The 140374-nt window shown below is 40.0% G+C and overlaps 12 protein-coding genes and 1 long non-coding RNA gene across 55 annotated transcripts; 6 read left to right on the top strand and 7 right to left on the bottom strand.

Annotated features, from left to right (window-relative positions):
• Window positions 1-529: 529 nt before the first annotated feature.
• Window positions 530-1160, bottom strand: LOC120104325 (nuclear transcription factor Y subunit C-2-like). The gene has a single exon (XM_039115247.3). It carries the CDS (start codon window positions 990-992, stop codon window positions 627-629), a length of 366 nt encoding a protein of 121 aa, XP_038971175.1. The 5' UTR covers window positions 993-1160; the 3' UTR covers window positions 530-626.
• A 3960-nt stretch (window positions 1161-5120) lies between these two features.
• On the top strand, window positions 5121-12092 carry LOC120109271 (uncharacterized). Of its 17 annotated transcripts, none has more exons than XM_088712078.2 (11): window positions 5121-5510; window positions 5606-5645; window positions 5735-5872; window positions 6078-6281; window positions 6375-6497; window positions 6820-6857; window positions 6956-7088; window positions 7801-7978; window positions 8062-10037; window positions 11127-11229; window positions 11827-12092. In XM_088712078.2, exons 3-11 carry the CDS (start codon window positions 5795-5797, stop codon window positions 11832-11834), a joined length of 2841 nt encoding a protein of 946 aa, XP_088568204.2. In that variant the 5' UTR covers window positions 5121-5510; window positions 5606-5645; window positions 5735-5794; the 3' UTR covers window positions 11835-12092. The 17 variants fall into 17 exon arrangements, with proteins under 17 accessions (XP_088568204.2, XP_088568207.2, XP_088568202.2 ...); XM_088712081.2 differs by having other exon boundaries at window positions 5773-5872; XM_088712076.2 differs by having other exon boundaries at window positions 5121-5506.
• Window positions 12093-13360: 1268 nt separating this feature from the next.
• LOC103719412 (denosine deaminases acting on tRNA) lies at window positions 13361-27909 on the top strand. Of its 16 annotated transcripts, none has more exons than XR_015973845.1 (11): window positions 13361-13583; window positions 13678-13798; window positions 13870-14030; window positions 14174-14272; window positions 15416-15598; window positions 18458-18600; window positions 18686-18762; window positions 18891-19010; window positions 19267-19354; window positions 21053-21341; window positions 21431-21879. XR_015973845.1 is itself a non-coding variant. In XM_088712090.2 (10 exons), exons 1-10 carry the CDS (start codon window positions 13415-13417, stop codon window positions 27783-27785), a joined length of 1176 nt encoding a protein of 391 aa, XP_088568216.1. In that variant the 5' UTR covers window positions 13361-13414; the 3' UTR covers window positions 27786-27909. The 16 variants fall into 16 exon arrangements, 7 of the variants coding, with proteins under 7 accessions (XP_088568216.1, XP_008806859.1, XP_008806861.1 ...); XR_015973847.2 differs by lacking the exons at window positions 21053-21341; window positions 21431-21879 and adding exons at window positions 22165-22309; window positions 27771-27908 and having other exon boundaries at window positions 13363-13583; window positions 18428-18600; XR_005506727.3 differs by lacking the exons at window positions 21053-21341; window positions 21431-21879 and adding exons at window positions 22165-22309; window positions 23156-27792 and having other exon boundaries at window positions 13363-13583; window positions 18428-18600.
• LOC103719411 (uncharacterized) lies at window positions 27815-33999 on the top strand. The gene is made up of 6 exons (XM_008808635.6): window positions 27815-28525; window positions 30405-31003; window positions 31091-31283; window positions 31403-31467; window positions 31575-31785; window positions 33403-33999. Exons 1-6 carry the CDS (start codon window positions 28349-28351, stop codon window positions 33772-33774), a joined length of 1617 nt encoding a protein of 538 aa, XP_008806857.4. The 5' UTR covers window positions 27815-28348; the 3' UTR covers window positions 33775-33999.
• Window positions 34000-39894: 5895 nt separating this feature from the next.
• LOC103719414 (putative LRR receptor-like serine/threonine-protein kinase At1g63430) lies at window positions 39895-49161 on the top strand. Of its 10 annotated transcripts, none has more exons than XM_088712096.2 (13): window positions 39895-40576; window positions 41254-41479; window positions 41828-41899; window positions 41977-42120; window positions 42242-42382; window positions 43725-43841; window positions 43921-44024; window positions 45337-45582; window positions 45700-45905; window positions 45986-46118; window positions 46211-46368; window positions 47520-47735; window positions 48692-49161. In XM_088712096.2, the coding sequence occupies exons 4-13, from the start codon at window positions 42026-42028 to the stop codon at window positions 48935-48937; spliced, it is 1662 nt and encodes a 553-aa protein (XP_088568222.2). In that variant the 5' UTR covers window positions 39895-40576; window positions 41254-41479; window positions 41828-41899; window positions 41977-42025; the 3' UTR covers window positions 48938-49161. The 10 variants fall into 10 exon arrangements, with proteins under 10 accessions (XP_088568222.2, XP_008806866.2, XP_038971112.2 ...); XM_008808644.6 differs by having other exon boundaries at window positions 39924-40576; window positions 41341-41479; XM_039115184.3 differs by having other exon boundaries at window positions 39924-40576; window positions 41341-41479; window positions 48701-49161.
• Window positions 49162-51124: 1963 nt separating this feature from the next.
• Window positions 51125-57527, bottom strand: LOC103719415 (RNA-binding NOB1-like protein). Its single transcript, XM_008808650.6, has 5 exons — window positions 57104-57527; window positions 55303-56467; window positions 54314-54482; window positions 51730-51849; window positions 51125-51574 (listed from the first exon to the last, which is right to left on the bottom strand). Exons 1-5 carry the CDS (start codon window positions 57444-57446, stop codon window positions 51428-51430), a joined length of 1944 nt encoding a protein of 647 aa, XP_008806872.2. The 5' UTR covers window positions 57447-57527; the 3' UTR covers window positions 51125-51427.
• Window positions 57528-61056: 3529 nt separating this feature from the next.
• Window positions 61057-64741, top strand: LOC103719416 (tubulin beta-2 chain). The gene is made up of 3 exons (XM_008808652.6): window positions 61057-61674; window positions 63323-63592; window positions 63686-64741. Exons 1-3 carry the CDS (start codon window positions 61281-61283, stop codon window positions 64363-64365), a joined length of 1344 nt encoding a protein of 447 aa, XP_008806874.1. The 5' UTR covers window positions 61057-61280; the 3' UTR covers window positions 64366-64741.
• Window positions 64742-73632: 8891 nt separating this feature from the next.
• Window positions 73633-75814, bottom strand: AAE3 (AMP-dependent synthetase and ligase family protein). Its single transcript, XM_008808653.6, has 4 exons — window positions 75515-75814; window positions 74380-75430; window positions 74190-74293; window positions 73633-74097 (listed from the first exon to the last, which is right to left on the bottom strand). The coding sequence occupies exons 1-4, from the start codon at window positions 75713-75715 to the stop codon at window positions 73888-73890; spliced, it is 1566 nt and encodes a 521-aa protein (XP_008806875.2). The 5' UTR covers window positions 75716-75814; the 3' UTR covers window positions 73633-73887.
• An 11854-nt stretch (window positions 75815-87668) lies between these two features.
• LOC103719418 (FT-interacting protein 3-like) lies at window positions 87669-96901 on the top strand. Of its 2 annotated transcripts, XM_008808654.6 has the most exons (4): window positions 87669-87857; window positions 87985-88065; window positions 89544-89581; window positions 93686-96901. In XM_008808654.6, exon 4 carries the CDS (start codon window positions 93726-93728, stop codon window positions 96732-96734), a length of 3009 nt encoding a protein of 1002 aa, XP_008806876.2. In that variant the 5' UTR covers window positions 87669-87857; window positions 87985-88065; window positions 89544-89581; window positions 93686-93725; the 3' UTR covers window positions 96735-96901. The 2 variants fall into 2 exon arrangements, with proteins under 2 accessions (XP_008806876.2, XP_038971113.2); XM_039115185.3 differs by lacking the exon at window positions 89544-89581 and having other exon boundaries at window positions 87725-87857.
• A 3961-nt stretch (window positions 96902-100862) lies between these two features.
• LOC103719419 (AT-hook motif nuclear-localized protein 5-like) lies at window positions 100863-115577 on the bottom strand. 2 transcript variants are annotated; one of them, XM_008808656.6, is made up of 6 exons: window positions 115143-115577; window positions 113951-114495; window positions 112371-112438; window positions 109942-110073; window positions 102239-102400; window positions 100863-101295 (listed from the first exon to the last, which is right to left on the bottom strand). In XM_008808656.6, the coding sequence occupies exons 2-6, from the start codon at window positions 114432-114434 to the stop codon at window positions 101062-101064; spliced, it is 1080 nt and encodes a 359-aa protein (XP_008806878.2). In that variant the 5' UTR covers window positions 114435-114495; window positions 115143-115577; the 3' UTR covers window positions 100863-101061. The 2 variants fall into 2 exon arrangements, with proteins under 2 accessions (XP_008806878.2, XP_008806879.2); XM_008808657.6 differs by lacking the exon at window positions 115143-115577 and adding an exon at window positions 114573-115105.
• Window positions 115578-120117: 4540 nt separating this feature from the next.
• Window positions 120118-123256, bottom strand: LOC103719420 (uncharacterized). The gene is made up of 3 exons (XM_008808658.5): window positions 123059-123256; window positions 122907-122968; window positions 120118-120436 (listed from the first exon to the last, which is right to left on the bottom strand). The coding sequence occupies exons 1-3, from the start codon at window positions 123114-123116 to the stop codon at window positions 120299-120301; spliced, it is 258 nt and encodes an 85-aa protein (XP_008806880.1). The 5' UTR covers window positions 123117-123256; the 3' UTR covers window positions 120118-120298.
• Window positions 123257-127482: 4226 nt separating this feature from the next.
• On the bottom strand, window positions 127483-128934 carry LOC103719421 (uncharacterized). Its single transcript, XM_008808659.5, has 3 exons — window positions 128783-128934; window positions 128186-128515; window positions 127483-127957 (listed from the first exon to the last, which is right to left on the bottom strand). Exons 1-3 carry the CDS (start codon window positions 128844-128846, stop codon window positions 127776-127778), a joined length of 576 nt encoding a protein of 191 aa, XP_008806881.3. The 5' UTR covers window positions 128847-128934; the 3' UTR covers window positions 127483-127775.
• A 1769-nt stretch (window positions 128935-130703) lies between these two features.
• Window positions 130704-134846, bottom strand: LOC148699800 (uncharacterized). The gene is made up of 2 exons (XR_015974097.2): window positions 131144-134846; window positions 130704-131024 (listed from the first exon to the last, which is right to left on the bottom strand). It is a non-coding gene; the product is annotated as an uncharacterized LOC148699800 (long non-coding RNA).
• Between the last annotated feature and the right edge of the window lie 5528 nt (window positions 134847-140374).

Genomic DNA, 140374 nt, shown 5'->3' on the forward strand with positions numbered 1-140374 from the left:
TTTAGAAAGTTTAAAATGATCTATATTAACTTTTCTAATTTGCATCATTATGATAGCCTAGGGACTACATTGACTCCACAAGTTCTTGATGGGGACAAATATAATACTCGGAGGTGTGTAGTAATTGTTGTTCTTGGAGGCTTGGGGCGAGAAATAAATTTTATTTTGTGGATGAGTCTTTACTCAAACCAAAAACTTTAGGTGTATTATGGGCTAGGCACCATTCAAGCTGACTTGATTACACCTGAATGAGAATATTACAAGGCTAACATGGCTAACTGCGCAATTACACATGGAATCAAAGGAGTTTCTATCGTATGAGGGAGAAATTTTGTCAGAAAATTCTTCATTTCCATTTTCTCTCCAACAAAGTTTCTCTTAGATGAACGCCACATTCATAAAACGTATATCTTATCCAAGGTTTCAATAAATACAAAGAGCATGCTTGGGAACTTCTCGTAGGATTTGGAGGGATAGCCTGGGAAGCAAGATGACCGAAAGATTTAAAAGTATATATTTAGCCCATTTATTGTCTTCTCTCGTGCACTTACTGTCAAAATATAATGTCCAGGAGTTGCAAATAAACCTGATAACTGATCCAAAGAGCATCTTCTCATTTCTTTCATCTATCTTTCCACCACCATGTTGTCAGACTTCGCCGCTGGACCCATCCGACTACCATTGGAATCAGACACCATCTCGATGAGGAAGTCGAAGATATCGGTGGTCATAACAGCGGCTGCAACATCCTCCTTGTGGAGAGTCCTCCTCTTGCCTTGAAGGTTCACCATCCATGCCCTCTGCGTCAGCTCCTCGATGAAGAGCTCGCATGCCTTTGAGAACACAATGGGCGCCTCCCCGGATATCATCTTCACTTCATCACCTGACCTCTTCATGATCTTCTTTATCCTTGCCAGTGGGAGCGAGTGGGGTCCAGTCCTCCCTGAGACTCCACCCAAGAGGATAGCTGAGTAGCTTCCGGCCTGTCTCATGTCTATAAATGTGTTGTGTGTGCGCGTGAGAGAGAGAGAGAGATCTCTTTCTGGTACTGTGTGAAGGGGAAGAGGAGATTCGGTTTGAAGAGATGGTGAGAAGTCTTTATATACAATTAATAGAGAGGGGGATGGGAAGAAGGGTGGGGTTTAGTGGTTGCCGGCCGGCGGTAGACGGGCCGGCATACACCTAAAAGAATACAAAGAGAAATATGAGAACGTTTAGCCGTTTCCATGTTGGACTTCAGAGAAAGACTTATATGACTGGGCCCAGGGCCCCACCCGAGCCGATTTGGAGAAACGTTGCGTGCTATTCTTGCTGCCCGGTCGAGCAAGGAAGCAGTTTAGGCTTCTAGCAAACTACTTGCAGACATGCACCAAGAGGTTGGAGAGATGGCATTTGTTGCGTCGCACAAATCTCTTGCAAGGTGGCAAGGGGGATTGTCAATAGATTTGTTGCCGAGCACTGCAGATCAGTTGATAGAGGAGTTACCAAGTTAGCAGTTTTGAGCCCAATGATGTGCAATTTACAGGCATGCAGAAATATTTTTCTATGATACCGAATGCATCCTTGGAAAACTTTCGAATTCAGAATAAGCCACGTTGCAGTAATCACATTTTTTGTAAACAAAGCACTAAAAGAAACCCAAGCCGAAATTAAACTATGTTCTGTACTTTTCTGTTGAACTTGATTTCAACATGGTATCAGAGTAAAGGTTCTGAGTTCGAATTCTGTCTCTATACTCTTTAATTTCATTATTAAAAAATTTTCACATGTTGGGCTCATCCATTAAAGCAAAGTCCGGCCCACATGTGTGGAAGAATGTAAGAAAATATAAAATATATAAATAAATTTTTCTCATCTTATTAGCTTAAGCTTTTGGGACAAGTGTGATGATTTTAACATTCTCACATTGTTATTTCATATCATATACTCAAATAGCATGAATTGTTTTATTTTATTAGGATTTACCACCAAAGCAAACTACAATTTTTTGTGCTTATGTGATTAATAATTGGATCATGCATGATTACCATATTGAGATCTTAACACGTGGCAAAAGCATGAGCATTCCTTCTACACTCATCTCATAAACTTTATATAGAACTGGAGTTGGTAGGGATTTGGTCTAGACTCCTTTGCATAAAGTATTATGGCCAACAAATTTGATTGGAAGGAATTCAGAAAAAATACTGAAGTTTATCGTATACTAGTATACTACAGATATACAGGTCATAACAGTTGACAATCCCTTGCTTAACCTTCTGGGATGGATGGTGCTGTGCTGAAATTAATGTTAAAATAGTGATGATGACTGTTCGAAACTACCTTATCTTTTTCTCCATCTAAAACATACGCTGTAAATAGATTCAAAGAGAGTATATTTATAAAAGCAGCACATTGATGAACCCCATAATAATATTAGGAAGACAACTACTGTTAAAAACTATTTTTAAAGTTCATAAATATTGCTTGCCGGATATCATGTACAGAAACACTGAATAGACAACTAAAGCGTTGGATGGAGACAATCATGAAAGATTGACAACGAAAAAACAGCGAACGCATGCACATGCCTAAGATTTGCTTTAATTTGTAACCAGACAGAGTTCCTTTTCATGAGATTGTTCATGCCCAGGTTTCATGCTACTAATTTTGTTAGCATAGAGGTGAAATTCCACCCTGGTCTTTTCTCAAAAAGAGTAAAACTTGCATAATTGATAAGAACAGAGCCTTTTATTCCTTTAATCCTCTAACTTTTTGTGTTTTTCAAATACTAACATCTCATCTTCACGCAAGAACTTTAAAAAGATCTAAGTAGGTTGTATGTTAGTATCATTCTTGAAAGAGAAAAATGTAAATGGATGCTGCCCTTAAGAGTTATTCCATTATACTACCCAATGTTAGTCGCATTGTGAAATTGTTTGACATGACATCCCATCATCTTCTACCATGGAGATAGAAGCTCCCTCCCAGGAAATTTAATTTTCTGGAAAAATCTAGTTTATGTTCGTTTGTTTCAAAAAAAAAGTTTTTCATTTTCTATGAAAATATCTCCCCCCCCTCCTCCCCCACCCGATTAAGTATTGTGAGAACCCGTACGGACGTGTGTTTATTCCCATATTAGTTATTCACTGAGTAAATCTTGGGTACTTATATAGGATCAGGTAACCTAAATAATACCTTTCGGCTAGCTATTTTGGGTGAGGTCCTGAGTTATTACAAATGGTATCAAAACGAACTTGACCCATAATATATGTGGACTAAGGGACACTGCAGTACGGATTTAGTGGAGCTAACCATGGGCCGATCATAGTACTTGTGATTAGATTTGAATGGATTTGAACTCTTAGCCTAATGATGATATCAGTGCTTAAACGGAGGAAGTATATGAGGACCTATGCGGGCGTGCATTTAGTTCCACATCGATTATTCTCTAGGTATATAGAATTAAGGATTTCAAATAATACTTTCTGACTAGCCTTTTTAAGTAAGATTCTAAAGTCGCTGCATATACAAACTAGGTCAGAATCCTACACCACTCGATTATGCTCTACGCTAAATCGGTTACCTGCATTGGTTGGTCCAAATATGGTTAACTCTAACATCTTGCAGCAAATCCTGTACAGGAGCGCATAGGTTGGCTGCATCACACCTAATAGCCATCTTCCCTGCCTGAACAAGAACGACAAACGCCAACCATGATCAATGGATCTCTTGATTTGAAATGCATAAAAGTGTCATGGTGTCACCTTGTATTGGATTGGGCTGTGGTGGGCCAACGAAGTTTAGTACCCAACTCGTGGGCGATGGTCCCCATGTCTCGACATCATGATGCACCCGCGTGCATGCCTTTACTCAATTCTCAGAGTGGATTCACCGCTCTCCGAGTCCCCCACGCGGCACTCCCACCTCCCAACCTTTTCAAGCACCCAGCCGTTCTTTTTCTCGCCTTTAAAAGATAGAGAAGAGCCAAGCTCTACAAGCACTGCTCGAGGAATAACTTTTGAAGGTCAAGATGAGATCTTCAACACTAGGTTGGGTTTTCGTAGAGGGGATAACTTTTGAAGCATTGCCCCCGCAGGATAGTTTATTCAGCAGAAAAAGTTGCTTTTTTATGTTTGGTTAGAGGGATACAAGAGAAATAAACGAGTACATCATTTTTTGCAATTATTTAGATTTTATCTGAAGGTTAAGATTACCTTCCAAATTTTAGTGTGTTCAAAGAGTGGACGAACGAAATTCTTATATTTCGTGGAACAACTCTATTCCACCAATTCCTACTTGGATAAGGCTATTCCGTGGCTTTGTACGATACTCGGCAGGTTAATCCCCGATATATCCCTCTGCCAAACATAGCCTAAAAGCCGACACAAATCCCTAAAATTTAGCCATTTTTGTCAGGGGGAAAGACTAATCAATCAAGGACAGGTCAGACATGTATCATTCAGGGGGTCCACGATACATAGTGGCACCGGGGGGTACGTACATACAAGGATCCTGCCTTGATTGAGGATTTTTTTTTCTGCTGTAGCAGAGGGAACTGGTGCTTGTGGAAGCATCAAATTAGGGGGACCAAGAACAACTTGGTTTGAGATCTAGATTCTGGTGAAATTTTGTCAGTTTACATGCAAGGAAGGCACATATCAGAAATGAGGAAAATGAGAGCGACAAAGTTGACATCAACGAAGTCATGACACGGCACTGCTAAAGCCAAAAGAAACCAAGCCGTCCAAAGAAATCATCTTAGCAGAAAAAAAAAAGTAGATTGAAGCATCAGAGGATTAGTGCATAAATATTGCGAAGGCACAAAGGAATCTCTAATGTGGGTAACTAGGGAGTAATAAGCTCGGACATCACCCTTTTTCATGCCACCTAACAGTAAAATGCAAAGAGATTCATAGCCAACGGACACTTCCAGCTTAAAGAACTTAAAACAAGTGCTAGTATATAACAGCAATACTAATAGCAAAGGAGGAAGTACATAGTATGTCTTGGGAACCGAAATTTGGTGCAAAGGCACACCAACTCCAAAAGTTGGATGGCAGGGCCGCTCGGAGGTCCCACACCGGAATGATGATGTCAGTCTCTAGAATTGAGGATTGGAGTAAAATAAACTCACAAGCAAACTCGGATTCGATCTGAACCTTTTGCTTGAGAAAACTTGAAGAATGTCCATGGCCTTAGTTCTATTCAGCCTTTACTCAGGTTCTTAGTGGAAAGGACACATTAGTCCAAGCCAAGAAACACTAACTATTATCATCACTCTAAATCTGGATGCATGTTTTTCCATTGGATACCCCTCAAAACTACAAGCGCTACAGTCAAGCAACCTGCGGCCTTTACTTTTGTTCTTCTGTTCATCTTCTATCTTATTGACACAGAAGCTTTTAAATGCTCCAAGTTAAATGGTCTATATTCCCACAATCCCAAAGGAGAAAAAAGAGCAGTAGTTCTAGGATCAAAATGCTTGTTCTCTTCCTGGTGCTCTCAGCAACAATGTTCCCATCGGGTAGGTACTTGTTGTGCCAACATCTGAACTGCATCTACCAAATTACGATTTCTTCTGCCTCTTTTAATCTCTATCACATTTCTTTTCATCGGTCTGCAGTCAGAACACTCGTTTTAGTCTAGAACAGGGAGACAGAAAGGTCAGTCCTGGAAATCCTGTGCTTTCTGAGCATTAATGCTGGGTTTTCTGTAGAGAAGTTATGGTGATTTCTCTGCATTGCTGCACCAGAGATTGCAGGAAAACACTGAAATGAGAAACTAATACAGATATTGGAAGGAACTATTGAAGATGTTCAAGGCAGCGAGATGGAGGACTGAGAAGAACAAGATAAAAGTTGTGTTTAAACTGCAGTTCCAAGCAACTCAGGTATTTCAATTATCATATCTGACTTCCACCCTGGTTGTCTTCAACATAATTTGGACTACTGTAGATTTTCATACTGCTAGAGACTCGAGGAGAGATATGGGGAGGAGAAGGCAGCAGTTCATCTTGGCAAAGAAGTTGAGAATTAAGGAATATATGGTCATGATTTCATCTTTGTTTAACTCTGCTTCTATTGAAATCCTTTCAGGTGCCGGAATTAGGATGGGAGACTATGATGGTCGATCTAGTTCCTAAGGATGCTAGAAAACCAACTGCAAGATCAGAAAAGGCAGCAGTAATCAAGGGAACTTGTCACTGGGTAAACCCCATCTACGAAACAGTGAAACTTACAAAGGATCCAAGAACTGAAAAGATTAATGAGAAAGCCTATAGATTTCTTGTCATAGCAGATGTATGAAAGATGCATCATTCCTTAATCTGTTATCTTATTATGCTTTTCCACGTTTTATCATTCTTAATAATAAATAGTTGAGCTTCCTTGCAGGGATCGGCAAAAGCCGACTTTGTGGGAGAAATTTTCATCGATTTGGCAATTTATGCTGAAGTGCTTAAGCCCTCTGTGGTTTCTCTCCCATTCAAGGCTTCAGATTCTGAAGCCATCCTGCATGTGAGTTTCCCCACTTTTTAAATGATAGTTTGTGTTTTCATGATGTTGCTAATAATGCAATTTTTAAGAGCAAATCCACTTAGAAATTAGAAGAAAACCCCACACAAATCTACATTTGTCGGTGCGATAAATCAAAAATATAGCACCATCTGGGCAATATATATATATATTATATCCTAATAAGGTGTCTCGAGTTTTGTCACGATTCACAGCCATGTGTTCCTCCATATTGCTGATCCAAAAAATAGATACTGTATGACTCGTAATTTTATATATGTCAACATTGAATTCCTATATCATTGGGCTGTTTTCTGAATTACAGGTTACTATACAGAGAATGCAGGCTGATGCTGAGGGAACGTAACTATTAGACTGCTCAGAATGTTATCTTTATAAAGTTTTTATTTTTCATCTATGTGCTCGTCATTAATTTTAATGAAAATATGTCTAACTTTCAGATTCTTCGGAGCTTTTGATCAAAATGGGGAAACGAACGTTGCAGAGCAACAGAGCAAGATGACAAGCCAGTTGGACATTTCTAATGCAGAGCAAGGTAGCGACTTTCGGAGAACAAATGTTAACTCAATAGAAGTAAGGACAAGTCTTCTTTAAGAATAGATTTCTTGGATTCTTCACTTTGTGATGTATCTAACAGACAATCATGAAAAAAATTCCATGTGATCAGTATGCTTTATATTGCATCACAGAAACCACCCATCACAAGGAAGAAATATAGGGAAATTTATCAGTCAATGAATTCAATGCACTAATTACATTCTTAAGCCTATTACATTAATGCACGGGAGGAAATCAATCTTCATTCATAAATTAGTTCCACATAAATTATGGTACTTATTCATCGGATTGGGAGTTTTAGTTTCATAATTCAAAGATGTGTTTTCTGAAAGATGAGCTAACTGTCAGGTAGGTCAAGATAGATGGTTCTGATTTCACTAATTCACAGATATCTGATGGCCAACTGAAATAGAGGTTAGAGTTTTCTACCTGAAGATTTTTTTTAGGCTCTATTTTATGTAATATTTTTTTTTAATCCTTTAATTTCCTTGTACCATTGACTTCAAGGAGTTCCTAGAAGTTGAAAAGTCCAATTAGACATGCTAATGACAATGCCTATTTCCCAAGCACAAGCAAATCCTTTATAAATAGTTTCTGTAAACTCTCCTTTTCTAATAAAGGCCGGGTGGCTTTGCCTCCCTCTTCAACAAAAAAATGGCGATGCCTATTTTCCTGTTATTTGTAAAGCCTACAGCGCTACCACTAAACTTTACATCTGAATGTTTAGCAGGACCGTTCATTATTTAACAACCAGGCGGAGCTGAGATCCCCCTCCAGAAAAACAATGCCTCAGCAGGCTGAACCTAATGAGAACCTCACAAAGTCTATCACCTGTAATTCCATATCACAATCAGGTTCAGACAGAAGCTCAAGGCAGCATAATATAAAAGCAATTGCAGTCAATAGTAACAACTCTAGTTTCAATCATCTCTAAGCAATAGCCATACTCCTCAAAAGCCAACAACTGATTCTGATTGTTTGGTTACAGGTCATGGAGACCATCAGAGTTCAAACACCCACTGGTCTGTCAGTTCGCAACTTGATGGAAGTATGGATTGCCCGGCGACCAGCTTCGGAGAGACTGGATTGAGAGATGGATCGCGTACTTCAGATATCTCCATCAAGAAACTCAGGAGTGATATTGTTGCTTTGGCAAGACAGGTTGATATGTCGGAGATAGAACTGAAAACTCTTCGAAAGCAAGTGAAGGAGAACAGGCATGAAAAAGATCTTCTCAGCGAATTAGATAGCCTAAAAGAGGAGAGAGATGCAGTTCGAAGAGAATGTGAAGAATTTAAGGCTTCTTTGTTGAAAAGAATTGGCACTGAAGCTATTTCAGTTAAGTCGTGGTTTGACGGTGAAGATCTATGGTCTGTACTGGAAGAAACCAAGAAAGAGCTAAATCATGAAAAGAATCTAAATGCAAATCTTCGCTTACAACTACAAAAGACACAGGATTCAAACTCAAGGCTGATTCTTGCAGTGCAATATCTAGAAGAACTGTTGGAGCAGAAAAATGGGGGCATGATGACTGGTATTAACAGCGGCATAGTGCCTACAAAAGAAGAAATAAATGATGGTTTGTCAGGAACAAAAAATGGAACTGAGTCCTCCCAGGAACAAATTTATGAAGACAAAAATAACTGGTTTCCAATGGTTACAGAAAAAGACAATGAACAATACAAATTGGAGGTACTAATTAGAGAGCATGATGATGTCAAAGCAGCAAATACACTAGAGCAGAAAATCATAGATCTGAAGAGCGAACTAGAGTTCTACAAAAAGGATCATGAAGACCTTGAAATGCATATGGAACAGCTTGCTCTAGACTATGAGATTCTGAAACAAGAACACCACCATGTCTCTTCAAAGCTAAAGCAAAGCCAACTGAAAGAACAGCTAGGGGCACAATATGAGTGCTCAGCACAGCAATCCATTATCAAGGACCTTGAAGACCAAGTTAAAAAATTGGAAAAAGAATTTGAAGAACAGGCTGAAGCATTTGAAGCTGATTTGGCAACTGTTATGCATGCCAAAGTTGAACAAGAACAGAGGGCCATACAAGCAGAGGAGGCACTAAGAAGGACAAGATGGAGGAATGCTAATACTGCCGAACGACTTTATGAGGAATTCAAAAGGCTCTCTGCACAAATGTCATTTTCATTTTCCATGAACGAGAAGTTATTCATGCAAGCACTAACAAAAACTAGTGAATTGCATTTGCAGAAATGTTATCCAGAAGAACCACAGAAAAGAACTAGAGAAGAAGAAGCAACAGAGCATGATCAATGCAATGTTCAAAAGTCAACCGTAATAGATCCTAAAACAAAAGAAAAAGAGCTAAACTTGGAGCTCAAAAAGGAGGTCGAGGAGCTCAAAGGTCAAGCAAGGCAAGAGGCCTTCTCAGAAGAAATGCTAGAACTCAAAGCAGAGATGCAAAGGCTCTTACAGGAGAATGCTTATCTTTCTGAAAAGATGGAAGAAAAAGAAACTTTGGCAGCTGAGTCAAAGATATTGGCTAAAGAAGTTGACATGTTGTCACAAGGCAGCTACTTGGAAAAAGATATGCTTGATGGAAAACTTGTTTCTGTGGGGGAAGAAGCAAAGAAATCTATAGAAGAACTAAATGAACTGAGGGATTTAAAAGATGAAAATGATTCAATGGTCAGAATTCTGACTTCTGAGGTCGTGACTTTTCAGTATGATGATTTGAAGCATTCCTTACTTGAGGATGAACCAGAAAAAGAAAAGCTGAGAAATCAGGTTTTCCAATTAAGTGGCGACCTTCTGAGGGCAGAAGAACAGATCACCTGTATTCAGAAAAAGCTAAAGGAAAATACGAGATTTACAGCCATAGATGGAACTACAGAGACAATCACAATAAACAAGCATAACATATCTGACCTGGCAACTCATGGCTCCCAGGAAGTTAATAATTTGCATGAGAAAGTCAAACATCTTGAGGTAAACCTGCTGCTTTTACAATATAATACAGTTGCATTCTTAGAGAGAGATGCTCGCATAAAGATAAACATATAAAAACTAGCAAACAAAAGCACACACCCACGCCAACATCCATAAACTTACAGCACACAAATCTAGCTGATTTGGTATACAATATCTAGCTTCCAATAATTAAGTTAACCTATATTGGGGCCGGGAAATCAAAGGATAGAATAATGGATATCACAAAACATTCACGGTTAAATGAAAAATTCTAAGCAATAAAATTGAAGAAATGGAGGAGATACAAGAAAATTCAGCAGAATAAGCATGGTCCTTTATGGTTCATTTGATTGTCTATGAACTTTCTCAAAACAAATGATTATAAAACTTGATTTTCAGTAAAGCATATTTTATAGAAACAAGGGGAGACCTGTTTCCATAATTGATAAAACTAATTTTTCAGGTATTACAACCTGTCAAGTTTTACTTCTTATAAAACAAGTTCTCTGGAAAGTAACCAAACAAGCATTTTTTTCCATCAAATTCATTTTTGGTTCTATACAAATCTGTTACTAGTTAAACCTAATAAGCAGACAGCCCCTAAGATAGTAGTCAATAAGCTAAGACACTTTCTTATGCATAACTAGCAGTACAGAATGTTCTATCCAAGTGTGTTCCCAAAATCTACTGATGGATCTCTTTTCTATCAATGCTAATCTGATGATTGTGAAGGTCAAAACGATATAGCAAAGGTGAAGCGAAAAATATCCCTTCTGGAATGAAAACCAGGGGGAAAAAATATCAAAATTTAAAAAATTTGGAAAGGATGAAGTATAAGCTATTTGCAAGTATGCAAGTAATGTATAATATTCTCAGCTGTTAACCGGATGAATTCTGATGTACAATATGTATCATTTTGTATATTTTTTTCTTCAGAGTTGCTACTTAATGCATGCTTTCAGACATAGTCGATATATTGCCAAATTTGAATAGAACTCAGAATGAATCACTGTTTGCTTTTAACATCCAACTACATGGGAAAATAAATAGAAATTAACTGATCATTGGTTTGCATTTCCTCACTGACGCATTTTTTGTTGGCGTCAGCTTCTTCCAATGCCCTCGTTTACTTCCGGGAGAGTGGATGGAATCCTCTCGTCGTCAAAAGACAAGGGTCTTTTATCACTTCTCTACTCACGTTACCGAACTGGTAAATTGAAAGGAATATCCCCATTCCGCATATTCTGTCTGCATGGTTTTAATTTAAAAGGAAAGATGAGCCACCTATCCATCATATAGTTGCTGTTTTCTTGATCAAAAGAGTGACTAAGCTGAGTAACAATTACTAGTTTTCAGCTCCTCATGCATGATTAGTGGATGCAGTTAATTCTCTTCAATATATATAATAAAGATTCAGTACAACCACATTGCCAAATTAATTATGGAATATGAAGATGTATGGCTTACACGAGTGAATTTGATATTATCATATAAATGCCAATTGAAGATTCAGTTTTTTGGGTGTAATTACTAGCTATATTAGCATTCATATGATACAGGAAGACACAGAACTTGTTACAACTAGAGATAGGTGATAAAGCATGACTACTATGGCATTGATAGAGAACCAGACATAAGCTAAAAATCTTTGAAATACTGGTTTTTTTAATTTATCCATGTTCCTTTCTGGTTGTCTAAGAAAATTTTCAATCAATACTTATCAGTATTATGTATGACTTTTTTATGGACATTGTATAATGAGATGACATTGCTTTGTTTGATCCTTATGAATATTCAACATCTACAGCACCATAGGGATGGTCTGGAGAATGAAAAGGAACACCTGACTTCTAATTAATCCAGTCAAGGCAATGTTGCCAAGTCGCGAGTAAAATAGCAATTCTGAAGTTCGGCTGAAAGAGATGAAAGAAAGATATTTGGAGATAAGCCTTAAGTTTGCAGAAATTGAAGAAGAAAAGCAACAGCTTATGCTGGCAAATGGCACTCTTGCATAACGGTGTAAATATTTAGTTATGCTCATATTAATGAAATAGAGACTGGATTTTTTGTATAGATGGATGCTATGTTCTTGACAAGTATGTAGAACTTCCAGACAAACATACTAGAGTAAGATATTAGGTGTTATACCGTAATTTGGATTGAGATAAAATGTATAATATAAAGTGAGATATTAAGTGCTATAATTTAATTTGGATTTTGTCAAAAAAATGTATAATGTTCTATTCCTCTCAAGCAGATATCAGTTGTTTCTAATTAAGTATAATGCCAAAAAATTAAAATTTACAGCAGATGTTTTAGTAAACAAGAATCATTATCTAATGAAGAATGAACATATTAAAGCTATGATACTCCGGTTCTAGGAGTGTGAATCTATATCAGCTGCAGAGTAAGTGTTCTTATCTATCGGTTATTTGTATAATGGAGAACTTCAAATTCCAAAAATTACAAGCGAGTAAACATCACTGATGTACAACTTTATACTCATTCAAGGGGTAAATTGATGTCAAGTAGCAGATTGTTCCAAATTATAATAGCAATTGCATGGTAAACAGCATGCACTTGATCCATTCCTTGGAGGATGACCAGTTTCAGAGTTTCCACTATATATATAAAAAAAAGATTAAAAGAAGAAAAACAATGGCAAAACTTCTTAATGTGGTACAACGAACTAAATCAACTAATCTTTCGTTGAGTCCTATCTCTCACTGTTGGTGTGTGAGGATTCGTGCGGGCGTGTGTTTAGTTCCACATTGGTTATTGAGTGGGTAGATCTTGGATACTTATATAGGATCAAGAAACTTAAATAATATCTTCCGGGTAGCTATTTTGGATAAGGTCATGGGGTTGTTACAAATGATATTAGAGCGGATTCAGCCCATAACCTATGTGAACTAGGGGACACTGCATCCAGGATCTAATGGGTACCGATATAGAACCATGGAGTATGTGAGAATCTATGCGGGCATGTGTTTAGTTTTACATTAGAGTTCATAGATAGATCTTGGATACTTATATAGAATCAAGGAACCTAAATAATACTGATTTACAAAATTCATGGTTTGCTCCGAAGACCAAGTAACTAGCAGCTTGGGTCTAGAAAGTAGGCTCGAAGGCCAGGCCAAGCTGGGTCCGACTAGTTTCAGTTATATTTGGTTAAACTTGGCCCGAACCGAATCTGGCCCATCTATTAAATAGGTCTAGTACTTGGAATCACGGCCCATAGAACAAACCCGACTCTTAAAGTGATCACAATTTTTTTCTACACGTGCCGGGCACGTGCAGAATTCTATCGGACGTCAAGACTGATGCGCTTTTGCCCGCCCTGCTTCGTAAAATAGACCAAGCCCAAGATCTCTCGCACCCAAGAAGAGGCCATGGCCTCGCTCTCCTCCCCTTCGCCATGGGAGGAGGAGGGGCGCAAATGGGGGGAGAGGGTATCCGATGCCGTCCTCTCCCTCTACCGCTCGCTTCCGAAGAAAGGGAAGCCGCAGGGCCGGGAAACCACCGTCGTGGCCGCCTTCCTCCTCTCTTCCCCAGCCAATGGTACTCTCATCCATCCTTTGTTCGTCACATTTTTCGATCTTCGTGATATCTAAAACCCTAATTCCAGTCCTAAAAACCCTAATTTTGATTTCAGATTTGGAGGTCGTTGCCCTAGGGACCGGGACCAAATGCATTGGGGGTTCTCTCCTTAGCCCTAGAGGTGATGTCGTCAATGATTCCCATGCTGAGATAATTGCACGGAGGTCGCTCTTGAGGTTTGTTGAAACCAGATTTTGTTGGCAAGAAACTAGGATCGGGCTCAGACTTAACTTTGAAGGGAATACAGGTTTTTTTATTCAGAAATTGGACGTCTCTCTTCTGAAGGTGATTTAGGTTTAGATAATGCACCAAGAACGGTTTTTGGGTTGGATACTAACCGTCCTGGCGAAGAAAGATACAGGATAAATGCGGGCTGGCGATTACATCTATATATCAGCCAGCTTCCTTGTATGGCTTCAATTCTTTTTGCTATATTGTACTGCAGTGCTGTTTGTATTTAAACATTTGAATGATTTTTTTTTCCTGTGTTGGTTTTGCTATGAATGCTTATATTTCCTTGTTGTCTGTTATACCTAATTTCTTTATTGCAGGTGGAGTCCACTCAAACTCTACACCCCTGCCACTATTCATACAAAATCTTCCAGTGGAAGGAGATTCATCACCGTCAACCAATGTCACCAGTTCCATGGGTTAGTTTTCTAGCACGATCTTTATAATCTATCATATGCTATTTGCTATGGTTTGGGCCGTTTGGCTTTCCTTTGTGAAATTTGGTTTTGTCTAATGAAAATAGCAATCGGGCACACTAGTGAGTAGCAACATTTGATTGGTATATTAACATGAATAAGTTGAAATTTAAAGAAAATGAATAAGTTTTATAACTTAAAAGTATATTTATCATAGTGCACATCAGTAGAATCAGGAATAATGGTAAATAAATAGATACTGAAAAAAGTTGAAAAAGAGAGAGGGGAAGAGGGAGGGAGATCTATCCAACTCTCGTTCTTGGAGGCAGTGAGCTTGATGCTGCAGCATGAGCAGCGGTCCTTGCTCTTAGTGAGGCTGTGGTTCTCTGAATTGACGGCAATGGAGTATATGGCGGGTGAGGGGACGATGTAGGACGAGAAGGGGGCGGAGATTCGGGCGAGGGGGCAATGGAGGTGGACAAGGGAGGGAGATCTAAGGGGATTTTTGGGTTGATGGAGATGAAGTTCATGGCAGTGGTGAGAGTGCGGTGGTAGAGGAGAATGGGAGGTAGATTTAGGGGATCCATGGGTCAGTTGCAAAGATTCATGGTGGTGGTGAGGGGTGACACTAGAGGAGAAGAAGGGGAGGGGTTCTTTGGCATTCCTGGAGGGGGTGATGAGGTGGGAAAGGATTGGAGGTGGCGGTGGAGGTAGTGGTTGGAGAAAGAAGAGGGGCTGGGACAGTGAGGCAGGACAGTGAGGCATTGTGATTGGGAGCCTTTAGGGTTCTCAACATATATATTGTATTATACTTCCAAAGGTCAACTGCTGGATGCTAGTCCAACAGCTGAACAATAACTAAGTCATTCATCTGTTTGATTAAGATTTAATGGCTAGTTACATGAATATAAATGTATATTATATTTATAATATTGTTCAAGGGTGTTAAAATTATTGGTTTTTGCAGTAAAGATGATAATCATTCTAATCATTCTCACAATTGCTATGTTCCTCATATTCCTTCATATATTTTGCACATTCAATATCTTGATTTTCAAGTTGATCATTAAATGATCTTTTCAAGTTTAGCAGCTCATCAAGTTGTTTCATCATCTTGTAAATAATTTACCTTATTAACCAATGTAGGAAGTGAAGTATTAGTTGAACACAAGAATGGATATTCTCATATGGAGGAATCAAGAGATCATTCTTCAAATGGTTGTCCTAGAGTTGCTGGGATGGTTCAAAAGAAGCCTGGGCGTGGCGATATAACTTTATCAATGAGCTGTTTTGATAAGTTAACCCGTTGGAATGTTGTTGGAGTTCAAGGTTTGTTTCTTGAGACTTGGATAAAATCATATTTGAATTATGATTTCCAATCCAGATAATGCTTTGTACATTGTAGTTATGCAATCATTTAAATCCATTTCTAGGCTACAACATGCTTGAGTTTTTGAATTGCAAACAGTCTTTCATTGTAGTGAGTGGGCATATATGAACTAATTTATTAATTTTCTTGTCAATGGGTCTTCAGGTTATGAAGCAAAATACTTTGTTGATACAAAATTGAACACCCAAAACCCTAGCTTATTAAGTTTCATATATGCATGATAATGATTTCTCAACTTTGGTTATATTGGTATGCAGTAGTGTAGGGGTGAAATTACCTTATCACATCACTTTTCACATACGATCACAAAATTGAACTTGGGTTGCCCACTATGTAAAAATCAGTTATAATTTGGTGCAAATATGAAAGCTGTTTGAGATATTTGTGATGCTTGTCTTGTTTGGGTATCTATTTAGTGGGACAAGATTTACTTTGGAAGAAGAGAGGGTGGCAACAATCTTCTTGTACCAAAAGATGTATGTCAAATTCAGATCATAACAAGGAGTTCACATGCTTTATCAAAGGATCACAATTCATTGTTATGAGGATTGATTTTCTTTTATTCATTGCCGAAATGGTAGATTTGCTTCCTTTCAATGTGCTGAAACTTCAAAAGTGGGTATGTGGTACGAGCGGAGGATTGGGTCTTATCATTTTTAGATCTCTAAAAGTATGGCTGGAAGAATAAGACTAAAAGAAGTATCAAGTTATGGTGGCAAAGATTGAATAATTGAGCCATCTGCAAAGAGGTTAAGATGTTTAGCAAATGGTGGTGGAGAGATTAAGAAGTTCAGTTTGTAGAAAATAGGGAGACATTGATTTTGCAGAAATCTAGAAATTGCATATGAGGGAGGCTAGTATGCATGAGCTGATGAGGGTTAGAAGAAAAGAAGAAAGAAGGTACCATATAGAAAGACAATGAAAACGGGATTATGTGTGTGGAATTTTTATGGCGGTTTAAGTTGAGGGATTTTGTTAAATAAAGGTGATGGAAACACATTTTCGTTCTTCTAGCTTGGTAGTAATCAGTGAATCAACTGGAATGCTCCAAGTTTTTAAAATTTACTTTTTCTCCTTGTAGCTTGGCCTGGCTGGACCTAGCCCACCCTACTTGACCTGATCAGCTGCAATCTTACTCAACGTAGCACCGAATTATCATGAAGAGGAAACCAAGAACACTTTAACAAACTCAAGTGACGACATACTCAACAGAGAACAATTTAGGTGACAAACAAAAAAGGTAGACTTACCTCTTTCAGCTAATCTGATCCAAACTACTGAACAATATGACCCATAAGTACTCTACCATCATGATTTGAGCTGTCTTAAACTCATAAGATATCCGTATAAACGTCTAAGTGAAATAGCCTGATATACCTGGCCTGAATTGAAAATTCCTTGGCCCAACCCCGACTCAAACAGTTTTAATTCATGTTGGGTCAAGCTGGGTCTGTTTTCTTCCCCCCTAGTCCTAGTATGTTTAGATGATGTGAACATGGAGTAAATTTAAGGAAGATATTTTAAGGGCAAAGTGCTTGTCAGGGAGGTTTTGAATGGGGAGAGAGAATACTCTTGGTGGAAAAGGTTTTGCCATTCATATTTTAAGAGCGAAGCTCATTTTACTCAAAAAGATGTAGATATGGGAACCTTGGTAATATGGGAAGAAGCATATTTTTGATAGCACAAGTTTTATGAGTATAAAGTCTCAGTTTTATTATATTTTCCATCTCCTTTGGCATACTGGTGAAGGTTTCAGATAACACTTGCAACCAAAGGTAGCATGATGTTTTATTAAGGTGGTTCTGAAGTTTGGCTAGCCTAATGGACCCTATATATGCATGCATTTCTTTTCCTTTTCTGTTTCCATCACAAAATTTTTGTTAATGCTTGCTTGTTTGGTACTTGATTTCTCTATGGGCGTATCTCAAGGTCAAAGATTCAATATCACTTACGTCATACAAGATCCGGGGAATCACTTATTACGAATTCAAATTGGTCTGAAACTTCTAATATTTGCTTGTATTATTAGCGTAGCATTGGCCTGGAGATCTTTTTATATCACCACTTTTCCGAATTATTTTGTATTCCAAAGTTGAGATGAAACAATTATATTTATATGTAGAGTTGGTTTAGATTGTGCATAAATACTATTTTGTTTGAAAATAAACTAGAGTAAATTGGATAAATTAACTTTATTGGATAGACACATTTTTGTAAGAATGTTTCTCTTCCTATTCGTGTTGTGAATGCAGTTTCTTTGTTGATTGGGAATTTTGACCACTGTTCAGTTATCCAATACTGATTCTATATTCGTTGCGTCCTAGAAATGCTCAATTTAATTCTCATGGTCGATACTGATTCTCTATGTTTTCTTGATATACCATGGTCGATATTATTCTTGTACTGTAGTATGTCACATTTGCTAACTTTATATGCATAAATCTCTCTTGTTGTAGTTGTGCTTGTTAGCTCTCCATGTGTTCCTTTTTACTGTATTGCGGAGAGAGTTCTATAGTTCTGTTGATCTAATTCATTGATCTACTCCTGCTATCTTGAGATATTGGGTTTATATTCTTTTCTCCAAATATGTTTTTTTCATTGCTGAGGAAGTTCCTAATGATGATATGATGCACTGTAATATGCTGTAAGTATTGTTGTTTGTCCTCTCTTAAAATATCTTGGTGATAGTTCTTAGCACTATAAGAGGATTATGATTACTCTTTCAAATGTTTTCTATCGTACATGTCTTCTGCTCTTGTATGTCGCAGGAGCTTTACTTTCTCATATTCTGCAACCAGTATACCTTGCTACCATTACTTTGGGAAAATCACCTGCTGATGCTCCTAAAGAATTTCCTGTTGAAAATCATCTTCAGAGAGCTCTTTGTGATCGGATAGCTTCTTTGCATGATAAGCTGTCAAGTCCTTTTCAAGTGAACAAGGTTGATAACATTTGCTATGTGCAATGTAATGTAATAATGTCAAAATTGTTAGCTAATGTAGAAAAAAATACTGTTCTTCTGACAGCTGCAAATTTATGAGGCTCCTATTCCACTGAAAGAGTTCCAGCAGTCCGCTAGTGAGATACCCACTTTAACATGCGGGTAGTTTATGGTTTGTTAACACTTTGCATACCAAACAATCTTTTTTCCAATTGGTTATATGTGTTTCTTTTGAATAGTATAAAATATGAAGGAAAAACAGTATCTTTATATGATTGTTCTTTTTCTAGGTATTCAATCTGCTGGAATAAATCTGGATTACATGAAGTGATCTTGGGAACAACTGGGAGGAAACAAGGCACTTCTGCAAAAGGGGCTCGCTTTCCATCTACAGAGTCTTCTCTCTGCAAGTAGGAATAAACATGTGCCCCATCTGCGCTTCATATTCTTAAACATGGTTTCTGTTAGATGTTTTATTGGAAATTTTTATGATTTTTTTATGAAATATTATTCAGACACCTTTGTAGACATATCGTGCATTTCAATGCTTTTGCACATTAATTATTTAGTTCTTGAGGGTCAATAACATGATGCATTGTCTACCTAAAGATGGCTTTTGTCATTTATCACAAAATCCTGATTTGCAAGTATGGTTACTTATGCTAGGAGGAGGCTACTGGAAGGTTTTATGTCACTGCAACATAGGTTCTCTGTTCAAGTTCAAGCTGAGGTAGTTTCTTATCATGAGCTGAAGGTAATATTTAGTTTCATTTTCCTCTCAGCTGCAGAAACTCAAGCATTTTCTCTTTTGTATTTACTATAGAATTCACATTCACGTAGAGTTTGAAGTCTTTAACATGCTTCCTTCAGTTCTGTATTAGTATCATTGTTTCAGCTGTTTTTTTGGCTATCGTTCATTTACCTGTTCATAATGATTATCTGCTGAAAGATCTAAATCAAATGAAATGTACTCGTTTAAATAAATGCTCGTGATATGTAATGTTAGTTTATCGCATATATATTGGAGTTGTTAGGTCCAATGCATCATGCATTTCTCTTGTTGCTGTTGACAGCCTGCAGAGAATTGCAATTTCTTTGTGGATTGGATGTAAATGTATTTGAAAGTTGTTAATGTAGCTCGTGTCTTTCATCACCCTAAGAATGAGCTCCGCATGTATTCCTTTTGATTCCGTCCTACAACTCTATTTTATTTATTTATGTGTGTGTGTATAATGGAGATGATATATCATCTATACAACCTAGTCATGATCATGACAGTTCTTACATATGTATTGTTATCATCTCTATCAAGATGAGACTGTGGATTTGCAATTTTCGTAATATCTTACCCTTTAATGCATATCGGGAACGATTGATTGATAAGCTTGACTATGATGAGTTAACTCTGCAAGACATGATGTTCACAATTTAAGTATCGTGTAGAATGAATGAGTTACAAATTGACTCTTTTGACATTCGTGGATGTAGTTATTGCCAATTTTATATGCTTTATTTGGCCATAATTTATGAAATAAAAGAGGTTATATGTTGGATATTTTACCCAACTCTCATGCAGGTTAAGATTCTAGGGGTCATTATTTATATGCTGTTTGCTTGTTTTGATGTATATTGCAACCAGTGAAGTTTAATGGTATCTTGATTCAACAATATGGCTATGTTTTGATAGAATGAAAAAATTATATTTCCTCAGATTGGCTTGAGGACACTTCACAGGACATCTTGGTTTTGGTTTGCGTAAAACAATGTGCTGGTATTGCCATGTTAAGCAGCAAGAATGATCATAGATCTATGGATCCCATCTCTCATATGTGCTGCTATAGGATAACAGTGTTAATTAGGTATGGTGCAAGGGCCATTAAGTTTGTACTTTAGGGAAATGATGACAGAAACTTGGCAATAGTTCTGGATTTCGGAGTGAAGAGTGTATTTTGAAATAAATCAAGGATAAATCCAAGACTCTTCATTGATAAGCTTTATAGTAATGCAATAATTTCAATCTAGTGTGCCAGCATTTTAATATAACTCTGACCATTCTAATAAAATAAAGTGGGGACAAACTTTCTTACTGCTAAGCCTTTGCTGTTGTAAATGTTCTAACAATGGTTCATCAGGCTTAACCCTTTTGGACCCACATTCGGCCCAGTACACTCCAAAATCCAGCCCTGGACTGAATTCAACATGCTGTTGTTACGTTTAATCTTCATTAACCAAGTCAGCTATTTATGGGTGTACTCCATGGAGAAAAATCATAGACTTAGCATAATATTTTTTTGACAGTATTAATCGAACATGATATCTAGTTTGGGTCTGAAGTATCCTGGCAAGGATCAATACACTGAATGACATTGCTATTAATTGCCTTGTATTAAAATGCTTTATGTTAATGGCTTTTTTAGATACTGATTTTGAAGGGATCGAACATTATTTGCAGACCATAGCTCATGATTACCAGTCTGCTCTCAAGGTTTTTAAAGTCAGTCCACTCTTCAGCTGTTGGTATCCAAAACATTCAGACCTTGAAAGGTTTTCTTTTTCAAGATAGTTAACCTCTGCCTGCTAAAATGAGGACTTCTACTTGGTCATGCGAAGTGGTGTTTTTCTTCCCCACATTGAAGTGTGTCACTGTAACTGATTTTTCTGGACATTGGAGATCTACTTACTCAACATGTGAAGGGCAAGGTGGACTATTCTTTAGAATTTTGGAACATCCACGCTTAGCAGTAAGATTTAGAGTGAGTAAATACCAAATATTGAAATCAACATGAATTCTTGGAGACAAAAAATATGATGTTCCCAACACTAACTGCAGGGAGGATCTTTCTCTTGGATAACTGGCTACTCTGATCTTGCTATGTAGGATTGGCTTCAATTAACATCGCCAGGGTAGGTAGACACTCCAAAGTTCCGAAACTTTCTTAATGAAATGGTTATTCTTACACACCTTGTGTTTGAGCAACACAGAGCGGAGGTGAAATGTGTGGGTGGAGTTTAATGTGGAGCTGTACTGATGACCCTCCTGTAGGATGTCTGTAGTGCTGAGATTTGTTTTACTGTCTCTGTGTTAAGGAAAAGTTGAAAGCAATTTTCCTGCAAGCTAAAGAGATACTGCTTGTGATAAATTTACTGAGCAGTATTTAATGCTGGTCACTTTGTTAATTTGTAGTGTGGTTTAAGAGAAATCTTGAAAAAATGTACACTGTAACCGTATCTGTCTTGATACTTTGCTTATCTGCATGGTCAAAATACTATGTTGTATTCTCTGATCCTGCACTTTAGAAGGGTTTTTCCATGTTAGGCTGCAACAATAATTTATCATGCATGTTGACATGCTATGCTTGTGCACATTGAGATGTTCCATCAATGTCACTTTAAAATGCTGTTCGATTTGAAACTTTGTTTAGTATGGAAATGTATGTCCCACATGATCATTTTTTATTAATAAAGAAATCCAAGATAGTGCAATGTCCACTAGCAGTTCTATCTCCAACTGATTAAGTCCAATTCTTTCTAATGCTTCTCATATTGTGTTTGACATTATTGCAGCCCCTGTTTTTGTCCGCCAACACACCTAATCTATTGAAAAATAAAGTAATGCAAGCTTTCGTACTATAATGATACTTGGGAGAACAGATGCTTCAAAGTACGTCATGTCTATATGCGATATGCATCGAATAACAATATTTGTTAGGTATGGCTAGAAAAATGTCGGTTACTTATTTTAAGTTTCCTATTCTTTATAATTGAGAAAAGGGTCTAAACACTTATTATACATTTAGAATCATAGTCTGCTGTGCCAGTATCAGGCCCCATACCGGTTGTCCGGCGGCACAAGTCGGTACGACCCCGCGTCGTGTTGTGCCGACCCTATATCAACACAATAGAGGCTTGGAAGAGGGAGAACAGGAGAGAGAAAAAAAGAGAGCGAGAGAGGGTGGGAGTGGGAGAGGGAGAGGAAGGAAGAGAGAGGCCGGCCAGGGTCTGCCAGCGGAGGCTAGGGAGCCTTCTAACGGAGGAGGCGGAGGCCGAAGAGCCGCATAAGCGGGATCCGCCTCCAGGCTCCTGTTTCTTTAGAAACGGGCCTGGAGTGGGCCCCTTTTATTTTAAAGAATTTTAAGTAAAAGTTGGCAAACTCATTGCCGACTTTACTTTAAAAAAAAAAGTGAAGTCGGCGATGGGTTTGTCGACTTTTACTTAAAATTTTGAAAAATAAAAGAGGCCCCCTCCGAGCCCCGCCTCTGAGGCTCTCCGGCCGGCTTCGGCCGGCCTCTCTTCCTTCCTCTCACTCTCCCTCCCTCTCTCTCTCTCTTTTTTTCTTTTTTCTTCTCCTCTTCCTCCGTCGCCGGTTCTGGTTTCGTTGGCAGAACTGTTCCGGTCCACCGCCAGTATAGCTTGGGACGTTTTGAACCGGGCGGTTCGGGACGGTTCCGCCAACCATGCTTCAAATACTTTCTGGAAAGTAGGGGTATTCCTTCTTCTTCTGTTTATGGCATATGGTTGATTTTGGAGTTTGTGATATTTTTATCATTTTATGTAGCATGGATATTTTCTTTGGATTTAAATGATGATTGATTGATGGAGCCAGTGAACATTGATATTATTGTATGCAGTTTGACTTTATTATTGGGAAGTTGACATTGTTGTATGTAGTGAGTCCATTTTATCTTACGAATATATTTACTTAATATTGTATGTCTTATATCTAGTTTTTCAAGAGTTGTCATGTCAACATTATCTGTATCGTGTTTATCCATGCCCATGCTGCATAATGATCAATATCTGTTTTTTATTGCGGCATGCAGCTTTCTTAGTCTATTAAACGTAATTTATGAACACAGGATATGCTTGATTGCAGCATGTTAATTTTCACAGTCCATTGAAATAATAGATGTATGGGTGGACTTGAACTCTATATGACAATATATATAGCATCTATTGGTTTACCCTTTTTTTCGGTAAGAATTGCTTTAGCTTTTGAAAATTAGATTGTGGAATATGAGGTGTGGAGCACTAGCTCGTTGCTTTTGCTAGAAAACTTGGGTATCTGCTGTGCTGTTATTGTGATCGCTACAAATTCAAATAAGCTGATATTATGATGAGCACAGGAGTTTCAATCGAAATAATTGTTCTTGTTGACTAGCCTTTAAGAGCGCATTTGTCTGTGCCCGTCTTCTGGCCAAAAAATGTGCGGTTTACACTTAAAAAGTTTATGGGCATGCTCTGAAAAGAAGGCTGGTGAGATGATGATGAGAACTCCTGTTCTACACAGTAGGGGAATGTTATCACTATGCATGCCAGGTTTATAGCTCTATCTTGGGTTTCCTATGACTGCCTGTTTAAGAATACTATGGCAATTGCAATAACCTGCTTTGTTTGACAAACAACTCTCTTCTCTCCTTCACTTTCGCCTAGAATATGGCCCCACATTGAAATGCATAATATAGCTGCTCTTATGTCCCAAAGTTCATAAGCAGCACTACAAAAGGAGGTCTCGGAGTTTCCGAGGAATCTACAAGTATATCTAAGTGTTGCATGCTGTCCTTTATCTTGATTTCTTTTGTTTTTTTTTTTTTTATTTCTTCTTTAGATTGTCCAACTCCATGAATTTCTCCAATTTTCTTTTTCTTCACCACGGCAAAGGTGCTTCCAATAGAATGGGAGAAATTGAAAAAAAAGAGAGAGAGAAATATGATATTGTGAATAAATTTGTGATAATTCCCTTTTTCGATCTTGTTTAAGAGCCATGCTGGTGCTGAAGCCTCCTGAAATACATAGTATGTCTGTATGCGTATGTTTGTATGCATCTGTATGCATATGTATGTATATATATACATAGATATGTATGTATGTATATGTATTTATGTATGCATATGTATGTATGTATGAATTGATTTGGGTACTGTAGGTACCTGCTGATGTCCTGTTCCAACTAGTTTATGTGTTGGCTGTCAACAAATTTTCAGGACTTGGTTTCATATTATCTTGTTATCTAAAGTTCATAGATATAATATGCGTTCACTATAGGAAAAGAGAGATTTTTCGACGTTAGTGGGAAGCGTCGGGAAATTTTGATTTACCGACGCTTCTAAAAAGTATCGGTAGATTTTCAAAATCGCTGACGCTTAAAAAGCGTCGTCGTAAGCTGGACCTAAGACGATGCTTATAAGCGACGTTGGAGGTCAAATTGCTTCCCAACCTCTCTCCCCCCTCTTGATTGATGCTGTAGCTGTTTTAAAAATCTCTCCTCTCCTCTCCTTCATCAATCTCTCATTCAAAAGCGTCCAACGCCGATATCAATCCATCGGCTCCCCATCTTGCTTTCTAAGCCCCGATCGGCGTACACTGTTCTGCTTCCCCGCCGCCGTTGACCTTGCCCTCTTCCGGTGCCCTTTTTCTCTCGTTTCTTGAGTTTTCTGCGAGGGTTAGTATTTTCTATTGATTTTTTGGGGGTTTTTGCCGATTCCTTTCTGTGGTGATTGCAAGCGCTTTCGGGCCTTAAAAATTATAGGCACTTCCTTTCTCGTTGCTGAAGCGGCTTAGAGATTTAAAGAGGAGAGAGAAGATCTCTTCTTCTATAATTCCTCCTCCATTATTGATCGTTCGCGATCGTTGCTATTTCTCCTCCGAATCGAATTTATGGCGCGAAAGCGGAAATTGGACACGACGCCCCTTGACGAGGTGGATCGGACTCTCTACTCCACCTTCTGCAACACGGCCAATTCGCTCTCTCAGTTCTACACTCAGGCCATGAACCATCAGAAGCTCTCCTTCTAGGCTTGCAAGCGCCATGCCCTGGTTCCTCTCTCTCTCATCCTCATCAATCGACCGTTCCTAGGTTATCTTTGATGGATATATATATTTCTCCTAAGCAGTCATTCTGATTGATGATTGAAAGGTTGTTGCTTTATGGTTCCTTTAGATCGTTACTGGTTCCTACTTGATGGATTCAATTTGTATTGGCTCTTCTTTTATGAAATCCTTGTAAATTTCTTCTTTCTTTTTCGAATTTTTTTTTTTGTTTTCTTCTGTCGCTGTTCACATTTCTGGTCCTTGATGGAGTGCAGTTTCTTTTCTTTTCCTCTTGATATGCATGTTTGGAGTTTGTTTTGTGCTTTTGTGATTCCATGATCTTGCCAAGTTAAGATTTTTCCTGTTCTTTTCTTCTGATCGAGCGATCTTCTTCTATTACGTTCTGTTCTTAAGCGATCGAGCGAGTAGCTTTTGGTGTATTTTGTCTCTTTCTTCCTCTTGTTGTAAGGCATCATTTTCCATGTAGTGCTTGTGATTGGCTAAATTATAGGTTATTGTTGTGCGCTTGCTGCATTTTTTGTGGTCATAATTGCATCCATATGCGTTGGCTTTTTTACTTTTAACTTTTTTAAAAAAAATTGAAAGCTAAAGCTGATGCTTATAAGCGTCAGCTTTGAGGCTTTTAGCGACGCTTTTAAGCATCGCTAAAAATCGACCTTTTACGCTGCTTTTCAAAAACATCGGAAATTTTTTTTTTCACTCAGGTATTGCCGATGCTTCGGCGATGCTTTGGGTAGCGTCGGTAGAGGATGTAAAAAATGCTGGGAAAGTTTATTTTTTTCTGTAGTGGTTGTATTTACTGTGCAAGGAGAATAGATCTAGAGATAACAAGTAGGCAGAGAGAAGAGTACAGAAATTTACGAGGTTTGATCTACGTCCGCAAGCAGAGATAATTAAAAAGCAAAAAAAAAAAAAAGGCTTTCATTAATGGCTAGGAAAGTCCAAATGGGAGAAAAAGCTGAGCGGGGATGTGCTTTTAAGTGGTCTATCTTGTAAATGCAGTACACTATGACAGCATTTATCTGGTAACGATATATTATTATATATCTATAATTACTTACGAGCCTTTCTATTATAATGTAGTCACATTTTAAACTTCACATTTATGAATAATACAAGTATTTTATTAAAGATGAAAATTGCTTCCCATAATCATCGAACATGGCAACTTTGCATCACCTGTTCGGCTGTGAATTGCACCAATCCTTCCATACTACCTGGCAAGAGGATTGTTTGTTTGTTCATATGCACCTTAATAGAGCGCTCCGTTCTGAAATTTCAAGGAGAAAGGAATGCTTTGAAGTGTGGAAGAGGAAAATGGTAGACCTCCGGGGTGTGACATCTTCTCACCTTGCAAGGGAAAACAGGCTTCTAGTTGGTTTGAGCAACCGAAAGGATCGAGTAAAATAGCATAATCTCGTTGGTGATTGACATAGAAAGTCAGGTGCTCCGTATCCAAGTGGACGGTTGTCATCTCTCTTACTGGAAAAAAAAGGGATTATCACTTTTAAGCCAAAATTAAGATGGCATATTCTTTTAACTTTTAGTTCCTACGCGATCATAGTTTTTAAGGCTCATAGTCTCGGACCGTTGCTATCTTATAATGTTTTAATGGCTCAATAATTTTAGGCCTGATATGGGACTTTAAACAAAGAAAAATTCCGAAGATAAGAATGATCACATACTTCAAAAGCAATTCGCAAAGGTAGCAAACTAGTTATAACAGTTTATAATATTTTATTCCTTTATCATCAATGAAGAATCATTATTACTACTAGAAAATGTGAAGGGCTTGGGATGAATAGATTCTTTTTTTTCTCCATAAAGTCAAATTGCCAGGATTTCCTAATGAACTTACTGGACATGATTTAAAGAGGGAAGAGGAAAGTATCACCCAATTAATATATACCACCAAATCTACTTTACTAAATGCTGATCTCACTGAAATTACTCCTATTCTAATGGAAGCAAATCATGTCATATATTTCATTATAATAAAGAAAATAAATTATGGCATATATCTTCTTATAACGAGAGAAAAATAAATAATGGCATATAAGAAAACAAATTATGCATATATCTTGTTATGATAAAAAAAAACTAAATAATGACATATAAGAAAGCAGATCATAGCATATATGAATGAAGGAAACAAACGATTCTACAGAAGAAAAAGAAATCATGGCATATATTTCAAGGAAACAAATGATAACATATAATAACCAAATCATGACATAGAAAACATTGTGGTCCTCTTAAACATATCATATCGTCACTCTTTCTTGCTAAGTTCTTAATTTTCTCAACCTATTGTTATTGATTTTCAGATACTATACTTTCAGGAGCAGCACAAATAGGTATAAATTTAGAAATCGGATCGGTCACCAAATTGCGTGCGAAGTCAGGACTGGAAGATGGAATAATATGTTGGCTTATGTGTTGACATCGAGTGATTCGTTATATGCGGCCAGAGACCGGCGAGGCATCATGACCCAAAGGGGCAGAAAAAGCGTGCGCCCGCCCAAGACGGAAGGGAGAAGGGCCGTGGAAGACGGGAGCGAGGGTGGAAACTTTCATGACACCTTTCATACCATGGCATTCAACAGGCACATAAATCTCTCTCGCCAACGAATTAACACACCTAGAAATAGGATTGAAGCTCAGATGCACCCTCCATCTCACCATTTTCTTCTCCGTTAAAGCTCTCCTTTGTGCCATCTGGTCTATTTCATCTGAATTAAATGATTACAGAGAGAGAGGATCAGTATTAAGGTGCGGTGTTATATTGTTTAGAAGTCAAGGAGTCCTCCTTCTATATTACAGTATGGTACGTGAGAGAAGGAACGCTTCTTTTGGGCTGGAATGAACGGAAGAAGCCTGATTTTGGGAAGAGGGAGGTGTTGATCTGGTCGAGGACAGGATGAAGAGGTTCTTGCATGCGTTCTCGGGCAAAATGAATGAGATGTTTGGGCTGTTACATGACAAGACTAGGAGCGCCGTGGCGTTGATTCAATCCTCGACGAGAGGAGTCATCGTCGTCTTCCTTGCACTTGCTCTTCTCGTGGTCTTGATTTCTCTTCGCTTCATCAGCAACGAAGTACGTCCCTTTAATCTTCTCATAGACGTTATGTTCTGTTGTTATTATTATTATTATTATTATTTAGGTTCATGCGATTGCTTTGTTGTTTTGTCCTTATATTTGAAACAAGAAATTCAAAGTTTTCTTCATAATCCTTTGCTCGAGTCATCATCATCGTTTTAGTTGCACTTGTTCTTCTCCTGGTCTTGGTTCTCTTCGCTTTCTCATAGACGTTATGTTTTGTTTTTAATCCTTTTTTTTAGGTTCGTATGCTTGTTATGTTGTCTGGTCCTTAAATCTGAAACAAAGAAATTATCCTTTGGTTTTGCCCGCAACCTTCTGATTTTAGCCTTTAGGCTGGTCGTGAGTTCCTTGTGCATGTACTGGGAAGCAACTTGGTAGTTCTGTTCTCTTTAAAAACTTGGTACTTCTATCCTCCACCGCCTTAGATATAGCCTGTCAGGAAATTTCTGCAGCTTGTGTACATGGTTAATTTCAATACACCTAGTAGAGTAGTTTTTCTTGGAAGGAACAAGAAAATAGAACTCAGCTCCATCCCCTAAAAGCTGCTATGCCTCTATATCGATCATCTTGTATCCCCTCATGCTATGGAGATTTTCTAAAGCCAGGATTGCTAGGTGTTCACCGCCAAGAGCCGTGAGGGTCTCTGTTTTTGTGGGACCCCGGCAGAAGTCGAAATTTTTGTCCAATTAGAATTCCTGAAAGTGCAACGAGTGGGCGGTGTGACCTGAACCCTGCTGACGAATAGTGTCAGGTCTCAATTGGAGACTCTTCCACGCATTTTTGTCCAGAATAATGTCAAGAGAGTCACACCATTGGGGATCAGCCATGGAAAACTTAGTGCAAGTGTTGCACAGGGAGGTGACTGATCTTGGAGTACTGTTTGCATCAAAAAAGATCTTAAGAGTTCTTCGGATCAACCGCAGCCCGGGCTCTTGGGTGGATCGAGCTTTTCTTTGCGGTGTGCTGCGCATCCCTGGATGGCCGCCATCAGAGGATGGGCAGTCATCAAACAAAGTGCCGTGTATGGCTCCAGCACATATTAGTGGACTACCCTGTTTGATGGCAAAATTCTATGGGTTCGAATGTGATGTGCATAATATGATTACTTTTTATCACCCTCCATCCTAGTCCAGGCACATGTCCTCACTAGAAGATTTATAATGACATATTGATATTGGACTTCCACAACCATCATTTTCAGTAAAAATAAGCAGACTTATCTTTTTATTAAAAAAAAAGATGATCGATGCGATGTTTATCTTAAAAAACCCTAAGTTTCTTGTTCTATTTAACCAAGTCAATCGGCTTGCTTCTTTGACTTGAAAAGGGTGTTATTGGTCATTAGAGTGGCCTGCTTAAACAAAAAACAGTCATGGCCCTACAACCATCCAATCAATGCGAGGTAGTAGGGATTGTACCGGTCATCATAGCCAAATGAAATGAATACTTTGCTTCTAAGTCTGGTGTCATGATTTACCATGGGCTGTTGGATCCCATTCCACAGCCCATGAAGCATGGGCCGAAATTCTCTCTCTCCAAGCCCAAATAATTTAGGGACATAAAAAATATCAAATTTTAAATAAATTTTTTTCGAAGCCTAACTAAAAATAAATATAGTTTAGATTCGAGGCTCGGCGGCCCATGGTAGGAGCGCATCTAAACAAGTATGGGAACTGTGGATACTCTCAGTTTTAATTGGGCTGGAGACAAAGCAGCCCATTTTAAACCATGCCGGCCTCGAGTAGCCATGCAAACATTACACCTCTGTAATTAACCTCGGAGTTTGTAGATTTCATAAGTAATCGCTTCAGAAGGCATCGACCATTTCTTGTGTTTGCATGGCATCTCACTAAGGTGCTTTTCTTTCAACCAGTCCTTCACAGCCGGCGTGGCCGCCACCCTCTCCACGGTAGCCTCCAAGACTCATCAAGCTTTCTTTGCACGCTCGGAGCCCCACCGAGCAGCACCAGAAGCCAACCGTTTTGCTTGCCCGCCCGGAAACCAAGCCGCCACCGCCCACGTTTGCCAAAGAAGAACACCACCCTCGCCCCCACCCTCGCTACCACCATCTCCATCCTCTCCTTTGCCTTCCCATTCCTGCCCCGACTACTTCCGGTGGATCCACGAGGACCTCCGTCCCTGGAACCGTACCGGCATCACTCGTGACATGGTGGCCGCTGCCCAGAAATCCGCCGACTTCCGGCTGGTGGTCCTCGACGGCCGGGCTTACATGGAGAGGTATCACAAAGCATTCGAGACCCGAGATGTCTTCACCCTCTGGGGAATCCTTCAGCTGCTGAACCGATACCCCGGCCGCATTCCCGACCTCGAACTCATGTTCAACTGCGGCGACATGCCGGTCATTCCGTACGCCGACCACCGAGACTCTGCTCCGCCGCCGCCGCTCTTCCGCTACTGCAAGGATGATTCCACCGCCGACATCCTGTTCCCCGACTGGTCCTTCTGGGGTTGGTAAATTATCCATGCTCCTCCCAGCTAGCTACTTAAGTTGGAATTTTTACATGCCTCTTTGTTTACTGGAGTTCTTGAAATCTGAAGGCCTGAGGTCAACGTAAAGCCATGGAAGACACTGAGCGAGGAGCTGAGAGAAGCGAACGAGAGGATGAGTTGGATGGAAAGAGAGCCATATGCTTACTGGAAGGGCAACACCGGCGTGTGCGCGACTCGGCGGGAGGTGATGCAGTGCAACGTCTCCAATGGCAAGGAGTGGAATGCTCGGATATACCAGCAGGTATATATAATATATATATATATATATATATATATATGTCTGGCTTTTGGCCTTCTGATAGCATTAATGGTTTTGGGATGCTTCTACCTGCTTAACCGATATGAGTTTCTGCTGCATAGGACTGGGGTATAACAAGAAGGCAAGGGTTTAAGGGATCAGATTTAGCCAGCCAATGCAAGCATAGGTATATAATTCTGTGCAGGTTTCTCTGAGTTAGAAGCTGCCGATATTGGATTGGTTGTGAATTGTGATTGTAATTAACAATGCATGGGAATGTTTTGATGATGGTAGGTATAAGATTTATATCGAAGGGAGGGCTTGGTCAGTGAGTGAGAAGTACATTTTGGCGTGTGACTCGCCGACGCTGTACGTGAAGACTCAGTTCCATGATTTCTTCTCGAGGGGGCTGCTTCCTGGACGCCATTACTGGCCCCTTCCGGACAGGGATAAGTGCAGGTCGATCAAGTTTGCCGTGGATTGGGGCAACTCCCATAAGAAAGAGGTAATTATGTTAATCTTTGCCTTCTATACTCATTCTGTCATCCAAACAAGGGATTCCAACTCTCTCCAAATCTTTTGGGGTGCTAGGAGGGGAAGAATGCTATATATAGGTTTGGAAGGGCTTGGATTTGTTCTATACTTCCATCTAGGGCCATCAGTTAATGCATTGATGCTCCCAATCCATTTACCTTTGGGCTGAGCTAGAGTTGGCCCCAATGCCAACACTCGGCCTGACGCCGCCTGAGCTCAAGCTTAACCCATTCTCATGAATTGCCAATTTGGCATCGGTTTGGCTCGCATAATTTGGGATGATTAAATTAGATTGACTTCTGTTAATTTCTTCTTCTTCTTCTTCTTCTTCTTCTTCTTCTTGAGGGGAAGAGGAAGGCAGAAGCTTACTTTACTCTATTAATAACAAAAATAAAAGATTTTTTTGTTAATTTCATTGTGGGAAAAAAGTTATTGCATGATATTACTTCCAAATTTATGTTTGGGAGTTCCAATTGCCATTAGATATTGTACACATTATTCGTACCACGTACTCAGTCTGCGTTACCTAGCTAGATTGTGAACTACCAGCCAACTTTAGAGCAGGTCAATTTTCAGAAACCCAAGCTTAGCCCAACCCAAGAATCCCTTGACTCAGGTTGGGTTGGGCCATGGGCTAGCCCAGCCCAAGGTCAACCTCTGTTTGCAGACTGCAACATAGTTACATAAAGCCCGGAGTGCGCCTTGAGAGACCTCATAATGTGATGCCTGGTTGTACACGATAGAAGCCGTAGCTATTGAAAGGAGAAGCTTTTCAGGGTTAAAGCTCATCTCATCTGCATCATTACATTTTGGGATGCCAATTGCTTAAGATCTAGGATCCTATACAGCGCAGCATCTTTTACACGGCAGAGTGTTGTACCATTCTAGATAATCGCAGCATCATCTATCTCAGAGACGGATGGATGTCGCTTGTTTGGAGCATATGTGTATGGTATCAAGTATGGCCATTCGGATTTCTGCAACGAATAGCAGCCATCTCTGAGATGGATGATACGGTGGTTATTCAGGATATTATAGCACTACGAGAACCCTAAAGAATCCAAACTTATTGCTTAAGCCACATCCATCCCCATTGTCACAAAGGTACCATCCCTATAGACATGGAGCCCACACGAAAATGGGTACGGAACCAAGCGCAGGTTCCGGGCCTTTGCGCGTCCTAGCTAGATAATGAGACTTCTAGGTTGTAATTGGCCTTTGGAGTTGACATAAGTTTAGCCTTGTGGGGACGCCGATCCCCCTTGTTGTTGATATAATACGAAGAGCATGGGTTGACACCGAGCTGGCCAGTGGAAATTGTGAAATTGTTTTGAGATACCTACATTGAAGGGAATATCTTGACATTGAAGCCAAAAGGAGTTCAATTTATGGAACAAAAAAGAAAAAATAATAGTAATAGGAAATGTCTCATCTTTATGCTATAATGCGAGTGTTCAACTATGTATGCAAGTGTCGCTTGCTATTGTTATTCTCAACTTGTACCCATACTAGCATTTGATTTATCTTTATTGCATGTAATGCTGAGATACCATTCCAATGTCTTACTGATGCTGTAAATCTGCAACAGGCACAAGCTATAGGAAAGGAGGGGAGTCGCTTCATTGAAGAACAGTTAAAGATGGATCATGTGTATGACTACATGTTCCATCTACTAAGTGAATACGCCAAGCTTCTGACGTACAAACCTTCTAGGCCGAAGAATGCCATCGAGTTGTGTTTGGAATCCATGGCTTGCTCTGCAGAAGGGCTCATAAAGACATTCATGATAGAATCAATGCCGGATCTCACTTCCGGCTCGAATCCATGCACGATGCCGCCTCCTTTCAATCCACAGGAGATCAAAGAGCTTCTTCAGACAAAGGCCAATTGCATGAAAGAAGTGGAAATGGGGGTGCAAAAAGGTCATCTTAACTTGGTGAATAATAGTAGATTATGTTAGCTCTTCTGAGGAAAAAGAAGAAAAACAAAAGAAAAGAAAAGGATTATGTCGGCTAAGGGAACAAGTTCGAGCTATGGCTTCCTATATATCACACTACAGTCATGTCCCAATTATATGTATCATGGTTATTATTTAGTATTCACAGTGCAACTAGTTGGTTGTGCAGTTGCAAACATTTAGACAAAAAATAGAACTACAATAAAACTAAACATTTTCTCAGGGAAATGTGGGTTCTTCCATGAAGTCTGGCTGCTCTGCCTGTATAGAAATGGGAAAAATTTTGTATTACGAGAAACACAAGGCCATTGGCAATTTTGGCCTAGTAGCTATGTTCGACTTTGAGCATTGTAATAGAATAAAGTTATCCATCTCCTCAGCTGAGGCCAGATGGTAAAGGCTGGAGGGGAAAGAAGGGAAGGGTTTGTCGTTCTTACGTGGCTGAGAGAATGGAGAGGTTAAGAATCTGGAAGTCCGACAGCGTCGTACAAGGAAGTAATGCAGTGGGTCACACCATGACACGGTTGGTTTGGGACCAGTGTTGCACCAATGGACCCAGTTTTTTACGAGCACAGGCATCAGAGCCCCACCGGCACCAGACAAGGAAGGACTTGGAGTAAATTTTTCACTTGTCTACATTCCATGGTCTGCAGAAAACTTTAGTTGGTAACGGTCAATTTCATGGTTTTTATTTTTTTAAAAAAAATATCCTAAGAACTAAAATATTATTTTGCAATAGACTTATGGAATTAATAGCCAGCAGTTGGCACTTTGCTCTCAAGTCCTTGCTGGCTATAGGATCTTGATTTGTGATATTGATTAGATATAATTGATAGTATTTTTCGAAATAATATAGCCAATAATATTTGGGTCCAGTGTTTGGCAATTTGCTCCCTCAACCCTAGTTGGTGCATGGTTCTGATGCTAGCGTATATGTGTGTATATGTTGGTATGTATAACAACTCAGGGCTTTATCCAAAAGAGCTAGCCGAAAAATATCTACTCAACGAATAATCGATATGGGACTAAACACACACCCGCACGGATCCTCATATACTTTCTCTGTTTAAGCTCTGACGTTCTCATCAGGCTAAAGGTTTAAATCCATTCAAATCTAATCACAAGCACCACGATTGGCCCGTGGTCAACCTCAATGAATCCATGCTGCAGAGTCTTCTAGTTCATATAAGTTATGGGCCAGATCCGCTTTGATATCATTTATTATAATCTAGGATCTCATCCAAAAGGCTAGTCGGAAAATATTATTTTGGTTTCTTGATCCTGTATAACTATCCAAAATCTATCCAGCAAATAACGAATGTGAGACTAAACACACGCCTGCACGAGCTTTCATAGTATGCATACATGCTTGAAAGCTATAAAGGGTTTGACACATGATGCTGAATGCCTTCAGTTTTGACAGGTCGGCTAACATCATGTGTCACAGATGTTATTGCGGCCAATGTGTCTCTATTGGCCAACAGGCGCCGATTGAGAAAATAATGTTCAATAAAATAGTGTCAGGAGCCATGCGTATTGGTACCTGAACTCTCTCCAAATGCCATTTTCTTTGGCCATTATCATTTGTCAAACTCCATTGCAGCTCAACCTACCAAGTACATATGGTTCGCAAACTCGGACATCGTATCTTCGAATGCAGCCTCTTAATCTTGTTTCCCTTCATTCACCATATTGATTGCGAGACCGGCGGCTTCACCAAGCTTTGCCAATTCTGTGGTCTTAGTACCTGTAGTTAGATAGCTGGTAGCTTTCCATCTGATACGAGAATCATGCATCACAACCAACATCAAAGATGAGGACAAATTTTAGCCTTGGCTTGTAAGTGAAGGAGGATGGATAACTTACCAACTTCCCAGGGTGGAAAGTATATACTTGCTGGCCACATAAATTGGATGACATACAATCCAAAAGCTGGAAGGTGGAACTGAACACTTGGAAGTTAGTTTGAAGTTCAAACTTGGAATTTAAGTTGTTGAAATGCTCAGATTTTTTTTAAAAAATCAAGTTCTATATATTGTGTTTTGCAGAAAATTTTATCAACCTTCTTTAGCCGGAAGCATTTGTGTTCAAAGAAGCTACTTGACCCTCATCTCAAACTTGAAAATAACCATGGAGCAATGGCGCCGCACGTTGAGAGACGATGATCTATTTTTTAAGAAAAAGGCTGACTCACATCGGGATGCAGAGCTTATATAGTTGCACATTGAAGATACAAAGATTCTTCAAATCACTTATGAGATTGTTCAGCTTGCTGAACAGTTTAACAAATCTACTTACAGACCACTACCTTTTATAAAAATTTGTATTACTTTTTTATATTTTTCTTTCTTACATATTTTTTATAAATAGTTTTTGTAAACTTTATTTTTCTAATAAAGGTCGGGTGGCTTTGCCTCCGTTTTCATCAAAAAACAAACAAAAAAAAAAAGACAGGTGATCACAAACTTGGCAGCGAAGCTAGGTTTAGGAAGAATATTAACACGAGATCGGAAAAGGCTGATGCTCGAAAGAAGCAAACTATTGGTTCTTTGAATACTTCATAAAAAACATGGGAGGTGATGTTAGACTGAGAGCAAAGATTGCATGGAGTTAATTCTCTTCTCTCTTTCCTTTTCTTTAATCTTGGTGGAATTAATAATCTAGCATTCTGTTAGTGTTAAATAACATTTAAATGTACGAGTGAAAGGTACAAGATATCTAATCCTCTTCTTTTCATTTTCTTATAGTGCAGAAGAATGGAAGATGATGATATGTAGGGACCCTTTTGAGTCTAAAGAATCAGCATGGGAACAAAAGGATCACTTGATGTGCTGTATTGCTGTCAAGGCAGCACATGGAAGTTTTAATTGCTGGGCCCCCAACCTCTTTGCATGCCTTGCATCATAAGAGCTGGAAGCCAAGGTCCAATTTGTCTACTTACAGATGTGAGAGAGCCTCCCACCAAACCTGACCATGCTTTTCTTTGAACATTATCCAATCTTTTTCGTTGCTCCAAAGCCCCTGATAGTCCCACTTGCTCTCGCTTCTCGCTTGTTGTCTAAGTTGTTTTGCTTGGAAGCATTGATATGGAGGATACTTTGTAGCCAAACAATATCTGTGCAAGGCTTGTGATACCCAACTACAGTGGGAGAAAGAAGGATGGATGGTTCTTAGCCTTTCCCAAAAGTACTTGACTCTACCCCTACATTTTAAGATTTTGCATCATTGGAGGAGGAATTTTTTTGATGCTTTAAAAATGCCCATGATGATTTTCAGATAAATTTTAAAAAAGCAGTGCTTTAGGGTTGGATTGATTGAGCAATATCCATGGCAAGCGAAGCCTTTGCGCTTGGCATAGTCAATTACAATTTTGTATTTTACTAAGCAAGACCATATTTTTTTTTCATGTACTTCATGTAAATACAAAACTAAATCCCCTTCTAAACTGGAGGTAATAAGAATTGGCTAAGATTCTGAGAGAACCAAACATCACATTAGGTCATCAAATCAAACTGTCCATTTGTTGCCCACGAAGGATGCAATTCTGCAGCTCTAGCTCCTGAATCATTGCAAACATATACAATTCTCCTAATTTCTCCATAATCTATATAAAATTATTTTAATTGCCATCACGATACAATCCTGATTGCTCGATGATTAATATTCGGGTTTATCTTGCATCCTAGTTGTTTTTACATTTTATTATTCTTATCATGATCGCCCTGAATTTGGATAGAGGAAGAATTGCAATAATTTTTTTTTTCTGCTCAAGTGAGAGGACTTAGCATTGCTAAGTAATTTATATAAAGAAGAAAAATAAAGAAAATTAAATGGATTTGATTAATATGCCTACAATGCAAATATATATGTTGGTCAGTAAAAAATTAATTATGACAGGAGCACAAGGAGCAACTCAACTTGGCTGTTGCAATCTCACCAAATTTATTACTAAACTCCATGTAAAAGGAGTAACTCAACTACTTTGCTTGTAGACAAGACTCCAGGCTACTTCTTTAATGATGAGAGACCTGTTTATTGCCAAGGAAAACTTTTAACATTAAGATCCCAAAAACAAAGCACATAATAATACGATGGAGGATCAAGGTAGAAAAATGCTTGGTATTGATAGAAGTCATTTTGTAGCATGATGAATTTGGGAGAAATAGCCCAAATGAAGCCTCCTTCTCTTCTCCTCTTCTTGTTGGTCGGCAATAGTTACTTGCACGAATAACTCCCTCTCATCCTAATGGCATTTTTAAAAAAAATTAATTCTAGCAAAAACCTACCTATACGCCGCGGTCTTTTATATAATGACGGATGATCAAACAAAGCCTATCATATATAGATTAACTAATCAAATCTATAGTTGGTCGATGACTGATTAATTTTTAGATGCAAACTCACATGGTGCTACAATGACATGGAGCAAAATCTAATGGCCTCATGAATAGCATTGCTCCTGGATGTTGCACCTTGGCGTGTCCATCGAAGCTAATCCATTTGCAACGTGTGGGCCCTTCGTCGCAATGCTCTTTGGACATTACGAATGTACGTGTGCAAGTCAACGTCAGAACCTCGTGTGATGAAAGCATAGGGACATATGGGCCTTCTGCATTTAACCTGACAACGGGAACCGAGAGAGATTGCTCACTTCACATTCACTCACCCCTCCATTAAAGGCTGTCATGGAAGGATGGTGGGATGTGAGGTCATTTAGGTCCCAAATGACCATGATTTCCACTAAACCTCGTTTGGAGTACAACTTGAAAGAAGACTTCATGGCTTTTAACGCCTTAAGTTATTGATTTAGCCCCATGCAAGGTCCTGCATCTTTTATTTCTTTCGGTGGGTGAGGTTGGTAGAGGCAGACAAAGAAGCTTCATTGCAATCTCGAACACTTTATTCTGTGGCTATAGTTCACATGATTGGCTTTATTTAAGGGTTGCAAAGCCCAGTCACCGGCTTTTAAAGATCTAGTGCAGCATAAAAGGTTAAAAATGAGAAGAAGTACATTAGACTACTCGGATCATGAGCATCTTGACCTGTTCCTTGTAATCTAGATTTCTTAATTTTTGGGGAACCAAATTAGTTAATTTATTGCATGCCGTTAATGTAATAAATTGGCGCAGCAAGTAGTTTTAGCATGCTTGGTGATCTTATTGCTGATTTTTGTGAGTTGATATTTCTTCGATGGCAAAGTAATTTGGCTCAAGTGATAAAACAAAACATTCATGCATTTATATATCTATTCTAGATGGAATGAGGTCGTAGTGGACCACAGAGAATGAATTATTATTTTTTTTTTTATAGAGTTAAAAGAAACCTGGACAATTGATCAACTATAGAACTAAACATGATGTGTTTGCTAGAGATCAAACTCCTCTTCATAATCAGCATGATACTCGATAATAATTTTTCAGTAAATTTATCAATTTGCTTTTCTTTGGATCTTACAGTTTCATTTCTCCTTCGGAATGAATGGAAGCTAAGGAGGGCGATGATGAGTAGGGAGAAAGCTATCTACTTACGGATACGTCAAGATATAAATAAGCAAGAGAAATCGAGCAAGACTAAAAAGATGTTTACAAGCTAATGACCATCTTACGCAAACGAACAACCCCTTGCATTCTATTATTTTGAGCTAATCAACCTTGGAGCTCTGGATGATCTTTGGAAACTCCGAAGATTATGCATAAACTTAAAAATCTAGAACACAAATTACCACGATTCATCGACTTTTCTAAACAAGGTATATCATTAACTTTATTTTTTAATCAACTTTAGGTCCTGCTTAGTATTGCAAGACCACAGATGCATCTTTAGTTATATGCCCTAATATCGATATGTGTTGAATTTTCCTAAAACTATATCCCGATCACATATCATCGACATTCTCATTCAGAGATGATGATCGAAGAAGTACCAAATGAAGGATGGATGTATCATTCTATTAGTGTGGTTTCTCGAAGACCGCACTTCAAACAAAAGCAAGATAAAACCTATCAACCTCACCATGGGGATTCCATTAATGTGTCCCCTCCATACTCGCTAGACACCAACCACCTCACTCCTCTTGCACCAGAATCTAAAGCATTAAACCCAAAACCACTCAAGAGATCCACTATACTAAACTAGCAAACAACAAAACACAAGTGTTACAACCAAGTAGAGTGAGTGATAAGTCTTATCTAAGTGCACCTAACTTTCGCCGGACTGGGATTCTCATGATCCCAACAAACAGGATAAAAAAAAGAAAAAAATCCTTCCACCAAATCTAAATGATCTTCTCGTATAGATCTTGCCTTGAGCCTTGAGGTGATCTCGACCAAATGTTAAAAATTTTACTTCTTTTTGAAGACCCCACGGCAACAACCCAATCCCAACTCCAAAACGGCCGCGTCATCCTTCCCCTTCCCTCCATTTATTAATTTCCAGAAGAACTCGCAAGACATTCCCCACGCTCTCCCTCCCCTGTTGCGGTTTATTTTTTAAGGGCCAGGCTCCCCTGTCGTCTTCTTTTCTTTGCTACTCCTCTACCCACCACCTACTCTACTCTGTAGCACATGCGGGTCCTCTCCTTCTATCGTCTTGTGCTCTCCAATGTGACATTTTTTCGCTCGATCTCTCTGCGTGGATGATTTCTTCTGGGTGTCGAAGAGGGGGAATCCAAGGCTTTTCTATGGGAGGATTTGAATGCAGCCTGTGACGAATATGATGAGACCGGTCGGGTTTCCGCTGCTTCTTCTTCTTGCCATCAAATGTGGTGTTCTCCTCATGCCTTCTGAGTCCCTTTTACATGGTGATGGTATGTACCTTGCCCTGTCTCCTTTGTTTTCTTTTCCCCATTTTTGTAAATTTTCATTCTTTTGGCCAATTCTTGATGAAAGTTTTAGCCTTTTTGTTGGATTGAGGATATGTAACTATTTCGGGCAAGGTAGGTCTTGGGTTATTTGATTTGTGAGAGAGGCGAATGGCATTATTGGTTCGAATGGGGCAGCTTCGATTCTTTGATTTTGAAGCGATTTTGGGGAGTGGGGTTGTTTGGTTCTTTGAATATTTGGCTTTTTTCTCCCATCATTTGCCTAATGTTTAGTCCTTTATCACTGCTTCTTGATAAAAGTTTCGATCTTGTGCTTGGAACTTAGGATTTTAAGTCGTCTTGGGCTTATGAGACCTGGGTTTTCAGTTCTGGCCCTTTTTTTTTTTGAGTTGAGTAAGTTGACATGGGAAATTTCAGGTTTTTGATTTCTGAGATGATTTTATTTTTTGATATAAATTTGAGATGATTTTGTGAAGTTCTTTCATTTTGTTTCTTTGCAGTTTCAGCCTTCTTTTTTTCCGTCATTTTTTTTCTAAATTCTATTCCTTTATTACCATTTCTTGTTGAAAGTTGGGATCTTGCGCTTGGAGCTGAACATTTTTTGATCTTTTTCGGATTGTTGAGTCCTCTGGGTTTTCAGATGCATGGCTACCTGCTTTCAGGTGAATTGCATTGTGGGTTTCCATGGCCAGCTTCGAGTTTTTGAATTTTGAGACGATTTTACAAAGTGGGATCTTGATTCTTTGTAGTTTCGGCACTGGCTGCTTTCAAACGGGGTATATTTGAAGACCCTCTTTCGGTTCTATCCGACTGGAATACCTTGGATGGAGATCCTTGCAACTGGACTGGTGTGATCTGCTCAAAGCCTTGGAATCGTCTGCTGGCTCTGTAAGAATGCCTGGCCTTCTTCATTTCTTCTTTGTCCCCTTCTGTTACAGATCCTAGTAATACTCCTTTAGTATCAGAATGACCAATCCAATGGTTTTGTTGATAATTGTAGATAGATATATAGACAATTTGCTAGGATTAACTGATGTTTTATTTAGCCATTTATTATGGATAATAATACTACTTGAAACAATGTTCCTCCATCATCTGATGAGGTGTAATGATACTGAAGTCAGTATTTATCTGGCTTAAGTTCTGCTATAAATGAACATGGAGGATATATTATGTCTCGGTACTTTTATATGTTAGGTATCTGAAGCATGGAAATTGGATCTTGGTTTTTTGCAGAAATCTTTCCAGTTCATCCTTGAAAGGATTCCTTGCACCGGAACTTGGCGCGCTGAGTTCTTTGCAAGAACTGTATGTGTTGTATTACTCTATACTACCTTATTTCATTTTTGAATTGCGTGATTTGGATGATGTTGTTAGTTCTGCAGGATTTTGAATAACAATTTGTTTCTTGGGACAATACCTAAACAAATTGGGATGTTGAAAAACCTTAGCATACTGGATTTGAGCGTGAATAGGCTCACAGGTCCTATTCCTTCTGAGCTTGGAGACTTGACCAACATTACAAAAATGTAAGAAGTGAATAGTTCCTACATTTATTCAGTTTATTTTGATTGTTAATTTGTTTTTTTGTCTGATTTTTTTTTTTTTTTTGTTTGTGGGGTTGGGGGGCTGTGCCTTTTTCCTTCACAGAAATCTCCATTCCAATGGGTTGACGGGCAATATACCTCCTGAACTTGGTAAATTGAAGAATCTTATTGAGCTACGGTTGGATAGGAATAGACTCAAGGGATCAATTCCTGGAAATAACAATTTAAGTTTTTCTTATGGCATGTAAGTGATCCCTTTTGTTTTTGGAGTATATTGGGATATTGATGTGTTAATTTTCCTTATGCAATTTTTTGCTGTCAAACGGATGATTAATTATTTACCATGTGACTTTCTACATTCCCACTGGGCTCCACATATTATGAGCTTAGAAAGTTCGCCATTTTTCCTCGAACATTTAGTTCACTGTTTTGAATGAGAAAGGGACATAAAGTAACATGAGTGAAGTTCTGCAGTTATGGATGAAATAATTGAAGCTTTTTTGAAGAGAAAAAGAGGAAAAACAACAGCACTTAACTGAATTCATCTATATAAATAATATGTATGTCCTATGGTACATATGCCAATTATACTGCATTACAATAACATTCGACCCACCTAATAATATGCACAAGGTTCTATTCGGCGGCAGCAAAACAGTCTGGTCCTTGTTGGATATCACAAAGTCATCACTTCTTGGTTTCCATCTACTTCACCTCAAATTGTCCATATTATGTAACTAAATAATGCAGAAATCACCTAACTAAAGTTTTGTTATTCATGGACTGAAATAAAGAAGAGTATTAATCCCCATTCAATCAGTGGTGGCATGCCAATTTTAGTTATATGACAAAATAAGTTGGTGAAGAGATTCCCAGTAGTAATTCATCTTTCCTTCACTAGAAAATTTCATCTGGACCAATGTAGATCTAGACCTTATTTCTTCATGTGCAAAAGTGATTCAATGTTTTTTCCTTGCTAGCTGGGAATATTTACATGAAACTGGAGCTGGTACCGCTGACTGCTTGGGCAGTTTCATTATCATCTCTCTCTCTCTCACACACACACACACACATACACGCACGCACGCACGGAGAATAGTGGGAGCACTGCCAATGAGAATTACTGTAGCCAAACTCCATGGAAGCGCTCCCTGATTAAGGTCTGAACCAAGGACCTCCTCCACTTGGGAAGAAGGATGCAACTGCCAGGCTATAGCCCAGCTTGCAGTTCTGCCATATGTATCTTCATGCATGAAGCTGTTTAATAAGGACATAGGCACTTTTATTCAAAAAAGAATTGTAGTTTTAGTCTCATGGTTTGTATGTGAAGTATACTTTCTCTTTTTTTCTGCAACATGATTTTTCTGCCTTTTTGTAAGTGGATAGAGTGCTCATGAGTGCCCCACTATTTCTTGTGCTTTCTAATTTCTATTACTGAATTGCATAGAACACTCCTAAAGTTGAAGCTCTGTGTAAACAATGCTCAATTTTTATTTATAGAGTTCAAAATCTTGGATATATTTAGAGTGTGCTTGTTGCATTTTTCACTCTTAAAAGTTTTTGATGGTTATTTTTCAATAACTCAGGTTTGCCTCTAACAACAATGTCACTGGCCTGTGCCGGTCATCTCAGTTAAAAGTTGGAGATTTCTCGTACAACTTTTTTGTTGGAAAAATACCACCATGCTTGAAGTATCTTCCAAGGTCAAATGACTTGCATCTTTTGTATGCTTTCAATATGTTTCAGCTGAACTTAATCAGCCTTCTTTGCATTTATCTACAGGTCGAGCTTCCAAGGAAACTGCTTTCAGGATAACTACTCTGTCTTGCAGCGGTCTTCTCAACTATGTAGTGGTACCCCAACCCTTCTCAAAGTGCATAATTTTGGTATATGTTACTTCACTAGCATGTGTAACTTGTCATACAAGTATTAATGAAATAAACAAGCTTGCACCCATAAATGCTTGTGTCATCATGCAACATAAATAAATAGATCATAGATGAAACAATTATCATTTTATCATAAATTTTATAGAGGTCATATCAATCTTACACAGTAAAAGTTGTTTGTATATTTGTACTTAAATTAACACTGAATGTCTAAAATTGCACCTCTTGAACTTCTCATCTAGATTTTTGCCTATCAGTTCATTTCACGAATTACCTTTTCTTCCTTCATATTGACTGACTTCTTCTAAATTCTTATACATTCTGTAATCAGTATAAATGCAATCAATCTTCCCAGTGGTTCCACTAGTGTGAAATGTATAAATCGATGAACCAGCTTGTGGTTGGATACTATTGGTTAGAATGACAATTAAAGGGTATCGGCAATTACTAGGCAACTGAATAGAAGTTGATCAGGTCTGTAGAACTCTTCTTTTAGATGAATAATTGTCAGATTGTTGTCATAATATTTTCCCTTGAAATATCTAATTAATGGTCAATTATTCTATGCTCTACATTAACTCGATGCATCATTGGATTGATTGAATTAAATGGTTTAAGCACATCTTAAACCCTAATTCATGTGTTTAACCTAGAACTGTATTCCACTTATTCTTGCAAAAGAAGACCAGCACATCTTATCCGCTTTAGAAAGCTTTTGGTTACTGGAAAATCATCATCAGTGAATTCCGGACCTGACATTCAATTTATAAATGTTAGAAAATTAATGTGTAATTATCTCTTAACTTGTTCTGCTTCCATGTTGGCTGGTTTGCAATCATTTGCATTTCATTTATTCCAATAGTACAGAGACATATGCCAAGTACTCTTCCTCTTCCTTTTTCTGTTACAGTCCTTTTTATAAATGTGAAGATTATCTCTTATTCTGTCACTAAAAAGTTAAATATTGGATACATAAATTCTCGCATTGCATAACATAGGGGAAGCTTGCCACAAGCTCAAATGAAAAAGAAGATGAGAGCAACAATGATACCAGGAAGCTATGGAGATCAGCAGATGTTGTTGTTAGAAGGACTGTGATATAATAATTTGAAATGAAATTCTTTTATATAATATTCCTTCTTTTTTCTAAATTTTATTTGAAGCTAATGTTGATTCAGCAATCTTACTCTTCCATTATTTGCTAGATATGAAACATCATTTAAACTTAAAACATGGATACTGCTTATTTCCTTGATGTAATTTGTTTTAAATGTTTCTGAAATGACAACCTAGTCTGTTTTTTATGTAGGTGGTTCTGCAAAAAGCCAGGGAGTAGCCAAAGAGACATATAAACAGTACCATGAGGGCAACAAACATCAAAATCTGCGGCAACCAGGATGGCTTCTGATTTTGGAAATCACTACAGGAGTTATTGTGGTAGTTTTCCTAATAACAGGCATTGTAACTGCTGTAAAAAGTTGTAAACTTAAAACCTGTGTGAAAATCCCTGGGAAGAGAACCATGAAGTGGAAAGATGAGATAGCAATATCAATTGGTTCGTGATAAGCACTACCTTTTTTTTCCTTCTTCATTAGATTATAGCGCTGCATTGTGTTGTCAGAAGTACTAATCAAATGTAGTGACAGTTTTTATTGGATGTTTCTACAAACAGATAGTGAAATGCTGAAAAATGTGCCAAGGTTTACACGGCAGGAACTGGAAATTGCTTGTGAAGATTTCAGCAACATAATTGGCTCTTCTCCAGACAGTATAGTCTATAAGGGCACCATGAAGGATGGAGCAGAAATTGCTGTCATATCCTTATGCATCTCGGAAGATCAGTGGACATGCTACCTCGAATTTTTCTTTCAGTCTAAGGTAATAATTTTTTCAAGATCAACATCAGTTTACAGGAAATGTTCCGCTAGAATGTTGAGATAGAATGGTATCCATCTCAGGTTGCAGATTTGGCAAGGTTAAATCACGAGAACACAGCAAGGTTGCTGGGCTATTGCAAAGAGAGTGATCCATTTTCAAGGATGCTTGTCTTTGAATATGCATCTAATGGGACGCTGTACGAACACCTTCATTGTGAGTCAAAAAGTTTCTATGTTCACTAATGATGATCGCATAGCTTTACATGCTTTGGGATTTCAAGTATACATGTTGCGTTTTCATTTTAGATGGTGATGGATGCCAACTATCCTGGCTTAGACGGATGAAAATAGCACTTGGAGTCGCTCGTGGGCTTAGATATCTACACACAGAGCTGCAGCCTCCTTTTACTATATCTGAATTGAACTCAAGTGCAGTATATCTAACTGAAGATTTTTCTCCAAAGGTATGGGCTAGTATGCATATGGATGACATTGTATTTTCTTATTCTTTGGTATTTTTTGCCAGTTGCTTCAAAGTTATAGAAAGAATTAGGGAACTTATTTTAAAAGGTAACTTGGTAAGGAGGAATTTGTCTTTGATTTAGTCTGTTATCATATTCACCTTGAATTTTTCACTATTGTTTGTTCAGGATCTCTGACTATGTTGCTTCTGAAACTGATCAGAGGTTTCTGCCAGATTTTCTATTTTCCCATCTGGCACCATGACTATTAGATATCTCTGTTCATATAATGGTTACCATACGCAGGGGATTCATTAGGAATTAGCCTACTATAGCTAATTCTTTTTTCTCCTCTTGGAGTCCTGTATGCATTGCTCGATGATTAAATATGATTTTCCAAGTATTCACTTGAGGATAAGCTGTGAGGGTATTCTAAATGCAAGTCCCTTGTCATGTTGGAGAAAAAACATTCTGAAGTTTTGTTACAGATCCTTTCAGTTTAAGAACTGGTATTATAGGTAGTTTGGAAAAATATGCATCTACAAACACAGTCTGGCAACCTACAGCACAAAAAATTGTAAAGCAGCTTTACAAAACCAATTTTAGATAGCTGGACCACATACTGTTGTTTATACAAAAAAAAAAAACGAAAATAGGTGTTGTTGCTTTTATTCAGGCCTTTTTTGGGGGATACAAGTTTAGTTTCATGTCTTTACTCGTGCATGCTGCTGTATCACTGTTTGCAGATATATATGATCTGTAGTATAAGAGAACTCTTTGTCCCTCGATCTGGGTTCTTCAGTTTTTCCATTAAATTTCCTTCTCCCACTTTTTTCAAGTACTGGGCTATTTATAGTTTCCTATTGAAAAGCAACTTCAGAAGATATCCTGTTACATGCTTTTCGTTACTGACTTCCATCCATTACATTGCTAGCTTCTATGTGAGTTATTATGCAGTACGTCATAAGTCTGTAAGGAATGCAGTTTCTTCCCCGGGCCTGAGTGGCTGTTCTTATTCTTATTTCATGTGCTTTTATTGTTGTACTTCTTGTCTTGTATGGGTAATTAGCTCTGGTAATCTTCTTTGCAACTACATTCTTTACTCAAAGCGAAAAACCAGAGTAGAACATCTAACCATATTTTCGCCTATGCAGTTGGTTGATTTTGAGAGCTGGAAAATGATATTCTCAAAATCTGAAAAGAATTCTGGTTGCATCACCAGTGGAGGTCCCTTCCATGGATATTCGGATTCCCTAGAGCAACAGCATATGGATGTCCAGGGAAACACATATGCTTTTGGAGTGCTTTTACTGGAATTAATCAGCGGAAGGCCTCCGTACTGCAAAGATAGGGGTTACTTGGTGGATTGGGTAAGGCATCTCTCTCCTTGTGCCATTTGAAATTGTAACCCAAGTTTACAAGTTGTTTGAAAGTAGCAATTCATGATAGGCAATGCCTGCGATTTATGAACATCACCATTATTCTTGATATCTGACACCTTAAACATGGATCATGTCTGTTGTCATTATTATGAAGGTCAATTAGTCCTTTTGCAAAAAGAGGACCATAGACACATGTTGTTTACAAGTTTACCATTATAACCCAAGTTTACAAGTTGTTTGAAAGTAGCAATTCATGATAGGCAATGCCTGCGATTTATGAACATTACCATTATTCTTGATATCTGACACCTTAAACATGGATCATGTCTGTTGTCATTATTATGAAGGTCAATTAGTCCTTTTGCAAAAAGAGGACCATAGACACATGTTCTCTTCAATCCTGTGAGCATAACTATTTAGTGGATTTATTGAATTGGTTTACAGTTTGTATCTCATGGATCAACTCTTTAGTCCATTAAAGGTCTGGTAGCCGTACATTAGATCCCAGGGCTGATGCTGACTTGATACTAGTACTATTTAATAAATCATGCTAATGTCTCTGAAACTTGTTGGCAATGTTATACATACATTCTTCTTTGCATGAATTGGATCTAAGTTTTTGTTTCTTGTAGATGCTTTAGTTAAGCATGCATACCCACACAATACACGGCTTGTTCAGTAACTTCAGTTAATGCTGCCGGGTCCTTGCTGTCCTTTTCCTTCAAGAAGGCAACATTACTGTCCATTTACAAGAAAGGGAAATTACACGCATAAAAGAAAAAACATAAAATAGGTCAACTTTGTGAGTTAGAATCTTATATATTTTTTGTTCCTATGGTTAATAAAACCACTGATAAAGAGGCTAGAATTTGTTCATTTCAATTTACGCGCTGCTGTTGTGCGAGATCGCTCTGCTACATATAATATTATGCTCTTTGTCCCAGGCTTTGCAGTATCTTCAGCATTCGGAGGAGATAAGCAAGCTAGTTGACCCTGAACTGAAAAATGTCAAGTGTGATGACATTGCTGTAATATGCAGCGTGGTGAGCCTTTGCATCGAACCTGATCCCTCCAAGAGGCCGTCAATGCAAATAATAAGTGCTGTGTTGGAGAATGGAATCGACTTATCAGCAGCTGCCCTTCTCAAGGAGTCTCCTTTGGCGTGGGCAGAGCTAGCCTTATCATCATAGTCATAGATCTTCCACACTGTAAATTTATAGCATACACATGAAATTTCTTGTTTCACATTCTTTTGATGTTTTTCATTTCTTTTTAGTGCTTCTTTGATGTACAACAGTTGCATTGTGAAGCTGCAGAGGTGCATGCAAGTGCTGGCTTTTACTGTCTGCTTTTGATTGTTCAGTTAACCAGTGGAACTTTTAAACTATTTAAAGCTAAGGAGTTGTTTTCTGGATTCTGACGGTTCATTTGAATGTCATGAAATAGTTATCTGCTCTTTGGTTGTGGCTGCAGGTGGCTGATGTAATAACCCAGGACCTCATCCAAAAAGACTTATCAGAAGATATTATTTGGATTTCTTAATCTTATATAAGTACCAAAAATCTATCCAGCGAATAATCAACGCGGGACTAAGCACACATCCGTACGGATCATCACATACTTTTTCCGTTTAAGCTCTGACGAGGCTGAGGGTTCAAATCCATTCAAATCTAATCACAAGCACCACAATCAGCCCGTGGTCAGCCCCAATAAATATGTACTGCAGTATCTCCTAATTCACATAGATTATGGGCCAGGTCCGCTCTGATACTATTTGTACAACCTATGACACTAACCAGAAGATATTATTTAGACTTCTTGATTCTGTATAAGTACCCAACATCTATCCAGCAAATAACCGATGTGGGACTAAACACACGCTCACACAGATCTTCAAAACTGAAGAGAGAGGCAAGCTAATTTATCCTAAATTGAAATGTGTCGTGTTGTTATACACTGTGAGGCAAGTCTGTGTGTCAAGCCTGATCCTCCAAAAGATCATTGATACAAACAACATTCATCGAAAATTTAACTCGGCAGCTGTTTCCCTTCTCAAGGAGACTCTTTGTCATGGGCATTGCTACTCTTGTTGCTGTAACTATTAGCTCGGCACACTGTAAATTCATATCATACACATAAAAACACCTTGTTTTCACCTGTTGAACCTTCTCTTGGTTACAGAAGCCATTGGTGAATCTAGAGAGTAGAGATGCATGCATGCCCCAGTTATTGGACAGCTCCAATGCATATTCCTTTTCTGGAAAGTATGCACAGGAATCATCTTCTTCACCATTGGCTCTGAAGAGCATAAGAACAACGAGAAGAGAGCATGGACCTGCATAATTTTACTTTCCATTATCACTCCCCACGCCCAAGAGAGAACAAGGTATGAAATAATACCCATGAGTAATTCCTTATAGCTGCCATTGTAATTTTCCACACGGCCTGAGTGTCCAGCTGCCCTTCAAACTGAATGTTTGGAAGAACTCAGAGCTGTCGGGATGGGCGAGTCCATACTTATCTGCTTGGAAGTTGATTTAAGCAAGATCGTGTTTTATTTGAAGTTGATTTAAGGAGCAGAAATACTGTTTTGATCACTTTGTTTGTTTCCATTAAATCATCAACTGGATGTGATTAGAAGAAAACAAGCAGTGGTGAAAGTAGTGGATGTAAAGCTTAGCAACTAAACCAAACTTGTTACGACCACTACGGCCCAGCCCGATATGGCATCACTCCATTACAAGAGAGCATCGTACAAGGAGAGAGTTCAAGCCTCGACTTCAGGCAGGCTTAATTACTGGAAACAAGGCGAAACAACCTCGTCAACTTGGCCTCGTGACTTGAAGGAGACCATATAAAAGTGCAACCTAGTCCTCCCCACAACTGCAAAAGACTTCGTACTTCTTCCTGTCTGGTTTACCGTAAGCGGATTGAGACTGAAACCATTTCACCGAAGCAACTTCAGCCTACCTGAGCCGAAGCCACTTCGGGCCATTTCGGCCGCAACACACGTGTAAAAAAATATAAAATATATAAATAAATCTATCTCATCCTATCAGCTTAAGCTTTTAGAAAAAGTAGTGATTTCAACATAATATCAAAGTAGAGATCCTAAGTTCGAACTCTGTCTTCGCATTCTTTAATCCCATTATTAAAAATTTCACATATTGGGCTCGCTCATTAAAGAAAAATCCGGCCCACTTGTGAGGAAAAGTATAAGAAAATATAAAATATATAAATAAATCTACCTCATCCTATCAGCTTAGGATTTTAGGATAAGTGGTGATTTCTACAACACGAACTTAGCTCTTATTTGAGCCAACCAAGCAATAGAGATAGGCTCCTCTAGCCCGAACTCAGTCCCAAACAGGAAAACAAACAGAAGTTCAAATGGCTTTATAAAGGCAAACTTGGATGACCAGACACAAGATGCTAGCTTACACTCCAGCTCAAGCCGGCAAGGATGGACCATCCATCTAGAAAGCAATGATGTTCCACATAAAATTACATGAATCATGACACTCCGATAAGCTTCTCAAGCTTTGATTAATATGCCGTCTGAATCAAACATATTAGCAGGTAAGTGGAAATAATGGTGTCACAGTATCAAAAGCATTCTACTTTCGCCAAAACTCTCCGAGGATAAAAACATCCAGCTACTAGGATTTAAGAGGTAGTTCTTAATGTTTATGACGAGAAAAATGATTATCGTTAGGATTTCGTTTTCCACTGAAGACAGCAAGTGCTTTCCTCACCGGAGGCTTCAGTGGAGCTCTCTTGCCGCCTGCGTGAGAAAATATGTCATCCACACTCAAGAATTCTTGGTCCTGAAAAGATATAGAACCAACTGAGTAGAGCATAACTAATTAAATATACAAATAAATGAATTTTAAAAAAAAAAATGGTGAAAGATGACTCTACTGCAGCAGTTTGCAGAATTTACAATAGCAGAGGACAAAAAGATGGTGAAAGATGACCGAACCTGCTTGGCTGGTTTCTTCTTTGATTTAGGGTACAGAAGTTTGAGTGGTAGCTGATCTTCCCGTAAGATGGGGTTTTTAGTTATGGCTTCTCTACCACCTTGAGGTGAGGGAATTGAAAACTGCACAATGAAAATTATTATGCACCACACTGACGACTGTGTTATAATTTACAATGAAAAAGAATCGCAACAAACTATTTTATTCATAAAGCCATTTTAAAATTGAAACAAAACCTGGTCTAGCATTTCAGAAGTTTGAAAAGGCTACAAGCATGCTTGATACAATAACAGGCTAGGTGACCATAAATTAAACGCATAATGTAACATCCTGAATGATGCACGGAAAGCTCCAATATATAGAATTAATCTTCATCAAAAAAATGCCTTTCATCAGAGACGTTCTGGAAGAAGAAACCTCACAACCATTGATTTCATGGTGGTATGTATTGCAGATTCCATATACCTTAAACCCACATCAGAAGTTTCAGGACTGATTCCGTTCAAAAGAATAAGTGATAAATCCAGAGGACAAAATTCCAGTACTCATAAATTTTGAACTCTTCCATGATTTATTTCCCTAATTCAAATCGTGTCAACCACTTCACCTTCCACAGGCCAGAAACAGCTCTGTGACAGCTTATTAGATATAAGATTAACAAGTAGCCTGCTCAACCTTGGTGGCATTTCAGAGCACAATACCTCCGGCCAATGATAAAATATTATACTTCAAAGCTTTTTTAATCTTGTTAACCAGTTGTGAACTTGTGATTCTAAATCACATTGGAAATTGAATTGAGGTCTCAATAATATAAGAATTTTGAAACCACGTTTGACTGATTAGTAAGTTTACATAATGTTCCATCCAAAAGGACAAAAAAAGTTTACATGATAGCAAATGTTATTATCTCCCTCATTGCCCAAAAAAAAGGTATATTCAATGCCTAGAAAAATTCCTACAATCAAGGCGGACATCTTAATGGCCTACAAAGCAAAGAATACCTACTCCTTGAAAAGTTGATGATATAACAACATTTTTAAAATGTGATTAAACGGATCATTGACACGGCTGTTTATAATTGTTTGATCATCTTCAACACGGCTAAATTATGCCTACTAGAGTTCAAGACTAAACATACTCTAAATCTTATTTCCTACTCACATGCCATTGAGAACATTTAAAATATTCAGGCTTCGTATGGTTGCTCGAAAAAAAAAAGCAAATCAGAAGAAATGAAAATTAAGAACTTCATGTTTGGTTGAATCTAGAAAATAATAGAGAACATTGCATAGAAAATGGTTCGAGTGGATTAAACAATTCTGAACCATTGTCTGTTTGTTATTTTATCTCCAATCACTATAATTAAGAGAATAAGTTATAGGCTTGTTTAGAGAAAATTTTAGCTCATTATTTTCTTTTAGTTTCTCTCCCTTTTTTTGAGGGGGGGCTGCGACCAAACAATAGGGGGAAAAAGATTCTCATGCAACAAACTTTTCTTTCACCATCTAATCAACCAAAGGCCTCAGTGAAGCCAAAAATGGATCATAAAATCACTGAATTTCAAACTAAATAAAGTTATGAAGTGATTAGTAGTGTGGGGATACACTTTTCAAACTCGAAGGTTGAAATTGCAAAAGACAAAATTAAGGCTACTGTATTATAACAGACACTACAAATTAGTCATTGATAATAGAGGAACCATCAATGGCATCTGTCAAGAAATTCAGCCTCAAGATCACTTTTTTGTCACTAACATGATTGAACTAAGACGAGAATACACTACATTCTTACCATCTGTAGGTGCTCTAATTCAATACAGTACTTGAAGTTAGACCCTAATAATGCAACTCTAAGTCTTCTGAATGGCGATGGAATTATACCAGAAAAGCTCCCCATGCCCCTTATAGTCCTAAGCAACATTAAAAAAGCCAAAAAATTTTAAGCCCCCCCCCCCCCCAAAAAAAAAAGGTTAGGTGCAAACAGGGAAAAGGATGACTTAAGTTTGTTATTTTAATTCTAGAGTCATGTCTATGATAATGAGTCAATGGTGAATGAAAGGAAGAAGGTTACAGCAACTTATCAAGAGAAAAGATGTACCACATTTCAAAGTGCTGCTCTATGGAGAAATCAGAACCCTTCACTTCAGGTTCTACACCAAGAATGGGTATGTTTCATGCTATTGCACTTGCTGCAAGATGCTTCCAGGCCCCCTAAACTAAATGCTACCAGCACCAACTTTAGCTTAGCTAACACTATAGCTTCAAGTCTGCTCGTGAAATTTCTATATCAAGTGAATCACATATTGTGGCATGCATGGTATTTCAAGTACTTTCAATCAAGCTGATCAGAAGCTCCAGATCAACCAAAAGCAGCAGTGATTGAGATAATATAAATAATTCAGCATACTTGTCAATTAAAAAAACAAAACCTTAGTTGCAGACCAAAAGCACATTCAAGAACATCTTCTAGTAATTAAAAAATTCAATTACAGGCTAGAATACTTTTAGGATAATTATTCGGGAAGTCATGATAGCAATTGCAAAAACAAATCTGTAGGATCATTGGACGAGAAAAGATGGTACTTGCCTTTGTACCCCGAAGGATGATACGTGGCCGACGTGCAGCCATAAGGATCCCATTTTCACCAACTGTCACTGACACTTTACGTAAGGTGCCACCATTGCCACATTTTGGACAAAATATCCTCCCAATTTCTTGAGTCACCTTATTGCAAGCATGACATTTTAAAACCCACCTATAAAAAATTGGCCTCTTAGAGAAAGAAATTCTAAATTTGCCATGCAAAAAATATCAATGATCTTAACTGAAAAGAATATAATTTATCCATGAGCATGGGTTTTTTGTGATGTACTTTTAGTGTTATTAAAAGGCACCAGTGCATGCCCACGGATATAATTATGTATGTGTGTATGTACATACTTACATACATATCTATGTGCAAATGCAAACACATAAATGTACTTGTATATGAGCAGAGATGTCATGTATGTTTATATGTAGGTTTGTATTATCTGTTATCTGGAAACAGCTAAAATGCGGCAAAGGCACAACTATATATTGACATCTCAGTGCCAAAAAGCATGACAGGCCTTCCAAATGGATAAATACACACCATTGCTCACAATCCACATATGTTAAAGCATGTCGACCAAAATTTCATTAGTAAGGATACTTTCTGAGCTTACCAATGTCCTATAAGTTATAACTGGAAAGTTGCATGTCGTGCATATTCAAAACTGTTTCGTTGGCAGTAAAATTTGAAAATAGATTACAAGTGATTTAGCCATTATTTCATAAACCTATCGAACTTCCTGCATCATGTAACCCAACCAATAACGCACTACCTACCTGCTCACACATGCCCAAACACACATGTACACATACATTTGGCCTAGCAGCATAGAGCTATATCACAGCGTCATTAACATTGATTGAACATCAGCAATTAAAGAAAAGGTACTTGCTTATTACCTAAAGAATAATTTATGAAATCCGATGGACAAGATACCTAAATAAAAAGTTCACCAGGTCAAATGAATAGTAGATTGTCATACCTATGCAACTGACGGATATGCATCCCTCCTGGTGCTAATAGCCGGAGACCAATTTGCAGAATAACATTTTGCATGGCATAATCACCAGTAACACAGGCCACAGTTGAGTCCGATAAGGGCCTGAGCATCCAACTCTGCTCGCTGCTGCCATCATCTATATAAGATGTATCAACACTTCCATCAGTCACACTTGTTATTTCTAAATTATCCAATTCTTTTGTGCACATATCAATTTTGTCTCCTTCTGCGGCAGTAGTCACATCACCAATTTTATCTCCTTCTGCGGCAGCAGCCACATCACCAGAACTGCATTTGCTAACTGCAGGGTGATCAGATTCTATATCAGCACTAGGGATGTCATCTTCTTTTTCTTCTTGTGAAGGCTTGTAAGCATTAAATTCCAACATCATATGCTCTTGTACAGTGGAAAAATCAGATTCTTCAGATTTCCCCAACTTTAATTCATCATTTTCAGAAAGTTCATTTTCAATATGTGTTTCCTCAGAACTTTTATGATCAATAAAATCGGTACATTCTGCCTCACCATCAGAGCATACCTCATCACCTCCAGTTGTTGCAGCACCCAGGCTTGCCTCACCAGATGAATGACCATTTTCCTCTGCTGCCTTAGCCAATTCACGCCTTGCTTTCCTTCTTAAATATCTTCTGTGCGTGCTTCGGCTAACAGCAGGCCTCCAATCATCAGCATTTTCAGTATCTTCTCCAAGAGAAGCATCAATTCCATCTGCAACCATCTTTTTACCTTCAAGTTTAATTTCTTTCTTTGGGAAAACAAACCTTCTACGTCTACCAAAAGACTGATGTGCATCATCTTGTGCCTCAGCCTTAGTACCAGATCCACACATTGGGATAACATTATCGTCCAAATCCTTCAATGGAAGTATACGAGATGCATGATTAGAGACACCCTCTGCTATTTGCTCAAGAGCTTCCCATTCTGCCAGGTTAGGCACATTGGAACCCCAACCAGGCATTTCAGCCTCAGGAAGATGTTTCACATTTACTACGTGGAGCGGAGGAAGACTCTCTCTTAGATGACTGGTCCCATGGATCTGAGCTTCTAACATATATGTCAGAGCAATAAGTTTAATATCGACATCCGAAAGGGTCTGCAAGTCTCCAGTTTCCCTAGCAAATTTGACAACTGCAGTAGCAAGAAGCTGTAAGTTTGTTAAATCCATATAATAGTTATAATTGAAGCAAATTCTTGAGAACTAAGATTGATGCAGTTAGGCATGATAAAACCTAGAACTCATATCAGCTTATCTCGTATCATAAGGAAATAAATAATCATACAAGTAAACCAATTCAACAATTTAACCATCAAATTCGTAATATTTAGTCGAGCAGGATAGACTCATGATTCATAAACTTGATAGATCACTACAAAATATCATCACAAAGATACAAAGAAAGTAAATTTTCGTTTCACCTAAGCAAATCCACAAAACACATCACAAACTAAGCACGAATAGATGGTTTAGCATCCACCATATTTACAAAAGAAAAACAAGATTCAAACTAGCACTATCTTGCCATCAACAACAGAGACATTAATCAAATTCAAAGATACTTTAGCGGAAGAAGGATTTCATGCTACTATAATTCACAAATAGTACCTCGCTATTAATTTCATGAAGAAAACCTAACAAAGGGCTTGAAAATCCGTAGATCATCATTTGAATGAAACCCTGCTAATATAAACTAAATTCTCACATTTTAACTTCGCTTACGACAGAGATACAATAGGAATTGTTCCAAAGAGAACTACAGATCTCACCTTTCTTGATGAATTCGGGCGAGGGCTCCATCGTCTCGATAGGAAAAGGCAAGAAGGATAACCTATGGCGCGACGATGGATCCCGCACCTCATCCAAGACCTCCCTCACCGACACAAACTTGTCGGCGCTGCTGACGAGCCTGTCTCCATGGATTATGGCGTTGGCATCCACCACTGCCACCGAAATCCCCTTGCTCGAGTTGAAGCTCCCAAACACTCGGCTCGATATCGCCTCCCGGGGCTCGGCGGCCGGTTTCTTCTGCAAAACCACGCTCCAAGGAGTGGCCGGCGATTGTTGGACCGGGGCCGTCGCTGGAGGAGGCGACGCCGCTGCTTCTTCCATGGAGATCAGTAGAAGGATGAGGGTTTCGTCGTCAGAGTGGGAGGCGGGGTTCTAGGGTTTTTGCCCTCCAGACTTGACGGTAAATCGTATTTCAGTGGAAATTGCGGAAAGGGAATAAACGGGTCAGGTTTCGGATCCGGATCCAAACCCGACCCAGCTTACCAGGTAATTATCTTTGCTTGAACCCGATCCAGGCCGCATATGGATCTGGTTTAGATTGGGTTAGGCTAATTTAACGGATCTGGAATAAAATTGTCAGTGCTGATCTATGATCCTTGGCGGAGCTCTCACAACCGATTGGCAGTTATTTTTTAGTGTATAGAATTGTCAGTTCAAATTTTTATTTTTCTTGCGACTAACCTGCCAACCTTGGTTTAAGTGTTTGTAAACAAAAGGGTAAATTTTTTCAATAGTAATTTCCGTTTATGAGGCCGGAAAATAATGATCCCATCCATCAACCTAATTTATATCCGACCTATTATAATGGGTTTGAATTTGGGCTAAATAAGTTCGGATCGTAAATAAGTTGATCTATCTTGATATGTTTATCAAACAAGTCCGCATCGATTTCCTAGATGATGATCCATTTATCTTATCTGCCTATCTAAGCTCGTGCTTAAACCCATGCCCTTAATGTGGACATGCTTATAATTGTATACCTAAGTTAGAACTCAGCTCCTGAAGAGTTTTTCATTTCTCCCAAGTTCTATCTTTAACTTCAAATGTTCGGTTTGGGAAGGTAGATGATGGAAAGCCAATCTAGTTTCGACTTCCACCCTGGATTAGCCCCCATGATTTTTTTTTTCTTTCTCTGGTTTGTAAGTATTATTGTATTTCTTTCCTTGATGTTAAAAAAAGAAAGAATACATAAATCATATTCTTAAATAAAGATCAAATATAATTAGGTATATGTTGGAGATACAAGATCAAGATTGGATATATGGTGAAGCAATAGCTTGTCTAGGTAGGGAAAACAGATAGAACAAGTTATATAGTTTGCTGTTTAATCTAACTGATTTATTAAATAGGTCGAGCAAGTAGGTTGGGTTACTTGTTTATTAAATAAAAAAAGTTTAAATTTCAAATATGAGATTTTCTGATCCGACCCATATACATGAAGGCTTGTTCCCATTGCATCAAACTAACAAGTTGAACCCAGACTTGGCTCGTATATTGTTGGCTGATGCTCGCCGGATGTTGCTATGAATAAGACTCTGCAGGTGTCGAGTCTTATATCTTTCCATTCCTCTAGTAATGTTGTAGCTATCTATATGTTTAGAATTGCGTACTGATCTTCTTATTTTGTAACATTCTATTAACTGCTACTATCTGACTGTCTTGAGCTTTCACCAATAACAAAAAACAATAATAATAACACAAGAAGGCAAGCATACCCATCCAAATCATTATCCACACTCCATGCATGAAATCAACTACCTGCTTACCGTATCAACATCATTAGCTTATAGTGTTTTAATGCTTTGTGTTCTCCAAGCTCTGAAGTCTTGGTAACCAGAGTCCATGATAAAAGGAGGCCAGTGTTTTAGCTCGGACGAGCCCGAGAACTCGATTTGGTGAGTGCCGTGGGGTCGGTCACAGATGGGAGCCGATCGATACTTATTTCCTCGATCTTTTCTTACTCCCACGCAACCATCATGGACCATGTCCATGTGCTCGCGAGTAAAGGGCACGGCAAAAGGATGAGGCCATCATTGTCATGCATGATAGGATCTCTCTCTCTCTCTTTTTTGTCACTGGAGGGAGCACGGATTTTGAAACGCCGACTTACGTGACCCTAATAATTAGCGACGAGAAAGCTTGAGCAATAGTGATGCGTGAGAGAGTAAAGAAACCAAAGGTGGTCGAAGCTGATCGAAGGAGACACACGAACAGGATAAACAAAAAGCTGGAGGCCGGCGTCGGTTTAAGGGACCACGGTGCCAAACCGTTAGTGACTAGAGGCCAACGGATCTTTGATATATTTATAATCGTTGCAGAGTTCAGAGTTGCATGGGAAGGCATCATCTATATGAGGCGGGTGCTATAAATGAACTACATCCTTCTTGAGAAAGACTTGACCAAGATGATTAAGTAGATTTGGGATTAGGGACTCGACCGCTGGCTCTAGACTGCTGCTCCATGATATTTCCAGGCTCTTAGACGTGCATAGACTCTCTCGAGCTATATATATCTATAAGAGGACGAATAGCGCGACTGACTGGGTGGCCTCATTTATGGGTCACCATTCTGGAGGATTCATATGAGTAGACCATATGTCAGTGCCTTATCCTCTGCATTATATTCTCTTTTCTGATTTTATTGGCTGCACTCTCATCCGTTGCGTGTGAACTGTTGCTATACCAAAAAAAAAAAACTCTTCCAAGTAATATTACCATAGAAATGCTCATGCTTACAACTTGGAATGAATTAAATCATGGATTAGAAAATCTTAAACAAACTTAGGTGAAGAGGAAGTGCTCGTTCTCTTCCTTCCTTCCTTCCTTCAGTGGTATCTAGAAAAGAAATGCAGGGATTTCTAAGTTTGAAGCAAAATGTTCTCTCTCACTAGCTTTAGAAATTTCTGCTATCCAGGATGGATTGGGCTTCAATGCGGTGTCAAGGATAAGTATCTAAAAGACATTTTGTTATTTTAATCCTTGTTATCTTGAGATGTTCTTCTGATTTTTAGCCTTTGTATCTCGAATTTTATGATCTTAATGAAATTATAATGGGCCCTGCCTTGGTACCCCTTCTCTCTCAAAAAAAAAAAACCCGTAAAATCAAAAATATTTTCACTTAAAAATTAGCTTAAATCACAAAACAAAATTGGACCGCATAAGCACAATTTTTCAATCACCAAGGTCAGCATGCCTCTGAAAATTTTCTACAAAAAAGGATTAAAATCAGGCAAGCAATTGTAGTTTAACATGTTTGCATGGTGATGAATCAGTCCTCACTTCGTCAATGTCCATGAAGGTAAATATGCTTTTCATGACTAAGCTGACATGCAAAATAAATTTTTTTAGCAAAGATTCACTAATAACAAAGCCTAACTCAAAAGTTCATAAGAAGTGAATATAGAAGAGGATAAGCTTATCCGAATCGCTTTGTTTTTCAACTCCTCCCTACATTAAAAAACCAATAATACAACAAGCATGCAAGGAAGCATGTCTATTAGTTCATATAAATGAATAAAAAAAGGGAGCTGGATAAGATGGCGACCAACCTTCTTCTAGGTTGGTGAGGTCAATTTCTCACTCCATGGACCAGCCATGTATCTGATGCACATGATGCCGAACACTAATCTCGATGATAGGGGTCCTAACACCTAGATGCATCCTTTACTACTCTTTAAATATTACATGCATAAATGCTCCTCAACTAGTGTTACATTCATTTTCCCTTTTTTTTCTTATTAATAAATATGATTTTTGTACATAGTATGGAATCCAATGGAGTTATGGACATGGATAAAAGAAACATAGCCCAATTCAGCCCGGCCCAACTCAAGTATTAATAAATCAAAATTGTTAAAACAAAAGAGCTAGGGTTTCTCGGAATCTCCGTAACCACCGAATATCTTTTCAAAATTCGAATTCCCACCTACATCAAACACCCGTTACCCCACCGCCGCCAAGAAGCCGCTTTACCCCAAACGTCCGTCAAGAACCGTCACTCTCCCCCTTATATATAAGGCCCTCTTCTTCACTCCCCCACCTACTTCTCCCAGTCCCAGATCTCCGCCTCTCCTCTCGCCGCCATTGCCGACCTCCTCTCTTAGATCAGCAGATCTCTCCATCTCGGCCTTCCGTTCGTCCTCCGATCTGCTTCAGGATGAGGGAAATCCTCCACATCCAGGGCGGGCAGTGCGGTAACCAGATCGGGGCCAAGTTCTGGGAGGTGGTGTGCGCGGAGCACGGGATCGACGCCACTGGCCGATACCAAGGGGACTCCGATCTCCAGCTCGAGCGAGTCAATGTGTACTACAACGAGGCGAGTTGCGGCCGGTTCGTGCCCCGGGCGGTGCTGATGGATTTGGAGCCCGGGACCATGGACAGCGTCCGATCGGGCCCCTACGGGCAGATCTTCCGGCCGGACAACTTCGTCTTCGGCCAGTCCGGGGCCGGGAACAACTGGGCCAAGGGCCACTACACCGAGGGCGCCGAGCTCATCGATGCCGTCCTTGATGTGGTCCGGAAGGAGGCTGAGAACTGTGATTGCTTGCAGGGTGAGGTTTCTTGGATGTTTTTGATCGATATATCGTGGATCTTTTCTATTTTCTGGTATATTTTTGAGCTGCTGTTCTTTATTATTTTCCTGGTTAGGTTTTAGTTTATTTGTTTGCCTGAAGTTGATTATTTGGTCTCTGGTTACTTGTAGATCTAATGTTCCGTTTATCTTACTGTCATCTTTCTGCCAGATTATAATGTTCCTTGCTCGATCTGTTTTTCTCCCATGAATATTCTCTAAATCTTGAAGATTTTCTTGTTGGTGTTGTTCTTTAAATTCCTTGTTTCTGTTCAAATTCCTATGGAGCCGTCAAACATTTAAGGGTGCTTTTGGATATAATTGTATTTAGTGTCGAGTTACTTTACTAATGCTGCTAGGTTTTAGATTTTGTGGATTTTCTTCGTATATCATTCTTATTTCAAGTCCCAAGTTTTGTATCTGATTATTGATATCGAATACTTTAGAGTTTCGATCTACAAAGAAATTTCAGACCAATCTTATGTGCCGTTGTGTGTGTATGTGATATGATTGTGTGGTGTCTCCCAGTTTCCTAATTTATGTGTGTTGTTCTTTTATTCATGTGTTTAGAAAACCTCAAAGTGTTATATTTTTGTTTCTCTCATTTTCTTTAAGTAAATTGTGTTTCTTCTGGTGTTGTAAATCCGATCACTGTCATGAATTTACCTCAATTGGCAACTCTTAATCCACTTCTGAGGCTAGCTTTGGTTTAATTAGCGTCAGTTTGACTATGTTTTATGATAAGTCATGCGACCATAATGAAAATGTTTTGGAAGTTGCAAAGTCATTCTTTTTTTGACTGCAGAATCTCTTATCCTGAAAATATCTAGCTTATTTTTTCTTTCTTGTTGCACAAATGGCTGTTCTATTTTCCTATTTAATATCCAGAAATTTTATATATTTCAGGTCTTGATTGTCTCTGAGTGTCTGTTATCAAATTCAATGACTTTTAGCATGAAGTATACTAATATTGAAGATCTTTGGTGGCTGTCTTGTTTGTTTTTATATTTTAAGCACCTGCGTGCTTTTTTTTTTTCTTTTGCTTTTTTGTTGTAAGCGAAGGGAAAACATTTGCATATCAGTCAATTGGTTTTGTGGTTGTATGAAAGGAAAAATCTTATAATCTAATAATTTTGATGCTTCCATCATATGCAATGTGCGTTGACTTTGTAACAGGAGCTATTCTCAGAACTGTTCTCATGTTTTTAGACAGTAAAGCTCACAAATCAATCCCTTCCTAAGATATTCTTTATCTACAAGTTCCTGAATTAGTAGTTCCTTGTGTGTGGCAATGGTATTGGAAGTTACTTATGCTATGTTATATTTTGACCATCTTCACCAAAGCTGTATTTGTACTAGTGAATATTTTGTTATGCTCCTTTGCTTTTGTCATGTGGAGGTATAGCACATCTCCCCCCTTTCATCTAATCCTTGTTATGTGTTAAACTATGCTAACTGACCTCCATTCTGACAATGTTGTTACTGATCTGTTGAAAAACTGCTAATGTAACATTCTTCTGCTGTTCTCTTTTCTTTTTAGGGAAAAAGCCCTTCATGTGATTATGTTTCTTGTATGTCACATTGTATTTGTTTTTCGCTAATGTTTCATTCTATTTGATTTCCTTCAGGGTTTCAGGTCTGCCATTCATTGGGAGGTGGAACTGGTTCAGGCATGGGCACATTGCTCATATCTAAGATAAGAGAAGAGTATCCAGACCGCATGATGCTCACATTCTCTGTCTTCCCATCTCCAAAAGTTTCTGACACAGTTGTTGAGCCTTATAATGCCACACTGTCTGTCCATCAGTTGGTTGAAAATGCTGATGAGTGCATGGTCCTGGATAATGAGGCTCTCTATGACATCTGCTTCCGTACTCTCAAGCTTACCACCCCAAGTTGTAAGTATCTTTTAGCCGACCCTTCTTCATGCCTTGAGATTGCGATTATTTTGAGCTTCCTTTCAGTTTCTAACTGAGTTCACTGAACGTCAGTTGGCGATCTCAATCACCTTATCTCTGCTACCATGAGTGGCGTCACATGCTGCCTCCGTTTCCCGGGGCAGCTCAATTCTGACCTCAGGAAGCTTGCAGTAAACCTAGTTCCTTTCCCTCGTCTCCACTTCTTCATGGTGGGTTTTGCTCCCCTTACCTCTCGGGGATCCCAGCAGTACAGGGCCCTCACTGTTCCCGAGCTTACCCAGCAGATGTGGGATGCCAAGAACATGATGTGCGCTGCAGATCCTCGCCACGGACGCTACCTCACTGCATCTGCAATGTTCCGTGGTAAGATGAGCACCAAGGAGGTAGATGAGCAGATGATAAATGTCCAGAACAAGAATTCATCTTATTTTGTGGAGTGGATACCGAACAATGTCAAGTCCACAGTGTGTGACATCCCCCCAACCGGTTTGAAGATGGCATCAACGTTCATCGGAAATTCAACCTCAATCCAGGAAATGTTCCGCCGTGTTAGCGAGCAGTTTACTGCCATGTTCCGGAGGAAGGCTTTCTTGCATTGGTACACCGGAGAAGGGATGGATGAGATGGAGTTCACCGAGGCAGAGAGCAACATGAATGATTTGGTTTCAGAGTACCAGCAGTACCAGGATGCAACGGCTGATGAGGAGATTGACTATGAGGATGAAGAGGAAGGCGATTATGAGGAGGCTTGATCTCTCTCTTGTACGTGTCATGGTTTAATAGGATACTTTTTTCATTGAATGTTTGTTCTCTTCATGTACTTTGGGTTTTGTTGCTATGTTTGATCTTTTTAGACTGTTGTGTCTTTTGTTCGTGCAATTTCCAGCTGCACTCCCGTTTTAGGTTTGCTGAATTTCCTGGTTGAAAATCAAATTGCAGTTTTGGCATGTAAACAGTTGAGTTTACTGGATAGTTAGGACCTCAATGTTCTCTCGTGATGCTATTCTGTTTTATGGTAGGTCATCGTCTGTGCTGCTTTGTAATCATCTAATGGATGATTCTGTCATTCTACATATTTGACAATGTTAATGGTCTTTGTTGAAATGAACATTTAGGTGTTCTATGTTACATTCTACTCTGATATGGACTTCATACCTCAACATTTGGTTGGTTTCATGCTTACCGTGGAGATGCAATTCTGCGGTGGTTGCTTTTCAGTCTTCCAATTATGAACTGATGGTAAGAATTTTTCTCCATCTCAGCGTCACTAATTTCCATTGTTTCACCTTTTATTCATTATCTTCTGGAGGGTGATGATGCAGGTTTGGTTTTGATACTCTGTTCGTATATAACCTTCCAATTTTGATCCATACCTTGTAAATATATATCCTTGAATGCCATTGGGTCCTTGGCATCTACAATGAACAGTCATTTTTTAGCTCTTATTTTTTCTTTCTTCACTCAAAAAAAAAAAAACATGGTTGCATGATAAAAACGAACCCATGCATGCTTCCTCTTACTTGGTTTCTCGATATTTTTTTTTGATTACACTGGTGAAACAAATATACTGTTACTTCTGGGGAGCATCTGAGCTAGCTTTACTTGGGTTTTTGATTTAGCTGCTTCAGTCTAGTCGGTGAGGACGTGACATGTCGGAACCCGCTACGAGATGCGCCATTGTGGGCTCCGTAGTTGCGATTCGCTCCGGTGGTAAGGCTTTTCGGATGCAGTCATTAGTTCAATCCATTCCAATTGATTCCTTTTTAATTTTGTTGCTGGAAATTGGACCCGGGGGCCGCCGTGAAGCCGGAGAAGGAGGAGCTCCGCTGCTGTAGGAGGCGGGCGGCGGTGCGCCGGCTGGCTGCGTCCTCCGCCGCGGGGGGTGTGCAAGTCCTGCAAGGAAAACCGGGGGCCGGGCTCCCCGGCGCCGGCCCTTCGATGCCTAAGTCAGAGGGGGGCTTAACTTTGAAGAAGAGAGAGGGATTGTATGTGGAAGTCCGAAATAATCCCCTTGGGAGGAAGAGGCCTCCCCCCTCTTAGAGGGAGAAGCTCCCCTTTTATAGGGAGGGTGACCGGATTACCTGTGATGTGACTGGGCAAATTAATGGGTTACCGTCACTGTCAGGGAGCTGTCACGATTGATCGGACCCGTTGGGGTGGTTGAACCGCCAGCCGTGGTGGGCTTGGGGTCCGTAGATGACAAGTGCATTGATTGCTGAGTGAACCGGTGGTCAGAAAGAGCCGTACGCTTTGATGGTTCAGTGATCCGGAGATCATCTTGAGCCGTGTTCATTTAATGACTGAGTGCATTGGAGGCCTGAGGGGGTCTCATGCATTAATGATAGGGTGTGCCGAATGCCTGCGGAGATCTTGTGCCTTAATGACTTGGGGATGGTGGCAGATTGAAGTGGAGTCATATATTTAGTTGTCAGATCCTTTGGAGGGTTAGGCGGAGATTGGATATTTGGCTAAGGCATGGGCTCGGCGGGGTTGCCTTTCTGGTCGGCGCTCTCTGGTCTCGGCCTTCTGTGCTCGGCAGCCTTTTGTGCTCGGCCTGCTGTGCTCGGCAGCCTGCTGTGCTCGGCTCGCTGTGCTCGGCTCGGCCTATGAGCTCGATCACTTAGAAGAGCCCGATCACTTGATGAGCTTGAGAGCGGAAGAGCTCGATCACTTGGATGAGCCGAAGAGCCCGATCACTTGGATGAGCTCGATCTTGCTGACGGATTTGGGTGCTATAATTGCATTTGTGGGGTGGTCCATTTTACCACCAACACTACCCCCCGACTTCCGAGTTCGAGCTGCTTTTTGGCTTGGACAAAGGAAGTAGTCCAGTCGTCGATCATCCTGTAATATAGCCAAATATGTATAAAGATGTACGTGCCAAGTAGGGTGTACCTCTCATGCAGTTGGAGTTAAGTGCTCCAGGTTGACTCAGCGGCCTTCTTTGGCTTGTCGTAGGAGGCGTCGAATGGCGTGGAAAGGCGTCGAATGGCGTTGAATGTCGTCGAATGGCGTCGAAATGTCGTCGAATGGCGTCGAAGTGTCGTCGAATGGCGTCGAAGTGTCGTCGAATGGCGTCGAATGGCGTCGAATGTCGTCGAATGGCGTCGAATGGCGTCGAATGGCGTCGAATCGGCGTCCCGAGCTTAGCTAGAGCATCATTGGAGACGCATACAGGAGACGGACCTCGTCCGTTGGCGATCGTGCGCCCTATTCGGGGCGACGTTGGTCGTTTTTTGGATTCTCCGACCTGGAAATAGATAAAATATTGAAATTATTTGAAGCCAAAGTGGCGTTCTGTACCTTTTGGAGATATTTTAATGGCTTCCGAGCTTCGAAGTCCCTTAAGACTTAGCTTGGCACTAGCTTTCTTTGGCTCGATTTTCTGGGGGAGGTGTTCTGCATTCGGGCTTCGGAGCTTGGCAGCCTTCTGAGCTCGGCGGCCTTCTGGACCATGAAAAGATTTAGCTTCATAGTACTTTCTTGGGGTAGAATCTCCTATGAATCTAGCCAGAGGAGCACTCATCCTTTGGAAGGCATACAAAATAAGGTATCAGCCGAGCTTTCATGATGTACTAAAATCCTTTTTTTAAAACCTTGCAATGATGAGGGAAATAGCTACAGCGTCGTCATAAAGAGGGCTCAACACCCTTTTGGTCTTCATCAGAAAAGGAGATGTGACTTTCACAGAGCACGGATGCTTTGAGGAAGCTCTTTTCTCCGAGCTCGGAGCTTCTGGTACCTCTAGTTGCCCGCCCTCTGATGGTATTGATGATGCCCGTGAGAGGTCAGTGGTCATTCTGCTCCTTATGAGGCACTGGATTTTGTTCCTCGGGCTCTCTCCTGTAGGCATGATCACGGACAAAATAACTCAACCGACCTCGGCGGACAAGTGCCTCGATCTCATCACGAAGCTCGTAGCAATCCTCCGTATCATGGCCGCGATCTCGATGGAAGCGGCAGTACTTTTCGAGTGCTTCCGCGACTCTGTCGGACGCATTCTCAATGGAGGTCGGAGGTAGCCCCGACCCTCAATCTCCATGAGGATTTCTGCTCGGGTGGATGTGAGAGGAGTGTACGTCTGGAATTTTTGGAGGGGAGACCCCGGGCGAGCTAGGCTCTTGGGCCAAGGAGGCTCTTTCTCATGCCAGGGGAATCTGCTACTTGGTTGGGAGTGCTCCTGGTGCTTCTTCTGCATCTTGGCAGGTCGTTCGGCTTCCTCCCGCCGAGAGGCCATGGCTTCCTCAGCCTTGGCGTACTTGCGAGCTCGGGTCAACATTTCGGTGAGGTCCGCAGGGAAGTTCTTCTCGATAGAGAAGAGGAACCTGTAAGACCGGGCTCCAGTCTTTAGTGCCGACATGGCGATTGACTGGTCCAGCTCCCGGACTTTCCATATTGCGGCAGTAAACCGATCCAAGTACTCCTTGAAGGACTCTCCCTCCTCTTGTTTGATGTCAAGGAGGGAGTCCGACGTCCGCCGCTGAGGCTGGCTAGCGGCAAAATTACTGACAAACTGCCTGCCGAGCTGCTCAAAGGAGGAGACAGTACTCGGCTTCAACCCGGTGAACCAAAGCCGGGCCGGTCCTCGGAGCGTTGCTGGAAAGGCTTTGCACATCTTGGCCTCCGAGGCTTCTTGTAGGGCCATTAAGGCCCGATAACTTTCCAGGTGGTCAAGGGGGTCGGCCCTGCCGTTGTAAGGCTCCACCTGGGGCATCTTGAACCGCGGCGGGACTGGTTCGTCATCAATTTGCTGGGAGAAGGGGGACTTTGTGGTGAACTCAAAGTCACCATCACGTCCCGGTTTCCTTCCATGGAGTGCCTGGATCTGGCGCTCCAGCTCCTCGACCTTCTTGTCGAGTTCATCATTCTGGGGGATCGCTACAGCGGTTCCTCCGGGTGCAGGTTGCCCTGGAACCGACTCGGCTTCTGAAGGCTGTGGCCAGCCTCCGTGATCTCTGACTGGGTGCTCTCTCCAGAGGGAGGCCTGGACTTGAGAGTCCTGACCTCGAAGAGGAAGCCCGCTTATAGGGGGCTCCAGTTGAACTGGAGCCGGGGGAGGCGGTGCTGCTGGAATGCCCCTGGGTTGCAAGCTTTGGACGGCGGTAGCCAACGCCTGCACTTGCTGCACCAGGGCATCAAATTGTTCCGGTTGAACTTGAGGTGCTGGCTCAACCGGGGGTGGTGAGTTCCGAGCGGAACATTCTGGGCTTGGTGGAGGACGTCGAGAGGCGTTGGAAGCCCCTTTGCTTCTTAGCTTCATGGTAGCGAACTCGGGCCCTTCCTCTAGCGCCAACTGTTGCTGGAAATTGGACCCGGGGGCCGCCGTGAAGCCGGGGAAGGAGGAGCTCCGCTGCTGTAGGAGGCGGGCGGCGGTGCGCCGGCTGGCTGCGTCCTCCGCCGCGGGGGGTGTGCAAGTCCTGCAAGGAAAACCGGTGGCCGGACTCCCCGGCGCCGGCCCTCCGATGCCTAAGTCAGAGGGGGGCTTAACTTTGAAGAAGAGAGAGGGATTGTATGTGGAAGTCCGAAATAATCCCCTTGGGAGGAAGAGGCCTCCCCCCTCTTAGAGGGAGAAGCTCCCCTTTTATAGGGAGGGTGACCGGATTACCTGTGATGTGTCTGGGCAAATTAATGGGTTACCGTCACTGTCAGGGAGCTGTCACGATTGATCGGACCCGTTGGGGTGGTTGAACCGCCGGCCGTGGTGGGCCTGGGGTCCGTAGATGACAAGTGCATTGATTGCTGAGTGAACCGGTGGTCAGAAAGAGCCGTACGCTTTGATGGTTCAGTGATCCGAAGATCATCTTGAGCCGTGTTCATTTAATGACTGAGTGCATTGGAGGCCTGAGGGGGTCTCATGCATTAATGATAGGGTGTGCCGAATGCCTGCGGAGATCTTGTGCCTTAATGACTTGGGGATGGTGGCAGATTGAAGTGGAGTCATATATTTAGTTGTCAGATCCTTTGGAGGGTTAGGCGGAGATTGGATATTTGGCTAAGGCATGGGCTCGGCGGGGTTGCCTTTCTGGTCGGCGCTCTCTGGTCTCGGCCTTCTGTGCTCGGCCTTCTGTGCTCGGCAGCCTTTTGTGCTCGGCCTGCTGTGCTCGGCAGCCTGCTGTGCTCGGCTCGCTGTGCTCGGCAGCCTGCTGTGCTCGGCTCGCTGTGCTCGGCAGCCTGCTGTGCTCGGCTCGCTGTGCTCGGCTCGGCCTATGAGCTCGATCACTTAGAAGAGCCCGATCACTTGATGAGCTTGAGAGCGGAAGAGCTCGATCACTTGGATGAGCCGAAGAGCCCGATCACTTGGATGAGCTCGATCTTGCTGACGGATTTGGGTGCTATAATTGCATTTGTGGGGTGGTCCATTTTACCACCAACAAATTTCATCGTGCATAAACTAAGCATCAGTTGCAGTCGTAGGGTGGTGTTTAATATCTTACAAAGCACATGGGATGCCGTGGTCCGATCAGCTGGCTTCTAGGTCATAGGTTGTTTTATAGTTATGTAACATGACATGTATTGGAATATTTATGGCAATACATCCATGGGCATCACCCATTATGAAGGGAAAAAATAAAGAGAATTGTTTAATGTGGTTATGTCAGTGTTCGTCGTAGTATGGAGGGTTTCATTTGTGGGAAATTATAAAAGAGCACGCAAGCTTGCTTCCATTTTTCAACCACCATATATTTGAGGCATAAGTGATCTTGATCTTGCTATGCCCATCACGGAACGTTCACCTTTTGGTACATGGTATAATATTCGGTTCCTGCTAGAGAGCCCCTACCATTTGGAATTTGCTTCTTCGGGAAACTTGATGAAGCAGTCCGGACATAAGTTTATTTTCCACCCAATCAAGCTGAAACACATTTGAGACATCCAAATTTAGTTGGACTGCTCCAAGCTGGGTTTGAAACATATATTCAGTTTGTTTTCTCACTCTCTTCTTTCCCCTTTTCTTCTTTTAGAAATGTGCATAATTCCATGCGAATTTTTTGAGAAGTTACCACTTAGAAAAGTAGCATGGATCTCAGGTCATCCAAGAATATGCCTTATAAGTTATAATATAGGTTTAGATTTTTTTTTATTGTTTAGTAAATCAGATGAATTAATCAATATGGATATGGATACATTCATAAAAAAATGAAAAATAAAATATTTAAAAATTGAATAGAAAGATTTGTCAAAGAATCCTAGAATATAGTCCTTGCCATAAGGTTTAGATTTTTTTTTTTTTGGTACAACAGCAGCTCACACGTTACTGTGTGAGTGCAGTTAACAAAATCGAAAAAAGAGATCACACAAGGAATTAGGCATGGACACGTGATTCGTCCAAATAAAACTTCCATAATGGTGAGCTGCAAAGGAGGCAACCCAGTTAGTAGCATCGTTCGCCTCCCTGTAGACATGTGTGGCCTGATAGGAGCCACATTCTCCTAAGAGTTTGCAGATATCGTGGAGCAGTGGGCCAGCGGCCTATCACTAGCAACATATCCCTGACCCAAATCCACTCGATCATCATAGCTGAGTCTCCTTCGAAAAACATGCGATTTACACCCAGCACAAGTCTCGCATAGGTAACGCCCTCTAATGCAGCTTTGAGCTCGGCGCTGACGATAGACGTGTCGAAGATCCGCCGATCTTCTGCCGCCACCAATCTGGCGTCGTGGTCTCTAATGACAAATCCTACACTTCAACTGCTCCCTTTCTCGCCAACACTACCATCAAAATTCATCTTGAGAAAATTAGAGGTGGGGACTCTCAGGAAACAAATACGTAGTACCAATAACCTCCGCTGCATGAAGTAGAGCTCTGTTCGTCACCACCTTCGGATGTGCACTACCGTCCTCGAAGATTCAAGTATTTTTATCTAGCCAGTAGTGGTAGGCTAGATAGAGAGTACTAATCCTTCGCTCTTCAAAGCCAGCCCCGCAAAGAAGCCTTCAGGAAACATAGGAATGCCCAGGTCTTTAGATCTGTAGGGGCTCCGGAACAAGTGCGAGCAACCTGGAACATGAAATATGGCCGGCCAATCCCCACAAAGCGCGTTTCGTGTATGCACGGAATGCATCATCTTGACGAGCGGATGAAGAAGGACCCTCTCTTGTGGTAGTGTCCATGTTGGCTTGGAATTCTAGAACCTTGTCCCTTCCTCCCTCTAGGCTTATAATTTTTAATCGAATTGTGAAGCGTTTCATTGCGCTCGTTTTCGATTTGTGGATCCTTATGCGTGCTGCTCCACGGTTGGACTAGTCCACCAGCCGAGAGGTGGCTCCCTCTAGGCTACCTTTTAGGGCTCATTTGGTTCGCGGGAAGCATTTTTCCTTTTAGGAATATAATTCATAGGAAACAAATTCCTAATAAGAGGATGCCTAGGAAAGTACTTTTGACATGTTTCGTTGACCATGAGAAAGTGACAAATTTCCAAAGTGCTTATGTTTGGTTGGCCATCCATTTTCCTGAAAAAGTTATATATAATTCCTATTATGCCCTTAATAAAAATTAAATCTTTAATGCCTCTTTAATGCTTCTTTAATGCTGAAGGGCCTTTTTGGAAAAAAATAAAAATAGAGTGATTTCCACCTCATGGAAAAGACTTTTCCATAAAATATGGAATCATATTTCCAAGCGAATACAACTTTTCCATCTCTCTTCTTTGAAAATTCCAACCAAACAAAAGGCATCTTATTACTTTTTTATTGACCATACTTTTTCCTCTTTTTTTCCCGCGAACCAAACGAGCCCTTTAACTCAATAGGTATGACTCAGGTAGTGCCCGGTATTACCTTGCTAATCGGTACTTCTATGCAAATGGTTTGATGTTTATGTGTGCGTCCGAGGAGCCTATTGAGCTGAACTCACTTGAGACCATTTGACGGTCACGGATCCTTGAATCCACATCCAGAGTCATATAACATGCGGCTGTTGATGTCATGCTCATATATCTTGATGCAGATCCAATTGACTCGTCTTTTATTTTTTTTTTTATTTGGGGGTGGGGGATAAAGAAGAATATGCTTTCAAAATTCTGCGAATCCTCCGCGCTTGGCGTTTGCGTGCCGACGGATGCGACAGGATCGAGAATATTTCCTTCGCTTACTCCACCGGTTGTGAGCTGCGGGGAGGTCGGGCATGACGAGGGTTTGTCGGATCCTCACGAAAAACAAGACAAAGACCTTTGAACCATGGGCTGCCACTACTGAGGGCACGGTTAGATGACGAGGCCTTGGTCGCATAACATGTCATGAGGGAAAAAAAAATAATAGAGAAGAGGAAGAAAAAGCTACCAGCTTCGCCAGACTGGGGATCACTCTTAAGCAAATTTATCCAGAATATGGATATGGATTGACTCAAGTCTTGCGGCTCTGTCTCACTGAATCCATTCTTCTTTTAATGGATAAATTAGCTCTCCTACGATCTCTGTTTTTTATATTCGTAGAAAGTATCCGGCCTCTACAATTTAATCGATGCTCGTACATTTCGAATTCGAAATCATTTTGTTGGAAGTAACTCGGTGCAATATCACTATCTACTTACTGGATGGACAAATATGACCAATTCCTCAGCCAAAACTTTAATTACGGTACTCTTTTTAATGTTATCATTAAGCAACACTATTTGGGGTCAGAAACCAGAACCAACCTGTCCCAGAATTTCTGGCCAGGACGAGAGCGTTCTTCCACAGGTCCCCTGTATTCCACCACCAAGCCAAGCTTTAAAACGACTCGGCATCCTCCAATCAAATAATTGCACCGCATTTGCCGTGCATGTGACCACCTTCTTAATAAGGCGGGAGGATCGAGAGTAACATGGATTGTTGGAAAAAAGTTGCCACCTAGGTGGATCGTTCATTAAGGTCAGATAGTATGATGATGATGGTTTGAAGAAAAGAGAGATCAGAAATATTATTGGGGATTGAAATTATAATATTGCTTGCATTTCTCGATGCATAATCTAAAATCCATTTGTCGTTATGAGTGAGAAAATAGTTAAATTTTTTAGTAAATTTGATAAATTGAATCATATGAGAGCCGGCAAACAAAATATTATAGCTTTTAGGCAACTACTTTTTTTTTCAGGAAAAAAAAAAAACGAGAGACCCACTGCCAAATCTTTAAAAAACAAGTTCATGAAAACCCCTCTAAACACTGTTTTCGTGCTTGTTTTTAACTTTCATCAGCAGCATTTTCATCAATTTGAGTCGCTACAACGCGTCGTAAACTCTGTTTTCTTCTCTTTTATTTTCCCTTTTTTTTGGTTCAAAAAAAGCTGCTTAATTTTTACGCTCCAACCTTCGGAGCTTCAGCCAGCGCCAGGAAATGCTCGGCCACTATCCGCCGCTGGATCTTCCCCGTCGCCGTCTTCGGCAGCGAATCCGTTATAAACACCTTCTTCGGCGCCTTAAACGCCGCCAGATTCTTTCGGCAATACCTCGAAACCTCCTCCTCCTCCAATTTCGCCCCTTCCCTCAGGATCACCGCACAATTTATCTGAACAAGTAATCAACAACCACGATAATTTTTTAACGGCCCAGATTTATTTACTAAAAGCCAAACGGCACATGCGTCCAACTTTCACTTACCTCTTCGCCGTATTTATCGTCCGGCACGCCAAACGCCACCGCCTGCGCCACGTCCGGATGCGACAACAACACCGCGTCCACCTCTATCGGCGATATCTTCTCTCCTGCCACATTCCCCCCGAAACCGATACCATCAGACGGCTGTTATTAAATAAACTCATTGCGGAATTTGCACGATATCTAAAGTTACCTCCACGGTTGATGAGCTCTTTAATCCGACCGACGAGATGGAGGAATCCGTCGGAGTCCATGAATCCGACGTCTCCTGTGTGGAACCATTCGAATTTAAAGGCGGATTCGTTAGCCTCCGGGTTGTTCTTGTAGCCCTTGGTGACGTTGGACCCACGGATGCAGACTTCCCCCGGCACGTGCGCCGGCTGGCGAGCCCCCTTCTCGTCCAGCACCGCCATCTCCTGCCCAACCGGCCGGCCCACCGAACCGGGTTTATGCGGCCCGTCCTCCGGCAGCGGGTTCGACGACATCAGATGCGACGCCTCCGTCATCGCGTACGCCTCCAAGACCGGCGCCCCGAACGCCTCCTCGAGCCGGGAGAGGATCGACGGGGCCAGCGACGCGCTGCAGCTGCGGATGAACCGGAGTTTGGGGTAGTCCGGTTCGGGCCGTGTGGAATGGCGGTCGAGGAGGATCTGGTGGATGGTGGGGACGGCGGTGTACCAGGTCGCGGCGGAGGCGCGCATGTCGGACCAGAAGGTGGAGGCCGAGAAGCGGCCGGAGGCGGGGAGGGTGACGGCGGCGCCGGAGGCCAGGGAGCTGAGGAGGCCGGCGAGGAGGCCGTGGACGTGGAAAAGGGGGAGGACGATCACGGTCGAGTCGGTCTCGGTGAGCCGGTACACGGACCGGATGTTGTTGACCGAGGCGGCCAGGTTAAGCTGGGTCAGCGGCACTCCTTTAGGCCGGCTCGTGGTGCCGGAGGTGTGGAGGAACAGCGCGACGTCGGCCGGCTCGTTGATGATCGCCGAGACCGAGTCGGCGATCGAGTCGGGCCTGCGGGGAAGCGAGATCTGGCCCGGGCCGGCGGGGTCCGGGAGGGCGGCGGTGGCGTGGGGGATCTGGAGTTTCGCCGCGGCGGCCTCCGCGGCGGCGTTCCCCTCCGAATTCGTTATCAAAACCTTCGACTCGGAATCGGAGAGATAGAATTCGAACTCTTCCTGGGTGTACGCCGAGTTGAGCGGCGCGGCCACGGCGCGGGCGCGGATTACAGCGAGGAACATGATCACGAACTGCACGGATATCGAAGCAAAATGCTGTCATTCCGATCGCAATTAGATTGTAGAGAAGACAAGGCAAGAGATATAGATCCAGACCTCGACGGTGTTGGGGAAGGTGAGGGCGACGACGTCGGAGGGGCGGACGCCGGAGGAGACGAGATAGGCAGCGGCGGAGTCGATGAGGTCGCGGAGGCGGGCGTGGGTGATCTCGAGCTTGCCGGGGACGGAGAGGGCTCGCCTGGAGTGGAATTCTCCGGCGGCCTTCGCGAGAAGTCCGGTGAGTGCTATCCCCTCCATTCTGCTACCTTCTCTACCTCTCTTCCAATATCTTCTCCCAGATAAAATTTTTTTTTTTTGGACGACGATGACAAAAATGGAGTGGAGGAAGAGATGAGGCGTCTGGTGTATTTAAAGGAAAATGGAATGGACAGAGGCGGTCGTGGGCCGTCGTCGGATGGAGGGACACGGGGAGGTGATGACAGGTGTCGGTTTGGAGGTTTTTCTAAGTAGCTATATTTCTTAATAAAAAAAGGGTGATGCTTAGGCAGTTGGACTTGGGACGACGAATGCTTTCTTTGACACGTGCGATGATTCTCCTTCACGTGAATACCGACATTGGAGTGGTAGCGCAACCCCGCCCCTGGATCACAAATCTGTAAACCGAGATAGACCTGGTTCACTGGGAAATTGGGTCAACTGTAGAACTTTTGTTTCGCATGTTCCGGTTCTTAAGTCTTAGGGGAAGTTCGTGGGGAAGTGCTAATTTACTCCAAATATTGGGTACTCGGTGGATTGTCACGAGTTACGGCCTGACCCAGTTCTGCCTGTTCAATGTTTAAACTCGGACAATTTAAGGAGCCAAAATAAAAAAAAATTGCTGAGGATTGGATGGAATCGTATGCGACCAACCACTCAAAATTATTTTATAGGTAAGAAAAAGGGAGTTCCCCATTGTGCTTGAAGAGCTTCTATTTTTCGATTTCTTTAGTTGTTCCGTATCCGTAGCGCATGATACATTCAGTTTAGCAAAAAAAAAAAAAAAAATATCGTAAAATTTTAACATATATTTGATAACCAAAATAAAAAAATATTTTTTGTATGATAAAATAACAATAAAAAATATTGCATAGAAAAATATAATACAATATAATATTACCTATTATTACATATTAAATTATTATTATAATATATAATATTAGGATAATATATTCTAATATAATATTGAATACTATAACATATTAATATAACATAATATCATATGATAAGGTATAATAATATATTATTAATAGAACAATACTACTACAATGTAATATAATATTATAATATAATAGATAATATTTTATTATAGCATAATAATATTATATCAATATTAAATATTACTATATTAGATTGATTTTTGTAATATAATAGTATTATATTATATTATCATATATGTTTATATTATAATAATATAACATTATTATAATATAATCATGTAATAGAATATGATATAATGTAACATAATCTAATATATTATCTTGTTATATTATTAATAGTATATTATTATGATAAAATATATTATATTATGTATTAATATAATAATAATAATATATTATTATAATATAATATAATGTAATGTAATACTTTATTGATTTATTAATATATTATATTGTATTATTTATATTATATTATACTTATAGTATAATAATATATTTTGATATGATATGATATAATATAAAATGTAATCATGAGATTTGTTGGTGACATTTTAGTCATAATGAACATTTCAGTAAAATTAAAATGGCTTTCCAATATTAATTAGAAAATAGCTTCTGGGAGAAGTTTCAAAATAATTTGTTTTTTCAAAATAGATACAGTTTTTTTTAACAAAAACTAAAATATTTTTTTTTTGTTTCTTATCAAATATTACTGTACTGTCTAAAAATTTTTTTGGAGGGGTCCCACCAAAATCTTTTAATCAAATCCTTGTGGGCCCTCATATCGGGTCAAAAGTAGCTTATGGGAGCATGATTCGGTCCAAAGGCGGCCGAGTTGCTTGAAGTGACTATTCTCGTGCCTTATTGTCCTTGCATTAATTAATTAGTGTTCGTGTCACTGAACAAGATGTATGCGTCTATGCGTATGCTTATACGTAGAGCTAAACATTCCTCCGAGTAATAAGACAATACCAACCAAGTGGAGCTAGCTAGCTGACTTAAAAGATAATCCTTTGTGGAAGCTTTTAGCTGTTCTCTTGATACAATAAGATAGATTTGCACTGTGTATTAGTTTCACATATTACTAGTACTATATGGACTTTATTAACTTAAACATTAAGTAAAAGAAAGTTTTTTATTTCATTTGAAAAAAAACTTTCTGATTAAAAAAAAAAAATATTGTAAAATTTAGACCTTTTTAATTGATGTCTATGATACTTGTAGGAAGTATTCTTAGATAGATCGGTAAATTGGATAGTCGTATGCATTGTGAATATCAGTGAATACTATTGTTAATTTGCAAGATGTAATTCACATTCGTATTTATCTTATACAAAATTAATTTACGGCATCAAGAGAAAAAACATGTTGACTCTTTTTTATGAGATCTAACCTTGATCGACTGGAATGATTTTTCTTATCTAGCTGCTGAAATTAGCTAAATGGTCAATCCTAGTATACATCCTTAAAATTTATTAAGTTAATATCAGCAACCATTATTATTCTCGGATGGCACGACCATGGTGGCAACCCATTTCCTACAAAGCAATGACCATTTGGAGATAATTAGACTGAGCTATAAAGCTTCAGTTTAATAAAACTTATGCATAAACAAATCATGTAATCTACATTATACTGGTATCTAAAAAGATCGATAAATTGGATGGTTGAGAGAGTGTTATTCTAATTTTTGGATACACAAGATGGAAGATCCATCAGAATATCATTGAAAAAAAAAAAACAAAAACAAACGAAACAAGTATCAGATTTTTAACATGGATGGCTATGGCGAGGCTCGTTAGCCCATTTTCTCCCGGGCACAGTGCTCCTGAGTCCTGAGCCCCGCCCCCTCCGCGGGCACAAAAGCGACAAGTTGGTAAATCCCATACGATGATAGGCTTCTGGGAGGTGCCGTGAACTCGAGAAAAAGGTCGCTAACGTAGCTCGCAGGCACGCCAATGCGGACGGAATAAGCGCGCCGGTTAAATACGGAACCCACGCCTAGGGGCCGGCTATATGTGTAGGGTCCACGCGGCGTGACGTTAACCGTCCATGAGATATTGGCGGCCGTTTGGCTTGTCATGACGTGAGCGCTTGCGTGTTCCTTCGGGCTTCGTAGTCTCGTAGAGTCGCTTGTGTCTTTTTTTTTTTAAAATTTTTTTTTACAGCGAGTACGAAGGAACACGCAAGTCGCTTGTCTTTCGCGGGCCAAAACCCACGTCAGCGTCCGGAGGGTTGTGAGGATGCTGCGGCTGCTGCTCGACATTCAGACGAACGAGTTAGTTTTCAAGCTACTCGTATCTTAACAGAACTGCATATTGGATGGCATTCCATGCAGCTTGTTACTTCGAAAATTTTATTTGAGAGACACCACGTCTCTATTTTATCTCCAGTTGTGGTTCAAATTTGGCCTGAGAATAATCATGCCGGAGGAGTCGGAGGAGCTACCAGAGCACGGAGAAAGACAAAAGAAGACCACCTCCTACAGCCGACGGTGTACTGCACAAAGCCTCACTGGTGTTTCCAGTGAGAACTCTCCGACGATCAAATTAGAGTGGAGCTTAGTAGATTTAGCCAAAGATCCCCTCAATATTACCTGTAGGGAGTTTTTATAGTTCCAGTAGAGGTAATTAGGTAGCGAAGATATTGCTCGTTTCCACCATGAGGAGGAGCAGCGTGCAACCAGAGCTTGCTTGTGGCGCGCAGTGGAGTCCGTTCTTGAAAACGGTAAGACGTTGATAGTCGTAGCAGGGTATGGCTAGGGTAGCATGGCATTGATCTTGGACTACTGTGGACTAGCTAGTAAAGCGTGGCATAGTGGCGTCGCGATGTACGGCCACGAAGGAGGGTGTGGGCACACACATAGGTGCGGCATCGGCAAGGCCGAATTCGTTGAGAGGTTGCATCATGCATTTGGCGAGGTCGACTTGACGGGTGTCGAGGTGTGCCCGGCGAAGTGCCCTGAGCTTAGGGGTCAGGGCGCGTAATTGAGAGGGCGCCCCGAACTTGGTCGGGGCGCGTCGGCGAATATCCGAAGTTGGAGGAGCTTTCGGCGAAGTCCAAGGTCGGGCTGATTCTGAGCCGGACCGAGAACACGTCTAGTCGGCGTTAGTGTCTGTTGGACCGAAATTGGGTGGCCCTTTTGTTATGGGTTGTACGATCCATTTCGCCCTCCATCATCTTCCTTACATTTTCTTCTAATGTCTAACTATACGGACTGTAATTATACTTGTTGTATGTGAGATACCGATGTGCCAAAAAAAAAAAAAATCCAAAAATAACATCTTGTGGGCTGACTACTATAAGAAATATTTTTTCTATTTTTTACATTTTATATCAAATATTTTTATAATATATTTATATTAGATTGGTGTAATAAATTCATTATTATTTGTTTTAATTCAAAATTTGGAGAATGTCCTGAAACATCCAACATATATAAAAAGTGTATTAGCATAGAAACAACAAAAGATAAATTGGCTTGTTTATTAATATGTTAGTAACGCCTCATTTATCATCAAAAAAGTTTGATGCGTAGTAATACTACGTAACATACCGAAGAAAAAAATGTCTACATATATTTGCATTAAAAATTTAAAAAAAAAGAAAGGAGAAAAAGAAACACTGTAGCACTGTAATTGTGCATCATATTAGTTGGCTTTTTATTTTCTGGATCACGAAAGTTTGCGTCCCAACCTCAATTCCAAGGAAGAAGAAAATGTTAAAAAGACTAATTTTATAAAAAAATAAAAGAAGCAAGATTAATCACCCGGACAGAAAGATCGAGTTCGAAATATGACATGCGATCGCCAGTCCCATGTTGGCGCAAGGGAACTTTCGATAATATTAAAGCCCAACTGCTAAATGAATCGCCCACAATAACGGATTTGAAGGCCCATCACCTTGACATGATGGGCGTGTATCGTAGCCCAAGCCCAAGCTGCCCTGGAACTAATGGACGTCATTGGATTGCTAAGCTTAGTGCTAATAGAGCCATTAACGAACTCTTGTACCAAAAGCATTGTTTGTATGCAAAGAAACGTTTTAATAGTTAACAAATGTGATCCCTCTCTCTCCGTCGGATACAAAACTTTGCCAAATTAACTGGAGCTAAAGCCAAATAATGAGAATATGCTAGTTTTATTTGGGCTGCAAATGGGCCGTCCTGTGGGCCAAATTGTACACTGTTTGAGAGAACTGCAGTTATGCCTATCAGCTAGGCCACCTACAATGGAAACTTGATTATTTGACAGAGTATTAAATAAAAGTGGTTTGCATGGTCATTTGCTGTGGTACAAAAGTAGATCCCTTTACCTAGGTAATGGTGAAGCAACTGTATTAAATAATGCATTTTAAAGCAAGTTAAGAGTCAAATACATGGGATGTGCTAATTTTAAATATACTAGTTTTGAGATTTAATTAATGCACTTTTGTTAAGTGCAACGACAAATATATTCTTCCATAAATACGTTCCACATATTTCATTATCTAACTCTAATAATATAGGTGTATAACTTCCTGAAGCTTTGCATTTGCAAAAAATTAAAGTAGAGGTGTAAGATTATCTATAAATCAACAGGAGAAAAAAGGCATGGCATTATTGTCATCCTTCTTCTCTCTCATTAAATTAATTTTTGTTGAGAAAAAAGAAATTAAATTAATTTTGTCCATAGATGCATCTAAAATGATTATCAGCTACATGTGCAATGCATTTTTTACCTTCTTCCTTTTATATTTCTTTGTACCTGGACATTCATACATGCATACATACATACATATAAACAGTACCGTACATGTATATGCATATATATGTCTATGATCAAATATTTAACATTATTTCATGAGATTAGTATGTTCTAGGAAAAATATTTAGGGAAAATTATGTTGTTTTTGGTTAGGCTGTCTACTATCAGTTATTTTCCTTTTTTCCTTAATGTCAATTCACTTTCATAGCTAAGCACTACCATTTCATTCTTCTTGTGTTCATATATAATGGCAAGGCTAAGCAGTTTAATTCCATATCCCTAATCATCTCCTTGTGTATATAATGGCAATGCTAAAGAACAATTCCATCCATAATAGCTAACTCCATTTTTATCAATTCCAAAACTACACATCATAAAATTACTCCCTGCCTCCTTTTTGCTTTCATAAAGTGCAACTTCCTGTAAACCTCCATTTTTCTTATATACAATTTATACTAATTATTTATAAGGTTGTTGTTATGCCCATGAAATCACATTATCTATGTTTCTGCGAGTTGCAGTCACCTGCAACACATCCTTCATATTATAGTTCAAAATACAATCAAAGCAATTAGCAATTATCTTAGTATAAGAGAACTAACAAAGAGACCCTTCTTCACAATAAGATGAATGATATGTTAATCAAATATCATATTAAAAACTCAATGCCTCACAATCGACTCTTTTTTTTTTTGTTTTTTTGGTACAGAATCGGCGGTCATGCTGCCGATATTAAGCTCTAAGATGGCAATCCACTTTTATGTCACAACTTCTGGATTAGCTTCTGCAAAGGCGATACCCCTTTTCCTCGTTCCAAGTTCTTTTCGTCATTTTCCCCACACAAAGAATCGAAGGGGAGCTTCTTCGTCGACCACGTGGCCCTTCCATTTTCTTCCACGTGGACATGCAGACAAAATCATAGCCATCCACCGTGTGGACCCCAACTGTACCACGTTGTACGGGATGGGGCGGCCCATCACATGTTCGACGATGGTGCGTTTGATGATGATGGTGGTGGGCCCACGTGACCGACCCATTGCCACGGTCAGCACCTGCTTTGACTGCCTTAGGACCGTCCGATTTGGACACGTGGATGGATCTAGACCGTCGCAAGTCGTGCGGCAGAAGCCAATCACGGTTGAGGAAGTGAAGTGACCTGAACGCCCTTGCGACATTAGAAATATCACGAGTTTGCCATCCCGTACAAATTTGTGTCACGTGGTCGTTCACGTGTCGTGGTGTGGGAATTCTAGTGATTGGCTGTCCGGTTCTTCGCAGCAAATTTGCTGTTCACACGCAAGGGAGCAGACCCAGTGCATGCACTCACCAAAGCCATACAAGTCTACTATACTTGGGAGCAGCTGTTTCCTTCTAAGCTCTCTACTAGCTTACCTACTCTCTCCAATTGAATACTCTTTGAGAATGGACAGCCAATTCAACCATCTATAAAACTTTTCCTAACACTCCCTAGATGAGTGTTAGTAGCTTCATTCTCTTGAAGTAGCTTCATTCCTAAAAACAAAATTACATGGCTCTAGTCTCTTGTCTATCTATTGCTAGGATGTAATTCTGTAAGTTGATGCATGAAATCTCTATTCGAGTACCAAGATATGAGGAAGTGTCTTCCAACATTAGAAGCATCCTTCTTATCAGGAGAAGAATGTCTTAGCATGCAACGTTGAATGCCGCACAACATGAGGTTTCATGAAATTAGATCAACATGGCCTTAATTGTAACATTGCAAAGCGATCCTGATGTGGAGAATTTAAAATTTAAAGGCCTAATTTTTATTTTATCGATTACCTATCACAATGGAAATAAAAAATACCTTGCTGTAGCAAATAATGACTTATAGTTATTTTTTTAATAAAAATGTTATATAATATAAATACTGATACAATATATAATTATTAAGGAGCAAAAAAAATTAATGAGCAGGTGTCCAAAAAAAATTTGACAATGTGATGTTTCTGGCATCATGGGTTATTAGCTTGATAAAGGGCTCGAAAATGGGGTCTGCATCTATGTAAATTGGATTTTTATCTTTACAAAAGAGGGGGAAATCTTGGCCTAAAAAAACGTGATAAAAATTTATGGTGTTAACTTTATAGTCAAGTATTATTCATTCATTGATAGCAAACCACATGACAAGGAGCATTGTTGCTCTTATATAATTTATAAAACATCTTGAATCAGACCAACTTTCTTTTTGCCCCGCAGCTTGGCAACGGTGTTACAAGGAAATGGTGATAGAGCGGGTCGTAGGGTGACTTGGTCACTGTGATCAATTAAATTTAAAAAGATTCGAGCTGTGGTGGAGTAGGTCACCTCCTGCTTTGAGATATTTGGGTGATGATGAGGGATGGGGTGGCTTTTCAAACTAAGTATATATTCAGAGAAGCTAATAAGGTCGTAGACTGGATGACTGTTTACGTGGCCTCTCAGAAGCATTTTATGGGTTGGAGAGGTGGAGTGTCTATTGCACTGTATGACATATTATTTCTTAATTTTATAGGATGTATCGGTATTTATAATGCGGTATCAGTTTTAATAAAAATAAAAATTTTGGGGCCGTACATAAAGCATGGGCTATCGAGCCGGTATGACTGCTGCTAATCAAAGCATGGGCTATCATACTGCGTGGATGGTGACTGCTTTTAATGAAACTTCCGAAAAATGAAGACATTAATTGCATTTTGAAATAGTTTGAGAATTTTATCGCGTAAAAGAACTCAGAAATTGACGGTGACAAGTAGCACGGGCGGCCCGTTTGGGGGCCTAAGGCGAACTCGGTTAGAGAGGCCTTTTATTTATTATTATTATGAAAATTTTTTAATAAGTGCAATGAAACCCAAAGATCTCAATCTTTGATCAAAAAAGTCAAATCTTTGAAGAAACTCATCAGGAGTAAGCAACAAAAATTACAAGCAAAAATTGCTTGTTGGAACTTGGAAGTGCCCAATATGGTGTGGCTACATCCAGCAACTTTGACTCCTTTGTCCACCTGATGATGGACTTCATAGTGAAGAGGCTCGAAGTCATCATGATGCAGAAAAGGTTTAGCCAGCTAGGTGACCTTCAACACGATAGGGTGGTGAGGGCATTGGTCAATTATTTCTCTGAGATGTAGAGACCTGTGCGAGACAAATTTGCCCAACCCTAGCTCTCTCAGATGACAATCATTCTAAACTTTGAAAGGATGTCTGAGAGTTTGGACTTCTGGGGAGAAAATGACTTTTAAAAAAAAGCCAGCCTCAACTCAATCCAAAGCATGATCAAAAGCGTGAAGAACCCCAAAACTCTCCAGAAAAAACCAGATACAGGAAAAAAGATTCAATCTTTATCATATGAACGCCAAAAAGAAGAACAAAAAGAATTGAGAATTGAGAACTAAATGCTCTTACTGACCTCAAATGAAACTATTCTCTCATTCAGCGGCCCCTGCCCCCTGGTATCTCATTCCTCCAAATCTAATATATTTGAGAGAAGACAGAGAAAGAAAGCATTAAAAAAATTAGATTTTTAATACTCTCGCAGCAGAAAGAGGGGGATTTGATGGCTAAAAGATTAATGTGTGGACTGTGGACAACCAAACAAAACCCGGATCAGAGCTCAACTATTTAACATTTAATAAGCACAAATTAGGGTCTCACGGTCTCACATTCCCTGTCAAAATTGAAAATCCAGTGGAGTGGATTTTAGAGCGGAGCCGACGAGGCCGGAGCTGCGGAGCGGCGGAGCCGACGAGACCGGAGCCGCGGAGCTCGGAGTCGGAAGTCGGGACTCGGGAGGCCTCGCCGCCTCGGTCGCCGCGGAGTCGGAGGTCGGAGGACGGGAGGAGCCGAGGACGGCGACTCGGAGTCGGCGAGGAGAGGACGGGACTCTGTACGGACGCACGGTGGACCGGAGCTCGGAGCTCGGAGCCGAGGACGGCGACGTCGACGAGGAAAGCTGGAGAGGGTTTTGCGCTCGTCGCTCTGCAACTTTGCAAGCCGCTTCTGCCGACTGCCGAGTGCCAAGAATGAAGAACCGGAGAAGGTTCCGGCATTAAAAAGGCAGAGAAGGGGGGAGAGAAGGGGGAGCCGGGGAGGAAATAGCCATTGCGTTGCCCGTTGCTTGTCGACGACTCGACCGTTTGACCACGCCATCGCCCGTCGCCAGTCCCTGTCGCCAGTCCCCGTCTGCCGACTACCGTCGCCCGTTGCCAGTCCCAGCTCAGTCTCAGCCTTTCACGTTGCCGCCCAAACCCACTCCCCGTCTCATCTGCGGTCTGCCATAGCGCCATGGTGGAATAAAAAAAAAGGCTGGGTGGGGGCCTTCCCTGGGCCGGGGCCTTAGGCGACCGCCTCAGTCGCCTAAGGCTCGAGCCGGCACTGACAAGTAGTATGGTCCTCCTGGCTTCCCATGCCTTCGGTTATATCTAACGGAAAGCGTTTCTCTTGTGTTTTTTTATTCTTATTTCTGTTTTTTTTCAAAAAAAATTGACAAGGGCCTCGCCGTGTGCTACCACATGCACATTTACAATGGAACCCGTCCAGAGCATAACATATATTTCTTGTTAAAAAAAATTACTTACAAGAGTTTGCTCCATGAAGAACCCAATTGCCAAAGCCAGATAAGAAATTTCAACAAAAAATAAAGCGAGAGAGAAATTAGAAGCATACCTAGACGTACTGTTGGGATGAGCTATAACTTCTCCACAGCATGCTTCATAGATGATCGATCATAATTGTACCTTCAATAAGCTTTGATTACTTTTAATACACTTTGAATTTGAGACGTGGTGGATTAGTTTTCTCACATTGGAATGATGGTTCAAGTCCACAACTCAGCTGACTTTGAGATCAGTAACTCGGTTGATTACCATGGTTGGTGGCCGATTGACGCTGAAGTGGTCGTTTTGGTCCATCGTTGAGGGCAGAACGATGGTAAAAGGACATATTTGATGGATTATTCCGAACCAAATGACCCTTGACGGCCATATTTGATATTTGTAAAAGGACAGCCCACATATCGGTCCCATCTTTTTCGTTAAGGGCGGAGACTCTGGAAAGAGACTCTCTAGCATCCTTTCATTGTCTTTCCACCGTGGATTGAATGGAATCCTCGTCAGATTTTGATCGCTGACCAGGGGACATGGCGGCTCCTACACTCAACCGAACCATCGCCGCCTCTGGATTTCGACCATCCTGCCCTCGAGCCCTTGATGCTGCAAGGGTGAAATTGCATGCGTTCTCAAAATTGAGTCAAATAAGCATGTCAAAAATCATTATTTATCTAAATATATCAAGTATATACTATGCTGCATTATCGCCCTATTACATGTATATGACATGTTGGATAGGAAAGAATATGTATATTGAAGTAGCATGTACGATGAATAGCGTCTAAGTTGTGTCATGTCTTCGATCCATAAGTTCAATACAGCTCCAAGTCGGTCAATCAATTGGAAGAAATGCATGCTTAAGATCGGTAAATGTGCTCATAAACTTAGATAATTTATTTTTATATTAAAAAAAATTAATGAGCAAGAATTTTTTTTTTTACGACGCCTTCAGATCAATAGCATGAGTGTGTTATCATGCTCTACCTGCATTCAATTGTAAAACTCTTTCAAATGTTACTCAAATTTGTTTCTAAAACTTTTTTTTTTTTTTTTATAGTCGTCCTGGGTCTTGGAGCTGCAGCTTATAGGATTGATATTAACATAGTAGCAACACTATACCATCAACCTTTTACTACTATGAGATGCCTTTCTTGTTGGGTTGGTTCAATTAGATTTTAATTGGTGTAGTATCAAATCCAAGGCTCAAATCAGATTTTTTTTTAAGTATAGTGGCGGTTTACACAAAATGAGTATAGGTGCGGTCAACAAAATGAGAAAACAAAAAATAAAATTGGTGTACCAGGGTTTAACGGGTTAGACCGGGTTGACACAGGACCCGTCTCCTACGCGGTCCATTTTCAAATCCCAAATACCCCAAGTCCTCGCACCTACCTACGTGGAAGACAGCGGAGGGCTGATATCGTTATTCAGCAGAAAACACAGGGAGAAACACGTCATTTGCCCTCATCTTGCGTGCAAAGTCGCGCTCCCCTATTTTTCCGTTACCAAGAAATTCGCCATCATTGGCTGAAGCATTTTTAAAAAAGCTAAGCACGTCATCATCACAAAGCTTAAACCCTAATACAAATCCTTTTCACCAAATCCGTCGTCCATTCCGTGGACCCCACAGAAACTATTATAAAAGGACGGCTAGAAATCCTTCGCACGAGCATTTACTTCATGTACCGGCTCCCACCGGACCGTTTCCATTTGTTTCTAATTTTTCTCTATGACGTTAAAAAGCCTCCATTAATATTTAATCCCACCCTAATTATAATTAGTAACCCGAAGGACAAGTGCAGAGCTGAGGAAAAGCTTGGCTTGTCTACGGAACGGCGATAAGAACGAGCTCGCCACCTTCTTCCACTGCGAGTCTTCGTTCCTAAAAAAAGGTTTCCTTCTCTCTCTCTCCTTTGTCTCTTTGTCTCTACGCGGTTTTCTCTCCACGCGGCGAGCGACTCGGCGGCCATGGTTGATGGCTTTCTTTGACTGGTTTTCCGCTTGTTTTTGCTTTTGAAGGGCGTCTATAGAGCTCAGAGATTTGGTTGAGATCGAGATCCGAAGGGGCGAGAACGGAGCTGGAGGTGATCAGCCGAGAAGGTGAGGCGGTCTGCGTTTTGATTTGATTCTTTTTGTTTCTGGTCTTGTTCTTAGCTTGGATTTTCGTTTTGAGGTGTTCTTTTGTATGGATCGTATGACTTTGTGTTTGATTTTGAGCTGTACTATGGTTTTGTTGGAGTGGGATGGGTTCGAGTGGTTTGAGTTCTTCAAGAACTGGGAAATGGCTGATTTGTGGAGTTTTAGGGGATCTTAATAAATCAACGATCTCGTGTTTAGGAGATAGAAGGTAGGCTTTGATTTTTTTACCCCCCTCTCTCCTGAGATTGAGAGGCACTGATTCCTTCGATCCATAATCCATCTGAAGCTGGACAAGTTTTGGCACTGTTAAAGATCTTCTTTTGATGCTTCTAATATCTCGATTCCATTCTTGCAACCAATAAGTCGCGAGTTTTCAATCGGAACACCTCTTTTTGCTCGCTAACACGGAGTATCTGAGTATTTTTCCCCACTCTGTTCTCTCTGTTTCAAGTACATTTTTCTGTTTCTTTGCTTCTGTTGTTTTACTATATCGTCCTTCCATTTTGGTCTAGATCTGGCCATAGATGTGAAAAAGGTTGCGTTCTTTGGTTCTTGCATACTCGCAGGGACTGAAATGCTTGTTGACTTGTTAATTTGATGTCCAACCTTGATTCTTCCTTCTGCCCCGTTGAGATTATAAAAACTCGACCTTTCTGTTTAGTTAGATCACATCCATAACCTTTGAGGTAAAAGGCAAGGCATGTAGAAGCTAAACTCGAAGTCTGCGCTTGGTTCTTCTGGGCTTAAGTTGGAAAAAGGAATTGAACCATTAATTGTACAAACTCATCCTTGTTAACTGAGGCCTGAATCATGCCAAGAAATTATGTTTTTTGATGCTTTGGTGAGTTTCAAACCATGTATATTTGTATATTTTTGCTACTAGTTTCATTTAAATGTAGGGTGAGACCTTTTACTATATTTCGGGTTATTTTTGATTTTAAATAAAAAAGTTTATATTTTTAATTTATCGTGTTCTGCTGGGCTTATATTTTTATGTTTGTTTCTGGGTGGACATACAAGTCTTTAGCTTACCACTCTTGTGGTTTATTAGCCACATTAGTTTGATGACAAGATTTTTTGAAACGTAAACCTGAAAAAGGAAAGAAAAAAAGTATGTACTAGAAGGATTTGATCATTATAATTTATGCGGTGTTTAGTATACTTTAAGGCAAATTTTGATACTTAAATCATGTATGAAAGCATGTGGTGGAGAACTGGTAATTCTACCATTTCGGCAAGGTGGGAATATGTTTGGCAAGTATTAAAAAAAAGTTCAGTGGTTAAACTTTCAAAAATTATGGATCTTTTCTACTTTCTTTTTTCGTCTCTACACTTCTAATTTTTTTTAATATTTCTTGATGCTTATTCATCTGCCTGAATCCATTGTTAAAATTTAAAGAATTTGAAGCTTCAATCCAATACTTTTGTATATCTGTCAGGTCAACACTTCAATTGCTTATAGCGGGAAAATTTTGAGGTAAGAAATCTGTTCATCCTTTAAATATACTTTAATGGCTCGTTTGTTATTTACTTCTCACAAACTGTCCTTCCTGTCTTTACGATCAGAAGGTGAAAAGTACCAAATCTATTAATCTTGAAAAGTGAAACTCTTTTTTTTTTAAAAAAAAGTAACAAAAAGGAATTTGAAAATCTTTGGATATTTACTTGAATTTTATGTTAGAATTTTGTTATACTCACCTAGCTCTCTAATGGTTCTGATTGTTCAGTTCTTTTATTCGGCTTTCCCCCACCTAAGGACAGTCAAGGTTAACATCAATCATTTTGCAGTAAGAGTAGTTCAAAGTACATTACCAATCCTCAAGAACTTTAGTCAGCATGTTCAGCTGTGCACTTTTTCACCCTTCAAAGAAGTCCAGTGTACCTATCCAAATGCTTGAACTCTATACTCTCCAAATAACTTTTCTCTGAAAGTTTCGATCAGACCTTGCTTTTGCTTCATTAAGGGTTTTTGTCGTGATCTCGGTCCAAAAATGTCAGCAATGCATTTCCCAGAAATTCCCTGAATGCTGTGGTATTTATTGATTATTGAAATGCCTTTATAGAAGTGCTACAATTTAAATTATCAAAGAAAGAAACAAATTTCAAGATTCTTAAGCTGCATTCTGCTATAACCAAGTATTGTTATTGCTGAAAGTTGAACTTATGTTCTACTTATGCTGCTTGCATTGTTGCTATTTCATTTCTGTTTTATATTGTTGCTGTAATTATGGGATCTCTCATTCATTTCAAAGCAGTAAAATTGGGCAGATAAACTCCATTACAAACTCATATGCTATTATTGTTGATGATAGTCCTATTTTAATGCATGCAACAAATTTTTTCTGTTAATTCCAATAATTGGAGAACAAAATCTTACCCTGTGACTACACATGTATTAGTAATCTTCTGAAACGTTCTCTTTCCTTGCACAACGAATATATGTTAAATTGGGACCATATCTCAAAATCTGCCCTGGTATTACATAATTGCTATCCTGCAGTCTTAGATTGCTAAGTTTTGAGTAGCTCTTTGATAGGTTACTTTATCTTTTAACTATGCTCTGCTCTCGATTGGAGATCTCAAAAAGAAAAAAAAAGCATTGCTCCTTGTGTTGTTCTTTCCATTAATGATATCTAGAAATTTGAAAAATATGACTGCTATTTAAAAAGTCTGAAGCATCAAAATAACCTGTTGTTCCAACTAAATGTCTTCTTGTTGTAGCATGTTTCAATGAGTTGGCATATTTTCTAAACCATTTTCAAAACCTTATTTATGATGTCTCAACTGCTTCATGTCCAATTTGCCACTAGCACCCAAAGTTTTGTTTCAAATGTGCCCAAACCCTTTAATTGCAAATAAATAACTCTATGATCTATGCAGAGCTAACATTATTTCAACTTTAACATGGCTCATGATTTTCTCTTATATATTCATTCTTTAATTTTCTTCAGAAAATTCTGCACACTACCTGTTGTACTGCCATAAAATGTTGCTCTCAACTCGAACAGAAAATATAAATAACCTGGTTCAAAAACACCTTTATATGATCAAATAATTCAATTCTTTAGGATATATAAACAACCAAAGAGAAAAGTGCATGCTAACAATAGGCCCTTGAATGGTACCAAGAGGGAACCACACTGCCAGGGTGAGGATTAACCTTTAGGGTTGTAAGGCTGCCGGGGTGGAAAGAACCAATCTGTACAAGAAGTTTTGAACTTGAGAATGAGGCAAATTTCCTGCTGCTATATGATAATTGAATAAGTATAGAACTACAACTCTTATTGTTAGTTCGTAATTTTTTGGACATCACTGCTATTCAGGTCGTTGGGCTCTTTTTTCATCTCATCTGAAATCCAGCAAGCTAAGACACTACACCAACCTCCAGATTTTCTGAACGGGGAATAGGTAGATTTTAACACTGATTAGAAATCTTAAATGGTGTGCGGTAAAACGATGAACTGCAAAAGCAATAATCTATCACCTTAAATGGTCTGCGTTTTAGTGGTCGTGAGTTGACTTAGTGTGAGTCTCATGGATTTGTGCTTCTTTGCAAACCTGTGATGCTTTCAATCGCATTAGAAATTATACATGGTACAGTAGACATTGATGTTACTCCAAGTCAGAGTATAAACTTGAAAATGTGGGCCTGACATCACATAATACCTTGCATTTCTTTGGTGTTTATTCTTGGATCTAAATACCGCTGAACTTTAGTGATCTGCATTTAATGGTAAAGAAGTTCTTCTATCATTGACTTATATATTTTTAAGGGAAGACTCAGCATGAAGAATCTTACAGAAGTGTTATACACATTGGAGAATCGGTTTTGTTGGCTTATTGGACTTGTTATTCCTTCTGCTTTAGAAGCCTGATTTTTTCCTCTATAATCTCCATTTAAATAGTCCATAACATCTACATTTATAGGAACAATTTTGACTGTTAATGTCTTCATAGCTACCGAGAATGATCAAATAAAAATGGATAGCAAGAAACTCTGGAATGTTAATAAAATGCTAGAATTTCATGAAATAATGTTGAAGTGATCTTTTCCTAGATTTATAATTCAATCAGAAATAAAGTATCAATACAATGACATTCGTGGCTATATAAAAGGAGCATGGGATGTGCCTTCTGAACTAGTCCGGTGAAAGGCATTTTCTTTTCTGATTTTTCGAAAACATGGTACTGTTCTTAATCTTTGTGATCTCTACATCTAGACTGCTTCAAGATGTGAACTTCTCAGATTAATTGAATTGGTAGGCCTTGGTCCATTTGGTAAATGAGCTGGATGATTTGTTTTGACCAAGGTTCTTATTTCTGGCATCCATTCAGACCTCACATGATCCTTATACTACTAACACATCTTTATAGTATCCCTTCCTGTAGGTGTTTATTCAGGGTAAAAGACATATATCTCTTCTTCAAAGGTCCCATTTGCGACATTTGAGGTGAAGAGATATCTCTATACTCCTAAAGAATACTCAGTCTAGGGCGCAAATGATGTTTCTTTATACTTCGATGATCATGAAAGCCCAAGATCATTATATATTTCTAGAATGTATCGTTAAAAGCATGTATACATGCACAATTTTAGGCGGCACAAAGTATTATGAAGTAACAACTTTCTAAAGCTTCCAATGTAAGGATCTTTTTAATCTATAAAGGATTGCCTTTCCTAAAAGGCCAATATATTTAAACACCAAACTTGTTTTGATAAGTATTAAATTAGAGAAAAGTAAATTCTGGTAAAATGTGGGAACAAAAATCTTATTCCTGAGCAAACTACTTTAAGATGCTAGTGCCTGCTAATCCTAAATGATGATGAAATATATATACTAAGTTTAATATAAATAAATTATTATTATTGTCCTGTTGTCTGATTTTTCAAATATGTCTTCCAACAAAGTAAGCATGCTTCTTTGAATTCAGTTACAATTTTGTCTAATTTTGGCACACCAGAAACTGACCGCCACTTTGAAACTTATGATTTTTATTCATGCTTCAATGATGGTTTAGATATAAAATAATGCGAGAACATCAGATTTTCCTTGTACTCCCTTTATGTCTGATGCTGGTCAATATTGGTTCTAAGATGGTTGGACTGTTTGAGTTTCTTTGTTTGTGAAACATGCTTGTCAACATAGAATATTCTTGGACAATTTGAGGGTGAACCTTGGTGCAACAATATGGTTGCTAAATTGTGACGTAGAAGTCATGAGTTCGAAACATGAAAATAATCTTTTTGCATGAGGGGGTAAGGCTGCGTTCGTTTGAGCCTCCTTTGACCCCACAAGGGGGGAAGCCTTGTGCACGGGCCTGTCCAATAATGTTGTCGGATAATCTTGTACTTCTTGCCAGGGCTTCTCATCAAGAACTTGTCTTCTGCTTAAGCATATAGTTTTCTTTGTGTCATCTTCCCAAATTTGGTACATGTAGGCTTATGCTTTTGGCCATCTTTCTCTCTCTCCACTCATGATATTAGCACTTCAAGCTTGAAAGCTCTATTTGGGCATACTCTTTTTTTTAAAAAAATAAATAGGTAGTACTACTAATGTCATTTTCATTTATATTTCACTAGGAAGAATTCTGTTACCAAGTACAATCAAGTTTTACTGAAGATGAGCAATTATAAGCTGGGTGTGGAAGTTATAAGTGCCCATGACCTCATGCCCAAGGATGGGCAGGGTTCTGCTAGTCCCTCTGTTGAACTTCATTTTGATGGCCAGAAGTTCCGTACCACCATCAAGGAAAAAGATCTCAACCCTGTCTGGAATGAGCGGTTCTACTTCAACATTTCTGATCCTGCTTCTCTCCCTGATCTTGCGCTTGAAGCTTTTGTGTACAACATCAACAAGGCAACACATTCCAGGTCCTTCCTTGGCAAGGTTCGGATTGCTGGAACCTCTTTTGTCCCCTTTTCTGATGCTGTTGTTATGCACTACCCATTGGACAAACGTGGAATTTTTTCACGTGTGAAAGGAGAGATTGGCCTTAAAGTGTTCCTAACTAATGACCCCTCAATAAGACCTTCCAACCCACTTCCAGCTATTGATCCTTTCCCAAATAATCCTCCTCCAAGGCAAACACATCCTGTTCAAGTCCTAAATACAAACCCAAATCCACCTCCAGAACACAAGTCTGAGTCAAGACATACCTTTCACACTATCCCGAAGGAGGTCCACCAGCACCATGCTACAGCTCCAGTTAGTGAACCAGTAAGGTATGTGTCTGACCAAATGAAACCTGAGCCCCCACCCACAAGAATGGTCAGGATGTACTCATCGGCATCGTCGCAGCAACCAGTGGACTATGCACTCAAAGAAACAAGCCCTTTCCTTGGTGGGGGACAGATTGTTGGAGGCAGGGTCATCCGTGCAGAGAAGCCAGCTAGTACATATGACCTTGTGGAGCAAATGCAGTACCTCTTTGTGCGTGTGGTCAAGGCACGAGATTTACCAGCCATGGATGTTACTGGGAGTCTTGACCCTTATGTTGAGGTGAGAGTCGGGAACTACAGAGGGATCACAAAACACTTTGAGAAGAAGCAGAACCCAGAATGGAACGAAGTGTTTGCTTTCTCTAGAGATCGGATGCAGTCATCGATCCTTGAAGTTGTGGTTAAAGACAAAGATCTTGTCAAGGATGATTTTGTTGGATTCATACGCTTTGATTTGAATGATGTCCCGACACGTGTCCCGCCGGACAGCCCATTGGCTCCAGAGTGGTATCGGCTTGAGGACAAGAAGGGTGATAAGAAAAAGGGCGAATTGATGCTTGCAGTTTGGATTGGCACCCAAGCTGATGAGGCATTTCCTGATGCATGGCACTCGGATGCAGCAGCTCCTGTTGATGCCTCTGTTGTCAACTCTCACATACGGTCGAAAGTCTACCATGCACCCAGGCTGTGGTATGTGTATGTCAATATTATCGAGGCTCAAGATATTATAATTGCTGATAAAACTCGCTACCCAGATGTGTTTGTGAAGGCACAGATAGGAAACCAGTTGTCGAGGACAAGGATAGCTCAAGCTCGGACGTTCAACCCTCTGTGGAATGAAGAGCTCATGTTTGTGGCGGCTGAACCATTTGAGGACCACCTTATCCTTTCTGTGGAAGACAGAGTGGGGCCAAACAAAGATGAAGTGATTGGCCGTGTTGTGATACCATTGGGGTCTATAGAGAAGCGAGCTGATGATCGGATGATCTATGGTCGGTGGTTCAGCCTTGAAAAGCCGGTTGCAGTTGATGTGGACCAGATAAAGAAGGAGAAGTTTTCTAGCCGGATTCATCTCCGTGTTTGTCTGGATGGAGGCTATCATGTGCTTGATGAGTCTACCCACTACAGTAGTGACCTGAGACCAACAGCAAGGCAGCTGTGGAAACCATCAATTGGGTTGCTTGAGCTTGGCATCCTTAATGCTGAGGGGCTTCATCCTATGAAAACACGAGATGGAAAGGGCACATCGGATACTTACTGTGTAGCCAAATATGGTCAGAAGTGGGTACGCAGTCGCACCATCATCAACAGCTTGAGCCCGAAATACAATGAGCAGTATACATGGGAAGTCTTTGATCCAGCAACAGTTCTTACTGTTGGTGTGTTTGACAACTGCCAGCTTGGTGAGAAGGGTCCTAATGGTAACAGAGATGCAAAGATTGGCAAGGTTCGCATTCGTCTATCCACCCTGGAAACCGGACGCGTGTACACTCACTCATACCCGCTTCTAGTTCTGCACCCTTCAGGTGTCAAGAAGATGGGCGAACTCCACCTTGCAATAAGGTTCTCATCCACATCATTGATCAACATGATGTACATTTACTCGAGGCCTCTGCTACCAAAGATGCACTATATACGGCCGCTAACTGTGAGGCAGCTGGATATGCTACGCCACCAAGCAGTGCAGATGGTGGCTGCACGACTGAGCAGAATGGAGCCACCCCTTAGAAAGGAAGTTGTGGAGTATATGTCTGATGTTGACTCTCACCTGTGGAGCATGCGCCGAAGCAAAGCAAATTTCTTCAGGCTCATGTCAGTCGTCTCAGGCTTGTTTGCAGCGGGCAAATGGTTTGGAAATGTGTGCGCATGGAAGAATCCTATCACAACTGTACTGGTGCATATTCTGTTCTTAATACTGGTGTGCTTCCCAGAGCTTATACTTCCGACAATTTTTTTGTATATGTTCCTGATAGGGTTGTGGAACTATCGGTATCGTCCGCGCTATCCTCCACACATGAACACAAAGATCTCTCATGCAGAGGCTGTGCACCCAGATGAGCTTGATGAGGAGTTTGATACATTTCCTACCAGCCGGGGTGCAGACCTCGTACGGATGAGGTATGATAGACTGAGGAGTGTTGCAGGGAGGATACAAACTGTTGTAGGTGATGTGGCAACTCAGGGGGAGCGTATACAGGCACTGCTCAGCTGGAGGGACCCACGGGCCACTGCAATCTTTGTGTTATTCTGCCTTGTAGCAGCATTGGTGCTGTATGTGACACCATTCCAGGTACTTGCTGCCTTGGCAGGCTTTTACATCATGAGGCATCCAAGGTTTCGGCACAGGATGCCATCAGCGCCGGTAAACTTCTTCCGGCGGTTGCCGGCAAGGACAGATAGTATGCTGTAAATAGGGGATGGATGGTTGGATTGCTGGTGTTGTTTCTGTCATTTAAGCTTGTTTTCCGTAATTTGTTTCCCTTGTTTTGCTCTTAACCTTGTGTTTGTTTGGTAGTTGTAGAAGTTGGTGATGATGGCTGAAGACCAGAAATAAATTATTAGAAACTTGTTTCATCAGCACAGCTTTTGTTTTTCAGTCAGATCATTCTGATTTTTTAACAGTGATGTTCAAACAAGCTTACTTTTTCCAGTTGCATCAGTTATTTAGCAGACGAGGGTTAATTTGTTGCTGCCTTTACTGTGATGTTATATTGACTTCAGCCCAACCATGATGGTCTTCGATAGGAGCATGAATGAAAAATCTATGTTCAGGAAAAGTAAATGGTCAGAAGCAAAGCAGGCTGGCCTTAATTTGGCACTCTAACATCTGTGCTTAATTGAGATGGCCTATTTTTGACAGTTGTTCTCTGTTCACAATACTGTGGTTGTAGATGGCCATTAGAATCTTCAGTGTCTCCGAGTTCCTTCCAGACCCATGGGTCAGTACGGATCTTTTGACACCTCATATTTTCAAGAGAAATCTAATTAGAGAAGTTCTTCACTCATTTTGGTTGTGAAAACATCCATCTTGTGCAAATTTTTTCCTCAAAGGATGTCAAGCAAATTCTATATGAATATTTGATCCTAATGTAAACAAATCTCTTGGAAGATACCTAGCTTTCTATTGGCTGGTTTATGGAATTGTCTATATATTGTTTGCAGTAGCTTGACTAATTCCAACTTTATGGAGTTGAGTCAGCTGTATGAGAAGTACAAGGATAAACGTATGGGCCTTCTCTTTCTGGTCTGCAGCCTCAGGAATCTTGTTTCATAACTTAGATATACAGAAGGATCGACTGCATTTTTCAGTCATCTTTTTATATGAATTAGTTAAAATTTTGGTGATGTATTATAAAAAGATCAATGCAAGAGAATTTAACATGTTCGTTTAATATCTTTCTTTGCAAAGTGAATTTTTTTCCTAGCCTAGGTTTCAGAGTTACGTAGGCACTAATACCACTAGTTATGGATAAATTGGGCTCACTTGGCTGCATATGCCAAGATATTGTGCATATGGATGTTCTCCTACTTGGATAGTGCAAGTTTGGTGCATGCTTGAATAAAAAGAAAGTACTCTGTTGTGTACCATATTATGGTAAGCTAAGCATAAAACTTTAGTACAATATTGAAATTTTGACAAAAAAAAAAGATAGTAGTAAAACATTGAAATAAAAGGAAGAAGGCATTACAATTCGAAAATATGCTGTCGAGTTCTAAGGTTCTTGCTTTCTCTAAAAAGAAGAAATAAGTTTCTTGCCCAGAGAAATCCAACAGAAAGTAGATGAGCAAACTGATGAGAAAGTGTGCAATTGTTATTAAAGGTAAAAAAGTAATAATCTGTTTAAAAAGTTAAAATAACCATCAGGAGTGAGATCATATCTCATGGAAAAGGATAAGAGTTAGGATGGAACCTGAGGAGGGTGGACAAACCTTGAAAGTTGCCATATCAGACTATAATTTAACCTGTTCATATTTGCACCACCGAGCATGTTCTAGATTCTAATATTTATGAATGTTGTTGCCTTATTAGAGATGTGGCTTAGCTCAACACAAGTTCTTGATCTCAGCCCTTTCAGAATGCCTAGATTTTTGGGAACCAAATAAAATTGTAGCAAACAAATAACCTTAAACAGCAGTTCATAACAACTAAACCATCTAATTCATATAATAATTGAGAAAGTGTTGAATAAAAGATTTTCTTTTCAAGTGCAGCATCTTTTAGAGTATATTAAGGAAGGGTCCTTTATTTTAAGCACCCCTGCATGAAGAAGATCACATATCTGTTAAAACAAATAATTATTTTATGCAGAGCAGATTCAAGTGGATGCAAGGACCCTTGCATCTGTTTTTAATTGTCCCTGCTTGTGTACAAGGCAGTGAATGAAGGATCGCCCTCCTCTGCGTGTGGTCATTTTGGATATGATAATTCTTGATTATTGTTTTGAGTACCAAAAATAATGATAACTAACGAACTGGGGCTTGCTCTAGTGGTTATGTCCTTTTGTCTGGCAACTAGTTGTTCTAGGCTCGAATCTTGGTTTTTTTCTTTTCTTAATGGTGAAAAGGATGAAATATTCTATCCAGGTTTAGATTTGTTTCTAAGCCTTGTATACTGGTACCTAAAACTGTAGTGACACCTGGAAAGAAACAAAATATAGCGCGAAAAATCACATTAAGTTTTCTCCTAAGTGCTTAACCAGTGGTGCCTAAAACCATAGAATGACACATAAAAAAAAGGAAATGGCTATCATGCCGTCTAATTTTGCTTTTTCTTCTGTTTCCATTGGTAGGCATTTCATGGCTAGATCCTTGCAGTTGCATTTGCATCCTAGTTCTATGACAGGGCTTTTGACATGAAACAAAGGTGTTATGCTCCCCAGCCAATACCTGAAATACTATTAACTCTAGTTTTCCACAGATGATAATGGTGAAAATAGGCAATGAGTCTGCATGATTACTGCATGGATTTGGAGCAAAGAGAATTCAGCAGAGAGGCAATATTTACATCTAGCGTTTTGTTGAAGCTGGATACTTCTTCATTCATTCATTCTTTATTTTTCCCCCCCTTTTTTCTCTCATCCTTTTTTTTTTCATTGGTACAGGTTGATGTGAATGAGGACAATGCCTCCTCTATGAACAAGCTCTTGAAGTCCGGCAAAGGTGGCCTATTGGGAAACAACATCAAATGCAACTTCCAAAGTTCTTGGTTGACAAAGAAGGACATGTCAAGGATCGGTATTCCCCTGCCACCTCCGAATTAAGCATCGAGGTAATTTCTCCATTGACTTCGAGTTCTTTCACCAGAATGAACATGGTTGTTGTCAAGGATGTTTGGTGCTGGAACCTAGAAAGGTCATCAGGTGCATTGCATATCAAGAAGCTGCTTGGACTCTCCTGAATGACCAAATGTCTTGATGCTGGATGTTAGCATGCTTCTTGCCTATAAAGATCAATCTTTGTCTTAAATGCATAGACATGATTCTGAGTTTCGAGCACTGCCAAGTACCATACGGTTGTTTAATAACCAGATGTTATTTCTGTCGATTAATATGGATACAGTTCTTTTAGTTCAGTGACTTCAATCTCATAGGTGAAGGTGGACCTTATAATGCTAACCACACTCCACATCTGATGATTTTTATATGACTATTTGAATGCCTTATATACAGTCATTTAGCACCTCGTTGAGAGTCTTGCAGTGGGTTCAGTGAGCCTGGATGATGCTATTTCTTCATTTATTATGGGCTGAAATTTATTTAACAAGGTGATGATGGGCTCAGATGTTGAGGTGCACATCACCCCTGCTGTACCTTGATATCTCTGCTTACAACCTCAGCTCTTTCAATAATCTCTGTTCAATTCTAAATAACATTTAGCTAATGCAAATGGAGAGAGCCACTTAACCACGCTTTTACACTCCAATCCTAGTATTATTTTTCTCAACACTAGAGGAAGGAATATGATCGGGCTACCCCTCCATGGCAAGCTCCTGAAGATTAAAATCTTCCGCTGTTTTGCTATAAAAATCTTCCCACTTTGTAGCTTGGGTGCAGAATCTATAACCTATCCACTCATTACATGCCCCTCATCAGAGAAATCTTCTCATTTTCCCCCCAAAACCCGGCATTCACCGAGGTTCAGAGCCCATTCCTCCTCGCCTTCTATTTAGTTGTGAATCCGTCACATTAATCTGCGTTTGGTGCAGAACGATAATCCTCTAACTTCTCAGCTACTTCAACCAAATACAGAGACAACCTTTGTCTGTCTTCTTTTCATACTCCTCCATTATCCCAATGATAAAGAACCTTTCTTCAGAATCTCCACAGAAAACACATTCTGACTTCTTTAACTAATCAACTCTAGTACAGATAAAAGCTATCGCACATTCCCCCACATGCACGCACAAAGGACCAGGAAGTTGAGACCAGCTTTTACACTGACAAACTCAGGAGCTTTAAAATCAAACACATAAAGCTGAGATAATGAAACGCATAAAAGTGTTTTGATAGTTCAGACAATAATGATAGCATCAGGCTCATACCACAAAGCTGCAGATATACTCATTCATATAATAACAGAACACAATTTTACTAATTGGAAGCTGATGGTTTTCTAGCTGCAAAAATATGTTAGTACAAAATGTGATCACAGGAGTAAGGCAAAAGCCACAGAGCCACCCAATGTCACAATCACTGGAACATGCACACAATCCCCATCTATATATATCCAAGCAAAAGCTACCCACGAGTCAAATCAATATCAATGTGGGTGCTCCTCATTTCCATTTGCCTAGAACCAGTCCAACCACCCATAGCCGATGAAGGGGTCAAATTTTGATTAAGCACAGCACTGGTTGGGGTGCTTTGTTGTTTATCACCCACAGGAAGTTCAGGCTCATGGCCTGATTCCCGACTCGTTTTTGTTTTGTTCTTTGTTTTTGAGCCACCATAAACAAAACTTCCAACTATCACCTGCGAAGTCACCAGTACAGGGATAAAGCATTAATAAAAGACACACGAGTTAGCGAACAAGGCAAGGATCTCCCAATTTGTTAGTTGCTGTCATTTACCTCAATGCCGCACTCAATGCACAAACAGCAAAGCAGGAAAGCTTCAAACAACAATGTTCTAAATTTTTAAGATTCAACTCACTTGGATTCCTATCGAACCAAGAGGATTAGCAACTTGGACAACTCATGAGCCCCACGAAGAAAAAAGTTTCAATACCCCACGAAGAAAAAAGTTTCAATACGGTAAGTTTTTCAAGAAGACAAGTAGAAATCCTTTAGCTCTGAAATCTTAAAAGCATTAAAACTAAAAGAAAAGGCCCATCTTGCAGGCATCAGACCAGCGACACCATCAACAAGACTCCTTATATTGCATGCAAATTGTTAGTGATTAGAGAGAAGAACGCAAAGATCTAATGAATGATTAGAGAGAAGAAACTGATACTGAAGAAATCTAATGGATCACAAGGTCGTCAAATCTCATACAACATGATACTGAAGAAGACTACTCTAATAGAGTACCACTTAACTATGAAATTTCACACCACATATTTATGCTAAATTTATCGTACTTGCGGCATCCACGCATGCTTGTGCACCGATTAGTTCTGAAGAAAATGATACATCCAGGTTAAGTTGCTAACTTTGGAGGACTGATGGGTATATGGTGCTCACGCAAAACTATTTAAAGTACTTTACAAACAATTCTTTGCGTATGAAGGCTTTAGTTTTCTGATATAGGACAACTTCGAAAGAAGTATTTTTTTAATGATATTTTACTAATTTGGCATCAAATCCAATCCAGATATAAGCTTGAGCCTTATGAACCTATCCCTGTTTACAGAAGAAGACTACTTAGGGTAGCCATTCAATAATGCAGTAAAGGAACAGAAACTCTAATCAATTACCTGGACAGGGCTTGCAGCCCTGAGCAACCCCCCAACACCACCACCAATAACTCGACCATCAGGACTCGATAGGGAGATGCTTAGACCTCCACTTATGCTGCGTGATCCACCATTATCAGTCAGCAAGTAAGAGCCAGACAAGCACAATATTTCAAAACGACCCTGCGCAAGAACCTCCAAGCATGTTATTAGAAACAAACTCATCCCTTCTTTCAAATATAAATTACGTAAAAGAGAAAACAAAGCCTATCTGCCTATGTAAATGGAATCAAAACCCCGAACTAACAGAAATTCTAGAAAAACTTCTGACATGCAAATTTGTCTGACAATTAGTTTTATTAGCAAAAGAGGAGCAAGAAAATGCATGTACATTAAATTACAACAGCAAGACAAGCAATGAAGTAGCCTTGTCCCCTCTATATGGTGTTGGCTTCTGTGGATCGAGGTTTGATCCTCCGAAACTATAGAATCTTTTATAGCTGACTGCCAAATCTCATGGTACCCTATGAACTGGTACCCGTTTCATGGCCAAAGTAAGTAAGCATAAGGGGTCTTGCCATGATAACCTAGAAGGTCAAAATGGAGGTAGCAATCCTACATAACTGGATGCAGAGCTTTTTCTTTTTTTTCAGTTTTAATATAGAATAATGGTGGATATACAACATCATCTCATTAAGGTAGAGAAATAATCAAGGTAAAAGAAAAGGAGGGAAGAAAAAAAATGAGGGCAGTTTGGCAACCAACAGCGAACAGAAAACAGCCCAAGCTACCATCCGAGTTTTCCCTTAAAGAAGCGAAACTGCCTTGATATATAGACTGGACCTTTTTTACGTGCAGACAAAACAAATGGACTGAAGATTTGATGGCCGGCAATGGGTCAGATTCCGGCAAGAGGGGTTAACCTCATTGTCAAGTTGAACAAATTTAATGGCAAGTAAGGTATTGGAATGAGGGGTGCAATGGTAACAACTTATGATTTTTATTTTTTTTAAAAAAAAACATTTAAGCCATCCAAACATTGAAATTCCATAATAAACCTACTATGTTAATGCAGACGAGGGATTTCATATACCTGGAAATGGGCTCAAAACAACATGAGGGGAATAAGAGTTATACTAGCGGACCAATTAAGGAGTATATCCAAATCCAAACATCAGTTCCTCTTTGAGAGATTCTTATATTCATTTTTTCGCTTGGATGTGCATCTACTAGTAGGACTTGGGATGTGGGCTAGGTGGGTGACGGGATTTCAAATTTTCAGAGGCTAACATTGTAAGTAAAGAATTATCAAGAAATATAAAATGAAGGGAGGTCTTAAAGAAATTCAAATTTTAATACATCCAATGTTCTACCAAATTCTAGAGATCTAGGATGACAGCAAAGTCCTAATTATACTTCTTCGTAACCAACTCCAAAATCCACAGAGGGTGATGGGCACGCCTTATCCATATGCTCTGGCAACAACTTGCATATATCCGAAATCCCAAAATTTTAGCAGGGGCAATAGCCCACCACCTGCCATCATGGTATTCTTATAATTACTGAGTCAGTCATGGCAAATGAAATTTAGAGGATGCTGTTTTTGGATAAAAAAATACTCATCAAGTTGTTAGGCAAATGAAGTATAAAGAAGTATAGCAATCAGGTAGATCATGTATGATGAGGGGAAGCGTGGAGAAGTTGATGTCCTCTGTTCCACTGTTGGCTTGAATCACCCAAACAAAGAAGAACAGGGGATTTGGGCTCTTAACAGAGCTTTGCAAGGAGTTTTCTTTCTTTCACGGGAAAACAATTGATCAAAAGAATGAGGGCGGCGCCCCCTCTACAACTCCTATATACAGCACCCAAAGAGAGCCATGACTCACCCTAATCCCTAATCAAACTCTAATCAAATGAACTCCTAATTAAGTCCAAATTTAAAACTGAAACAAACATAATTTAGGACCCAATTTAAACTAAACAAGGACTCTAAACAAGACTCAACCAAACCTAAAACAAAGTCTCCTACATGGCTTCAAATTGACTTCATTCTGGTTCTGCATCAGTCCCCTCCACTTGAACACAACTCGTCCTCGAGTTCGTATCAGGATATAACTGCTCTTCAGGATTATGGTATTCATAGATATCAGCGACATTAAAAGTCTTTGAAATTCCCATATCATCTGGTAGGTCCACAACGTAAGCATTGTTATTGATCTTTTTCAAAATTCTGTATGGGCCATACTTTCTTGGCTTCCATTTGCTGTAAGTTCCCACGGGAAATCTTTCTTTGCGCAGGAAAACCATCACCATGTCGCCTTCTTGAAATTCTTTGTGCCTTCGATGTTTATCCGCCCTTGATTTGTACTTAGCATTTGTGTCCTCTAGGCGCTTCTTCACCTCCAACTGTATAGTTTGAACCTCCTCTGCCAAATGTTCCGCTGCCACGCTCTTCCTAAAGATTTTCGGTAGGCGCGCCAGATCCACTGCATGCTTTGGTGCCTTTGAATAAACAACGGAGAAAGGTGACCTTCCGGTTCCACTATGGACAGCATTGTTGTAGGCAAACTCTGCTTGGGCCAAGGCATAATCCCAATATTTCGGGGTACTCCCACAAATACAACGGATCAAATTACCCAGTGTCCTGTTAACCACTTCTGTCTGTCCATCAGTCTGAGGATGCGCAGTGCTACTGAAATTTAATGAAGTGTCAAACATCCTCCAAAGAGTAAGCCAGAAGTGACTCAAAAATTTGGAATCCCGATCTGATGTTATAGATTGTGGTACTCCATGCAATCGAACAATCTCTCGAAAGAACAACCTTGCAATGTGGGATGCATCTGATGTCTTCTTGCAAGGGATGAAATGCGCCATCTTGGAGAACCTGTCCACCACTACGAAGACTGAATCTACACCCCTTTGTGTTCGGGGAAGTCCCAACACAAAATCCATCGATAGATCCTCCCAAATAGCATTTGGCACAGGTAGAGGCATATATAATCCAGTGTTTTGCGACTGTCCCTTCGCTGTTTGGCAAGTATAGCACCTTTGAATAAATTTTCCAACATCTCTTCTCAGCTGCGGCCAATGATACCTTTCCGTGAGACTGGCAATGGTCTTGTCCCGTCCCATATGCCCACTAAGACCGCCACCATGAAGGTCTCTAATCAGCTTCTCTCGCAATGAGGATCTGGGAATACATAAGGAATTGCCGCGAAATAGATAGCCATCCTGAATGTTGAAGTCTCCAGTTGCTTGATGACTTGTACACTTTGCCCATACATCTTTGAAATCCTCATCTTCTGCATACAACTCTTTCAAATATTCAAGCCCCACGACCTCTGCCTGCATGGTAGTCAATAAAGCATTGCGTCGACTCAAAGCATCTGCCACCCGATTCTGCTGCCCGGACCGATGCTTCAACACAAAGAAAAATTTCTGCAAGAAGCTTACCCATCGAACATGCATTCGGTTCAAATTGTTCTGATTATTGATGTACTTCAAGGCTTGATGGTCGCTGTACAGAACAAATTCTTTTTGAATAAGGTAATGCTCCCAATGCTTCAACGCCCGGATGATGGCATAGAACTCTAGCTCGTAGGTTGTCCATTTTTGCCGTGCTTCACTAAGTTTTTCACTGAAGTACTCCACGGGCCGTCCTTCTTGGGTCAAAACAGCCCCTATGCCGACTACAGAAGCATCACACTCCACTTCAAATAGCTTCTCAAAACTCGATAATGCTAGTACTGGTGCAGAAGTTAGCTTTTCTTTTATCAGTTCAAAACTTGCTTGTTGCTGCTCCCTCCATTAAAATTGGCCCTTCTTCATGCATTCGGTGATGGAAGCGACGATGGTACTGAAGTTCCGAATGAAACGCCGATAGAATGTCGCTAACCCATGAAAGCTGCGGACTTGGCTAACATTTGTAGGAATCGGCCACTCCCGTATTGCCTTTACCTTCTCTTCATCAACATGTATGCCATCAGCCCCAGCAACAAATCCCAGGAACACCAAATGTCTTGTAACAAAATGACACTTCTTAAGATTAATAAACAACTGATTCTCCCGCAAGGCAAGCAAAACTGCTCTCAGGTGCTCCTTATGCTCAATTTCATTGTGACTATAGATCAAAATATCATCAAAGTAGACGACGACGAACTTTCCAATAAATGATTTTAGTACCTGATTCATTATTCTCATGAAGGTGCTCGGTGCATTGGATAGGCCAAAAGGCATGACCATCCACTCATATAACCCATCCTTCGTCTTGAACGCCGTCTTCCACTCATCACCAGGGCGAATCCGGATTTGATGGTAGCCGCTTCGTAAGTCAATTTTGGAGAAGACCTTGGCTCCTTCTAACATGTCGAGCATATCATTCAAACGGGGTATGGGAAACCGGTATTTTACTGTTATCCTGTTGATCGCACGGCTGTCCACACACATACGCCAACTCCCATCCTTCTTCGGCGTCAAAAGTGCAGGCACCGCGCACGGACTCATACTCTCCCGGATCAGTCCCTTCTTGATCAAATCTTCAACTTGTTGCTGCAGAATTTTGCTCTCCTTGGGACTCATGCGGTAATGAGGCAGATTGGGGAGACTTGCACCAGGCATCAAATCAATATGGTGCTGAATATCTCGCATGGGAGGCAGTCCATTTGGTAACTCTGCAGGAGTGATGTCTTTGAACTCTGTCAACAATTCTTTGAACTCCTCGGGCACCTGCTGCAGGATAGGCATCTCTGTCCCCTTAACAATCAACACCATAACCTCTTCAGCCCCCTTGAGTTCCGCCATGAACTGCGCACCAGAAACTGCAAGGAAAGACTTCCCCTCCACTTGAGAAGTTTTGGGGGTAGGCTTCTCTTTCATGGGCACCAACAGAATTTTCCTACCCTGCCATCGGAACAAGTATGTGTTGTCTCGGCCCCTGAATGTAACATCTGTGTCATGCTGCCATGGACGCCCGAGTAGAACATGACATGCATCCATATCCACCATGTCGCATACCACTTCATCCTTGTAGTACCTCCCGATGGACAAGGGCACCCTGCATACATTTTCTACCCTCGTTTTAGCTCCTTTCTTAATCCACCCAATCTTATAAGGAGACGGGTGCTTTTCTGTCTTCAATCCCATCGCACGAACCAACGCGGAGGAAACAATGTTTTCGCTGCTGCCGCTATCAATAATCACGTTGCACACAGTTTTGTTGATAGTGCAGCAAGTTTTGAAGATGCTGTGGCGTTGCGAATCCTCCTCATTCCTTGGGGCAAATAAAATTCGCTGAACTACAAAGGAGACCGGAACTCCCTGATCCGGCGCCGTCACCTCGACGTCTTCATTGTCGGTCTGCCCCTCTTCATGATCCTCCTCCTCATGCGGCATTTCTTCTTCATCCTCAGCTTCGACTACATGGACTGGCCGTCGCCTCGGACACTCGTTAGACCGATGCCCAACCTCCTGACATCTGTAACATTTTATAGGCATGGGTCTCTCGTAGGGGTTGCCACTACCTTTCGGGGCCGCCTGCTGCCTGCTGAAGTTTCCGGCTCCTCTTGACGCGGACGTCGGTGGAGGTTGACTTGTGGTGGCCGCCCCTTCAACAGTCTTCTGCTTTGCTATGGTGGGACGCGAGGACGATGCACGATTCATGGGCTGAGATTGGTGTGCCTTCCGTGTCGCCTGGGCCTCAAGTTTTAAGGCTAAACTTGTAGCTTCCGTCAGACTCCACACCGGATATAAATCCACCTGATCTCGGATGGCCGGCTTCAACCCACCAATGTACCTTGCCACTTGCTGATTTTCTGTTTCTGACAAGTTGTTGCGGGCATTGAGGCGGTTGAATTCATCAGTGTATTCGGTCACCGTCCGGGGGCCCTGTCGGCAGTTCTGGTACTGATGGTAGAGCGCCTGCTCATAGTCAGACGGGAGAAAACGGCCACGCAAATGTTGCTTCATCTTGCGCCAGGTGGTGATCTGCATCTTCCCTTGCCGTAGACGGTTATGTTGCAGTTGATCCCACCATGCAGATGCTCCACCCTTTAATTTATACGCAACCAATTTCACCTTCTTCTGATCTAGGATCTCCATATAATCAAAAAAATTTTCTACTTCGGCCAACCAATCCAAAAATCCTTCAATATGAAGATTACCACTGAAGGCAGGAAGATCCACCTTCAATCTGAAATCAGGGGAGCCTCTGTCCCGAACACCCCAAGGGAGCCTGTTTCCCATGGGTTCTGCATTCCTATCTCCTGCAGGGACCCTGTTCACCCTTGGTCGTGGCTCAGTGGCTTGGTCGACAACCACGTCTTCATCAGGGATCCAGCCGTCAAAACCCAAGCCCCCAACACGAGGTCTTCGGTCGAGTTCATTGTGCCTTCGGCCCGCGGGATCTTGGTTTCTCCATGGCCGCTGCCCACCGACTTCATCGGCTTCCACGTACACCTCGTCTCCCGCAGGGACTCGCCGACCAAAAGCCGTGCCTCCAACGTGCAACCCGCGGTCGAACACCCCAGGCCGGTTCCTCCGTGGACGTTGCCACCCGCTGCCGTCGTCCGCCGCTCCTCCGTCGGGGAAGCGTCGCCCGAAGGCTCCTCCGGCCCGTTCGCCCCTATCGAAGTTGTAATCACCGGGGTGCAGTCGCGGTCCACCAAACGCCCCGTAGACCGCTTCCTCTTCTTCCTCGTCGGACGACTCTGGAAGAACTTGTCGCCGACGCCGGTGGGGTGGATCCCGTGCCGGCACCGGTGGACCGTGAGGGAGATCCTCACAATCTTGCAGTCGCTCCCGGTTGATGTCGACGCGCATGCTTTGAAGGGCTTGTTGGATGTCACGGACGGCTCCTTCCAAGCCGCGGACGGCCGCCCACAACGCCGGCATCCCTTGATCATCATCACCGGGAGGAGCACTCGCCACACCGTCATCTGCCATCGAACCAGGAAAATCCTCGCTCTGATACCAAATGATGAGGGGAAGCGTGGAGAAGTTGATGTCCTCTGTTCCACTGTTGGCTTGAATCACCCAAACAAAGAAGAACAGGGGATTTGGGCTCTTAACAGAGCTTTGCAAGGGGTTTTCTTTCTTTCACGGGAAAACAATTGATCAAAAGAATGAGGGCGGCGCCCCCTCTACAACTCCTATATACGGCACCCAAAGAGAGCCATGACTCACCCTAATCCCTAATCAAACTCTAATCAAATGAACTCCTAATTAAGTCCAAATTTAAAACTGAAACAAACATAATTTAGGACCCAATTTAAACTAAACAAGGACTCTAAACAAGACTCAACCAAACCTAAAACAAAGTCTCCTACATGGCTTCAAATTGACTTCATTCTGGTTCTGCATCAATGTATCACTTGGATTCTCAATTTGGCAGACACACATGAGGTTGATCCATATAAACCAATAAAACATGACACTTAAAGAATGCCATGAGAGAAACCTTGATCATGGAGATTCGTGAAACTCTACACAACCTCCAAGAGATTTTGCTAGAAAAAAAAAGGAGTGCCCATGTCATAATGAGAATCCATATTTCTTACTTTTCATTTATAACTTCCATCAGATATTAAGAGCAAGGGAATTAGTATAACATGGTCAAATAATAGCTTGGTCATACTTTGCATGGACTCTAACAGTTCTAAATAAAAGAAAAGGAAAAAAAAAGCAGTATTCAGCTATGCTGCATGGAAAAAGAAAAAGCATATGCCTACCTCATAGGTAACCGTTCCACCAGAACTTGAAGGCTGACGAAGAGTCACAGTGGAAACAGAACCATTTGCTGAGAGTATACACACAGCCCTTGGGCCCTGTTGTGAAAACGACATTATCTTCGTAGCAATATCCTGTAGAAGAAAAGTGAAGTGCAGTCAAATCATTGTTATAGTGAAAAATCAAAAAAAAAAAAGGAACCACATCTCCTACCAAACAGAGAATTGATAAAGTACCCTTGGAGAATCAGGATTTTCATGCTAACTAATGCTTAGGGAAAAAGAAAGGTGTTCACTAAAATCCCGTGTAACGAAGCATGGGAAGTGAAATTGACCTTCGTATCTTAGACTCTGGATACTGAATTTAAGATAATTTTTTGTGCTGAAAACACCCTTGTTATTTATCTATACTATATAAGAAAGTATCAATAATTTATGTCCAGAAGTTTTTGTAACCATTAGATTTAATACGTAACATGATAAACATCCAAACAACTCTTCAAAAAATTTGTCCTACATGTACTCCCCCACGTCTAAGATTCCCATCCCATCTCGAACTGGAAAGCCCTCCTATAAATGTTGCCATGGATTATGAAAGCCTCGTGAAAAGATTAGTTAGAGGAAGGTTAGCACATATGGAGGTGTGGAGATACAACTGGATGGACATATAGGTGCAATTTCCTGGAGCATCAGCTAGAGAGTTCTAAAGTTCATATATTATGTGGTTATGAAAAATATTAAGGAAACAATAAATTTTATAAGTAGCTTGCCCTGTTAGGATTTGTTATTGCCTCTACTGTTGGTTTTTTTTTGAAAAAAAAAAGTTTTCTTGCTTTTCAACATGAAACTTCTTCCAGGATGATCAACTGATTGGATTGATATTATCTGTGAGGTTTTTGGACTATTGGCCTATCGGCTGTGTTAGATAATCAGGACCATGCCTGCAAATAGGTGTAACAAGAAGCTTTAAGTTTTGTTACATGCAAATAGTTGGCGATGCTCATGAAGAGAGATGGGAAAAGCAAAACATAAAGTTGTGCATGTTTATGCCAGTTTGATATGTTAATTATTCACATGTAAGGGGTAATAGTCATGTGGCAGACTTCTGCTTCTGGCTACATGGTCTAGAGCTTAAAATAGTTCCTTTCTTCATTTGGCAATTCTTCTAGTGATATTAGAAGTTAGAAGCAATTTGTTAACTTTATTAATTCATTAGCTTTGATGTAATTTTTTTTAAAAAAATGTGCCAATGTATTTGCACTTCTATTTATTAGCTAGTTACTAGGGTTTAACCCTAATGGGCCGCAACATGCATAGGGCTTCCTAGGTTGCCCAGAGCTTCCACCCTAGGGCCGACCCTCCTATCATAAATAGGAGAGGAAGGGGCACAAGGGATATGAGGGAACAGGAGATAGAGAGAGCCATAGCTAGGGTGCCTAGGAAAAGGCACGGAAACCCTCCTATGTCGCACAAACAAAAATGAGAGATAGAGAGAGAAGGAAGAAAGGAAGAAAGAGACGAGGAGGATACACCGAATAATTCTTGGAGGGCTTGCCGAGTGTGAGTACCTTGTGTAGTACCTAGAGAAATCTTGATCCATCTTCTTTTACCTTCTTGGGTTCTCATATCTTCATTACAAGTATTAACCTCTCTTGTTATGCATTCAATGTATTTACGTTATTGATGATCTATCGAAAAAGAGCAATCCAATTCTATTCATCCGCTGTGCCTTTGATGTTGGCACACACCCAACTCCATCACTCAAGTCAGGCAAGCATACAATCTTTGATGCCTGTCATTATTACAAAAAATTGATTCACACAGACATCCTTAGGAACCTTGCCTAGAGCTTAAGCAATGCACTTGGCTGAAGTACTGCTAGGTGATCACCCTGATTGTAGGCAAGCACTTTGACAGCAGCATGGTATCCCTCGCCATTACATTTTTTCCTCTGTCCTCTAGCATCTTTTTTAATCCTTTTCTCTCACATTATTGGCAAGCATAGGAAACTACTTTTGCAGCTACAAACTCCATCAAGGAAACATAGGCTGATGAAAGAAGGTAGGGAAGGAAAGGGAAAAGAAAGAAGCACATCAAAATGAAAAACAGAAGAAGGGACAGGCTTCAATTCAAACCACATGTAATATTTTTAAGATCTCTACTACCAAATGAGAAATTTATGTGAGCTCATATTCCGGTCCTCGTTTTCATCCATAATTTTGCAAATATTTCTGAAAAAACCAAATGCAGCAGGAAGTGCCCAATGGACTAACAGCCACTGCATCATGACTGCTTCATAAGGTTTTTCTTCTCTAAAAACAACCAAAATGACTATAATTACGGAACCTAAACACTGTCAGTTCAAGTGTCATCACATTCAAGAAGAACTTCATAATCAGCTACTCAGAAGATATTAAAGGGGCTAGTCATACCTCTCCTATCGGAATTGTGATAATATGTGGAGTAAAACCCATTCCAGCCGAGCCAGCAATCCATTCCCCTATAACACAGTCAGCAAAAAGATGTCAAGTCATAGCCAAGTGAAAGACACTCCAATACCAGTCCCCTTCAAACTTCAACATGAATGTTTGAGAATCAGTAGAGGACGCCACAAGAGAAGATATGTAAGGTACACTTGAAAAGATTCACATTAAATAAGCATAATATGATAACTAAGTATAAATTGCAATGGTGGCATGCCTAAGAATGAAGACATTTAAATCTTAAAAAGCATCAAGGAGAATAGTTGTGCCATTTGATGTATCAATAGCGTTCTAAGACCGCTGAAATAAATAACGGCATCTAATTATCAAAGTAGCTACTTAATCTTGGACAACCATCCAGTTATTCTTAATAACCTTACATGAATTATTTGTTTCTTGCATGTAATGTACATGATGCTAACAGGCAGAAAAAATACAAACCAGAACAGAAGCAAGAATTCTGTAAAGATCAATCAAAGAAAAAACTTTAAGTTCTATATTGCTTTCACACAGCTAGACATAACATAAATATTAGAAATAAGTGATGGAATTTTTATTTCACCAAATGATTAACTCATGCTATGCACCCACAATAATGAAATATTCCTTAAGCAACACCATGATGACCTGTAATACCCTCCCCGGCGGGGGGGGGGGGGGGGGGGGGGGGGGGGGGTTGGCATCAACTCACTAAAAAAAATCCAGAATTTGGCGGTCCTTAGGCATATTGAAACAAAGTGAGGAGAATGCAGGGTATGAGCAATATTCCAATACCAATGTTTCATAATTAAATCCAGCATGTGGCAATACTTCTGATTATGCAACTTCAACTTATGATCTCTCTCTAAAAACTAAATGGGGATAAACTAGAAAAAAGATGACTGATGCCTCAACTACTATCTCAGCCTCTTTCATGTTAAAGAGGTTGCAGGAATAATTTAATTCTGGACAGTGAATGCCTTTCGAAGGGCTAGACAAGCATTCAGCATAAAGAAAGAGCAGCTTCCCTGATATGATAGATCAGATGCGAATATTAAAAACAGCACTGAGTTGCCTCCAACAATTAGAGTTGAAATACAATAACATGGAGACAAGCCAAACACTGCATAGAATCCATCATCGTATATTTCATTTTGCCCCATGCCCCGACTTATGAAAGCTTTCAGATATCATAGAAGAATGCCTTGCAACATTTGCGAGACTATGTGCCTGTTAGGCGTGCATATCATAGGTCACTACGAACCCATTCAACCATTAGAATTTCCACAATGGCAAGAGACTAGCTAGAAAAGCAAGCAAGTAGCAGCAGTCATCAAACCCATCATGCGACATTGACCATGAAGGCAATGACAAGGAAACACAAATTGCCTTCAGACAATGAAACAAATATTTAATAAAACTAATATATGGCCACATTATTCTAATTACCTAGGTTGAATAAAAAGAAGCGCCAAAGAAAAGAATCTTAGCTCAGTCAATAGAAATAGCAATTCGTACCAAAACCACATGAAAGAAAAAGGGAAACTCACCAAAAGAAGCCAACTGCTGCTTGGTCCCAGATCCGGGTGGCCGCCCTCTACCCCGCCTTTGCATTTGAGCGGCCGACCCTGACCCTGACACCGATGTTGCACCAGACACTGAGCCTGACCTCGACCCTGTAGGAGTCGAAGGCAATGGCGAGAGAGCTAATGCCATTGTTCCATCTGGCCCATACTTCCGTGGTCTTCCCCTTTTCCTCTTCACAGTTTCTCCTTGAGCTGCTCCAACTGCGCCACCCGGGCTGGTGCCATGCGGTGAAATCGAGGACGGAGTCTCCACCTGAAACGCTGATCCAATAGATACACTTCCAGGGTGCTGTACAGGTAAGCTCGAGCTGGGGTTCTGCATCGAGCGGATGACGGGAGGTGGTGCATGCAGCCCTGTCTGTGTTCCAGAATTATTCCCACCTATACCTCTGTGCTGGATGTAGTATGAAGATGGACCAGACATCGATATGGCATCCCTCCCGTCCATGCATGGATTAGATAGTTCGCAAGGATGGAAGATTACGAAGAACGAACACAGTTTAGAGTCCCTGGTGATAAAATAACAAGAAGCATTTACAAACCATAGAAGATAAGAAATGAAAAGAATTTTCTTTTTTACTTTTACCTCCAAAGTTGGGATGCCTGAAAACATTTAGAAATCAAACATAAGGAAAACAATTGAAACCTATAAACAAAGAGGAAAGCTAAACATTTCTGATCCTGGGCTCCACAGTCCAAAAACAAAGCGAAAGGGGAAGGAAAGCTAAAACAATATTTGATTTGACGAACGAGAGCCCAAATGTAAACCAAGCATCGATCTTTCTAGCGTAGCCCCTGGACAAACCCTAAGCCCACAATACTCCGCGAAAAAGTAGAAACACCAGGAATGCTGAAAATGCAAGCCAGAACAACAACACCAAAAAAAAATCCTATCTTTTTAGCCCCAGTTTCGCCAAAACGCCTCCTTTACGTTATCCCGCGGAGACAAGCCGAAACTTGCGGTCATCTCCGCCACCATCCGGCTCCAAAAATAAGAAAAAGAAAACCTTTAACTTTGTACCACTCCTAACTTCGTCCCAACAAACCCCAAACCAGAGAACCCTAAAACCGCCCCGAGTCAAACCCCGGCCACTTACCCAACCAAAACCATGGACCATTAATTGCTGAAAAGAACCCTAGAGCTTAAAAAACCAACCTTACAGACAGAAAGCAAAGGACACGACGGCGACGGAAGAGAAGCAAACCGCAGAGCTAAAAGGCCCCGCGAGAAACTCGAACGGTTCAAAGAACGCCCAACCACCAAACCCTCCGCCAAAAGCAATAGCACCAACCCCGGCCTCCGAAGCCCGGAGGCGTACGGAAGGAAGGCAAACCGCAATCAATGCCCGAAAGGCGAACGGCCCCCAAAGCCCTCCTTCAACAACCCCCCCCCGCTCCCTCGCCAAATGCGACTCCCAGAGAGAGAAGTAGGGATCGAGAAGAATACGGATGGCCTTTTTTATTCTGGTACACAGCAGAAGGCCTTTAAATGGCGAAACGGAGAAGAGAGAGAGAGAGAGAGAGAGGAGCGAGAGAGACGGTGGAAGTACGGCGGAAACTGGAAACACTGATAGGATAAATACAAATCTCCAGAGAACAATAAATAAACATCATAAATAAACCACAACAAATAAACGAACCCCTCGCTGTTCATCTCACAACAGCAAACACCCCACCTCAGCCCATCACTCTTCCCACACCTGTACAAAACTACCATGTAGACGTGTCCATATTATGGCGTTCATGCAAGAAGTTGGAGAACAACTGGATGGCGGTGGCGCCCAGTGTAACGTATGGGAACTTTTTTTTTTGGCTGGATCGCTGGCACGAATATATTTTAAACATTACTTTACTATTGGGCTACTGGCCGTTGGATCGTGAGTGTGGACAATTCCGGCTTTTGGCTTCCGAAGTCGCGAAGTTGTGCAGAGAAAAGGGAGGGGGGCGAGGGGCCGTGGACCATTGCTGCTGTGGAAAGGATTCACTGTATGAAATGGATCACCTTTTTGACATTCCAGCTAATGTGAGAGTGACACGTCAAAAATTGGTGAGGATGACAAAGGGAAGTGGCGGTGTCACTGTGCAATTGTGCTGCCGTCGCTTTAGGGGCAGAGCGGATGGTGTGAACGGCTTGGGGATCGCGTGCCCTGTTTTTTATTTTATTTATTTCGTACTTTTTGATTCGAAAAAAATAAAATTGTAAAAAAAATAAAGAAAGAGTATGCCCTCGGTGTCTCTCCTCCGTTTTTCATAGCTTTTTTTTTTCACGGAATAGAGCACCGCTCCTAAGCAACATTCGGCAGCTACTAAAAAAGTATTGTGCCTTTAAGATCGCGCATATTATTTTGTGAGACAAACAAAGCTGCTATTTGGATCATTTTATTTGCTATCTATTATTCTGGAGAGATTCTCTTAACTCGGCTATGTTCCTCCGCCATTATGTAGGCTTTTTTCCATTAATTCAGCTGGCTGTGCTCATGCGAAATTAATATGAGTAGCCAATGTATTAAAAAACCCAATCAATAATAATAATTATTACAATTATGATAATTAAAATATAATAATTGATTTTATGGGCATTGTTAAAGAAAAGGGACCATAGTTTCCCGTTCATACTATTGTACGTGTCATGCGTGATGAGAGTACATTGGGCTGCTAGGTGGAGGCGGGAATCTTGGAAGCGACGTTGGAGATATTTATCTTGGATTATTGATATGGTTGCCTTATAATATTGTGGACTCTCGCGAGGGGGACGGTCGTCCAGGAAAGAAGATATCTTTTAAGATGAAGTGATTGGTGGGTTTGTCTCGAAGGCCTGGTGGTCCAGATTGTATGATCGGGACATTAGCAACAAAGTTTTGGCAGGCCAATTTGCTTCATATCTTCACATCATGCATGGTGGTTAGCCCGAATTGGGAATGGGAAAGGAATGTGGGAGAATTCTCTGAAGGTGCTTTTCGAGTAATTTGTTTGTTTTAGAAAGATTTTTTTTTTTTAAAGAAAGAAAACAATTGGTGATGCTTCTTTCATTATTATTAAACATAATCAAAATAAGGGACAACCATAGGTTGAACAATCTTGATTTTACTTGACAAGATAGTAAAATGAAATTGATAGCTCAATTCAAAGTTATCTTGAAGACTACATTAATTATTTTTGTAGCTTTCATCTGGGGGATCACGAGTCTACGACAGAGACTTTTTTAGTTTTTGTTTTTTAATCTTATTGGCCGCATTCATACCCAATGGGTGTGAGTTGCCATTGCTTCAATCGCTCTGTACATGCTTCTAGTTTTCTTATGTCAAGCATCGATCAATCACTAGATAAGTTGACGGGGAATATGGGGGGGTTGATATCTAATCAAATCCTAACCATCACTTGCCACATGGACCTAGATTAAAATTTAGGACAAACAAGTTAACATCTAAGCAATAAACAAAATCTTTATCTATCATGATTAAAACTAAAGCTAAAATTTCATCCAAGCAATCAAAAATTGGAGTTGTATCTTCACACTACTAAGGGTGCTCGTAATCCTATTCAAGATATATATTTCAAAGGCAAACGATCCAGTTCTTAATTTAAGTTGTAGTTTTGATTTCGATTTCAACAAATTATATATTGCTTGACAGGTTTTTTTTTCAACTCGTACGGGGACCTAATCCGATCCCTTAGACCTTGTATTTTGATTGCTCTTGAGCTCGTTCGGTATCTTTTAACATCCTGAAACTCAAAAGTTAATAATCGATATTTAAAAAAAAATCATAATAAAGTTGTGGTCCTGTGCTATACAATCTTGCCGTGTTAAATTTTAGGACCAATTTGGAATGGGGACAAGGTAGGTTTATACCCACTTATCACTAGAAAAAGTCTGAAAAAGGGTCTTTATCTTGCCTTTCTTTCCATCCCCTGTAGTTTGGTCAAACTAGTTCTATCAGGGATTGATTGATACTAGGGGAGGCGAAAACTTTGGATTAAATAGGGTTGTACAGAAAAGATGAGAGAGATTTAATTTATAAAATGGCCAAACCACCCGTATCTCTTTCTTCCTTGACTATAGTAGAAACATTATATTAATTTGTTATATTTATTGTATATTAATAATTATTTATATTATAAGTCCCTATTGCATGTTATATTGCTATATCTATACTAAAATAATATTAGTTCTTTAATTATATATTAATATTGATACGATATTGATCATCTTCCTTATATGTTATATTAATATTATACTTAATTAAGACATCAGAAGGGCGAGCTTGTCCAATTTGAAAATTTTAATTAAGATATAATTCTGTATTTTAATGATTAATTTTCTCGATTATGTTAATGATATTTTAATTATTCTCTAAAACAGTCTATATTGCAAATAAATAGAAGATAATAGGTATTGCATGCGCAAAGTTGACCATGACCCGAAAATTTCACCTTCGTCGATGCTCTCCTAAAATTTCATCCAAACACCACTTTATGATCCTCAAAATGCATGTATATGAGAAAATAACAAAACCATAATCAATATGGGATAACAGAATAAATCCAAATAAAAATGGGACCCAATCCCATCCACACCTATCAAATTTAACCCTGCCCGGTTTAGAACTCATAATACCCCAAAAATTCCAATTCCCTTTCCATACTGAGACCTTAATGAACATGTCAGCCAAGCATTTGTCCAAGAATTTGAATAAAGTTAAACTGCCATGTCATGTTCAGCATGAAGTCCAATCTTTTGAAAGGAAATGTCATTTCTTGAGAAACATCATCATCCACTTTTAACCATTTCTTTGAACAAACTGCACACTTGATTCAAATATACCACCAATGACTTCCAGTGAAAAGGAAGTGCCATCCCTTTTGAGGGAACGCCACTAGCTCATTGGTGGGGCTCTGACCAGACCGAAGGGAATATGACTCATTTGGCATTAAATGCCGAAATATCCTGGAGACAAATGGATGAGAATCTGAGAGCCTGAGAGCCTCTTCCCGCATGGCTTGGCTCCGCTGCTTCCAACCCTGAGAGTTGTTGCAGCCTCATGCCTTCTTCCAACACCTCCATATCCTCGAAAACAAAGTAACCTCCGAATTATCTGTTTGTCATCTGTCACCATTCTATTGCTACCAATTTGAAGAGACTCTATACCTCAAATGTTCCCTGGATCAAGCTTTTTGGAACTAATGTTCATTTCCTTTGCCTTAATAGAAGAACATCTGTATACTCTGATGGAGCATGATATCGCATACCATTGCAAGTATTTTTACGAGGTAAAAACGATCAAACAACCATGTAAAACTAACCATAAAGATTTCACCAGTTGTGTTTACAGTGCATAACATTTGATCTGATGAACAAACTTCGCCTGGATGGAACAAATTTGCCTCATCATCTATTTCTAAGTTTCCATTCAAATGGAGCAGCACCTCACACCTAGAAGAAGAAATAGCCTACTTTCTACCTCTTGAAGCTGAATACAAATCGAAAAACAGAACTCATCATTCCAAAATGGATTCATCCTTTGATTTTTAACATTCTCTTTTTCCAGACAACCGCCGGTGTTACCACATCTGCCCTCATATTCTCCAACATAAACAGTCTAAATCTTTTTCGTATTGTTTGCTTGCAGACCACAATTTAACATAATATACCTGGTTCTGCTGCCAGTGTCCAACTATTAAAACCACTAAGATACAATTATAAATGGCTTGACCTATAATAAACCTACATGAACAAGCAATATTAACAGTGCAGGTTCTACACAAATCTACTGGGATGTGCCTACAGACATAGCTCAAGGAAAAGCCAACAAAAGTGGAAGTTCCTCCTCCTTTACTACTATGGTTGTTCTGCTGCCAGTGTCCAACTACTACAACCACTAACATACAATTACAAATGGCTTGACCTATAATAAACCTATATGAACAAGCAATATTAACAGTGCAGGTTCTACACAAATCTACTGAGATGCGTCTACAGACATAACTTAAGGCTCTCAAGGACAAGCCAACAAAAGTGCAAGTTCCTCCTCCTTTACTACTATGCTTGTTATGGGGCGTTTCTAATCAACTCTTAAATGCATATAAACCACTTCAAAAATAGTGTAATTCAAAACATCATCAACACAGCCAAGTCAACCAGCAAGAATATGAGATTTCAATTTGATGCTCTCCACTTGCATGACAAGTGGAAACTACACTAACAAAAGGAAGAGAGTGAAAAGTCAGAAAGTGGTCAAAATAAATGCTATATGGTCCCAAGTCACAATAGCATAACAGGCTACAGTCCAATGACCTTCAACCATACACAAAAAACTAAGACTGTTTGTCAATCTCCATTGCTTGGGCTGCTTTTGCCTTTGCCAGAGCAGACAATTTGGTTTTCACCTTTTTCTTCCCAACCTGAAATCTTCCTGAATTTTTCCTCTTTCCTTTCATGTCACTACCATCAACCTGAATCAAGCAAACACATAGAATCCATAAAAAGGGGATTCATAAAAAGGGCAAAATATTGATATGCATTAGTATTACATATGCAGACATCATGGTCACAGCATCAAAACCATCAACTGTGACAGAAGCGCTGAAATATAGTATACAAAAGATCTAAAATCTGATGCAGTATCTGTTACTTGTCAGGCTGTGAAACCCAATAGTCGGGATCCACTTTACTGTTCAGCGTTTGGTTAAGTAAGGCTTATTATTTGTTCTTCAGCCTCAGAAATATACCATATTGGACTCGAGATTCTTAAATCAATTAAAGAATATTTTGTCCAATGGGTCGCATGTTTCCTTATCTTACTAATCCTTTGCATCCATAATTTCTTATTGTACTTTTATTTTTTAAGACTTACATGTACATCATGACTGGCATATGGTCCAGAATATGGGCTGAATGATTCACAACTCACAATTTGAGCACAACTGAAAGTTTCACACTTCGAAGTATTGATCCAGAGCACCATGAAAGTTACATCAAAAAGAGCATGAGAAGGGTCTGATGGGTGAGAATTTCTGAAAGCATAACTGAAAAGGTATGAAAGGGAATAATAATGGATGGCGAGTCTTCGTGCAAAATACAATATCTTTGGACCAATGGATGACATGAAAAGTTGCCTTCCTCCCTTATATCATCATTCATTATTTCAATACAGGTAAAAGAGAGCAGCCCTCACTGGGCAAAGGCATTTGTGGCCTTTCTCCATGAGGATCGCTTGCTCTGATACATGGTTACAACTATATCTGTTGATATGATTAGACACCAAATATTTCATAGCGGAGAACCAAGATTTGCTAAATGGATGGGCAGTGGTGAGCAGGGGCAATGATAGACTTATTTAATTTCTGAGCAAGACCAACAGAAAACTTTTACAAAATGGATCTCAAGCCATGAAAACTCCATTTACTAATTCCTATCAATTAACAAGAGACCAAATGCAGATGGGAAGAAGCTATTTTGTGGAGTCACGTTCAATAACAGTATGCTCGCATGCATGCATAACCATAATTCTCAATCCTTGTCCCAGCTATGTAGGGTCAATTTTGTGAATCCTGATTTGTTAAAGATTGATATTTAGGGCTTCCTATGAAGTCATTTCAAGCTTTGATATGTCCTTTCTCAGGACTTCTTAGGTCTTTCCATAATTTTCCTATATTCTTCAACAACTATTACAGTACCCCTCCTTACTGCAGACGTCAAATCATTATTATACATGTCCAACCAATCTTAATCAATTCTCCATCACTTTGTCTTTAACATAATCATCTCTCACTGTGGACTTCCTTGTATACCAGCAGGCATAATATCATGATTTGCATGGCTTTCCAATGAAGTTCTTGTACAGCAATATACCCTGGAAACATTCACAACTACATCAAGGAGACAACTCAGTATAACTCTACATCAAGAATACCCACAGTGTCTACTCATATCGGGACTCTACAGTCCAGAGACGTCCAAACATCAAGCTTCAAGTGAAACATAAATCTTGTGGAGGGCATTCCTAAACCCAAAAGTGAAAACCCAAGTTCGATTGGCATATGGTGTATAAAGGATATTTTATCTCTTCCAAATGATCATGCTGCTAAAATGCCCAAAGAAGAACAGAACTGGAAGCAGACAATATCTTTAAAGTCATTTAAAGTGTAAACAAACAGCTGTGCATCCCACAATTGACAGTGAAAGTGTGGAGAACCTGAACCTTATTTAAGTCGACATAATTTTCAAAATTCTGGTGTGTATCAGGGTATGGTATCACTTTTTAGCCAGAATGTGGCATTTTTTCAGCCATACCAACATCAAAACTACCATTTGTAATTTTGAAGCCACATACTGGATTTTATCCCGCGATACCAAAGCATGACAATCAACAAAAGTTCACACAATGTAACATACCTGTGCATTCTGACAAGTTCTATTTTAAGTTTTTCTTGGCAAATAAGTCCTTCCAGTTACTAAAGTAAAGTGGCTTCAACCTATATCCATCTAATATCATTTGCGAAGTTTCAAAATAAGCTAATTGAAAAAGAAATAAATAAAGGCATTCCTTCTAGCTGATGAAGAACATAAAAATGTGTCTCAGAAATAATCTCCTAAGTACATAAGTTTGCTCCTTTTCTACTTTGCTTTATTTCCGCTAGCTTCTGGATTCTAGTTAGCATATTATCTTGTTTTTAGTTTCTACTGGGGTACCAATTTGGGGCACTTTTGCCAATATTTTGATTGTATCATTCTATTCTAATGAATTAAACCAAATAACAAATGCAAAATTAATCCCAAACACATAAAACGAGAAGAAAAGAAAAGAAACAATCTTAAAAACCCCTAAATCAAAACAAGAAAACCCTGAGGAGGGAAAGAAACCCCGGTGATATCAAAAATATAAAAAAGAAGATGAAATAGATAAAAAGGAATGACTCTCGCCTTCATCTTGGACTTCTTCGTTTGCAGCCTTTTCTCTCTCTTTTCTCTTTCCTCCTTCTCTCCTAATTTTACCAAGCAGAAAAAAAAATCAGATAAAAAGCCGAAATTTATGGATTTGAAGAAAAAAAATTGTTTCGAATCCAAGGTTTTACGTTGGAGGTCGAACGCGTACTGCTTTCTTCTCGTCGCTAAATTGTTCTTCTTCGACATCTTTCCCTCTTCCCCCTACCTCGCTCGCTCTCTTTCTGTCTCGCCGGGGCCTTTCAGAAACCCTAGATCCCTCGCAGCCGGAGGCGACCTAGATTTTGGTCGGTTCCGGGTTGAACCCCGCGTCTCGAGATTGGAATCTGTGGGCCCGAGTCGATATATTGAGCTTCTTTTGTATTCTAGGTTTTTATTGCTTTGTTTGTTCATTTATTTATTTATTCATTTATTTATAAAAAAATTAAGGCTGTGGAGCACCACTTGGTGGCGCAATACTGCCGGTCAAAATCGTTCATTTATCACCGGGGCGGTAGTACGGTGGAAATGAGATTTTGATTTCATCGGAGTGGCCCAGATTCGAAACGCATGGGCGTCGATTAAATGCAGAGAACGGATGCCTCCTACCTGATTTATCCGGTGAAGTCGCTATGTGGTCTGCTGTTACTTAGATGATGCTGGTGTGGCATACTCACACGAGGATAGGGCTGCCACGCTGGTTAGGCTCTGCCACGGATGTAGAAGGTATGAGTAAGAAATGTTCTACCCGCATCTAATACTCTCTGGCGGGAAGGGGGCCCAGTGAAAGTTGTTACGTGGGTAAGATTTCCTCACCCCCCTCTTCCCTCTTCCTAAACAGCAAAAAAATAAATAAATAAATAAATAAATAAATAAATAATAAACCCGTTCGTTTCCATAACAATATACCGAGATGTATATCGTTTGGCCATATAATGCACACCGTATTTGCTATAGTGGCTACAAAGACAAATCAGCCACGGAGACTCCACTAACAAATTGATTAAACTTTTAGAGATGATCATAAATTGCTGCCCGTCGATTCTGATATGGACCATCTAAAAATTATAATTTATACCAAATTTACTTCTGATAGTTCAGAAAACATCATGAGCTGAGCAAATTTCAGCAAGTCTCATTTAAAAGAGACATTGCCGAACTCATTCTCTCGACATCAGAAATATAAATCTTCTATTGTTAATTTGAAGATCATCATCCTACGCTCTTGCACTCCCTTGCACAAACTTTTTTTGTAGGTTCTCAATCTCAATATGGATGGAAGGATCCAAATTTGCGACCCAGAAGTCCATGCCTGGGCACTCATTTTCAGCACTAAAGTTTGAGCATATATAGAAAATAAGAAGTTCAAACAATTTTAGGCCTGGCCTTGACTTGATATTCTGAGATAAAACAAGTTAGCCTGATCAAATTACCTATATCACGCCGGGCTCACGCCGCGCCGGCCGGGGACTGGCGCTTTAAACGCGTGAGAGCAATATATCCTTTCCTTACGAATGTGCGCATGACCACCACCATGCGTGGCATGACGAGGCCACCATAGCAATGGAAGCCACCTCTCCATTTCATGCAAGATATAATAGGAACCATTTAATACAATAGAAAGCTAAATTCGAGCAAGTTACATTAGTCTATCTCATGTTCGGCATGTACTGCTGCTGGCTAATGCAATCCTGCTCGAAAGTGACTCGGCTACAGTGATCGCTTGGATGTAGGGTGCACTGATGATATATGTGGTTGTCATTATCCATTTCGGAACATCTGAGGTATGGTAAATGGAGACATTATTTTATAGGTCAAGTACGTCTATAGGAAGGCCAATAGAGTTGCGGACTGGGTGATTACTTTTGTGGCTAATCATTTCGAAGGAGTTCTCTTGACTGGAGAGAGGAAGCTGCGTAGAGCACTCCGTAACTTGTTATATTTTGGATTGTTTGAATATATTTATGCTAGAATAGTATGAGTCATCTATTATAGCAAAAAAAAAAAAAAAAGCAGCAGTTTACATTAGGTGGAACCCCTCTTACAGGAGCAAGACTTCATTCTAAGCATTTTGGGCTTGAGGTGCTATGATTGATATCCCTGCCTTTTCCTAAAGGGCTCAGCGAAATTCAAATAAAAAGAAAGAAAGAAAAGTAGAATTAAAAGGAGGTAGGAAAATCGTCTACAACTCAATTCTCTTCTGTCTACATTTGAGTCAAAAGCGAGGAAGGCCACAGGTTGTGCCATTTGACTTTCGGGGTCAGCATCATCATTGGAAAATTAACTCATTTTACATTAATTATGCGAAACCAGCATCCCAATAGTGGGACTTCAAGCTTAGCCATCATACCCTATTCAGACTCCTCTTAGCAATGGGCTTTGGTCTAAGGGAGAAGCAACGAAGAAAGCTACTTTCTCAAGCATTCTATGTGGTCAATTCAAATGAATCAATTCCTTTCTCCGTGTTTGGCGGACGAAAACCGCAAAGTGGCAGCTCATGCTAATCTTTCTCATTGCAATGATGGTATGGCAGGATTAGTCCACGGGCCGCATCTCAATTTCCACATTGGAAAATTCTCAATCACTGAGGAATGAGTTTGGACTGAAGTCATAACATCCAACTCAGTCACCACAAAGGTTTTTCTACTAAAAAGAAACTTCCTTCTCATGAGGGCTTAGGAGGACCTAGTTTTTTTTTTTTAAAAAAAAAAATTCTAATGAGGACTGAGGGGGATGGTTGCGAGTACAACAGTGCAAGAACTTGACCACAGTACGTTAAAATCACCAATTGTCCCAAAAGAATATAGGACATCTGCTTTGATACCATGTTAAAATCATTAGTTGTCCCAAAAATTTAAACTGATAGAATGAGATGGATTTATTTATATATTTTATATTTTCTTATACAGTACAATTTGCTGATAATGTGGAGTCCAATTGGATCACTTAACCTTCCAAACCATGAACCATCTTGTAACATAAACAACTTCCCATTGGTTTAATGCATGGATAAACCTTTTACTGAAATTTGTCACAAAATGCATCAGAGCCATATTGAACCACGCCATTTGGTAGAGGAAATGATTTAGTTCATAGGTGCATGGAAACGAAGCAGGATTGCGATCTTAACCCAGTGGAATAGTAGCGACCCCCAATGTGAATAAGGCCTTGCCGCGTATCTCTTTCTTCAAAGTTGAAAGTACTCCTTTTCTTTTTTTCAAAAAACCACTTTTACTTTACCTTTCCTCAATTCAATTGATTGTATGAATACAAATTTCTAAAGTGCTACAACCTTTTAATTTGAATTTAATATGCTCGAATCCTCCAATTTGTCTTGGACTTAATAGCAGCGTCTATATGTAAAACCAAACCAAAATGGTTAACTAACCTTCCAATTATAAAAATCAATAGCTATTTAGCCTTGAGAAATATACAAACTCTAAATTAACATAAAAAGGTGAAACATGAAAGTTTCCGTGATCTTCTTCCTTATGACTTGTGATTACTAGCCTTTAATTGCTTTTGACGGAGAAATAGGGTTCCACTTCCACGCACTTTATTGTCCTCGTCTCCCACAAGCTCGTCAATTATCTCAAGCCAACTCGATAATAATTCGCTATAACTTAGCAATGATTTCACCTAACTCATCAATAACTCTACTTAACTTTGCCGAGCTGAGGTCTTGAGTGAAAAAATAAAAATAACAATAAAAACAATACTCCTATGATTTTTTTTTTGACTCACCCATTCAACCTAGCCATGACAGACTTGGTCTGGACCTATTTTTTAATACTATCCATGTAACAATCCAATACCTTATCCAAAATGGTCAGCCAAAAGGTATAATTTGGGTTTCTTAATCCTATATAAATACTCAAGATCTATTCAGTGAATAACTGATGTAGGACTAAACACATGTCCACAAAGGTCCTCACATACTCCCTCGTTTAAGCCCTAATCCAATCACAAGTACCATGATCGGCCTATGATCATCTCTAATGAATTTGTGCCGCAAAGTCCCCCAGTCCACATAGGTTACGAGTCAGATCCGCTCTGATACTATTTGTAATAACCTAGTACCTCACCCAAAATGGCTAGCACGCGCCCACACGGGTACTTACGTACTCTCTCCGTTTAAGTCCTAACGTCGTTATCAGGCTAAGAGTTTAAATCCATTCAAATTTAATCACAAGCACCACGATCGACCTGTGGTCAGCCTCAATAGATCCATACTGCAGTATTTCCTAGTCGACATAGGTTATGGGTCAAGTCCATTTTGATACCATTTGTAACAACTCATGATCTCATCCAAAATGGCTAGTCAAAAGGTATTATTTGGGTTCTTTGATAATATATAAGTACTCAAGATCTACCTAGCAAATTATTGATGTGGGACTAAACACATGCTCGAATGGGTCCTCACAATCCGAGTCGCATTGACTTTTGATTTAGTAGCCTTAATTTTTGACTTGACTTAGCCAATTCATGAGTTATTCGCCGCGTTTTCCAACCAAATCTATGACCAGAAGCCGTGTAAACTTCCTCATTGAAATACAGCAAAAGGAGGATGTATACATCATCTTGCACCATAACAACACCAGCATTGCCGCATACCAACCCATTTTCATTAAACTTTGCTCAAGGTAGGAAAAATCCGACATGTAAATAGTACTCATAACTTTGTTCATCTGATGGCATTTTAGGGATGTGGACCAGGGACTGGCATGACATCCCCTCTGATTGTCTCTACCAATCATGTTTCAATCAGAAACTAGGTAAAAAGAATTCTAACAAACATCTTATTGTCTGACAAGTACAATTCACGCCATGTATATCATAAGTATTCTTCCATTAATTTTTCCCAGAATGTCACATAGGAGGCTCTGCCGGGGCGAACGACTCCCGGAACTGAGTAGGAGCAGAAGCATAAACCTTTCCCGGCGGCACAGACCCCGGTGATGCCGCAAGCGCTGCACCAGAGCTTCTAATCTCAGCCATGGCTCGACGAGCATTCGTCTCCTGCACCTCGCATAACTTGGGAAGAAACACACCTGCAAATGGTGTTAATGGAGCTTCATGTCATTGGTCCAATCATACATGTTTTTTTTTTTTTTTTTTTACTCGAAAGCTAACGGTACTGCAGACTGAATGACGATATGCTGCTAATTATATAGATTGGTATAACAAATCTAACTTTTTTTTAAAAAAAAATAAAATAAAATTTGTTCACAAGGGGCTTAATTAGAAGGCCAACATGAGGCATCAACGACGAATATTACCTTCACCAGCAGCAAGATTGAAGTAGAGATCGACCACGTTGGGGCAGCCACGGTAGCACGCAGGGGAACACAGCTTCTGCCTGAAGTTGGAATCCAGCAGCGAATCCGAGGAGATACCGAGCGTGCCTCGGTCCAGCCCGCACGCCTCCACGCACGCGTCCGTCTCCACCCGATTCTTGACCCCATCCGCCTGAATGTCGGACGTCCCGCACGTGTACACCTCCTGCCCTCCCCTTCGCACGCGCTTCTCGAGCACGCACCGCATCCCGGCGGACGACACCGCATATGCACACGTGCTCTTCTCCAAACTCTCACACGTGATCCCTCCGCCTGCAAAAATAGTTTCATGTTAATTTTATACACAATTGGATTCACCAAAGATGGATTTGGTTTAGATCATCATAATACACTATAGAATTAGAGGAGGAAGTGTTGGTCCGTTGGATGAGATAATATATATGCCACTCTTGTATGACACCATTTTCCTTTTTTTTTTTGTTGATATAATCACGAGAATGGTGAAATACATAAGAAGCACATGTGTTTGTGTATGTGTAAGCATGCATGCATGATATATGTACATATAAAGTAGCATACCGAGCGCGCCGGACACGAAAAAGAGGAGCACCAGAGCAAGGGAGATGAACGCCTTGGAAGCCATTGGTGGGAGAAGAGTTTGAGGTCTCTTGGAGCGAATGGGGATGGTTTTGTGAGGGATTCTTGGAGGGTTTTATAATGGATATGGGTGGGTTAGGTGACTAAAGAGAAGGACGACTTGGAAGTCATTGGACGTAGCCTTAATTTGGTCCATGTCCATGGGGAACGTTAACGTGGTCAATCATGGAGGATCCCACAAGACCGGTCCACGGTGGACTTGGAAGGGTGGCAGGTCTTCCATTTGCCCATCATCCACGGAGCACGTTTTGGGGGGCTAGATTGCACAGTGCTTTGTGAGGAAGGAAAAAGAAAGGCATTTGATTTGAAAGGCGAGTGGGGTTCAAGCAATATAGTTGGGTGTTAGCTGGAGTTGCACAAACTAGCTGGCTAGTTGTCACATATGAAGCTAAGTTTGTAGGTTTCTGCCATCATAAGCAGCCCTAATGCAGTAATGCACATCATTATGTTACATGCTAGGGCATGCGATGGTCATCCACAAATCTCATAAGGCCTAATACAAATCTCATCTAAATTCATAATTGCAATAAATCCGAGTCTTCTATTCGACAAAGACAATGAACAGAACAGTTAAAATATGGTTATAATTAACAAAAAACTTGGCGAAGTCATCTTTGCAATAATTGTTTTACTTCGTCGTTTGGGTTGTATTTTAGTAGTCCATGCTGCATTATACTAATTACCATGAGAAAGCACATACTAAACTTATGATGTGTATGTGTCGGTAAATTAATGTCGCTAACATGTATAAAAAACCAGATTTGGATATGTTAATTGAAGCTACTAAAACCAAGGAGCATGTCGCAAACCCGGTCTTCCATGGTAGCTCGAGGAATTCAACCTGGTTTATGGCTGTTTTACTTGAGTCTCTGCAAGTTGTTATGTTAGACTCATCATGTTAATCTAAAGAATCAGTCCACCAAACAATTTGATAATAAGGAAAATTCCAAATAGGCAGGCAATTAGTATGTGATGGAAGTTTAAAATGATTCGAGATCCTCGTCCGGGCTCGGATAGATCAAATAGATAGTTGAAGGGGTTTTCTATTTGCAAGTAGTCCAAGTGAAGCCTTTTAATCCACAAAATTTGTGTGGATCCCTAACTGTGGCTCAGCTGCTCTTGCTGGCTTTTAATCCACAAAATTGGATTGGAGATTAAACTGATAAACCAAGAACCATTTTATATTCAGCCTTTGCTGCGGTAAATAAATAAATAAATAAATAAAACCCTAAGTTTAGGCTACACAGTGGAGGAGCCCTCTCACCTAAATATCCCAAACAGCCCAAATCCAAGTGAAGGCAGGTTTTAATCCCAAATTATGTAATACGACCAGTACAATTTTTGCAATCTTAGTAAGCTTGTGAGAGAGTCAGTCGTTGCAATGGGAACATGTGTGACGGTCAGTCGCTGCAATGGGACCATGCATCAAAATACTTAGAAAAGAGGACCCATGGATGACCTTGGGATCCTAACCTTGACAAGCAATTTAAAAATAGACTAGTTTTTCTTTTTTTTTTGTTAAAGCGGGTATTTCATACATTAGAAGTAGGGATACACCAAATAGAGCCAGCATACAGTAGAAGTAGTTTTTCTTAGAAAAAAACATAAAGTAGTTTACTTTCTATTAGGTCAACAGATATTTAAAGGTATTTACAAGAATTAAACAAGCTTAACAGCTGCATACTCAAGGATCATTTGTTCTGATTTGTACTTGTGCCAGAGACACTTAGAGTGCAGAACCGTATACCAGACGGGGGTTAAAATGTTTCTTTTAAAAGAGCATTTTTTGAAAGTGATCACAAGCCTGAGCTTCGGAACCTGGTGATGTGAGTTGTAAATCATAGCCTCGAACTTATTTCTCAGGAGAAAAAGAAGATAGTTCTGATAGGATAATTAAGAATGTGAAAGATACTGCTTCAGGGTGGTGGACAGGGGCCACAAATTTGAAGGGAAAAATGTTGAAAGTCCTTCAGATTTCTGCAATTCATGAATTCCTGAATCATACATAGAAGGTTCAAGTTAAAAGTGTGCTGCCAAATCCAGCGAAGATTTAGGTTGGAACTGCAAGGTCGGTTCGAGCTCCTTGCTGGTCTCCTATCTGAAGAAGATGAGCTAGTCGGTGGTAATTGTTTTCAGACAAGGACACCAACGTTTATTCTTCGATCTGAAACAAGAAAGAAAAAGTTACTTGTTAGAGTTTGTTCGACGAAGGAGACAGCAGAGACTTGAAAAAGAGATAGCAACATGAGTGTGGAGAATGCCAAGAGAGCATCAAAATCGTACCTGGAGGTCCCTCGCATGCTGCTTGTAAAGGCAAGGGCTGGTATCTGTTATCGAGTAAGATGGTCATGCATCTTAATTGCTTGGGATAAGCTGCAACGGTCGGCCATTGGGAAGAATTTAAATGGCATCATGGCGATTTTTAATAAGGGTCATGAGGCGAACTTTTACTGATCGGCATATCCACATCGACGGAGGTTAGTTCCAAAATATATCAGGAAGAAATACTTCTTGAGCCATATCGAGCATCACATGCTTGTCGCTGGTAATCACTTTATATTGTATTGCTTGAACATTTTACATTATTTTTTCAGGAGAAAGCAACCTACAATATTGGGAGGATAAATACTGTTGATTTTTTTTGCTCAGTAGTAATGATTATGATGATGGTGATGGTAAGTTACTAAATTTCTCAATTCTTGACCAAAATGGAGTGAATGGATAATTCTCTTGTTTTTTTTTTTTGACTTACATATTCGGCAAGCCAAATTCCAATATCAGAATTTAGTATTTTGTTTTAACAATCCAATTGAGTGATCATTTGCATTGAAGGAAAATTAACTACAACCCAAAATTTATTGTCCTTGGAGATTGGACTTGATTCCTTTACCTGGACGGAATTAACTTGTTTGCAACCGAAACCACCATGGTATTTGGAGAATTTACTTTTCAATGTCAAGCGATTTATGAAACAGCTTGGTGAGCTAAAACTTTATCACGTAGAAGGTTGAATACCGAGAAAGCTAATTGGTTAGCTAATGCAAAGAGAGAAGAGATGCCAAATTGAATGGCCAAGATTTGACAGCTTCCTTTTGAGCTCAAGAGCCTTGTTAGGGTGCATTATGCTGTAAAATCTTTGAGCAATTAACATAAAATGCCTCTATGCTCTTGCCAAAAAAATAAAAAGCATAACGACGATTTGTCTGATTTAGGTTAACCTTCAAATACTTTACCTTGTATCCAAACTAGTGTTTAATGATTGACCCATACTTATCCATCCGATTCGGTACGCCGAGCCACAGTAGTCATAGCGGGCTTTGGGCTTTCCCTATTCAAACATACAAGATAACAAAAACATGATGTCTTCGCTTAGGTTTAAAGTGTCTTCCTAAACGAAGAGGTGGCAATTCATAATCAGCCCCATCAAACGATTCATTTTAAACAAGTTCGGGTTCAACATAAATAAAATTGGGTCATAAATAAGTCAACCCATTTAGATTGTTTATTAAATATTTGGACCTTCGATCCATTTAACCCATTTTGATCGGTTTGATAATTGGGTCAAAGCACGACCCAATTCGTTTAACCCATTTAAGATCTATTTAACTTATTTAAAACATACTTAATATATTTCCATCCTATTCAACTGATCTGTTTAAATTGTTTAACTCGTTTAAATTTATACACTATGTTAAAAGTCCACTTAATCTGTTTAAGAAATGAATTATGCAGATCGGATCGGATTATTTGTTTAATAAACAAATCGAATTTAAATTTGAATTTTTGCACTGTAAAATTTAAATTAATAAATTTTTGATTCGACCCGACTCATCGATTTCTACCTTAATAACAAAAAACTCCCACGTTCCTAAAGTTTCCGACCCAAAATCACAACTATACTGTATAAAAGCCACCAAGTTGAGACAACATTCCTACGAGCAAACGGTCCTCTTTAACTGCTCCGTTGGATTGCTTCGGAGGTTTCCCCCTCAAGGCATGCGTGCGGAATTCCACATCTTTCTTTTCAAAGGTTTGGATTCGTGTCTGACAAATTAAAATCGGTCGTTTCCTGTGGTCGGGGTTTAGCCAAAGTCAGGACAATGTACGAGTCAAGAAACTTAGCTGTCCCAAATGCATCTATCTTCTCCATTCCATTCATCAATCGATGCTGCAGAGGAACTGGTCAATGAGGCTCTATGATGATTGCATCACTCATCAACCACCATACCGGAGTCTGTTTCTGATGTTTTTCTTGACCAAGTGAGATTGGATCCTCTCCTCTTTCTTTCTTTTTCTTTTTATCAAGAGAAACTGTGGAAATTCATCATGTATTGACAACATATAAATGTAAACAAAAGAATAGCTAAGGTCACATAATTCATGCATCATCCAGTGGCGTGCTTAGACCAAGATGTGCCCAACTTATTCAATCAGCAACAGGCTATTGGTTCATGGATGGTGAGGGTTGATTAGACTAGACCTTCCAGTTCAAACAATAACAAGAAAGAATCCTGACTCCATGTTGATATTTTGTACAATGATAAATTTAACGAGATGGGGAAGATTGTCAAATAACGAGTCCACAGAGAGAGGCATAGCTATGTGAAAAGATCAATATCATGGCTTTAGAACCCATCAAACTGGGATGGTATCATCAACATCATATTGTTCTGGTATGACACTGACAATGATATGGATGTGGAAACACTGAAAGAACCATACCAGTGCGTACTGGCCATGCTAGTTTGTATCGATCCACGCCGGTATGTAATGGCCGGTACCTATGATTTTTAAAATTTATTAGTTTTAGTGCATATCATTAGTATCGGTATTGTATCGAGGTCATATAATTCCAATGAAAAGATGACACGGTAATAGTATCCGTATTTAAAACTTTAATCAATATTTCTTATTTTGCTGATGATGGTTTCAGGTCCAAAATATGTTGTATTCATGTGGAAGAGTATTATAGGTAATATAAGAAACTTTGTGATGAAGTATGCTTACTACTAAATATTTTTGAAAGCAATTGGGTGAAGCAGCAGCTGAGCCACAAACTTGATGAACACTTGTTAAATCATGATTAAATGATAATAAAATGATTATGTGCATTCATGTCAATAGGCCAACTTTTGATCCTTGCTTCATATCTTTTTGGGCAGATCATTAGACGAGACCTATGAAAATTTGCATATAGTTTATCCAGATTTAGACCAATGATACCTCTAACCATATGAAACATTCGTGAATAAAGAATACTTACAAATAGATGAGATTATAAGCCCAAAGTACATCTTTTGTAATTTACCATGCGCAAAAATCACAATTGTTTTTTTTTTTTTTAATAATAAAGACTCTGCTTTTGTCCATTTAATTATATTAGTTATAAAGATAGAAACATATATTTCAGAAATAAGAGAAAATAAAATCAATAACCATCACACTTCCATTTTCAAGAAAGCATCAAGATTATATATTGTAAACTTTTGAATCCTTCTGACATACATATGACATATAACATATAAAATTAACAAATAAAATATTAAAAACAAAACTTTTCTTTATAATTATCTTAATAATCAAGATTAGAGTGCATACCTTATAGATGATGCCTCCAATATCTAAGTGGAGAGGAAAAATTCTCACACGAGTTCGTAGGAAGGAAAAAGAAGCAACAGGCGGAAAATTCCAAAGGAATCGCATGATCTAACAACACTATCGAGAGAGAGAGAGAGAGAGATCAATGCGATCCCTTTGGAGTTCTCCATCAGCTGCTCACACCGACAAATCCGGCCCATAACCAGAGTTCTTCAAAAAAAAATTTCCACGCTATATAACTCTCTTCTCAGCTCTGTTCCTCTTCCCCAGCTTCTCCCTCTGTCTGTCGACCGAGTGCAGTGGACTCTTCTCAGCCTTATTTCTCTTCCCCTGTTTCTCTCTGTGTCTGTCCACCGAGTAAAGGATGGAGGAGTGTTTGAGGTTTTATTTATATGAACAGAAAAAACATACATAATATTATATTAAAAAGGGGAAAAAGAAAGGTTACAGCGTGGGGGAGGGAGGAGGTTGGAACGGTGAAAGTAGACATAGCGGGAGTCGCTGTTGTCGCCGCTGTGCTTCACGCTTTGGACGTGAGGCCGTCGGGAAGCGGGGGCCACTTATGAGATGCTCTTCCCGCACCACATGACCTAAATGCCCTCAACAAAGATCCTCTCCGGTGCCGGAAGGTCCGTCCGAACCGGTACAAGAGTGGAGCCTTAGTTGAGCACGACAGGGAAGGATGAGTTCTTCTCTTACTTAGATTCTGCCGGAGACTAGAAAACCCTAGTCTTCGCTCTATATAAGCTCCCCTCATCTTTTTTCCATCAAAGAACTAGCTCCAATCATAGAGTAGTCACAAGATTTCTTATATTCTTTTTTTCTTGATCGCCGATCGCTATTGCTCGTTGTCGGAAAGCCAGATAAGAATCCGACAATCTATGGATAACTCTTTTTTCTCTCCTTCGTGACCTTTGGAAACTTAGTGTTAGCCGGTAATTACCGGATTTTTAGCCGAAAAGGGGCAAAGCCCCTGTTTTTCCTATTTTTGTGAAAACCGCCTTGTTTTCCTCTTGTTTCCGGCCGATTCTACCACTGGTTCTTATCGCTGAGGCCTTCTATTCCTCTGCAACGACCTGTAGCCTTGGTCGGAGTTTCAGCCGCCAGGATACCTCGATTCCATGATTATAGGGGTTGAAACCCTTGTTTCTGATGATTTAGGTGCCATCGGCCGCTGTCACCGCCAGCCGCCTGTTGGCCAACCGTGGGTCTTTGACCTCAGGCACCACTTGCAGCTACCTTCTTTCCTTCCTTCCTTAGAGAGAGAAGAGTGCTTTCTCTCTCTTTCCTCTTTCTTCCCAATCTTTTTCTCTTATTTCTCTTTCTACAAAGTTTTTCTCTATCTAGACTTTCTCTCTCTAGAGTTGATTGGACCCCATAAGTATGACTCTTAGGCCCTGTTTGGGGAAGCTTTTGGAGGGCCAAAAAGCACTTTCTGGCCCTCCAAAAGTACTTTTAGCTAAAAAAGAGTGTTTGGTAAATTTTTCGAAAAGCTGTTTCAGCTTTTGCGGGAAGCTGAAAACAGCTTTTGGGGGGAAGCTCCAATTTGGAGCTTTTCCAAAATGCTGTTTTCAGCTTTTTCGGAAAGCTGTATTTTTGACCAAAATACCCCCATTTAAAAAAAAATTCCACCCAAAAATCTTTCTCTCACCGTCTCTTCCTCTCCCACCCAACCCCACTCCCTCTCCCCTGCCGCCGCACCCTCTCCCTCTGCCCCGCCGTCGCACCCCCTCCCTCTCCCCTGCCCCCATGGTGGGGAGGTGCCGAAGAAGAGGAAGACAGGTCGTCTTCCCTTTCCCGCGGCCGCCGTCGGCGACGACCCGTCCCAGAAAGGGGCGGTGCCGAAGAACAGGAAGAAGAAGGGGCCGAAGAAGAAGGAGGTCCCACGGCGGGAGGGGCCGAAGAATAGGAAGAAGAAGGGGGTTCCTGCTGCCGCCGGCGGTCACGACCCGCCCCCCTCCCGCATCCGCCACGGCCCGCCCGGCGCTGACGGCCTCACGGGAGGAAGGCACTTCCCATGGGGCCAGCCGCGGCCGCCGAGACTGCCGCGGGCGCCGCCGGCCGCGGCCCGGTCCCCTCCCGCGGCCGCCGCCGGCCCCGACCTGGCCCCCTCCCGCGGCCACAGCGGCCTGGCCCCCTTCCGGTGCCGCCGGCCGCGCGGGAGGAGAAGAAAGAAGAACAGGGGAGAGGAAGGAAGGAGAAGAAGAGAAGAAAAAAAGAAAAGAAAAAGAAAAGGAAAAAAGAAGAAAAAGAAAGAAAAAAAAGAAAAGAAAAGAAAATTTAAAAAATAATAAAAAAATAAATAAATAAATATTTATATAAATGAATGAATGAATAAATAAGATAATAAATAAATATATTTCAACATTATTAATTATTTACACTAATAATTATAATATTTTATATCTTTATTATTATATTATACTATAAATATTATATTATATTACATTACATTATAATATATTAATATGTTATTTTAAATAATTTAATATTATGTTAGATTATGAAAAATTAATTTATACTAATAATTATAATATTTTATACCTTTATTATTGTATTATACTATAAATATAATATATATTACATTATATCATAATACATTAATATGTTATGTTAAATAATTTAATATTATGTTATACTACCAAATATTAATTTACTCTAATAATTATATTACTATTATGCTATATTATAATTACAATAATATTATACTATATCGTATATTTATGTACTAATATATGTTATATTTTATTATGTTCTGTTGTATAATACTATGAAATGTCCTTTATGGTAATTTTGTCATACAAAAGTACTTTCTTAGTTTGTTTACCAAACACAAAACAAAGTACCACAGCACTTTACGAATGTAGTTACCAAACAGCAAACAGCTTTTTATAACAGCTCTACTTCAGACAGCTCTACTTCCAACAGCTCTACTTCCAACAGCTCTACTGCCAACAGCTCCCCCAAACAGGGCCTTAGTGATTTCTATATCGACCTAGGTAAAGGGTCCTGATCAAAGGTCGTTGGACGGCATGTTAGCCCCCGCCCTGATCCTTTGCCAAACACTGTTGGATTTGATAAATTTCGATATCTGCTGAATCATTTGTACCCTAGTCCGAACACGATTTGATGAAATCACTTTGATTGGACCGACCCGGATGTCGGACACTCCAGCTTGGTCAATCCTATAAGGGTGTTAGAATTTAGGATATTTATTTTAAATTAATTATGATGAAATTCCAATAAAAAGTATTATTAGGCACTGAGAAGGATTTTTAGGATTAATTGGATCTATTAATTGGATTGCATTTGTAAGGTAAGTAATGATTTGCATTTTCTATAATTTTTATTTTTATATCGAATAAATTGTTAATCGATTTTTATGTGATTTATGAATTTTATGAGATGGTGTTTCAAATGAAAAATAGATATGTAATTCGTGGTAATATTTTTTGGACTATTGTTGTATTGTTTACTGACATTTTGATTGGACTATAATATATATGTTATTTAATAAGAACTCTGATACGTATTAGATTTGAACTCTCAGCCCGACTATGTTCTAAACTGTGCTAATTGGGGTTTATGCATTGGCATTCTGACTATTATTGAGCTTATTGATTTTGCTTTTGGCCTCTTCGTCGGATATAAGTACAATTCTTTGGCTCACTCTGCAGGATATAAGTGCAATATTCTGCCCCACTCCGCAGGATATAAGTGCGGTTTTATTTTTGACCAAGCCATAGGATATAAGTGTATTCATAGTCTAAGGCTGTTGAGTTGAATATGATTTATCTCAAATCGGATTTATGATTACGTATTCGAATATTTGAAAGATATAGATTTTTAATGGATTTGTGTTTTGAAATGGAATTAATTATATCCTTATTTTGATTCATCATAATTTGTATTTATATTTTATGTTATTATATGAATTATCTAGTTAAGGTATTCATTAGTTATTTGGTTGTTTAGCTCATTATATAATTTTTTATTATTTTTAGAGATTCGAAGAATTAGCTTTACTTGAGGATTTATCATGGGTGAGTGGTTAGAGACAAGATTTTGATAGCTTTATTTAGACTAGATTTTGTTTGAGATTGATACAAGATTTTGAAATATTATTAATTTTATAAGACTTTTAGTTCTGTTATTTAATTAGAATTTGAACATTATTATTTAAATTATTTCTGCTATCTGATTATGATATCATGATGAGTGTCTTGCATGCTGATGAAAAAGAAAATCTATAAATATGCAGCATTTGCTGGAACTCTTAGCTTGCGATCTCGAATCGAGGCAATGACATATGCCGTTGTATAATTCGTAGCACGTTTATGGACCATGGGCGTTTTATCTTCCGATAGTGGCCATCAAGATGTCACAATAATCTATGGTGGGGCTTGCACAACGCAGAAGAGCCGTGCTCAAATGCCTCTTCCCGTCCTACTTGTCTTTTGTCCTTTTAGTTTGCCTTTTTTTTCCCATGAAATTAGTATCTTTGTTACCTTTCACATGCCATGCATAAGTTTGACTCAAAGATGCAAAGGTTGGAGCTACAATCTGAAGATCTGGTTCGCAATCACAGCCATCCTAGTATTGCAGGATGGCCATAATATAACAAGCTTTACGTATTGCAAGGATAGTTGTCCCATATACAACACAAGCTCCGATAGATTATTACCGTCTTGCGATACATCTATGGTCAAACCCGATGAATCCGTGCTGACCCAAACAAGGGTGCACATCTATAGATATCTAGTGCCTTCAAGATCAATGAGCCTTTTACACCATCATTTTCTACATTCTATACTTTCACAAAAAAATAATTTATTATATCAATTAGACATGAGTGTATGCCATGGCCAACATCTATGGTCATTGGGTTTTCCAACTCCACTGGAGAGCTCCGGGACAAAATCTTAATAAAAACACAAAGGGCTTGCTTCGTATATGTGTATATAAATTAGTGATATAATGACAATAATTTCACCAAGAACATAAGATAATCGATGAAGACTATTTCAGAGCGAAACATATCTCTCCATGAGAAAATATCTTATAGTTCTAGAAAAGTTCTGGAGAATCGACGCTTGACGCCAAAGCTATGAGAGTTTTATTACGAATAATATTGAATTGACCCTGATTGCTGCTTGGCCGTAATCAATTCTTCCAAGTGCCATGGAGTTGGCTTCATTGATAAGACTCGTACACAAGTGGATGCAGTCCACAAGACAAGTTATACGTCGCAGCCTTGAAATAGTCTTGAGTGTGCTGGTTGACGTTACCATGGGTACTTTTGTAATATGAGAACAAAATGGGCATTGAATCCATTGTTGAAAGGTGGTCCAAACTCTCGAAGGTTTGAAGTCATATAATGGAGGTGGTCACTTTCTCGCAGTTGGATTCTTTCCAACTACGGTGCCTTGGAGTTGGAGGGCAAGAATTTCGTAAGGCACAAACTGTCGTTTTAAATGCTACATCAACTGGGAAATAACACTGCTCTGGTTCCATGGAATTAATTGCTCGTTGTGTCATCTAACTTAATCTTTCTGCCTCCGAAGTTTGATATGCAATGTTAAAACTTGCATTGTTTGTTTATCAAAGGAACAAAATTAAAATGCTGGTATCGTTAGTAAGCATCGGTAGTTAATATTGCTGTTTTGTTTTATTCACCTATTTATATTATCTTTAATAAATAAATTTGAGCATGATTTACTTGATTCCAGTTCATGCTATAAGCTATGTTGCGATCTAGAATTAAGTTTATTCATAAGTTGCTAGTTAGGTTTGTATCATGTGCTAAAATGTGTAAGAAAACAAAAAACAAAAATGTTGCAAGATGGAATCTCTCATAGGAAGAGAGAAAGAAAAGGAAAAGAAAACAAGTATTTTTGTTGTCAAATGAGTTGGAAA

Source organism: Phoenix dactylifera, chromosome 16, assembly GCF_051530095.1.
Source record: "Phoenix dactylifera cultivar Ajwa chromosome 16, Ajwa_hap1_PhDact_Kaust_v1.1, whole genome shotgun sequence".
In the NCBI taxonomy this organism is placed as follows: Eukaryota; Viridiplantae; Streptophyta; class Magnoliopsida; order Arecales; family Arecaceae; genus Phoenix; species Phoenix dactylifera.

Excerpts from the sequence above, each read along its gene's own strand:
- LOC103719420 (XM_008808658.5), bottom strand. The coding sequence starts at position 123,116 with ATGTCGAAGAAGAACAATTTAGCGACGAGAAGAAAGCAGTACGCGTTC. Across the intron at positions 122,969-123,058 it reads GTACGCGTTCGACCTCCAAC|GAGAGAAGGAGGAAAGAGAA; the intron begins GTAAAACCTTGG and ends TGGTAAAATTAG. Across the intron at positions 120,437-122,906 it reads CGAAGAAGTCCAAGATGAAG|GTTGATGGTAGTGACATGAA; the intron begins GCGAGAGTCATT and ends TGCTTGATTCAG.
- LOC103719415 (XM_008808650.6), bottom strand. The coding sequence starts at position 57,446 with ATGGAAGAAGCAGCGGCGTCGCCTCCTCCAGCGACGGCCCCGGTCCAA. Across the intron at positions 54,483-55,302 it reads CATATCCGTCAGTTGCATAG|GTGGGTTTTAAAATGTCATG; the intron begins GTATGACAATCT and ends AATTTTTTATAG. Across the intron at positions 51,850-54,313 it reads TCATCCTTCGGGGTACAAAG|TTTTCAATTCCCTCACCTCA; the intron begins GCAAGTACCATC and ends TTCATTGTGCAG.
- LOC103719419 (XM_008808656.6), bottom strand. The coding sequence starts at position 114,434 with ATGGACGGGAGGGATGCCATATCGATGTCTGGTCCATCTTCATACTAC. Across the intron at positions 110,074-112,370 it reads TCACAATTCCGATAGGAGAG|GATATTGCTACGAAGATAAT; the intron begins GTATGACTAGCC and ends TTTCTTCTACAG. Across the intron at positions 101,296-102,238 it reads GGGCTGCAAGCCCTGTCCAG|GTGATAGTTGGAAGTTTTGT; the intron begins GTAATTGATTAG and ends GTGACTTCGCAG.
- LOC120104325 (XM_039115247.3), bottom strand. The coding sequence starts at position 992 with ATGAGACAGGCCGGAAGCTACTCAGCTATCCTCTTGGGTGGAGTCTCA.
- LOC103719414 (XM_008808644.6), top strand. The coding sequence starts at position 40,465 with ATGCAGCCTGTGACGAATATGATGAGACCGGTCGGGTTTCCGCTGCTT. Across the intron at positions 40,577-41,340 it reads GTCCCTTTTACATGGTGATG|TTTCGGCACTGGCTGCTTTC; the intron begins GTATGTACCTTG and ends GATTCTTTGTAG. Across the intron at positions 46,369-47,519 it reads CTGAAGATTTTTCTCCAAAG|TTGGTTGATTTTGAGAGCTG; the intron begins GTATGGGCTAGT and ends TCGCCTATGCAG.
- LOC103719416 (XM_008808652.6), top strand. The coding sequence starts at position 61,281 with ATGAGGGAAATCCTCCACATCCAGGGCGGGCAGTGCGGTAACCAGATC. Across the intron at positions 61,675-63,322 it reads GAACTGTGATTGCTTGCAGG|GGTTTCAGGTCTGCCATTCA; the intron begins GTGAGGTTTCTT and ends GATTTCCTTCAG. Across the intron at positions 63,593-63,685 it reads CAAGCTTACCACCCCAAGTT|TTGGCGATCTCAATCACCTT; the intron begins GTAAGTATCTTT and ends ACTGAACGTCAG.
- LOC103719421 (XM_008808659.5), bottom strand. The coding sequence starts at position 128,846 with ATGGCTTCCAAGGCGTTCATCTCCCTTGCTCTGGTGCTCCTCTTTTTC. Across the intron at positions 128,516-128,782 it reads TTTCGTGTCCGGCGCGCTCG|GCGGAGGGATCACGTGTGAG; the intron begins GTATGCTACTTT and ends CTATTTTTGCAG. Across the intron at positions 127,958-128,185 it reads CAATCTTGCTGCTGGTGAAG|GTGTGTTTCTTCCCAAGTTA; the intron begins GTAATATTCGTC and ends CACCATTTGCAG.
- AAE3 (XM_008808653.6), bottom strand. The coding sequence starts at position 75,715 with ATGGAGGGGATAGCACTCACCGGACTTCTCGCGAAGGCCGCCGGAGAA. Across the intron at positions 74,294-74,379 it reads AGAGCTCATCAACCGTGGAG|GAGAGAAGATATCGCCGATA; the intron begins GTAACTTTAGAT and ends GGAATGTGGCAG. Across the intron at positions 74,098-74,189 it reads ACGATAAATACGGCGAAGAG|ATAAATTGTGCGGTGATCCT; the intron begins GTAAGTGAAAGT and ends TTACTTGTTCAG.
- LOC103719418 (XM_008808654.6), top strand. The coding sequence starts at position 93,726 with ATGAGCAATTATAAGCTGGGTGTGGAAGTTATAAGTGCCCATGACCTC.
- LOC120109271 (XM_088712077.2), top strand. The coding sequence starts at position 5,795 with ATGTTCAAGGCAGCGAGATGGAGGACTGAGAAGAACAAGATAAAAGTT. Across the intron at positions 6,498-6,819 it reads ATTCTGAAGCCATCCTGCAT|GTTACTATACAGAGAATGCA; the intron begins GTGAGTTTCCCC and ends TCTGAATTACAG. Across the intron at positions 7,979-8,061 it reads AAAAGCAATTGCAGTCAATA|GTCATGGAGACCATCAGAGT; the intron begins GTAACAACTCTA and ends GTTTGGTTACAG.
- LOC103719412 (XM_008808636.6), top strand. The coding sequence starts at position 13,415 with ATGGCCTCGCTCTCCTCCCCTTCGCCATGGGAGGAGGAGGGGCGCAAA. Across the intron at positions 15,599-18,427 it reads GAATGTTGTTGGAGTTCAAG|GAGCTTTACTTTCTCATATT; the intron begins GTTTGTTTCTTG and ends TGTATGTCGCAG. Across the intron at positions 19,355-21,052 it reads TTTCTTATCATGAGCTGAAG|ACCATAGCTCATGATTACCA; the intron begins GTAATATTTAGT and ends CATTATTTGCAG.
- LOC103719411 (XM_008808635.6), top strand. The coding sequence starts at position 28,349 with ATGAAGAGGTTCTTGCATGCGTTCTCGGGCAAAATGAATGAGATGTTT. Across the intron at positions 31,004-31,090 it reads GACTGGTCCTTCTGGGGTTG|GCCTGAGGTCAACGTAAAGC; the intron begins GTAAATTATCCA and ends TGAAATCTGAAG. Across the intron at positions 31,786-33,402 it reads GCAACTCCCATAAGAAAGAG|GCACAAGCTATAGGAAAGGA; the intron begins GTAATTATGTTA and ends AATCTGCAACAG.